Source organism: Grus americana, chromosome 1, assembly GCF_028858705.1.
Source record: "Grus americana isolate bGruAme1 chromosome 1, bGruAme1.mat, whole genome shotgun sequence".
NCBI lineage: Eukaryota > Metazoa > Chordata > Aves > Gruiformes > Gruidae > Grus > Grus americana.
The window spans coordinates 114,312,740-114,456,918 of NC_072852.1; the positions used below are offsets into that span (position 1 = coordinate 114,312,740).

Here is a 144,179-nt window from a genome sequence, read left to right on the forward strand (position 1 = left end):
GGTCTGCACGTCGTGTCCTCTCTGCTGCCCTCCCGGGTGTGCCACAACATGTGACAATCACACTCCTACATCGCCACGCAGACCTAACCTGAAGTCTTGCCCGCACATTTCCATGAACGATGCTAGCCAGACACTTTAACTGTCAACCTTGTATTCAGTATTTTTGTGGGCGAAACTGAATATTTTGCCATGCCCCATTACATTTCTAGGTTCAGGTCTTCACTCAGACCCTAACTAGATGCTGAGTGATTTTATTCCTGAATTACACAGACACTAGCGAATCATACGTAAAGGAAACAATAAAAAAAAAAAAAAAAGAGCTATTTTGTGATTGTGTTGTCTCTAATAAATAGAGACTGTGAAAAGGTATTATATTCAGTATCAATTATTCGTATTTCCAACAAGTAACTGACACATCCTCAAGTTACGACTTCCATCCACACTGGCTATAAAATACCATTTTCACTATGATTGGAATGGCTGTTACTGGCTGTCAATTAAAATATATATCATGTACCAGGCAATAGAAGCTGACAACACCAGGAAGAAATAACACTTGACAGCCACTTGGGAAATATATAGGCAAGAGAAGACTGAAAATTGCTGAAGATCTTTATCTACAGCCTCTTACTTTTAAACACTGACCTCCAAGATATGAAGAACAGAAAGATTTATCTGCACTTGAAAACTTCCCTTACCTCCTGTTCTTGTTTCCTTTTCATAACCAGGATAAATGAAGTATTTCTAAATCAGAGTGCATTATGCATATTTTAAAGAAGCAGCACGAAGTCACTCCCACTGCCCAGCATGAGAATTTGCTCTTAGCAGAAATTCTTGGCTGTCACTTCCCAGCCCTTGTACCCAGGGTGGACTGGAGCTAATTACCTGAACTGAGGAAGTCTTCAGGTGAAACCCAGGGAAGATTTATCATTTTGTTTGTTTAGCCCTTAGATCCACTGGAATTGGCCTTACAATATATCATTTGTACAGAAAGCAGGATTTTTTTTCAGAAGTTGGGAAGTCAAACAAAATATTCTTCACTCTTAGGTAGGCACCCAGATATGGACAACCTAAGCAACGTAAACTATACTGTCTCAAAAATTAACAGCCTAGAGATTGCAGAGTTGGCCATATAATTGCCCAGCAGTTCCCAAGGCTGGATGCAGATGCTCGGAGCTGTGCCCGTTCCCTCCGTCCGTGCCGTCACCAGGCTCCGCAGGAGGGCAAGGACAGGCAGAGCTACTGCCAGAGGTCAGCCTGAACTCTGCTTTCTTACTCCTGGGGCACGGAAGAAGCAAATGGCAGAGACTTAATTGACCTTTTTAACTGCAGAGGTCGAAAAATACCAGCTCATCAAATTGATATAAAATGACTAAGTGTATTTCTGGATGTAGATCCCACTTTGATTAATCCAACTTCACCATGCAAGTTTTACGTGAGGGTCGTGGTGAACAGGGCACCCAGTGAACCAGACACTTTGCTCTGTCTAGACCAGAATTATGCTTCTGTCACAGACAGAACTGATCACCATTATCTTATTTCATTTATGAAAACTCTCATCAGGTACCTTGACTATCATGATCAAAATAAGTCTATTACCCATGGATGGAGAAGTGCTTTAAAACTTTAGTGAATCTTGAGCTCCAGCTAGTGGGGTGCTTTGTTTTCCTTCACTTCCCACAAGCCAAGATCTAAGATCTGAGTCAACCCCTTTTATTATCCTTACCGGTGTCAGAAGGATCACTGTCCAAACTTACCACTGAGTATATCAGGCTTAAAAAGGAAATCCTCTGCACTCATCAGCTAGAGAAAGAACCTCTGTTGGACTCCTGAACTTTTTTTTAAATTAATATGACAGGTGTGGAAGAGATAGGAACATCAGGATGCCACTCGTTTGGCTTTGAAGACAGGCATCAATAAATCCACCTGTTTATGTTGTGGTGATAATCAACCCAAGCTTGATTATCAGGTCAATCTTACCATTCCACAGGACTTCAATCCTTGAGACATACAGCATCCCCTCCCCGCACCACATCACTAGTCACAGCTTGTCCTCAGTTTCACTCACTGACCAGAAATTATAATCAGCAATAAACACTGGCAATCAGAAGGATTTTAATGATAGATTTTTCAATAAAGGTAAGTATTAGCTCCTGCCGAGCTGACTTACTGCTGTGTCTCCCAACCTGCGGGTGCTGCACACCAAGCCCTGCAGAACCAGGGAGCAGCTGCTTGTAGAGTGGGGGGTGAGGACACAGGGCTGGGGAGAGGGAGCCCTCCCCAGCAGGGAAGGATTAGCAACTGCCCTAGTTTAATTCTATTACGTTGTGAGAGCTGGTGGAAACTTTCTTTTACTCTACCAGTCTCTCAGATGTGTCAGGGACCATTTATACCTCGCTATAGTCTCTTGTAGATTATGAAGATGGATATACAGCAATAGCGTAGCTGTGGCAGAACTCTTAACATAGGTTCGCAGTTTGTCAGTGAGGAGCCCAAACCTATCACCCAGCTGGGATGGTTTGTTTCCAGTTTCATCACTATGTGCACTGGGCTGGTTTATCTCCAAGTTCATGACTACGTGCATGCACGTGTATCAGCTGATTTCCCAATGCTGAATCAGATGGGTGATCACCCGCCCTCCACCTCAGAGGAAAAGCATCACCAAACGAGGACCAGTAATGCAGCACATATGTATTTATTTTCATTCCTAAATCTCATGAATTTACCTGATGATGTCTCAGCTGAGGCGCAGTGGAGACTGCACTACCACAGCACTTCTTTGATGAATGCCCACAAGACCTCTGCCTTGGTTTTTAAACACAGAAATAATGATGATGATAATTGACAAGGGCAGTCTCAGATGATTTCATTCATTCTTGTTATGTGAGGAAGCTGGTACAGAAGCAACCTCGTCTCTTAGCTGTCAATAAACGGCAGGTACCTTTATGCCTTGGCAAGTAATCAACCACCCAAGCCCATTACCATAACAAAGCGTCTCACTGCTAGGATACTCAGCCTCAAACGAGGGCCAGTCACAAGTACACAGATTTATTCCACGTGTATGTTCTGCATATCCTGCCACACAATCTATATAACCTGCAGTTGCCAAGTTATTGTTCAAGTTTCAGGGTATAATGAAAGAGTTTGAGTCCCACTACCTGGGTTCACTGGATTCCCAGCCATAGATTAACATTTTGTTTAATTAAGCACAGCCTAGTCACCAACAAGTTACTGCCTGTATAAGACCAAGGGACACCAGATATATACAAAATTAAGCTAGGAAGCATATTATAGTAAAAAAAATGAATAAAACCAACTTCCCCATTGAGCGATTGTTCATAAAGGTCCAGACATAAAGCGGGGGGCTACAGGTACTGAAATCACAAGGCAGCCCCAGGGAACGTCTGGGCTTTGCAGTTGCACAGATGCCCAAATCACACCCTCCCCTCCTGGTAAAGATGCTCTACAGCGAAGGAAACCAGAAACTTTCGTAAAAGAGGAGGCAGGCTACCAACCTGATAGCTGGCAATACACAGGGAAAAAGGCATCCCTCGGAGCTGAGCTAAACCAAAAAGCAGCTGCGGGCATGACTTCTTTTTCCATTTCCCTCGCCTCTTTCTAAACTTACTGACCACATTTGGATTTTTGGAAACAGAGAAAGAGAGTAGAGTTTCATCACAAGTAAAGCTTGCGCTGAGGGTGATCTCAGGCTAGCTGCCAACAGCTGACCTTCCTCCCCTGCGGAGGAGGTGATGTTTAAAACCAGGGTACGGATGACTTGCAGAGCCCAGCCTGCCCAAGCAGCTCCTAGAGGTGGTGATGCAGGGAGCCAGGGGAAGGGTCTGCGTGGAAGATGTTTTCCTGTGATCAGGGCTCTTCAGAAAAGAGCCTCTGACAAGCAGCAGTAAAATAAGGACGCAGCCCTGGGGGATCTTGAGGGAGCATGTAAAATAAGGGCAACGAGATAAGTCACTGGTAAATATGCTGCAATATAAAAAAAACTGGGCAATTTGGATAAACTGGCGAAAGGCCGTACCAGTGTCCAGATCGGTTCCTGTAACGGAGGACCTCCCATCAATACGATGTGGCATCTACCGAGAGAAAGTTGGGGATGGCTTACTGGCCGTGAAAAAATGGTTTTGCCCGTGTTCCTGAAAATCCTAGATGTGTTGTGAAGGGCTAAGATGGCCAGCTTGGCATTAACGCAAGAAAGGAGCACTGCCTTGAAGTCTCCCCCCGCAGCAGGTTTCCTGCGGGTGAGCAGAGGGGTCAGGTGAAGTCTCAGGCCTGGGGAAAACCAGCATTACACAGTTCCCACTTCAGCCTCCCTCCCGCAGGCTTCAGCTGTTTAAAATCAGCTGCCTTCGCTGGCAGCAGGCCAGCTCGCCTCCATGAAGGAACCGGCTCCATATGCTAGGCTGACAAAAAACCCCCACTTTCTTCAGAAACACCTAAGTCTTTGGCTCTCCTCTTGTTTCTGTTGGCTTTAGTCCATTCTTAGTCATCACTGCGATGGCAATGGAATCTAAAGGTTGCCCTTTCCTGGGCTCCACTAAGGATGCAAAATACTAATGGTGCACAGTGTAACAAAAATAATTAGCGTTTTCCATTTCCAGTGCTGTGGAAATATTGACCATCTAATCTTCACAGCAAATCGGACAGACAAACGTTCCTGCTCTAGCTGTTGCCTCCAGCAACTCGTGCTGTGTGATCCCCGAGCCGGAGCTCCCTGGGTCCTTCTCTGGGCTGTTCTCGTGATTGCGTGGCAGCTCTTCGGCTCACTCCGTGCTCACCGCTGTCGCTCTTCCGATGGTGACAGTCACCGGCAATGGCACCAGCGAGCCGTCCTCTGTAGGTCATACAAAATCCAAAAGTCTTGACCATTTTGTTTGTCCCCACCTCTCTTCCCCTTTTGTAAAGTGAGGGACCATCGCCCCTCTTCAGCCATCTCTTTCAGCTGCACACCAAAACCGTGACAGAGCAGGAGGGGTGTTTTTACAATGGGTGCACAACAACCCAGGCTTGGTCCGGGGCTCTGCTTTTCAGACCTCAGACATTGCTGCAATATAAACACCACCACTAGACTGGGCGTACCCACTGGAAAACAATTATAGGGACCACTTGATAACAGGTTCTGGTCATTATTTTCTCAAGGTGTTTTGTCCAAGCACCAATGTTTTTGTGAAACTGAAGAAATACATTCAATTTCCTTTAATTCTTTTGTGCAATTTCTGCCTCAGGGTGTTACATACTATTACTGTGTGCTGTTAAACGCCTGTTGCACTTTATTCCAAGGTGACTAAAATAATTATTTTTCTAGTTACTAAAGCATTTGGAGTGCTTCCAGGATGAAAGTGAATACAGAAATGCCAAACATTTACTATTCTAATAGATAGCCATCAGTGCTTTATGAACTGTCCCATTACATCCACAAAATATCATTGTGATTTCACAAAGGGTCTTGAGAACATTTGCTTTAAATTGGAAGACTCTATTTCTACTATACAAAGAACACTGTTAATATCGATCCGGGTGCTCTATGGAGCAATCTGATCTTTTCATTGCGGCACTACTGAAAATCTAGTCTAGTACACTGGTAAAACTGCATCTTTCAAAGTTACCAACATTAAAAAAGCAAATTGTTACATTTTTCATTAATTAAAAAAGGCTTATAATAGCATTAACAATCCTTTCATCGAAGCGTGTCATTTAGGTAATGGCAGCCTAGCACATTAACTTCCCTTGGCTTTGCCTTGGCCTTTTAACTCCTCCAACAGATTATTACCTAATTTGTAAAGTCTCCCAAATGGGTCATTAGCTCTTAAATAGATTTCTCCTGCTGTTTGGTATAAACCCTAGAAACAGTAGGTTGTCAGAGAGATAACTGGTTTGAAGTAGGTCTTTCTGGGGGAAAAAAAAGTTAAAGAAATGCCAGATTAAATTAAGTTTCTGAAATGAATCATGGCTTGAAATATCCCCGATACATGATTAACTAAGACATCACATAGAATTTATTTTTTTCCACAAAAGAGGACTGGCATCAGAACGTATGCAAGCATATGTGCCCTTGTAAGCACCTGCAACTCCTGCTGCTACCAATCCCTAATGGCAATCGCGCAACCAGGCAGTCATCTAATGTGCTAAACTAGGAAACCAAGGAGAAAGGCTGACGGGACCAGGTCCTGGACTCCTGGCACAGCGACCTTCCTGCTCTGCCTCCCCAGCTCGGCCTCGAAATCGTGAGACCACAAGAAAATCAGAAGCATTTGATCCAAGTATATGCACTGCCCAGGGCAACGCTACATTCGCCAGCCGAGTTAGTGATAATGTCCTCTGCCAAGCAAGAAAAGCAAAAGATCATTTGGACCTTCCCAGCCATAGATTTCATTTTTGGTTTTTTTTTTTTTTTTCTTACCTTACAATATGATGTAGAGCATGAGACTGAAATAAGTTGGTGTGACTAAGTAAAAACTCTTTGTGCTAACCCACTCATCTGCAAGCTATTCATGTGAAACAGAATAAATGACTACTGGCCGGCAATATCTGCACTGCAGGAACTTTGAATATGGAGGTGTTGAACAAATTACATGTTTCCACACAAAGAAAATAACACTTAAGGTATAACAGCACTTCAACTTTTTCAACTATATTCCACTAATAAAACTTTAGTGTTAGCAAATGCTTCCATTTGTTTATGCAACAACTTCTTTGTTCTATTCTTTTACTTTCATAAATCTTTCAAACGCCCTCCTCTTCTCTGGCTGTCTCAGTTTTACCTATTTTCAATGCATTCATCACCTCTTTCTGAGAATAGGCTACTCTGGACTAGTTCTACCTGGTTTGCTGAAAGGGCAACACCTTTATGGTTTATGCCCTTAGCAAGGACAAGAGATGCAGTGTCCTTTGGGATTAAAATTGTTGTCTGGTATGGCCCAATATATGTGGATCTGCAGAACATTAATTAACATACTAAAATCAACACCCTCCCTAGTGTTTTCACAGCAAACAAATAGGTTTCTATCACTATGAAATTCTCAATTTCCTATGTCCATAATTCTCCCCTGGAACAAGTCACGTATACATTGTAGGTATTTCGGTCACCATGACCTTTATGCAGTACCATCAGAGGCAACACACAATTGCAAAGCTGAAAACCAGAGGACTCTGTGATCAAAGACTTTTAGTTATTTTCCAGAAATGCCTTTTTATTTAAGAAATCTGCTTTATAACTTGTTCTGACAAATGTCACGGCTGGAGAAATTCTTCCTCTAAGGGAAGATTTATGATCTATAGCAGAGCTTGCTTTCTTTGTGTTTTTCAGGAGACTGGATTCATCAAATACAAACTGCTCTTTGATTTGTGTGTCTGCATGTTCAGCACAAAGAAATTAAATACAAGAATGGGAAAAATGACAATACTTTTTATCTATAGGTAACTTTTTGGCACAGAAATATCATCCAGGGTGATCAACTGGAAAGTGCTGAGGTACTAGCGTAGAATGATGGGGTCGGAACAGGGTTTCCCACAGAGAAAACTATGCTTATTCTGTTCTTCACGCAGGCCACCACGTTGGCAGGCACATCAATGCCCCAGCAGATGGTTTGAGTAGGGACTGCCAAAACACCGCACGCAGAAGGTTGTCCTTCATGGGAGGATTTCAACTGAGGAACGTCCATCTCTTGAGAGGTCAGGGTACCTGAAACGTACCTGAAATGTCGCAGGACATACAGCCCAGAGAAGAAGTAATTGTAAGGATAACCTAGTTCAAGACTCGTCACCTCTGAACAGCGAAACAGAAATGAGAATAAAACTCTCCTTCCTTGGAGAAGACTCCGAGGAACCAGCAGCAACCAAATCCTGTGACACAGCTGTTTTCCTCTGACTGGGTTACAAATGCCTGGGGAGCTAAGGGGCCTGTGACTCAAGGCTCAGTTTGGCCAAGGGCCACAACACAGATCTCCTGAGCTCACACTGGCGAGGACTGAGGCCATTTGCACTTTCAAGTGGGGTTTCAAGAGGATAAGCTTAGTCAGCCTGGAAAGGACAAATACAACTACAAAATCTGAGCGAGAACAGTCAATAAGGTCTTGTTTACAAGAAAGCCTCTGAATAACTTCTGTGCTCAAAGTTAAAAGGTTGCTTGAGTTCTTTCCTGAATCAGGACTGAATGCCGAAAATACTGGACCGAGGGGGTGATGAGAGGTTGTCGGTTGACTTCACTGGGATATGGTATCACCTTTTGCAAGCTGCTTTTTTATTCATTAATACACTGATACATCTCAAAAGAAGATGAAGGCTACACTGGAAAACATTTAAATGTGTTCTGATCTCCAGGAATCAGCAATAACCTGCAGTCTCTCCCTCTGAAATGGACCTGATGCCACAGCTGTCCTGAATTCTAGGTGCCGTATTTTTGACACCTTCCGCTATTTTGGCTGTAGCATTCTCAAACTGGCCAGCCACCCAACTCAAACTAAGGGCGTTCAGCACTTTTAAATCCCCAAAGACAACCACTGTCTTTGTGGTTCGCTTATAAAACTGACAAAAGTACTAGTTTTACTATTGAAGGATGATGCTTTAGGTAATTCTGAAGTCAAACAGCTGCTGCTGAATCACAGTTAGCCCCATAAGTATTGGAACATTTTAAATCATAAAGGTCTGTACTTTATATAGTAGAGATTAAGTAATTTTGAACAATATGCGTGACAAATGCAAAAAGTATTATTTGGTGACTTACAGTTTTAAAATGCCCAGTACAACATTCAAAAGTAATCTGATGCTCACAGTCTCTATGCTCATCTCTTTGGTTAGGCTGAGTATCATTATTACTGGTAAACAGTATGATTTCTTTTTTTAAAAAAAATAGTCTATGAAACCCAGTTGAAAACAAATCTATGATGTTTTAATATTTGGTTTGTATTTCTTCTCCCACTTGTGAGTTTTTCTGATTCAGTATTTTTTTAAAAAATCAAAGTATCATTTGCCAATAAAAAAGGCATTGTAGCATATTTCCAATGTATACAGTATTTAAGTCCAGGTAAAAGTAAATCAGCTATAAATTAGTGTATTTCACATATAAAAATGCTCTCTATGTTTACATTTTAGGCCACAAACTAGTCTCAAACTGCTTAAAGTAGGCACTTAAAACAACCTGCACTTGACCAAAAATAATATCCATCATTTTTTGGTTACTGAATAACTCTGACACCACTTCTCTTTGTAATATGCTTATGAGACCAATAGGCACAGCTGATCATTGGGTATTATGAGCCTGAAGTCGAAACTGAAAATAGCTTCAGTCTTCCTTGTTCTTCCTTATTCGCCTCACTTCAAGGGAAGGCGTCACACATACTTGAAGACAACAGTTGGAGTTTTCCCCCAGAATAAGCCCCAGCAGCTGCCTCTTGCACTTTCGAAACAGCTTGTCGAACCATTTGCACCACTTGCACATTCTTACATGGGAAGACCCCCACTCCTGGGCGCTGTAACGGGCCGCAGCTGAAGGTGATGCTAAGCACTGATGCTAAGCACTACTCATCAGGCACGAACTTACAGGAACTGTTTCTTTGGTCACATGTTGTTTAATCATGAAACATGATGGTCCGGAGTGGACACTATTTTTCTTCATCCTGAGCCACGGCAACCCTCCCAGGTTATTTCAACACCTGGCCATATGTGTTGATGCAGACCCCAGCCTATTTGTCCCTGAGCCGATAACATTTGTCCCAACGGTGCTGGCTGTTTCAACAGGCAGTTACTATCCGAGTGAAGCCATGTTAATTATTTCCCTGAATATCCAGGGTATGGAGGGGGTGGGGGATACTGTATCGAAGTCTGTGGGGTTGGAGTATAAGGTGGAGGTAGGTCAGCTGGGTACTCCATTTCGTATTCGTAACTGTATGGTGGCGGAGCCACTGAAATGGGAGAAAAAAGAAGACATAGTTAAAAATCTTTTTTTTTCAGATGCAGGCCCCCCAAGTATTTTCTAGTTGACATTCAGACTTCCATACAACAGATGTAAAGTCTCCTGGCAATGCGCCCACTTGTTTTTCATACTGTCATTATACAGTTACTTTATGTCAATGCTAGTCCTTGCTTATTACCCTTTCCTTCACTGCTTAGTCGTATGCCCATCGACACGTGCTGGCAAGAGTGTTTGAGTGGCCATATGGCAGATGACAGCAGGGTGATGTGACAGAGCTAAACTTTTTCAGGGGAGAGAGGTTGGGTTTTTATCAGATCCGTTTCCTTCCACTCCCTTCAGCAGCAACGTGGATCTATGTTGTCTCAAAATGACGGGGTAGCCAGGGCTTTTGCTGATCTCCACAGACCTCTCAAACACCCTCTGGATCCCCAGGAGATGTGTGCCATGCCATGCCATGCCAATCACAGCAGCATCACACCTCCCAGGGCAAACACCAGACATATTCCCAGGAAGGTTCCAGGGCTTGGGCTTTCGCCTTGTTCACCCCAAAGAAGACATCTGAGGAGAGCCCAGCATTTGTAAACTGGATAAGCCATTAGGAAACAACAAAAATATTCACAAACAGCTGAAAATATTTTCTCAACTACTTCTACTAACCTTAGAGAAGAAGGATTAGTTCAGTGATCAAAAAATGCTGCAGAATGATAGCATGGTAGGAACTGAAGGCTCCATATCAAGACTGCATTAGAGAAGTCTCTACAAATTTTAAGGTCCAGAGTCTGCTCATGTCACCATGTCACTGTTAAGGTCCAGAGTCTTCTCGTGTCTCTGTTTATGTCACTATAGATGCTCTCCTATCCCCTCCCTAGCTGTCTCAAGCAGACTGACAGTGAAATAGTACTTGAATAGAGAGGAAACAGAAACCTACGATGTTTGTGATGGGGGAAAGAGATTTAAATGCCAGTGTGCCATGAAAAGCACTCCCTGCTCTCTGAAAACCTGGCTGTTCCTGTAGCTGAGGCCAAAGGAAGGGCATCCCCTCACTTGGCGTTCCTGTCCAGAACAGGTAATGGCAGGGGAGACGGCTGGTCACAAACCCTGCAGCCAAAGCCAGGCCAGTCATTACTCCAGAAGTGTTCATGACAGCAGGGAACACAGCAATCATTTCAGAGCTTCCCCATCTTCCAAAAACTGCTGCCGCTGAGAGGAAGAACTGCTCAAACTAATCTTTGCACCAGGAACTAGGAGTGTGCAGACAAACTGCCTGGAGGTGGAGAGATAGGGGTGAGTCATTGCAGGAGCAGACTTGGGGAGGAAAAGGCTACAGCTCCAGAGTCTTCATTTTGCTCTTGTTTTTACAGCTTGCAGTGACTATTAGATTCTGAAGTAGCTCTTCAGCAATTCATGGTTGAGAATATTGCAGGTTTTTTTTCATTACTCATCTTTCTATGCAAAACAAGGTTGCAATGATAAGGATGATTATAGATGGTTTTAGTTTAACTGAAAAGTAAGAGCATGAGGGAGAAAGACACTGAGAGCAGTGAATGTGACAAAGGAACACATAATAAATATTGCATAGCTTGCCTATAAGTATACATAATGCACCTGGGGTTTGCTACAACCTTTGCAACAGGAGGGAATATAAAGGCAGGGGATCTGTAAGAGTGAGATGAGGGGACTTTATCCATGAAACACCATTGCCTTTTATTACAGTGAACTCCCAAGTTATCCCAAGGCAATCGCTCCTGGCTTTGTAATTAACAATGTCACTGAACCAGAGACATAGCTGCATGGCATAAACACTGTTATGCTTCTTCCAGGGTCAGCTTTGCTCTTCAGTAATGTGGCCACTTTCACGTGGCGGGGAGTTCAGACAAATGAGCCTTGCAGACCCCAGCTGGCTGAGTGCAGATCCACCTTTGGTGCTCCTGTGGCCCAGTCCTAGACTGGTGTGAGTTGACAAGTGTGGTGCAGAGAGTGGCTCTGCACAGAGCTAGCTCAGGTACAGCCTGATGTACCAGTGCTCACTCGCTATGGGCACAACTGCACTGGAGCAGACCCATGAAGGGGTCCCTACCGTCCCCTGGGGTGCCCCAGAGCCTGTGACAGCTTATTAACTCAGTGCCAGATCTGACTTAGGCTCTGCACCTCCTCTGGTGCAGCCCTAAAAACCCATTACACCAAAACAACGTTAACCCACAGACAAGCCTGCACTGGGCACGTCCAACGCTCAGCTTACTTTGACCAAGGCACAATGTGCATCTCTGCACTGTGCTCCAAGTTCCTATCAGTTGAGGCATGGTGCCAGGCGGGTGCAGAGCGCTAGCCTGCATCCAGCACCGCGTGCCAGCCAGCAGTCCCTCCTGGGACACACAGCAGAGAACAGCCTGCAAAGAAGCCCGTGTGCCTTTGTAGAAGTCATCTGGGATCCTGCAGCACCCAGCAGGGCTTGTGAGCTCTGGCTGAGTACCAGCCAGCTTGGGCTGCATTAGACTCCACATGGCACCACTTGAAGCCTTTGCGCTATGATCCACAGACCTTATTGTCCAGGTTTTCCCCTCTCTGTGGTACGCCGGGCCCCTATTATATCAGATAATGAAAGGGAGCTGACTGCACGTGAACAAGAGCAAATACAAGAACCAGAACACAAAAGAAGAACAACTGATCCGTTGCCAGAGAGCCTCTGGCACAGAGAGAAGGTCCGTCCTGCACAATGCAGCACCGCCCTGAGCGAGGTCTCAACATGCTACTGTGGGCACCGCAAGCCATGCAGCTGTGTATGCTACTGTGGGCACCCGGCCAGATCTCATTAGCCCACTGAGTAGCTGAATAAATTAGCCCAGGCAGAGTGCTGCACTGACGAACACTGCGCACACTGAGCTGTCTTGCGTTTCTCAGCAGGGAGTCGTGCCATTCCCCTCCGGACTGAGAAGAGCCTCCTGCTGTATTCACATCCCCCATTTACTGCAGAGCTGTAACTACCCAAAGATACACTCCTGCCATGAACACAGGCACTCTTGCAGGAGTGTCATTTTGCTTCCTTACCTGGGTACGTGCTGATAGTGTTGATGTGCGTAGTTCGGATGACCCCTACTCGAGTCCCACGGTTGTTCTTCATGCACATGCAGATACAGATGGCAATCCCGGCAATCACTCCCATTATAAATACTATACCGAAAACAATTCCAGCTATCGCTGTGCCTCTGCAAGGGGAATGGAAACATGCAGTCAGTCTCAGTCAAATAATGTTTACAAAACAAAATTCTTTTCTCAGGAGCAGCCCTCATTTGAGGAAAAAAGTGCATATCGATTCCTGAAAATGCTGCAAATTTTGATCCATCAGGGCATTTGAATAGAAGAAATGAAAGATCTCCAAGACCAAAATGAGAAACTCTTTCAAAGTCACCTTTGCAATCATGCCAGATCACTCTGCTGATTTACCCTATGTTAAATCCTCCCATTCCAGGACCTTCCGAATTTAACAACTTTTAAACATCACCAAGAATAATTTCTTCTGTTTCCCCTCATCACACAAGACTTTTTTTTTTTTTTCCTGAAGGCATTGGTATGATTGTCTTTTGAAAAGAAAGAGTAAGTTATCCCTAGTAATGTATTCCAGAAGCATCCTGAAGCGTTTGCATGCCGTGCTTCCACAGGAATGGTTTTGTCATTGTTTCATCTTAGGTCAAAAAGTCCTTCTGCTGTGCTTCTGAGCCCACAGATTAAGAAGAGCCTCCTCTTCTTGAGGATGAGCAGCAAGAAGCAAAGCAAATGCCCACTCTTTCACACATCTGCTGCTGCAGCCAGCACAAGTATTTGAGGCTAAACGATTTCTTTTAAAATGGTCCAGAGGAAAGAATTTAGCTCAGCCCCTGAAGTAATGAATCAGACTTTCCTTGAAATTACATACAGAAAGGAAACGAAGCCTTATTGCACTGACACACGGGAGAAAAACCTCACCAAGAGGCACTGAAGAGCTCCCGATAATATTGAGGGCAAAATCAGCCTTTCTGATGAACCCTAGTTCACTCAGGTTTGTTGTCAGGCACAGGCAGTGAAGCATATGTTATATGAAAGATGGTATTTATAGCCTGCCCTTTTATGAAAAAAAAAAACCCCAGTGACTTGCCAGAAATATTCTTACTCTGCGCATCTCTTCATCTTCCAGCAAAGATTTCAAATAGCAATCTTGCTGGCAACTTTTTTACTGGACATTTTAATCAATCCAAACTGATAAGTTTGTCAACATGAATAACCTCCACTAGGAATTATTGCAATGTAGAGAATAAAAGAGGCACCGCAATACTACAAAGACAAATAGTAAAAGGAGTCTAAACCATAGTTTAGCTTTCCCATATAAGCATGGGAACACGTAGCAGGCCTGATTTTCAAAACGCTGATAGCCTATTGGCTTCCAAAAAGTCAGCCAGAGTCAGGATGGATTCAATATTTGAAAAATCAGACGTTCTATTTAGGAACCTAAATATGAATTTAAGAGCTTGTTTTTAGGCCCCAACAACTCAGGAACTTGGCCAAGATTTGCAGTACAATTACTGAATTGTATATCACAAGTAAACACAGACAATTTGCTGTCTTACTAAAATACACTGGCAGGGAGCTAAACTGCTCTCTGCTGTTATGTAGCAATGAATGAAGAGTGTGCAGGCAGAGTAAACCTGTTAATATTTTGCAGGCCTAATTTATGAATCCTTAATTCATGGCAGCAAGCACCTAGCCATAAAACCAGTAGCTCAAAACACTGATGTGATCAAGTGCTTTGGTATTAACCACTATGAGCAACTGAGAAACAACCACCCCTCCACCCCTTCCACATCCCCGATAGTTTGCATCTAAGAAAAAGATAGTCTGACGCTCCTGGAAGATGGGACCAAGAGACTTCGAGTTTTGCCATCCTGCTCCCTCTGGGAACATTATCTCTACCTTTAGAGAAACTGCTGTATGAGAAAACAGTTTGATTCAGGAGACACTTCAACACAATACTCCCTTCATTCCAGAAAGTTTTCTTGTAATACCACAATTAAAAAAATTAGGCATAATGCACAGTACCCCTGTTATAAACAACAGTGAATTGCTAGTGCTTTTGCTACATCCATTTAGTGGATGAATCACTGTGCCCTTCACTCAGAGCACTGCATCGCAGAGTCGCAGGGAACTGGTATGCTGAAATAATCCCTCTCCCAGGTGGAAGAAGCAGAACCAGCCACTGCTGACCACTGGCCTCATGTCCTGCATTGCGTTTCTGCTTTGTGCATGGTCCACTGCTGCCCAGCTCCTGCATCCCAGGTACGTTCTGCCAGGCTGACCTGCTCAAATCCCAGAAACCACAACAGTTTCTTGCACTTCTAACCAGCTGCACCCTGAAGATAACCCAGCCTCCATTCTAAGGGCCGACAGAAGTGGATAACACACAATATTGAGTGCACACTTAGCACACATAACCTTCCCAGAGCTAAATTAAAAGTTCTATATGAATAAAGCCCATTTTAAACACAGTTTCAATAGAGATTGTCTCAGCTGTCTCCAAAGGCAAAGGTGTCCCATTTGTTCCAGAAATGGTGAGACCATTTGGTCATCTGCCCTGAGCGATGAGAGAAAACACTCTTCATGTGCCGGATACCCCAGCCTCACACCCAAAGCCCACTCTCCCCTTCCACATGAACAGCAACTGCTCCAAAGCAGTATCACTCCACTAATTTAAATGATGATTCCGTGATAGTTTATGTAAGAACTAAGAGTGTTCATAAAGAAAGGAAGAAAGATGAAAAAATGTCCCATACCATCTTCAAAAGGAGTTTCCACCCTTCCTGAGATATTAAACAGATACTTATGTACTTGCCAGCTTGCCTTGGGTGACAGAACTGAGATCCAAGGACTCACTTGCAGTCCTAAAGCTTTTTCCTAGTGACCCTTTGGCAGTGTCGGCTGACTGGCACTATCTTGCCCCTGCAAGGAAGCGGCAGCAGGGCGGGACACGGCTGTAGAGAGCCCCTTCTTGGGGCAGGTATCTGCCTGCATCTGAAATTCAAAAAGGGCTGAAATGCACTGGCAAAACTTCCAAGCTGGAAAAGGCCTCTAAACACAACTATATTAGAAAGCAAAACCCACTTCTGCCAGGCTAGCAAACCTGAGTCAGTAAGCAAAATAAGGAACATCCACTAAAGCATTCTTCTGCTGGTTCCCATGATAGGTCCTGCTGGTATAGCCATGAACCAGAAGCAAAAATGGTCACCAAAGAAAATATTCACCAGCTTAGTTCTGCTGACAAAACTGGTAAGTGCAAGTCATGCTCATGGTTCTGAAATCAGGACAAAAAGCTGTTTAAATAGCTAGACCCACCGCTGTTCGTGGATTCAGGTTTTCACACTGCAGTGGTAAATTCAGACCACCTATGGATTGTTACGCAAAGACAGCCTGAGATACGGAGCAAAAGATGTAGGTCACTTTTTAAATCCGGTTACAGCCTGACCGAGTACGAGCAGAAAGGCGCTCGCTGGTCTCAGTGGGCTTCAGATGAGATCCAGTGCCACCCATGTGAAACTGTTCCAGGAATTAAGTGTTTGCCTTGAAAAAGACCTGTTTGAGAGGACTTCAGGAGATGTACTCTCCCAAATATATATAACGGAACATATGTAATGCTATACCACTCTCTGACGGTGAGTCAAAGCTTAAACCCATCCTGATTCAGAGACCTGCAGCCCCTGCCACTCACAGTGGTCCCCAGTAAAATGAGAAGCACTCTGCCTCTAAACATCAGGCTGCACCTTCTCAGCACCAAATCCTGGCAGGATGACGGTTGTGCAGTAGCTGTTCTGGGCACACAGCACAAAAATAAATGCTTGTTCTTTTGATGGAAAGCCTATGGTATGACTAGAAGGTACGAAGAAAAATAAGCATGTATTTTTTATAAAATGGCGAGGTTTCTTTTTGTGCTGTTAGGGAATTCTTGAAAATAAATATCCTATAAGTAAATATCCCTTATTTTATATTTAAAAAAAAAAAAAGCTTGCTTTGTCTCTCTTTCTCTCACTGATATTTTAGACTTCTGTATAGAGACACAGAGGGATACAGCAATTTTTCACGCTATCACCACCATAGAGCTGTTCAAGGGAAAGTGCCTAAGAGAAAAAGGACGCTGTAAAGCAAAAGAAGACCTAGAAACCACACAGCAGAGTCACATAGCAACTACAAAGTTTGAAATAAAGAGAAAACTTTGAAATAGAACAATTTGAAGGAAAACATTATGCAAAGTCCTTTAAAGAAGCAAAGCAAATGAAGAGAAAGACTGTCACAGAAAAACAGTGCACAGAAAAGTAAAGATGTAGAGGGGGGAAAAGTAATATTAAAGCTGTGGAAATGTCGAGAGACATTGTTGGGGTAAACCCCAGATATTCAAAGCAGCAGCTTTCCACCTGCATTTAGCAACATCCCTCTGGAAAGAATATAAATCTCATTCACAGCTTAATGTTTCTGGCCCAGCAGAACCCTGTGCAGGGGATCAGGCCTTTTGCTGGCGGCACCAAGGCCTTGGCAATGCTGGAGCCAGGCAGGGCTCTCACCGCTCCTGCAGCCAGCACAGCTGAGGTGCCCGGGGTCAGAGAATCCGTCCCTCGGGGGAACCGCTAACTTGGTGTTTCACACAAGTGGCAGAGGTGTCACCAGCGGTCACTCCAGCCTGCCGTGGCTAGGGTTGAGACGACTGGAGAAAAGGAGAGAGACTGAAGAGCAGCCCCGCTCCTTGAAGTCTTAATGAGTGGGAATGGAGTTCATTTATGCCCCTTTCCCCTCCAGAAGGCTACTACTTTGGGAGTTAGGCAAGCAAAGTGGATGTCAAACTTGCTCAAGATGAATATCACCTCTGCAGTCATCTCCACTTTGGGGACAGTGGATCTCAGAGGCCTACAAACCTTATGGCTCAATAGGTTAGTGTTTCCTGAAGGAAGAATGATTACTGAATAGGCATAAATTATCAAATGCATTGCCAAAACTTGGGAGCCAGGTATACAGAACTTTCTCTCCTGGTCTCCTTCAGTGATCCACAGCTCAGCAACTTTCTGACCCAGACAGGTTGTTTTGTTTTTTAACTATAACACTCAGTGGATTTCTCCTTTGCAAACCTGCCCAGCCTCCTCCTGAGCTCATGTAAATTTTAGCATCCGCAGCCTCATGTGGCAAAGAGCTCCCCAGCTTAATCACGTTACTGAAGAACTGTCTCCTCCGGTCTATTCTGAACTGAACGCTCAGTAATTTCACCCAAGCCTCCCAGCTCTCAGCTCGTCAGCTGCCAGCTACCCCTTCTGCACTGCCTATGATTTTACAGACCTTTCCCATTGCCCGGCAGCCAACTCTTCCCCATCCTGCAGGAGCCTGTCCTACTTGGCTGTTCTGCGTACAGGGACCACTTCATGGCTCTGATCTCCCTGGCCACCCCTCCGTGCACCATTTCTCATCCTCTTCCGTTGTTTTCTGAGAGCTGCAGCAGCACCATGTACGACACAGAGGCACAGTAATGTTTGCTGTTTTCTTCTCTATTTTCTTCTTAAATAACCCATGGTATTAGATCTGTTTTTTTCTTGACTGTCAAACAGTTGGGAACTAAGGTTTTATGGCACTAATTACCATAATACCAAGTTTAATTTCTGAGAAGTAATGTCAGTCCAGAGCCCATCAATTTTTGTGGAAGTTTGGGTTGTTTTTCCCTGTATGCATGATGTAGTGTTTATGGGCCCTGGATTTCCTGCCATGGTGCCTGGACTCATGTCCTCTACCTGAGGAGACAGGCTAAAGCTAGCACAGGTGAACTTAAGCCACTTTTTTTCCCAAAGCCCAGCTCACTCTGTAATACTGTATCAGTTTAGAAACTGTCACTGCAGAAGTGACAGAGCTCCGCACCAGAGATGCATTTATACTGGCATAAAGGTCTTTTCATCCTGTAATAGCTCACGTTAGCAATTTTACAGCAATTTGACTGAGTATGGCAAGAAGTTGTTAGAAGCATCTGAAGATCACTATTCCCACTCTGCCTTTGCTATATTTCATTACCATATTAGTGCAAGAAAGACGTGCCACTCTCAGTCTTCACTTTGCTCAGCTGATCTCTTCCATCTCATCATCTTTCCTAATTTCCAATACTTTTTTAGTTCTCCAATTAATTTATTGCCAACTCTCTGTATCTGTGATTTGCTGGCACTGCATCTCTAGAATAATATTAATAATAATGCATGCCATACATTTTGGAATACTACTGCTAATACTAATAAATACCCTTTAATTTTTTCTCGTTTCAGGCATTCAAGAAGAAGCTGATAAGAGATTTTTTAAAACTCATTCTCTGAGATAAAATAAAATAAAATAAAATAAAATAATCTTTGATCTTCTGATCCAGCCGCTGACTTTTTGAAAAAAGTACTCTTTGGACTCTTATTCAGACTTGATGCTACCTGGAGGGAGGAAGTGTTGGGCTATTTATTTAATCTGGTTGGCAAACCCCAGTTTACTTGGACCAACAGCAGAAGTGCAACAAGGTCACGTGTTGTTTTCTTCTGCCTCCGCCAGAGAAGGCAGACCCGTTCTGAGGGGTTTGTCCCTCTCCATGGTTGTCCCTTTATTTTCATAAGGACAAAACTACATAGTGAGTGATCATCTAAGAGACTGGCTTCGCTGTCCAGGGCATTTTGGCTTTATTGCTGGGGTACCTTAAGAACCCCATGGCAAAATGCATTGAGAGCAGCCCTGAGGAGAAGGACTTGGGGGTGTTGGTTGACAAAAAGCTCAACATGAGCCAGCAGTGTGTATTTGCAGCCCAGAAAGCCAACCGTATCCTGGGCTGCATCAAAAGAGGTGTGACCAGCAGGTCGAGGGAGGTGATCCTGCCCCTCTACTCGGCTCTCATGAGACCCCACCTGGAGTACTGCGTCCAGCTCTGGGGGCCCCAACATAAGAAGGACAGGGAGCTGTTGGAGCGAGTCCAGAGGAGGGCCACAAAGATGACCAGAGGGCTGGAGCACCTCTCCTATGAAGACAGGCTGAGAGAGTTGGGATTATTCAGCCTGGAGAAAAGAAGGCTCCGGGGAGACCTTATAGCAGCCTTCCAGTACCTGAAGGGGGCCTACAGGAAAGCTGGAGAGGGACTGGTTACAAGGGCATGGAGTGACAGGACAAGGGGTAATGGCTTTAAACTGAAGGAGGGCATATTTAGATTAGGTATAAAGAAGAAATTCTTTACTATGAGGGTGGTGAGGCACTGGAACAGGTTGCCCAGAGAAGCTGTGGATGCCCCCTCCCTGGAAGTGTTCAAGGCCAGGTTGGATGGGGCTTTGGGCAGCCTGGTCTAGTGGAGGGTGTCCCTGCCCATGGCAGGGGGGTTGGAACTAGATGGTCTCTGAGGTCCCTTCCAACCCAAACCAGTCTGTGATTCTGTGATTCTGTGATTCTATGATAAAAACTGATGGAGGGTACCCCATAGCAGAACCAGCAGACTTCTCACCACAGAGTTTTACAACCCTGGAACGCAGACACCAGCGTAGCGTGGACTGAAAAGCAATCCACTTGGGAATCAGTTAAATAGTCAACTAGCTGCTGCCTCCTGTTGTAAATTAAATAATTAATTTACAGAGTATCAACTCAAATAGACCAGGCCTGTTTTCAAGGCTTTACTTTTTGCAAGTTGTACTTAGACAAAATTCCTGCTAGTACTTCCTTTAAATACATGTTTTACCGCAGGGAGGAAAGAGATGATTGTCTGCTTCCGTAAACAAATCCCGCCTGCCTGTTAAAACTGGGTACAGACTGTACTTGGACAGTATTTCCCTTCTTTTGCTCCTACTTGGTTGCATTTAAGGTGTGTTGTTAATGTTTAATTCCTTCCAAATAGTTTCCTCTGTGCCATTCCCTCTCTACCTTATTATATTTGCAAGATTATTAACTCAAGCACCAAAATATCCTGAGTAGCAGCTGTACAATAAAAAGGTAGTGGGTAATTATTCCAATTCCTGACCTCCCTTCTCCCAGCTCCTTGTGGACAGGTCATCACTTTGAGATGGCTCCATATTGTTAAGCTACATAATCTTGCAAAAGTTTAAAGGATAGTACGTTCTGTTTTTTAGTATTGCCAGTGCCTGAGCAATAGGGTAACTTCTACAGCTTGTTAAAAGGCTGCTGAGCCACTGAAGCGTAACTGTGGCACACAAAATCGGAGAGAAAATCATATAAATGGCAAACCTAAAGGATCTGTAATTACAGTTTGTTCTGGTTTGGGCTATCATCGGACAGACTTTTCAGACAATTTGCCATTTGAGAAATATGTAGACATTTTATGCTTACTTCTATTATGCCAAACCATATGCTTTTCTCCCCAGTGCACTGCCAGAGGTGCTGCTTGGCCAGTAGTGCTGCAAAGTGCTTCAAATAAGTGATCCTGGAAAGGCCAATGTAGCTGCTATGGTAAAGGGAGAATAGAGAAAGCGGGCTCTTCCTCTAGCTGGTCCCCAAACTGCTGCCCCTGCCTGTGTACGACAGGCCTGGGATCCTCCTATTGCCCTAAAGAGAGGGGGTGGAGGTAGGGATGGCATCGCTTCCACCTTGCTTACGACTCAATGCAGGGCTAGCTCAGAAATAATTTTATCGACAGAGGGAATGATGCATGAAATATAGCTGGGAGGTGCATGCCACAATATAGCAAGCACAATACTTAATACACAGTGGTGTTACGAACTGATCATGGCTAAGCAAATACATTTTGATCAGTCCCAGCCTTTTCATCAGACTAACACATGCACGTATGCAGATGCTGGTTTTGAAACAGTGAGTCTATCTGTCTGGCAGTTAAAAAATTTCAGAATGTTGCCAGGATGTGAAAAAAACCCCACACCCCAACAATGCATATTTAAATTAAAACAAGAGATTAAAAATCTCAGAAATACAGAAGTAATTGGGGAGAAGGGAAAGCTTTTTTTGTGGACCTTTAATGTGAAGGAATTCTGATTAAGATATTGCAAGGTTTCCAGTTATGACTTTTCACCGTCATGCTCGCCTGCTGCTTCTCCGTCCTTGTTTTGCAGCAGCTCCTCTGGCCCCACCTTTCCCACTCAGATATCCTGTGCTGTTCCCTGCAGTCATGACCTTCCCTCGCTCTGTAATGTGCTTCACATGCTTCCCTGGAAAGGAAACAGAAGCCATAATGCAATTTCCACTTTTCAAAACGTTCCTCATTGTGCTCACGAATCCAAGGCCCAACCTGATGTTGACCTCAATAGAAAATTATGGCACAGTTGTACCTAATGTAGTCTTTGCTTTAATTTCGGGATTTTTATTCTTTTTTATTCTTTTTATGCCTGCAGTCTGCATTGCTGGCTGAGCCTGCCATTTAAAAAACTTTCTGAATCAACAACGGGAGAGGCTTAAACTGCTGCCCAAATTCCAGCCCTTTGAGCGTCACGGTGCGCAAGGCCAGGATGATGTGGTGGGCCTCCAAGAAGATCACAAAGTTAGTAACCCCCAGTAATAGTTCATGTTTGGCAGCAGAGTATAAATGCTTAGGAGAATCCCAGGAATATTATCTTTCAGGTAATTCTTAACATACTCTTTCTGACAGCAATTTTATTTATACCAGCTTCTGCAAACGCTTGACTTTGCACGCTCCATGAGCTCAGTGCAGGAGAATCCCGCAGCTCCCCTCCTGGGAAGCTCTTGCTGTAGGAGCCTGACTTTACTATTGTGACTTCTGGACCCCTTGCCTGTCAGATCCTGAAATCTCTGAGCTATTGACAGTCAAACCTGCCTAGTTTTACCCAGGCATGCATCTAGAGTGTATTTTTACCTGGCCTGAAGCCAAGCCTGTAAAGTCATGGTTGCCAGAAAAGTTGATAGTTTGGCACCTTTTAGCATGCCTGCTGCCTGCTTTGCGCCTATAACAAACCCCGAAGCCAGCCACGCGTGATGTGATTTTGATGTGCCAGGGAACATCCTGCACAGGCCTAACTGTCTTTTGGTCAGTGAAACAAGTGAGCAGGAACTATGGGAACGGGTGAAAAGACGGGGCTCTTAACTCTTGCTCTGTGAGGCAGAGGAGCACCAAGGCAGGATGGAGGTGACACACAGATTAATTAATTTTCCAAGAGAAAGAACTGTGATGGTTGTGATGAAAAAGACCAGATCCTCATGATTTCCAATGCAATTGGCTAAACAGAGGAGATGTGGGGACAAAAGGAGAGCTCTGTCACGCTCCAGGATGTCTTCTGTGTCCTCCCTTCATTTTCTTGCTGTTGGTCTTGGTGTCTGTCTTCATAGTTTCACACCACTCTGCCAGTTCAGATTAACTTCACTTGCAAAGTTGTGCATGGTGAAGGCACAGTGAAGGCCTGTCCTTACTGTATTTAATTTTCTCCACATAAGACTGTGTCCTTCTCAACAGCCTTGTGTGCACCACTACCCCGAGCACTGCGGCACAGGTTGTAGTTGCTGGCTGAGCTATGAGCTAATAACCATCCTCTGCTGCCAAATTTCCTTTGGCTGAGACAAACAAACCAATGAAAGAAAATGAACTGGCTCTTGGCAGAAACCCCTCTACCCCTAACGTAACAACCACACCTTTGTATTGAAGTTTCTGAAAAATAAGAACAAAAATTATGACAAAAAGATGGTAGTAGCACTCTCCTCTCTGTGTGTCATTTGGGTGGCAGGGTGCAAGAGGAGAGGCATCAGTGTGACTTTCCTCAGCTGTTAAGATCTGGGACCTGATCCCTGCACAAGGCATCCTCCAGGCTTTCCCACAAGCGCTTGTGCTGGCACAGCAGAGACCGGAACCGGGTGGCTCAGGAGGGCAGCGCTGGAAAAGACTTCCCCTGCCCCTTCCCGGTGGCAGCACAAACATACCAAACTCAACTGAGTGAATCTCTGGCTGAAACTCAACGACTGAGTGAACCGAGGTAACAACATGTTATTTCCTTGCCAGTTAAATCCTTTCTATGACAGGCTTCTCTTTGAGAAACAAAATGCCACTGAGTATAACTCTAAGACAATGTTACTATCTGATTTGCTAATGAAAAATTTGGTTGTATTATGTAAACGTAGCTCTTCTAGGCTGCAATCCTGGACCTTCTAGGTTCCCCTTGGGGGCTCCCAAAGAAGGCCACGGTTCAAGCATTCAGGCTCAAAATACTCCAACAGAGGCAAAAGCCCAAACTTGGTATCTTGCATTCAGTCCGTGCTTCGTATAAAATTGCATGTTGCTGACTCAAGATCTCCTTCCCAATTATGGAAAAGTTGAGGCCAACAGAAATATTTTTTTCCTTCTTGGTGGTCAGCTCTGAAGACAAAAGCAACCTAGATGCCAATCTAGTAGCTTATATAAATTACTAAGACATTTTTAATATTGAAAGATTTCTGCCTAGATGCAACATAGACCCTAAATAAGCACTTGGTGAATCATTGCAAAGAAGTGCACAATCAGCTCCCAACAGAGACAGCACAAGTCAAATACGAGCTTTCAGAGGAATGAAGACCACAGAGTGCAGAGGGAGAAGCCACCATGCAAATGCCACAGATCAGATATTACAAAACCGATTGCAGCTCTTTCTTGTGCGAACTGAACTGGAAGAGCATCATAGGCACCCTCATCCCTGCTCATTCAGCCCATTTTTCAGGAGTCCATCATTTTCCCTCAAGGGGGATCACAGATCTTCTTCTGGCATCTAAGGATATATCCTCATCACCTATTTAAAAGTTGCATGGGACCCCAGATCATCCACAGCAACTTCTATTCAGGAACACGCTGTTTCTTCATAAATTGCCTCTCTCTAAAATAAGTACTGTCTTGGGCAAGATCAGCACACACCTGAACTCCAGGAGTGCAAACTGTATTTATCCACAACATCACTGGAACAGCATGTGAAGAATATAAACAAATTGGAGGCTCTGGTTCCCCCATGCACCTTCTGGAAAGACCAGCAATGCTCCTGCTCCCTTTAATGGCTGTCGCGTGGACACCAGCACCTTGAGGGAGGGAGCACTGGGCCCCACTGGCTGAAGCAGTATCAGGGCTGGTGCCAGTCACCTGGTGACTACATCTGCAACGAGAAAACAGCTTTGATGGTGAAAAGCCAAGCCCTTTCAAGTTCCTGCAAAGCTCAATGCACGTGTCGTGCAATTCATAGTCTTTTCCTAACCAACAGTATTATTTCATTTGTACTCTTTCACTGACACTAGTGAGCTATAAATTACTGCCAGAGCAAAAGCTTATTAACTCTTCTTTTTTTTCCTTCTTGGAGATTAAGGGAGGAAGGTGAGAATTTCGCCTTTTTATGCAACAGAGAAGAGGAAGATTGTCACCAAAAATCCTTTTTCACAACAATAAAGTGAAGATAACACAGAATAAGAAAGCAATAAAATACCTGAAAATTAACAGATGCCTGCAAACAACACTACTTCATGGACCTGAAAAGAAGATTTTTGACTTTTTCAGAAATCTGATTCCCAGAACATAAACTGTGGCCCCAAAATGCACTTATGATTTATTAAATTTCAATTCAAATTGGAAGATTTCACTGCTTCTAGAATTCTGTCTTTTAGACAGACAAATGAAAAAGATGTAGGATATTTTTGGACATTGAATAATCTGAAGTTATTCCTGCAAGATCTGGGAGAAAAAGTCTGGATTAAGACATTAAAAACCGAGCATCATAAATGATTTGATTCCATTTTAAAAAGAAAATCATAAATTATGCGCATTGCCCGAGTAATAGTGCAATAGCTTTTTAAAAAGGCAGTGCTAGCTAGTGCTGTATATTTTGAGTCTAAATAAATCTATCTGGGCTTTGAATTATCCAGCATAGGGATTTTTCCCTCATATCTTCCAATAAAAATAATAAGATGCTGAGAGTTTAATTTTAGAAATTCTGGAGCAGAGTGAAAGAAAAAAAATGTTTTTCATCTTCTCTTTCCATCTCCTTTTTCTAATGTACTTTAATATTCAACTCTTACCCCTGTGAAAGCAATAAAAGAGCCTCTTCTGCATTCTTTTCTGCATCAGATTTATAGCACCAATTCCATTTTTCCTTCTTATTCTCTCTTCCCAGGTGCTGTGTCAGAGTTCATGAGGACCACAAAGACCCATGGAGTCTAAGCCAGTGGACGTTCTGGCTCTAAGTCACCATTTGCAAAAACCTACAATGAACTTGAAAGTATTTACATAAGTCTTTGCAGGATTCAAACCTTATTATGTAGCATAAGCAAATTATGGTTTTATTGGTTTGGAATACCCTCATTAAGCATGCATGAAGTGCCATTTACAAATGTAAAAGGAGTTAAGTGCTTGGGTATATGAATCATTTTATGTTTCTGGAGAAAAGGACTATGAGTCAGAAAACTAAAAAAACCTGAAAATTAAACTGTAGTTACAAAAACATGCTGTGGCTCTTAACAGATTCCATAAAATGATGAAAGTGGTTTTATCTGAAGGCAGCTATGCTGAGGATGCAGAAGTCACCACGCAATAACAACGTGTGCACACGCTACATTAAGTAACGTTGAGCTAGATGTGACCTCTTCCACCTCAGGAGCTGTTTGGGGGCTGGAGAAGAGCCAGTTACTGATGAATCAGCAATAACTTCCCTTGCAAGTGCATGAAATCCTTGCTGATCTGCCTACATGGCCCGGGGAAACCCCAGCGAGCAGCAAGGGAGAGCAGATTGAGGACCCACTCCCTTTGTCCCCTTTCCCAGGAGACGGGACAGCATTGCTGATTCCCGTAGAGATGTGCAGAAGAGACACACCTTTGCCCCAGTCCATTCCTCACCATTTCAGTGTCACTTTACCTTGCTTTTTACACTAATGAGATGCAGCAAATAAAATACCCTGATTTCTTTAGGCTCAGAGCCAAATGCCTTTTACCCTCCCATGCAGGGAAGGTAAGAAGTGCTCTCTCCAAGGGCCTCGCTTGGAAACCTCAGGAAAGAACTTCAACATATGCTTAGGTTTAAATACCACATTCCCAGTGAAGTCAACAGACACCATGTGCTTTGCTGAATAAAAGCCTAAATCCACTGTCTCTCAGACAATTAAAATGTTATCCTTCCATTTTAGTTTTGCCTAAGGTAACAGCTTCGACGCTCGCTCAACTATTTGAAAAGAAACGCTTTGCTCCCTCCTCTCAGAAACGCGAGGAAGCCTGGCAGAAGGCTCTCCCATGCTGTGATTATCACATTGACAGTAGTTAAACACAACCGGGAACACCAAAGAGCAGCCAACCTTCAGGTGTCCTTTGCCATACTGCACGCTCTAGTAAGTTTGTGCTCTTTAACAGGGCTGAGCGTTCGTCATGGCTCTGTGAAACAACAACGGCATCCGCAAGCCAGAAGGGCTCATATCCATGCAAATACATCTGGCAGCAAAACTAGAGACGTAGCGAGGATCTGAGCTATTTTGACAGAACGATCCGTAAACACAACATTTTGTGAAGTTTTCCTTGAGGCTTTAAGTACTGCTGTTATGTCACGACTTGTTACTAATCTAATCTCTACACCATTTTGCAACAGTGTGAAGGAAGTGACTGAATGCCGTTATATGGCTTGCAAAATATTCAACATCAAATGCATCCACGACCACTAAACCACATATTAAAAATACAGTTTTCATTAAGATATATGCTCATGGGGTCAATTTTCTTTTCCAAGTGTCACAGTCCATTACAGTCATTTCAGACATACATGCAACTGTTGGAAAGAGCAGACAGGTCAGTCAATAGCGCAGTGAAGTAACACAGAAAAATGTTTCCCCAGGAAAACGGACTGAATTCTGTCCTTTGGCATAAATATACCCCACTGATTAAACAAGAATTACACTCTTGAATCAAGAAATCCACTTTAGCCTACACAGTTGACAGGAACGCTGTGATGCATGCAAGGACATCGACTCTGCCACACAGCAGCTCCCCAAAATAACTCCAGTCTGCAAACACCATCACTTAAGAAAGGATCAAAAAAGCTATTTTACAGTTTTATATCAAAATGGCATATGCAGGGTCAATTTAGAAATATATTACTACAATTATCACACTTGTAGAGGAAGTTTGCAAAAGAAAAGATTTTCAACGACCAGAAGAGTGTGGCTCTGAACAGCTTTCCAGAAGATGCAGCAGGGGTTAGCTACTTGAGAGGTGTGAATATTGAGCTTGGCACATTTATGAAAGCAATCACGTGATGGGCTGCTTGTGATAGCAGCAGCCCGCTCACAGTGACCTGGGAGTGCAACGCAAGCAAAAGTTCTGAATTCAAAGCTGAGTTGCAGAAGGTTTAAAAAAAATATATATGCAAAGACATCAAAAGGACTCACGTCTCTCTGAGTCAGTGCTAAGTCACCAAAGCTCTGGGCAAGCTCTGGGCTCAAAGATAGAGAGGGAGATCTAATTAGCAGCCTCCATTCCAAACTTCTCCAAATTTTCAGTGCTTTTCTTCCTGAAGCAGCTGCATGCATCAACTGTTCCCATACAAAACACAGGAACACTCTTGTATTAAGCAAACATTTAGTCCAGCAGAGATATTTTTATCCCGTTAGGACAAAGGGAGGTGAGATAATACCCTCGGACAGGTCTCGTGGCATGGGAGTGGCATTTTTGGTCACCTGCCTGATGGTACCAGAAGCATGTCATGGACCAGCCAATCTGAACCGCCAACTCAATTAAACTGATTGTACTGTACAGCAAATTTTCTGAGGTACAAAGTAGAATTATGTTTCCCAACTCTGGGGAAGACAAGTAGTAAGTCACAGAAGAACAGAGTGATGTGAAGCAAAAAGGCAGATGATACAATAAGGCAGAGAAACTAAAAAATGGGAATCTAAGAGCAACTATATCGAAGAACCAAAGAGACTAATAAAAGAAAGAATTAATTGGTCCTCTCCATGCCGCTGAGGATCTCTCCTTGTGCCTTTCAAACTTCAAAGGCTACTCGCCCTCAAACAGGCCGAGTTGAATGCAAAGGTCCTGACTCAGCAAAACACTTAATCACTTAGAGTTGAACGTATGTTTAAATGCTTTGCTGCACTGGGACTCCAGCGCTTAAAGGGAATGAGGAAAGCAGGAACAGAAAATAAGTGGCAGTATGTGGGACTTGGCAGAAGCAGCAGAACACACTGCGTCCAATACGTGACTTGAGCTGAAATGGAAGGAGGCTGGGAACAGTGTTAAGAATTAACAGAGTTTTAAGTACCAACAGCCTAGATGACATAATGGCTGAGCAGGTCTAATCCTGAATTTAAGTGAAGCTAATGAGACACACTGATTTCTCTAAAAGGGATCAGACTTTTATGAGCAGTGGTGCTCTATCTTGGGATTGTGCCTCGCTTTTCAAACAATGACCTTGCCGCTTCTCACCCTTCATGTGAATAATGAACATTTCAATTGGACTGAAGGTTTGGGACAGGCATGCATTAGGAACGTGACAGCAATGGCACACGCAGATTGTGGGAGTGAGCAAGGGTGGGGGCGATTGGAGGGCCCAAATTCTGGTCGCCTGACACGACAGCATCCAGAAGTATGAGAAATGCACCAGAAACCTGCGGCTGTATCACCTGGCACACACATACTCCCACCACAAGATGAGATCTCGTCATGGGAAGGCACTACATTTTGGCCACACGATAAAGATACATCCAGGCACAAATTGCAGAAAGGGTGATGGAGAATGAGACCAGCAGTTGAGTGAGGTGTCAGCTGCATTAATTAGCAAATTAGTCACTCATAATTGAGGAAATTTAATCACTGCACAAAAGCAAAGCACCACCAGGACCACTAAAGAAAAATTTTAAGACTTCAAAAAAAGGAGGAAAGAAAAACATTACTGTGTATAATGAAGAAACTAGAGAAAACAGGGGAAAATATGAAGGTGTTTTATCATACAGTTCTCATTTTCAGGCTCTTGCAATGGACAGCTTACACTCGAAGTGGCTTTTTTGCAGTTTTCCTATTTCATACTTCTGCTACATATGTCTGCCTGAACAAAAACCATGACTTAACAATCAGGTAGATGCATTTTATCTGCCTGTCTTTAATGCTACCCTCTTGACTACATCACTGAATAGAAGGTAAAGTCAATACGAAACCCATAAAGCAAGAGAATACAATGACTGGTGTATATGACTTAATGGTGTATTTAATGGACGCATTTCCTGCCATAAAAACACACTTGTGCCTTTCTTATGACCTGCCAGCTTGTGAGTAATGAAGTATGTGATCTTACAGCTACTTAATTATTGTAATGTTTCTGTAGTTCGGTTTTGCTTAGGAATTATTTAATAATCCTTTTTTTCCACATCGTGTTTCTACCCTGCTTTATCACATAGATAATTACAAAGAAAGAGATTTACAGCTTCTTTTTTTCTGATCAGAGAATTCATGTGGATAAAGTAACATATATGCTTGCATATTTTATAAGATCTGAATTTCAAACATCAGGATATCACTTCATTTGCAGCCTTCATGTCCTGCACTTACCAGAGACGACAAAGCTTCTAACAGGACTGTGTCAATGACAAACCACCAGTATTTTTAAGAAGCAATTTGCATTTTTTGAAGTTAATATAAGAAAGTAAAATAAAAAGTAGTCTCTCTGCATTTCTAACATCTATGATATTTATTTTGGAACTACTGTTCAGTACTTGCCTCATAGTACAGTCACCACAGTAAGATGTAAATATTACAGCTGCCAAAGAAGTAGCATGAAGTATCCAAGGAATCATTTCAGTCCCACTGTGCTTTTGCTTTCCTTTATCAGCAACTTATCTTGAAAGGTGTTTCATCTATTTCAAAATGTTTTTGCAACCCCCTCATTTCTTTAATGGGTTTGGGGATTATGAACAGACCCTCCCACCACAAGGGAATCTGATAATGCTCAGATAAACATCTGTTTAGAGACTGAAGGTTATGCTAGACCCATTACCAGATTACCAGTGGTCTGGAGACCCTGTTGTAGACACTAACTTTTGGGAAACAGAGAAACAGATACATTAAATCCTTCCATTTCAAAACAGCAATTTGATGAAGTGCATTTTCCTATTTTTCTCCCCTCAAAAACAGGGTTCAGGAGATTTCAGAGAAAAAAGGTTTTCACCACTAATGAAAGGATTAGCTGAAAGCTCATATGATTTAAACCATGGTGTTCCTTTCCTCCTATTTAATTGTCAAAGGGAACAGCCATGTTTAAATTTTGCCTTTTCCTCATTTACTAATTGGACAGAAAGCTGTTTCATTTAGCTTATTTAGTGCCTTACAGAAGTAAACTCTACAAAAACAAAAGGTAAATCATGTTCAATCATTGACAGTTTAGACTACCGGCAAACAGTTAGGTCTGATTTGAAATAAGAGAGTTTAAATGCATATTCGATCCAGAAGTCATGATCAAATACTCTGCTTTTCCTGGCCTTACAGCTGGTCTGGATTTCCGGAGATGCACACCAAGTCAGGGGTTTTGACTGTCTTTGACTGGTGTTTTGCACTGAACTTCTGGTCCTGCTACTCAACCTTCAGCCTCAGGTGAACAAGCCACCTCAGGGTGAGGGAAAGCAGGAGGTGGCGAGAGAGAAGATCTCCTTCCCTGCTTCCTAAAGAGCCTCACCTCTTTTTAATTAATTGACTACCAGGCATGTGTGACAATATTCACAATATGGAAAATAGATTCTCCTTTCCTTCCAGAGGACAAAAAAGTTGTTTCAGATCCCCAGCTGGCTTGAGAGGATGTAGGTCTATGAAAGCTGACAAATATTAATGCAGATATTCACCAGCCAGGGGCCAAGCTCAGAGGCTTTTAGAATAATTTCTCCTGAGTAGCATTCAAATGACCCTTACTGTACTTCCTCCATGTAAAACTACAGACAATGACAGAAGAATTATTTTCTCCAATTCCTACAGCACTGTACTGAGCAGGTATCCACACTGCAGCCGACTGAGGAACACACGCTGGAGCAGGGGAAAAGTGTGATGAGAAAGGAGTGGCAGAGAGGAGCTGATACGGATACACCACAGCCCCCACTCCCCGTCCTCTCTGTGCCACTCAAGGTAGGGAGGCAGAGGAGTTGGGGATGGAGGAGTGAAGTTGAGCCTGGGATGAAACCTGGGGTGGGGGTGAGTTAGGGGGAAGGTGTTATAGTTTTTGTCTTTGTTTCTTACCATCCAACTCTAATCGGCAAAAAACTAAATTAATTTTCCCCTGGTCAAGTCTGTTTTGCCCATGATGTAATTAATAAGTGATCTCTCTGTCCTTATCTTGACCCACAGGCTTTTTCATCTTCCTTTCTTCCACCTGTCCTGTTGAAGCAAGGGAGTGAGAGAGTGGCTGGGTGGGCATCTGGCAGCCAGCCAGGGTCAAACCACTGCAAGCAGACAAATGATCTAGAGCCCTAAATCTAATTTTCTTCAATGATTCTGGCTTTCAGAGACATTCCAAGCTATCCAAGTACTCAGCACCTATGGCAGGAGGAGTCAGATTTTTAGCTGATTAGAAGGGAGGCTCTATCTTAGAAACCCTCAGGACTGGCCCCTAGCTGCCCACTCCACCTCCTCCCCAGAGATTCGCATCCACACTGCAGGGACTGCTCAGGTTTCTGCTAATTACTTACTCAACTGCCACAAATCACAGTTTGATGTATTTAGAAAACACAAAACTGGAGCGAGTTTACCTTAACTGCATAAAGCTTGACTGCCATTTTAGGGCCAGGGGTGTAGTTTTTTATTAAATATCTAGCTTTTTTAATTTGTTTTGGTAATGTTAATGTGACCTCTGAATCAGGGCAGTAGGAAGTTCTACCGCTTCCAAAATTTTCTGCTTGGTGAGACCAAATACAAAGCAATTCACTATAGAGATATCAGAACTGGTGCAGACCAGCAAAGAATGTATTATATTTAAAAATGTCACACACAGGTGCTCAGAGGTTAAGCTCACCTATTCTGGTCTCAAGCTGACATGACATAAAATCAGAGGTAGAACAGCTTTTGTGAACTGAGCTGAGGGAACAGGCCATTCATTAAAATGTCATCCTGAAAAACTGGAGATAGGTGACAGTAGTTTAAATAGAAAGCAAAAATAGAATGGGGGCCAAAAAAAATCCCTATTTAGCACTCCAGTAACATTTAAAAAGACTTGATAGTAGCTGGTTAACCATGGTTTCCAGAAAAACAAAAATCTCCATGATTTAATGTGGAAAGAGAAAAATAAAGACAATCCCAGCACTACAAAACAAAAGGAAACACATTCTCTGTCTTTAAGGCTAAACTCGGCAAACACCTGTGTATCATCTAAATTTATGAAGACAAAGCTACATCACACCCCTCACAAATACCTGTGCCCACCCTACTAACCTTCCACAGAGAAACCTTAGGCGCTTTTTTTAGGATGTCTGCAGCATCCTATTATGTGGAGCTGTAAAGAAGTTAGTGCTAGAAGGGCAAAGCTGGGAAATGCAGCCAAGAAAATCATAGCCTAGAAGTTACAGTGGTGGCAGAAAGAAGATTTGCTGCTGTCCTGGGGCTAACGGGGAGAAGTGGATGATATTTAGTCCTTTCCCATCCTACCAGTCTCCACTCCTGGGGACAAGATCTGAGTCAGTTTGACTGAAGCAATCAAATAAAATGGAGATGTCATGCTGGAAGGAATAGCATGGCTGGACAAACTAGAGGTCACAGGCTGGATTTTGCCTTCAGTGCCTGTCTTCTCTTCACTATCTGAAAAGACAAATAGATTCTTTATATATTCACTGCTATGTAGCAGGTTTGCTTTGCCAAGATAAACATTAGAAATCACATTTTTTAAGCTGTGGAAGTTGATGCTGGTGTCCCTACCTGGGTTTTACAATTCTTGTTTAGGACAGCAAATTAGCTTTATTAAAGCACTGCTGTAAGGTAAGTAAACATCAACCTCGTTTTACAAAAGAAGAGGAGGTACAAGAGGTTGAACTGCAGCAGTTCCTGAAAAAGAACCCAGGATTTCCAATCCTCATACATATTAGCTGCTTCCCACAGGCATCCATCTCCCTACTGCAAAATAAAGCTTTATAATTTCCAAGTGTTTTACTGCATTGATGTGGAGATACTGAAAAGCAGTGCTAGAGGCTTCCTCAACAGAGCACAAAGATCCATACAGAAATGCAGAGTTTGATGCAGGCTGTAGGATCTTTTCCTTTCCCTTAGCATACGCATTCAAAGGGTCTAACACATAAAGAATGTGCTCCAGAAATTGGTGCTGAGCTGGAGAGTCCTCCAGTGATTCGATCTGACTCCAGGCTTGAATTTCCTTCACTATTTGAAAGGAGTTCTCATCCAAAGAGGCTGGCAGTCATAAATAAATGTACAGCAATTTGTGGCTACCAGCAAATTTCCATGATCCATTAGTTTGGATCTGGGCTAAATATGAACCGAAGCTGAAGAATTTACAGGTCAGGGCATTGATGTATACAGAAGGTTGTCAATAGCTGGAAAAGTGCAGCCCCAGAACGTACTACAGGTAGTTTCAATCTCATCCAGGCATCTCAAAAACAGATTTTGGGTTTATTGGGTACTTCTCCTGCCTCAGGCACAGGACACTTAACTGCAAAACTAATTGACGTGCTCAATACATAAGCATTGAGGGCTGCAGATATGCTGAGCATAGCTGATGGAAATAGTAAATTTCAGGCATTTCCCCCCTTTTGTACAGTAACCCTTAGACTTTTTCTCCCCCTTCAACTGGAGGATGAATGGAATGAGTGAATCCAAGGCAAAGAGTTTTGTAGGTTTGTGTAGAACGGGAGGAAAGGCCTCCAGCTTTCCTGAGGTCCAGGTAAATACAGAATACTTCTTTTACTTGGCACTAAGTCATGGGGCAAGAAACTGGGTGGAATGGACTCAATCCCTGGAAGAAAAGACATAGGTCTTCTTACCTATCTGTTAATAAACAGGAAAAAAATCTGGTAGCGCATCCCATTCTTCATACTGTTTTGCACTTTAGTGTGGTCATTTACATTCATGTGAAATGACAGTAAAAAGTCTGCAGATTAAAAGAGTCAGAGTTTACATCCACTTTTCTCCTGTATAAACACGCAAGATGAAAAGTAGTGGAGAGGGGGAAGAAATAAATTGGGCATTGATGGTAGAAGTGGTAGGAAAAAGGAGTCTGTAATGCTTCCGTGAAATCCTTATGGCAGACTGTAGAAGAGTCTTTCAAGCGCAACACTGAGCCCTTGCTGTGCTCGGACCCCATCATGCCCTATGGGCTATGCATGGCCCTAAGCCCTTCTCAGTCTCTGTGGTGCTCCTTCTTTCACACAACCGGTGCTGTAGCAGAGGGTCAGTTATTTGACAAGCAACATGCATTTCTCAGATCATTATTACATGCTCAGACCTTAAAACCCAGGAGTGAAATGGTGGCACAGATGTAATACAGGAACACAGTACCCGCTCCCCTGGGAATCTTAATGGCACTGCTGTGCACTTTTGAACCAGACAGAAAAGTCAAGAAGGTATGTAATAAAATATAAGTGAGCTTTTGCAGAACAAGTCTGATCAAAATCCCCGCCAATGTGTTTCCCCCCCGCCTTCACCATTTCAGTTCTTTTAATCTTTGTGTCAACTTCTCCATGTTTCAAATAAACCAGGAACTATTAATGCATTTTCTTTCATTTCAGGAACCAGGCAGGCTCTTGGCTTGGGACTTGGTGACTGAAAACAGTTATTTTGCCTCAGCATTGAGTCTGCATGAACATAAAATGCTTTGGAAGCCACGATGGCATTAGCGACATAATTCTTTCAATGTTATCTATGCGGTGTAAATCCAATCTTTTTTTAAATTCATTGCCTGCCAGGCAAAACTATTCATGCATAATACATATCTTGGACTTGGACACAAGTTTACTGACATTATATTATTCCCTATTTCCTTTGTTGTGGAAGCTCTGCATTCCTGGCAAACAGGAAAAAAACCAATAATCTTACATCTCTCATAAAGAAATACCTCTCAACTATGTCTTTATTTACCATTTCTGAGCACTGACTCAAAGCTTGGTATCAGTATAAGAGTTAGTCCCGTTCTTCCTTTTCATAAAGTTTTGAATTTGTTTGCATTGTTCATAAACTACCTTCAAAATGACATTAAGAGAGAGCATGCTTTACAACAAGCTCAATCACAGTACAAGTAACAGCATGTGTTACAAAGAAGGCATGTATCAGTCATTCTTGGGGTAATTCTAGCTGGAACAAAATAAAACATTAAGCAACTCTGAGGTAACCCTCTAATTTTCCTCTGAAAGCCGTAAGTCTACATTCTGCTAATATTCTTCACACTTTTATAAGGCAACACAGTGTCACATTTGAACTTTGCTTTGTCATCTTTTTGAACCTAAGCTTCTCATTAACCACCTTGAAAACAAATATTGGCTCCCAATAAGAAATATGCATACGTGTGGTAAGGGCAGTGCATCCTGGACATTACGGGGCTGCAGAGATTCAGGAAAAACAACTTCAAACCATGCCAGGCCAACTGTCTCTGTGTCAATAGTGCAGTGCCTGCTCATGAGGCTTGCAGACTATAGAAATTTTGGCCTTACTGAGTGCAGTTCTTACCTCTGGGCACAGATGATCAGTGTCTGACCCATGGGGTGTTAACAATAGAAATCCTGCTGGTTATGGGAAGTCCCGGGACCCAGCATCAGGTCTGCACTAAGATGGCCCACCCCTACCCCTCATCTCCATGAGCATGACAGAAGAATGGCCAAGGATAGCTTTGACAGATCACAGAATCATAGCATGGTTTAGGCTGGAAGGGACCTTTAAAGGTCGTCTAGTCCAAACCCCTGCACGAGCAGGAACATCTTCAACTTGCTCCAAGCCCTGTCCAACTTGACTGTGAATGTTTCCAGGGATGGGGCAGCTACCACCTCTCTGGGCAACCTGTTCCAGTGTTTCACCACCCTCATCAGAAAAATATGTCTTTCCTCTATCTAGTCTGAATCTACCCTCTTTTAGTTTAAAATCAAATAATTTCTAGGGCCTAGCAGTGGGTCAAAAGTAAAAGAAACTCAGCCTTTGAGATAATTAAAGACAGCCTGTAACCACGTTCTAAGTTGTCCCACTGGCTGCTTGGGGGTGATTCACCTGATCAAAGTTATTTTTAAGGCGTTTCCAAGAAGGTGTTTTTGAGGAAGTCAGTATGATTTACACTCTTGGCTTTGTACTAGATAATAGTAGAGTGAGCATGATAAATATGCAGAATTAAATTGTGGAGCAGAAGTCAAACTGGCAATGGCTACTGGCATGGGCCTATCAAATATTCAAGCCTCTGACCCAGGTGTATCAGGTTCTCCCCCCATTGTTAATCACATCTGAGTGAACATTTCTTTCCAGGATTATATGGAGCACAATGACAGTACAAGGAGTACAATGCAATATTTGTACTAGCAAATTATGCAAAATATCACGTGACAATTTCTTGGCAGTTTCAAAATAAGGAAATACAGCTAAGAGGTCTTTAGGGTGACAATACATCCATTGATGGAGGGAAGCATTTGGTTTTCCCATCTCACCACTGTGATTTTTTAAACAGAGTAATTGTCAGAAACTAGTCTGCTTCAGAATCTCAAATGACAGGGCTCAAAGATTTCCTTGTTGCTTTAAGTTCTCCTTTCTTTCACTACACCTCCGTCCTCTTGGTTTATAACCCTGTGCATAGGTGTTTGCTTGGTTAAAGCCTAAGACAAAGAGATGATATGGCTATTTCACAGGAGCTACTCAGTGAGGGCAATCTTGGGTCCATGTATCACAGGTGCGGAGCCTGCACCATAGCAGCGGCACGTAAGGTGAGTTCACAGGCTGCAACAGTGCTGCATGCCCTGGCAGCTGTTTTGTGAGGGTCCTGGGGTAGTGGAGTTAAACAGGACAGGAAGGCAGTTGGTATCTGAAAGTATCTGTTCCCATATAGGGATGGGCTGTAATAAAATCCACTGCTGACTGAGGCCCCTGCCACCTCTGCAATGCCTCTGAAAACACCAGTTTCATGTGGAACCTCTGGAGCTGTTCCAGAAAGTTACTCAGTTTTTCAAAGTGCAAAGCAACAAAGCAAGTGCTGCTACTGCCGAGCCAGTACCCCCCAGTCATGTTACCTGAGCTGCGGTTGTGCCCTTGGCTGTGGGGAGCAAACTTTTCCAAAGGAGAACAGTCAAGTGCGATGGACATGTGAAGGCCAGCCACGCAACCCTGAGCAGCAGCTTGCATCAATGCAGAGTGAACACACAGTCGTAGCTGTCTGGCACAGTTATGTTTTCTGTCTCTGTCAGGACCTAAACAACCTGCCTTGGGGAGCAAGGACAAAGGAAAACAGTGGAGAAGATGGAGACCAGGGAAGTCCACAGGAAGACAGAACCATGATTACCAGAAGAGGAGAAAAGAACTTCTTACATACAAAAGTTATTTTCCATTCTATTCAGAAGTAAATTTAGCCTTCTAACAGAAATCACTTTAAATACATGACAGTCTCTGCTACCGTTTTGGCAAAAGTGACTTTTCCTTCTGAGCAGCCTTTCAGGATTGTTTTTGTCCTGCTGGTTTCCGCATTTGGCCAGGCTGATCTCCTGCCAAGAGCTGCTGCCGAGCTCCCCATCACTCTGATCCTCACAGGACCTCTACCAGTCCTGCCTCTTACCTCAGGATCAGGAGCAAGAGGGTGGCCTGGACAGGCATCCCTGGGAGAAGCTGACCTCTAAATGCACCAACCAAAGGGAGCCATGCCACTGCCAAGAAGGGCCAGCAATAAATCACACTCTGTTGCCTCTCACATGTAACTGTTTAAAGTCTCCAGAGAAGGGAAGAAACCTCTCCTTCCTACCATATCCAGTAGGACATTTCTTACCGCCAAACCAGGCTGAAATAAAACACCAGGAACTACGCCAGCGTATGCAGAAGTAGAAGCAGATGTAAACTGTGCATTGTTCTTCCAAGGATAAAGTGACACAAAACCCAGAAATACAGGACCAGAATTTTCCATTTAAAAATTATGCCAGGATTTGTAAACCTGATAGAACCTCAGGATTTTTACTGTTCTGATTCATAAATCAGTGATTTCCATCCCAAGGGTAAAGAAAGGATTTATATTTGAAAGCATATTTAGGATTTATTGGCAGGATTTGTACTGTAAAAGCATGGAAGGATTTGTAAATCTAATTTCTGACTTACAAAAGCCTTTGAGGATTTTTGTGTGGTAAATCCAATTAATGTAATTTTAACGTCATGATTAAAAATCAGGCAACCCTGCCCCCACAAATTTCAAACCATGTCACATCCTCATCAGTGACAGCCACTGGAATAGCAAGGGTGCCCTGCCATTGAGTGAGGTTGTCTGGAAAAGCCTCAGCTGCCTACCACGGAGACAAGGGAGACAAGGATCAAGGCTGCCAGCCAGATGGGTGCTGGAGAAGAAGAAACATTGACGGCCTTCAACTTTTTCCTCAGTACCTTCTTTGCTTGTTCATCACCACCTCTCCTGAGCCACAGCAGGGAAAGAGCCAGTTAGCCTCAGAGAGGATGACGGGACACCACCTCCTCCTTTGGTCCCAGCTGCGTCCCCTCTCCCAGCTCATCCAGGGCAGCAGATATAAAGGAAGGAAAGGATCTGGCGGGTGATCAACCCACAGTTTGGGACAGCTGTCTGTGGACCATGGCTGTCTCCAGGCTGACGAACCCAACGACACCTCCTGAGGCTTTGACTCTGGTGGACTTCTCTTCTGCGTCTATCCCCGTCTGGGTCAGGGCACCCCCAAACATACAGAGTGATAGCTCCGGTCACAGTGTTCACAGCACTGCTTCCCACTGGCATGTGTTCACACCAGAGAGGCTTGTGCTTCAGTAAGGATGCTACCATCAAGCTTATTGCTGCCTGCGAGACCAAGATAGGGACACCGCTAATCCTTGAAATCCCATCCTTCCCAAACTGGAGAAGGTGATAAGGCTTTGGGCAACGTGGCCTAGTGGAAGGTGTCCCTGCCCGCAGCAGGGGGGTTGGAACTAGATGGTCTTTAAGGTCCTTTCCAACCCAAACCATTCTGTGATTCTATGATTCCACATTATCTCTGCAGGATTGGTTTTGAGGACCTAAACTAATTTAGATCCTAAATAGATTTAGGTTTTGAAACTCTACTGGACTCAAGTGCCCAGGTGCTGTCAGGGGCTGTAGGGCGGCCTCTCTGAGGAGGGGCCGGGGCTGCCGGGTGCCGGACACAGCCGGTTCCAGCCGGCTCCAACCCACCCACCGCAGGGCACGGCTGGGCCCCGCAGCCACCATGGCGGCGCCTCGGGGAAAGCCTGGGTAAGAAAGGGCAAAGCGCTGCCCAGCAGCCAGGGCTGAGGGGAAAAGTGTGAGAAACAGCCCTGTGAGCCCTGAGGGGAGAGGGGGAGGAAGTGCTCCAGGCTCCTGCAGCCTGTGGTGAAGGCCACGCTGGAGCAGAATATGCCCTGAAGGAAGCTGCAGCCCATGGGATGGACCCAGGCTGGAGTCGATTCGTCCTGAAGGTCTGCAGCCCATGGAGAGCCCACACTGGAGCAGGGAAAAAGTGCGCAGAGGAAGGAGCAGCAGAGGGGAGCTGTTATGGTCCAACTGCAACCCTCTGTTCCCCCAAATTCCCCTGCGCTGCTTGGAGAAGGGGGGAGGCAGAAGAGTTGGGGATGAAGGAGTGAAATTGAGCCAGGAAAAAGGGGGGGTGGGAGGGGTAAGGTGTTTTAGGTTTTGTCCTTGTTTGTCACCATCCAACTCTATTCTAACTGGCAATAAATGAAATTAATTTTCCCCAGGTCAAGTCTGTTTTGCCCATCACGGTACTTGGTAAGTAATCTCCCTGTCCTCATGTCGACCCACAAGCTTTTTCATTTTATTTTCTTCCACCTGTCCACCCGTTGAAGAGAGAGAATGAGCGCGCGGCTGGGTGGGCATCTGACAGCCAGCCAAGGTCAACCCACCACAGAAACACACGAGAAGTCGGCACAATTCAGGCTGCTGAGGGAGCACCACCCACGCTATCCTTTTTCCATGACTAAAGTTTCATGTTTCATAATTCTTCTTTGCCAGTCTGTCAGTATTTTTACTTGTTAACCTAATTATGAGTTCACATTTTAGAGAAAAACAAACTACTCTGTTCTTGACCTTTGAAACAGCTAATGCAAGACAAAAGAATTCCAAGTGCTTAATTATCCACAAGAAATGAGTTGATTACAGTAACGTTAAAACCAACCAGTATCACATATGCACTTGGATTTTAACCAGTCTCTTTTCTGCATTCAAATTTGCCAATCAGTTTCTAAGTCTCCCATGCCAGCAGCAAGAACAGCCTGTTTCTTTCCAAACAATGAAAATTACTTTTAAAGAAACCGAATTCTAACTTTAGGGCCAACTGTCTGGAGGGTAAGATCAGGGACTGAGTCCATTAGCTATGCCAGGCCCTGCTAATCTGCATCTGGTAAAGATTTGCATAGAGATGCAGTTAGTGGAGCAAGGGACCAGATATCAGGAGAAATGGGTTGTGAGTGTTGATTAAGTCCATCCCTTGCTCATTTAAAATGTTTAGACAACTCAGTTCATCTCATGGTACCTCACTGCAAACATGGGGCAGGGGAAGAAACTATTTTCTGCTACTTCCAAAAGGAGCTGTAAAGCAGTATCTGGTTCCTAGCAGCTTTGGGATTGCAAGCAGTATAAAATGTGGAGGTAATTCTGATTTAATTTCACTCTTAAATTCTGTCAAAGTGCATCCAGTAAACAGGGAATATTCTTTATTATTACAAACAGTAGCACAAGGTTTCAACCAAGACTGAACCTACTCAACCAGGAAAAAAAGAAAATAAAAAAGACTGTGCACACACACTCACAGATTTGGGAACACTTGATTCCTTCGATGCGTTTATAGGCTGAGCTGACGACAGCTTGTCCAAAACTGCCAGAGCTGAGAACTTACCTGTGACTTTCACCGGTCCCAATTCAGCACTGCAACCTGAATTCTCTCCTTGATACTTTCACAAAATGAAGGAAGAGGGAGGAAATCCCAGTACTAGCTGAGATAATTCTGATGAATCACAAAAACTATAGTATGACTGGAACATGTGTTTCTCTCCCACGCATCAGAAACAGGGACAATGCAGATAATCCCCAACAAACCACTGGCTCAGTAAAGCAATTAGTTACTGACCTTATAAAGGTTTAACAGGATAAAAAATCCTGCTAACAGAACAGCACAATATACAATTAAGTTTTATCTTTCGACGAAGAAACCTCATTTGTACTAAAATATTGGGTGATTTATATTTTCTGTTTCAACAGATCGTTTAAGATTTAACAGATTGCTGAATAAATTGTTTAAATATGCAAATCGTCTGGGCATTTTGTAATATTTCTCCAAGGGCTTTTTCCCAGTAGTTCTCACCAGATCATGCAAATTACTAGCGATTCAGAAAAGGAAGCATATAATATTCTAATTGACAGAGTGTTTATTTCAGCTTCAGTTCTTTTACATCTTCCCTCTCAGATAACTAGAAACATATGACCTCCAGGAATCCCCATATTTTGTGGGGCTTATGACAAAATCGAGTATTAGGAGAGACAGAGCACAGGAAATTAAGTGTTTTATATAGATAAAATGAGCTGACTTGGGGAATATAAATAGTACTAAATTACACTATATAGTCTGCCCTGTACACCTAATTTCCATGATAAATGATGAGCTGTAATGGGCATTCATGCATTCCTTGCACGGCATCTCCAGAACTTCATTTCGCCTCTCCCCATGTCCCGCTTCTATGCCGGCAGCCGCTGCTTCCTGGGGGTCCGGGGGCAGCTCCGCAAAGGCAGCGCCGACCATTGGGCTCGGCACCACCGCGATGCTCGGGGTGGGGGCAGCTCACCCGCCTGTGGTTTCCACCACCACACGCAGCTGCAGCCAAACCCCGTTTCCATGAAGCACTCCCGACTTCATGCTCAGGGAATCTACCTTTCCTCCCCAAAGCCACAAGAAGGAAAAGAGGTTTTCTCCTTCGTTCCCATAACTGCCTCCTGAGACTACCTCTTTAATTACCCTACTTAACCACCAGCAGCCCAAAATATGAACCTCTGGGCCTGAAAAGCAAAAAAAAAGGCAGCTTTTTTCATAACGAGTCATGCACTGATTTCACTTACCCGCTACCTGGTGAAAAGGGCAATGCATTTGTAATTGCATTACAGAAAAACATTAGACACAACATTACTTTTTTTTCCCCTGTTTTCTTAAAGCTCAACCTCCCTGCCAACCTAGAGACCAAGCAATGCAGACCGCACTCAGTCCCTGCTAGCCAAGTGCTTTCCCTCATGCACTTCTGCTAAGAAGCAAACCCTACAGCAGCAGATTTGGGTACGCTGGCTTCAGCATATGTGCAGTTCCCCAGTGATCCACTTCAATCAGAATCCGAAAAGAGCGATTCAAGCCCTGCAGCGTGGTGTGAGCTCTGCTACCTCACGCATTATTTCAGCATGAAATATTTACAAACTGGAGAACAGGGGCAGGCTCCTGCTTTAAAAAATGTAATGAATTTTTTTATATGTATGAGCGCAACTTGTAAGAATCTGCAACTTGTTTGACATCCTGGGTTTAACAGCCCAGTCCCCACTCCTCATCCATACAAAAGGTCACCTCGGAACCAATTTCTCTTTAAAAATGAAACTGAGACTAAGCAGGTATTTTTATATCTGAGGACTAACTTTGCTTTTCTTTACATTAGCTCTCAACACCACACCTGCACATTTTATTTGTAGAAGAAGAAAAATAACAGTATTTGTATCATAATTATCCTTCTCCTGGCAGCAGTTTGCATTCTGTAATTAAAATGGTGGGCACCGTCCCAAGTGGTCCTGGGAAACCCACCGGGGATGGAAAGTGGCAAACCTGACCACTTAAGGGCCAAACCAGTATTCCCATAATACAAAGCAGTCAGTGGAAAAATCCATTGGCAGGTAGATCCCCTCACTCTGCCAGATTACACCTGTAAAATGTAACTCCTGTTTCAGTTAGAAACCAGCAGCTGAGACTTCAAAAAAAGCTGCAGGTAAATTGGTCCCCTGTGGGCACTGGGGTCCTCAGCGAGTGCAGCAGACTTACGGCTTGGAGGACTTGGGGCTGAAGAGCACAAATCTCTGGAAATTAACCTTCTGCTTTGACGTGTTACTCTGCTAACGAATTCCGCAGAAGCAGTTACACGATTGACCTGTTCTCTGTAGCACTGATGAAGCTTTACTCTTTTTTTTACCTACAGATTTAGAAATATTTACCAGGAGAGAACTAATTGACTCTCAGGAGAACAAACCCAATTTTACTTCCTTTGAAACATCAGGAAAATAATTCCAGATGCATAGCACCTCGCAAGCAGGAATACAGCAGTTGTTACTACCTAGCATTTCTCAAGTCATGTGAGTACAGAATAACTAATTACTTTTATTTTTCATGAGACGTGAGAATGATTTCATATATATTTTTTGTATTTCCTATTTGGCAAAACAAAGGTTAACTGACCTGCCTTCCACTCAGCCCTAAAACATGTCCTATCTCTATCACCTGCTAGCGTATGCCTTAATTTATATTTCCTTCAAGCCTGCACTATAAATAGACTTCAACAGAAGTACTGAGTGTGCAGAGATCCTTATAAATGCCAGGACCACTGTGAAGCCAGCCCAGGGAGCCAAGAGACCGCTGGAGCGTGGAGCTGAGTGCCCGAGCATGCCACGCAGCCTGGAGCACAGCCTTCAGAGGGAATGTGCAATTCATAAACATCCTGGTTTAAACAGGCCACAAAAAACCCCTCCTTAAGTTCAGTAACAGAACGCTACAAATTAGTTATAACTTGGATTATCTGCAGAATTTTAAATTCCTGGTTTGGAAACTGCACTGTTTAAACATCAGGGCAGATGCACCACAGCTGAGGTAGCAGATGCAAATCCTCTGAAGACAAGACATTTGCATCCCCTTACTAAAGGGATAATAGGAGAGTACTAAAGTGAGTTGCTAAAAAGATTACGCTTTTACTTTTTTAAAGGTAGCTGGTCTGGCTTTAACCACTTACCTCAGTACAAGGAATCTTCCAGGAAATGAAGCATTTGCTCATGTTGATAACTTTTGTCCCACCTGGGGTCATCACTCCCCTTTGGTCATTAATTCCCAGAGAACATCATCTGCTTGACTGACAGATACTGCAGCAAAAGGTACTATGTGGGGAACAAAAGTCTGTACTTAATCTGTTTCTATCTTGCTGGACATAGCCTTACCACCACCAACAAAAAAGGCTCCATTTCACTCAGAGCAGCACAGGCTGTGCTAAACCTGTGCCATCTGGTGCAGACACACACGGTAAGCACCTATTTAAATTTAGAGAGCCGTTACAGCATGACCCGCAGACCACGGCAGTAGATATTCATGTCTGAGCAACATTACGTGCTTCCATTATCACCCTGCCTTTTAAGTGGAGCCCTAAAGCCGACAGCACATTAGCTATTTTTGCAGGCATTGCCTCTGTTACACACCGCCTTCTTCATGGCAATATAACTAATTCACTGGAAACTGCCAGACATGGACTATACGTTGCAATATTCACTGTCCCACTTCTTGGCATTAAGCAAATGGATTCAAAATGTATCACCTTTACATCAAAGTACCTCTCTTGGAGCCAAACTCTGCAGTCTTGTGTTTAGTATATGACTTTGCTTCAGGTTCTAAATGGAGATTACACTCATTTTTAAATGCGCTGCTTGAGAGCTTGAGACATCCATAGCAGCTGTAATAAAATTTATGTCCATGTGATCAGTACAGAAATACTGCTGTAAGATCAGCAGTGAAATGATTTGATAGCTTCGGTCCACTTTTTTAACTGAAAGGGATCCAGCTCCCAATAACCATAACTGGCTATTAAGCCACCATAACCGGTGCCAGTCATGATGCTGACTGGCCGACTCAGCAGTAGGACTGAAAAGCAAATGCCATTTCTGCTCAGATGGAGGAGGAGAGGACAGGATTACCGCTAGGAAGGCGACAGTCCTCCAGTCTCCACCACCGCAGCCCAGGTGAAAGAGAAACTTTCTGCTGATTCCCCGGGAGCTGAACTGGGGCCCAGGTTTTAAAACAAGTTAATTACAAATGAAACAAATAAAACAAAGAAACCATCTACATGGGTTACAGCAAATCCATACACTCTCAGCACAATCACTTGTACTTACAAAATAAACAGTATTTTAAACACCACTTTGGCCCTTGTATAACAATTCAAGAAATGTTACAACACACCTTAGCATAAATAAAACTACTCTGGTTCCCACTAAACACGAAGGCTTTCAGAAACCTGTACCAGTGCTGGAAAGGTCGCTTAGGTTCAGACATCGCTCTGTTTTTCCCAGTTGATGCTTCTTTCTTATGCCCCATTCCTTGTGAGAACCCACCCAGCGGGCTATCTGAAAGCACATCCCCTCCTGCCTTGCTGACCCCACTGGATTAAAATGCCTCCTCCTCTTCCTCTTCCTCCTCGCTGCCCAGGTGAGGTGCTGCTGGGAGGCCTTGGGGATGGGTGGTCACCTCCATGTGCGCACGGGTGAGCCTGGCACGTGCGGGAGCGAGCTGCTCACGCAGCCAGAGTGCCAGCAACCTGGCAGAAAGGGGACATGATTCATGAAAACGTCTTCGGCTGGCTTCTCACATCCCAAAACCAGGCTGGGCTTCCAGAGAGGGATTAGGTGGATGCTGTTCCTCCTCAACCCCTTTCAGCTCAACCCCACACTCCACAGGTCACTCTGCAAGACAGAAGAAACATCCCTGGGAACTGGCACATTTAGTTGGAGGATGACAACCTCTGCCACCCCTTTCCTGCCTCTCCTCAAACACGAAGCACCCCTGGAAGGGGCAGATACTATCACCCCTCATTTCTCGTACCTGCGTGCTGAGCTCTGCCACCACCTTTGTGAGCTCCTCTGGACAGACAGCTGACCATGAACTAATGCAATTCTGTAAAGTCAACCAAACCGATCACTTGACAGAGCTATTAAATGACAAGATGCAGGCAACAACTGATTTGCCAGGGAATAATTAAACATTTTGAGAACTTAAAAAGAAGCAAAGCAGTAATTTCACCCTGACTTTGGGTGGGAGAGACTTTAAATCAAGGCAATGTCTTCTTAAAGTTGCTAGACCCATGCAGTAAACCACGGGGAAGGTAGTCCCCTTCAGCAGACAGTCTCTGGACAAATTTCTAGAGCCCATTTACTGTACAAAGTTGGATGGTATGACATCCTGGTTCACCAAGAGATGGAAGAATGCCACAAAGACTCTACACCAATAATGCATTGCTATGATGATCGGGCTCCAACCATCATTTCCATCTCTTTTATTTCAGAGATTAAAATGGCAAACATGAACCATGCATCAACCATTGCTGTGGATGTGAACCAGAGGCATTTATTACCAGTCCAGTCTTACAGCCTCAACAAGATTCCTATTGACTTCAAGATAAATCAAGTTGGCATTTTCCTGACCATTGGAAATCTGTTTTCAGACTGTAGAATTAAGCCTGAGACAGACATATAACAGCAGACTTTTGATTTTTTTAAAAAGACAGTCTTGAAAATATCTTGCTAAAATACAACTAAAAAAAATCCTGTTTCATAGATTAAATATAACATTGCTATGAAAAATATGCTAAGTAGCTTAAGAGAATGAATATGCTGTTACCGAAATCTATTTCAAACAAGATAGAGCTTATTTTCACTCTCTGCTCCACCTTTGTTTGAGAAAATGCCCTGAAACTCTAGGTATTTTGTATTACATCTGATAGCACTAATTCAAAAGCATTTTCAACCTATATTCCAAGCGCAATCCAACCTCCTCCCCCCCACTGTGTAATTCACCATCTTGGACAGCTTTCAGAAATGGGAATGCAGTCACATCTGATTAAGAGTTTATTTATTATATTTCATGATTTAGCAGAAATAACGTAAAGATGTTAGTGGAAAGTATGGAAGGATCAAGAATCAGAGTAATTGATCAAGCAGAGAATGCAAGGGCTTTTTGAGGTGTGCATGTCTGTTGGTTTTTGGTTTTTTTTTAAAAAAAGGAACAGGAAAAAGCCATGGTGCCGAGACTAAAAAGTCAGGAAATAAGTGCACCAAAGTCTGCGTACATAAAGACATGCAGTTTTCCAATACAGGGGGTAAAATCTGGTCACAGAAAGCAAGTCTCCAAAAAGCTGGGGTGACTCCACAGGAGACCACCTGCAGAAAGTCTGAGTCTTTCGAGGTGTCCCAGAGCCTCTCCCTTGGAAGCAAGCCTTTCTCTGGATACGTGGAAATGGTATCTGGGATCCCTAAATACTTTTGAACATAGGGGCTAGAAAGCACTTTGTTATGTTTTTAATTAGGTTGCATAGATCACTTCTTATTGTATTGTCACTGAATTCCTGAAACGCCACAATAAAAATGACACAATTAGAAAGCTGAAATTTTTATTACTTTTCCTTAACGTGCTGACTTCACAGGAAAACATATCTTGTTTGTGTTCAGAAAAATTATGCCACAGAAAACAAGAAAAACCCCATCCCTTCACTGCTTTGCTAGTTGTTCACCCCGGCCAGGAGGTACCACTTCTGCAATGAAAAGGCACACTCGATCCTCTGGGCCTTGTGCTTCTGGTTTGAGAACTAATCCAACTAATATTTCGCCTGGCACCATCTATGATGAATTTTGGTTGTAATCAGTAACAGCTGGATTAAGGCCAGCAACATATTTCATATGAGCTGGCAAAGAATTTTGGCCATCAAAGGCCCAAGCCACTTACAGGTCTGAAACCTCCCATAGCAAGGTCAGGGGACCTTTTGCACTACTGCATGCAATATGCATTAAGGGGCCAAGTTTAAATCTGTATACAGATATACATGCCTGATGCATTGAAAACATCACTGTGGAAGACATATATGAACATTATAATCCCATTGCTCTGAGATAACCATCTAATTGAAGGCTACACCACAAAGTATACAAAAGAGGAACAAATTAAGGTCACAGAAACCCCCTTAAACCTGTCATCTGAGAACTTCCAAAGTGCATTCATTTAAAATGTATCTTTCTCACGCACACATATTTAGGACCAGCAATTTTGCATTTACATCCTAGGTCCTGATTGAAACTTTTCAGTGCTAGTACTAATCCCTGAAGGACCTCACTGCAAACAGCCCTCATTACATGATAATTCTTTGCTGCCTCCACTTTTTGACACGTCAGCCAGTTCTTAATCCTTTTAACTTCTTAATGAAAGAGTAGTTACACAATGGCAGCATCCCGTGGAAGGTCACCGATCTGTCCCTTGAGAGCGCTTCCCTGGCACATGGCACAGAGAACAGAGCTGGGATCCTGCTCACAGGGACGGACAGCTCTGGGACACACACCTGCTGGGAGGATGGGGCTCCCAGCCTGGGAGAAGCAGCCACAGGCACTGAGGGCAGAGGAGCGACACGGCCACAATGCACAGTTTCCTCTGAAGAGATGTCTTGCCTGCAGGTCAGCTCCCTGGATGGAAGCAATGACAGCTCTCACCCAGAGGCTGCAGCCCAGCCTGCCTTGGGACGGCTGATCCGTGCCTCCACGCATCCCTACAGCACGAGAGGCACAGCATGGTGTCCCCCTGGAGAACGCCAGCTATGACACCGAGCCTATGTGAAGAACAGAAAGGAGAGCTTTTTCCTCTGAACCGTTATGGTCCTGTGGTCGACAAGCTGCACTTTCTAGCCCAAACTGTTTTTATTTTGGTTCTTGGGCCTGTTTGGAGGTGCTAGAGTGGAAGAGCGAACAGCTGGCAAGGGGAGCTCTTCCAAGTGATGTGCTCATGGCCAAGGCTTTTGTGTTGCTGCAGTCGTCATGAGGGCTTTCCAAGCAGGCCAAGCAGGTGGGACAGAGACAAGTAAAATCAGCTGGCTATTTTCCGAGGAAGAAGCAGCTAAAAACCACAAGAATAAAACAGGACTGGAAACACTTGGCTACAAAACAGGGGGCAGTTTGAAGTTCAGCCTCAAGCAACTTCTTAGGTAGGTCAGAGCATAAAACCCAAAGCTGAAGATTTGAATTCAGGGGGAGAAACCTCAAATCCTCATTTTATTGCACAGGCATCTGGACAGAAAGGTTTGTATTGCTCTTGCAAAGCCAATATGAGGGTTTTGTTGACAATACCAAGGAAAAAAGTAGTCCTCACACCTGAGCGTGGCCAGTGGAGCACAGGGAACCCTTATGGCGGTGGAGCTGCTGCAACCCTCCTCTGGATGGGCTAGAGACAGCCCGAAAGATTTAGTTTGCCAGTTTTGGAGAAAAATCACATAGCTCTTCTCACACTGGATCATATTTTCAGCCAGTGCATGTCAGTATAAATAAAGTGACTTGAGGATTTTGCCTAGTTAATTGACAGTTTGTATCTCCTGACACAAGTTGAAAAAAAAAAAAAGAGTGATAAAAATATAGCAACAGCTATAGCGGTGCTACTGGTTATGAAGGGGCTGTTCTGCCAGTTATTAAAACCATTCAACGCAAGTGACGGATAAAAGTAATAAATCAGCTGACTTGTTTCACATATCCACACATCCAGTGTTTTCTGTGAGCAGAGCAAGCATTCAGCCTGGAAAAACAATGGCATCTCATTACAAAGCCCTATCAGCAACTGCAACATACATTAAATTATTGACACATAATGAAGCCAAAGTGAAAATCCTCACCTGAGGCATAGCTCCTTCAGATTTGAACAACGGCTGCTAACTGGTAACTTGCTTTCCAGTTACCAGTCTCACAGAGCAGTAATGGCTTTTAGATTAGCTAAAAGAGGTACTGCATTTTCCCTCAACGCAAGGGCTGTATCCTGATGGGGTGGCCTTGGAGCCTACCGGGAAGGTGCAAGAGGGCACCCATGCAGCAAGAGCATGTCATCACCACCCGCGAGGCCTGAGTGTTCTCCCCATCGAGGTCCCAGCCCCTCCCCAGTGGCCCCTCCAGCCACCCCCTACTCACCAGGTAAAGGCTGAGCACCAGCCTGGATCAACACACCCAAAACTGCACTCTACCCAGAGCATGGCACCATGGGCAGGACAGGGAGGATGAAGTGCAAGTATCCACCAGTGATGAGCAGCAGGGTCAGGCACCCGCTGAGTGAGCATGTTCAGCCGAAGAGCTCACAGCTACCAAGGTGCAACCTGCCCTTTTCCTTCAATTATGGAGCACAAATGCCATGAGCAATTCTCCTTTAAAGCCCAGTATACGACGAGGCATAGCACAAAAAGTACCAAGCAGCAGTTTTCCATCTTTGACACTGCTCTGCTCTACCTCACAGAATCTGGGCAGCTGGAAGCTCCTCCTCAGAAGTCCTGGTGATTTTCTGGATGAGCCAGCAAGCCTCCCCACCCAGGAACCAACCTCCCCATATTTTAAGCAACAAGAACTTCCAAGTAACGCAACTTCTTCACAGAAGAGATGAGTCAACCTTTAATGAGAGTCTAACCCAGTTGTTGCAAGTTCCTAGGGTTATTTGGGATTGCAAGTGGCTCTGTGATGACAACAAATCTCTGGAAGGAAAATAAACCAGAAGTACAGAGAAACTTAGCTGATGCTGTCTGAAAGGTACCTAACTATACCTGTACCTGACAGATTTCGAATGACATGGAGAAAAACTACAGGCATTACTTTTCTGAACTTCTAAAAGTACCTGACGATCTAGTGGACACTCAGCAGAGACTGGTCATCACAACAGCCTCTCTGCAGCCTCCCGCTGCCCACGTGCCTGAACAGGACTCCCCAGCATGGCTTCCCAGCCCTTTGCAGGGGATTGCAGGGCTCTTCAGATGCCTACTGGGTCATCCTTCTATGCAATTGCTCACAGACACACAGAACAAAACCTCCGTCCTAGGAGATGAAAAAAAGACCCTCCCTCCTTTAAACGAGGATGCAGGGCTCAAAAAAATGAACAAACTTGCTTTGTAACTTGCCAAATTGGAGTGATGTAAACCAGGGCTGTTCCCCTGGCAGTGCACGGGCCAGTTCACACGCAGAGGTGACCGTCCCCGCTGGATAAAGGATACTGATCACCATCTGCTGTGCAAACATAGCCTGGAGGTCAGCTTGTAAGTACCTGCTGTCAGCTTGTGACTGCAGAGGAATACGGGAGAGAGATCCTGTACCTACCAGCTTGCTGAGAGCTTCAAAATGTCTGAACGGTCCAGGCCCAAATTCTTACTTTTGTGGCTAATGCAAAAGGACCTTCCTAGGTCACCAGATCCATCCCCTGCTAGCACAGGCAGCTGCGCTATAGAGGTCACGTCACGAGCTGACCGTGTTTTCTCACACACCTACTTCAGAAGAAAGGATGACTGGGGAGGGGAGCGAGGAGAACTTTCCTCTCCTGAAGGAGAATATGGAATTTTAATGCAAAATAAATTATGTTAGAAGATAGTGACAACGTAAGCTTACGAAATACAGACGTTAAACAACACAGCTCCCCTCCTAATCTCAGCACATTATCTTAATGTAGCATATTATTCGAAACATACAGCAGACATGCCACTATGTTTACAGCACCCCTGTCATATAGCAATTTTGAAAGCATTATTGTCAAGCTGACATTTTATTACATTTGTGGAAATATGCTAATTCAATCATTAAGTTTCGTTCAACACTCGTGAAAGCTCAGGAATAAAGATGTATTATGCTTTACTTCAGACAATTTTAAACGTTGTTGAAAATGGAGAATGAGGGCCATAACTTTTCATCCATCCCCCACCCCCTTGAAGCTCTTTCGCTCTCCACTGGAATTTAATATCAAATTATCCCTGCAAGGAGCCACTGGAGAAAAGCAATGCGAGGTAAGCAGATTGGCGATACTGTCATCCATTTTCATAATTTCCATTTATGTAAATAGGCCACCTATTTCCAAGCCAAACACAGGGTTACTGCCGTGGACTGAACAAACAATATTAGCTTTCAGCCATGTAAATCTATTAGCTATCATCGGACACAGCCTCACTGAAGTCCTTGGGGACCAGGACCACGCAGCATAGCAAGCGGTCGGCACACTGCAGTGCGGGAGAAGCTGTGCCCCAGAGCTGAGATGCCGGCAAACAGACAGGCAGGCAAAAAGAACTGTTGTCTTAAAAGAATTAGATGTTTGCACACGAGATGCTCTGACAAAAAGAGTTTTGTGAGAAGGTTACTAATTACTTAGATCAGATTAACACCAAAGCATCTCACTCACAACTGAGAGAGCTTTTGTGCCGGACATGGCACACAAGTACTCCTCACATGAAAGGCCATTCTCTATCCCAAGAGGTTTTCACCTGAATAGGCTTACCAATGGTATATTTAATGTCTATATTCGGACATTTAACTTTGGCTCCAAGTAATCAAAATTCTGCCTATACCCCAAATAGTTTATCTTTGTTTGTGGTAGTTCATACTGCTTTTAGAACTGAGGAGTCCATCACCAGCAGGACCACGCTCTACACAGATGGCAGACAGGCAACACCTAGGCGCTGTTGCCTTGCCTGACACAATATTGTGAGCATCAGACTGAAACAACTGATTATTCTAAGTGTTTTGAAACCCTCGGAAGATAATATGCTCCACAAGTGGAAAGCAAAGACGATTACAAAGAAGCTGTATTCTTTATACAAAATATCACACTAACAAAATTCTTGTTACTCTTCCAGGAACATCTCAAAGATTCCAAGAGATGTATTTCAACAAGGTCTTGTACAAAATACTATGAAGAGTTGTTTTAGTCCCAACAATGAAAAGTTAAGTGTTAAATTTATGCTGGCTGCTTATTTTCTCTCCTCTTGGTTTACACTTCCAAAGCAGCAGATGAGGAGAGGCCCAAAAGCTCAGGGACTTCAAGGGTTTGATCCAAACACAAGAATTAAGACCTGCTGTCATGTATCATTTAAACACCATCATACTGTAAGTGCTACTTATACGTAAGTAATTAATTTTGGGTCTCTCCAATGCTTGTCTTCTATTTCTGAATTCTCCTCAGTCTGCTATCAGAATATTTCTATTTCTGTTTCTCCACACTTAGGGGTCTATTGCACAGGCATCGTGACAGGGGAACAACCACTCTGCAACGCTCTTCCTTCCTCCCTGTTCACCACCCCAGCCAAAGTCGCAGAGGCTGGTGCTCCTGGCAAGGCTATCTCACAGCCTCCACCCAGCCCTCAACTCCCAGCGCCAAGTGCTGCCGACCAGCATCTCCGATGTGCTTCAACAACACAGGTACCAGAACAGGATCGTCATGCCAGCCGGTATTCTAAATGGTTTTAGTGTTGTAGGAAAATGGGAAAGTAGAATTTCAGAAGAAAATTGATTATAAGATAATAATTGTGTGTATATATACACACACACACATATACACACATACATACACATACACACATCGTGTAGAAAAGGTAATAGGCAGCAGCTGCAATCCCCTGCCCTCTCCTTGACCACCTCCCCATTCTCCCCAGTTTATGTTACCTTACCCAGAGAGCTGCAAACTACTCCAGGGGGGCTCTGTCCTCTGAAGTGCAAGGCATCTGGTGGTGAAGCTGGAGTCCCCCCCTCCATGGTGGGACACGCCACTCTGCAAGGCTGACAGCTCTCCTCCTGTCCCAAACGGTTATTTCTATGCTTCTATGCTGCGCCTTCTACTGGGGGGTGGGGGGGAGGGAGCACCAGTGGGGAGGGGAGGGGAAGGAAGGAAAGGGCACTGCTTACATCCAGGCCCTCTCTTACCCTTCTGTTGGCAGGAAAAAGTCAAATGCATGGGCACAACAGGAATAAGCAGTACAGAGTATCAGAGACCAAACCTGCAGTTAATGTGATAGCATAAACACACACATTTGGGACTACATTTTATATGTTATTCCTAGTTTACTAACACTGTTGCCCTATGGGCTGCTCAGCAGGTGGAAACAGCTACAGGGCAGCAGTACCCTGATTATACTGTCATTAGATCCCCTTGACCATGGACTGTTTGAAGGACTGGAGCAGAGACAGTTTGCACAGTCCCTTTACGCTTCAACAGCGGTGTAGCAAGTCCACAAGGCACCTAAAAATAAGGTTCACTGCGTCCTGGCTGATGAACAGATGTTTCAACAATAGCTGTAGATCCTTAGTACCTCGTGTGCTTGTGACAAACTGTACTACGGGCCTCAATAAAGAGAGAGAAGCTGGAACATTCAGCACTAAACCAAGCCTCCCTTGTGAGCAAAAGGAATAACTCCATTTAATGATAGCAGTAAAAATCTCTTATCTGTGTGGATGAGCCAACAGAGGGAGACACGATGATGAAACGTGCCTGTCCAGCTTGTGGTATTAGTACCTCTCCATCCCATACTAAATGCTTACATATGGAGTAAGTCCCAGGAGAAATCTGTATTTTACACAAATAATTAATTACAGATAAAATTAGAAAAAAAAAGGGTTTTATGACAGTGGAAGTGATTCTAAAAGTAAACGTCACAACTTTTTTTCTTTTTAAATAGAGAAAAATAATTGAGAAAAATTCATTTAGTTTCTTAAGATATTAACTGTGGAATTTCTATCTAGTTGTGGTTATAAATCTCAAAGGAACTTGTGGCTGCGCTGTGAATTAATAGTTCATTTCCTTTAATTTTTAATAACCCACTCATATACGCTGAACTTTGTTTCTGTCCCTTAAAGAGGCACATTAAGAACAGAATGAGAGTTTATCTTTCCAGGACAATATTGTTCAAATATTGAATTAGTGCTACGGGTTTTATTTGGATTGGCTGCAATTACACTGTGCGCAGCATCAAATGGCCATCTTGCACAGCTTCTGACCCAGAAGTATCTTCATTAATAACCCTGCTCTGAGTTGGTGTGGTATTACTTACTACAGAGCAACCAGTACAAACTGCAACAAACTAATCCTCTGAGAATCCTGTGAGCTCAGTGAAATCTCAGAATTAGCCAATAAAACAGAAATTCTCCAGCTGGGGGTAGAGGAGGCATGTATGCATTGGAGAAACGTAGGGGGCTTGTGCAGGGAGTGGATGAGTCAGCTGAGGTGGGATTTGTCCTGTGTATCTCCTGACCCTCCAGGAGTGACACACCTTATTAAGCAGGGCTTGAACTGGGAGCAAGGGAGCATGAAGTGGCAGCGAACGTGGAAGGCACCATGGTGATTGAAAAAAAAAAAATTAAAAAAATGGTTTTTTTCTTATACTTGGATTCAACAAGGTACTTGAGCTTACAACTTGTCCCATTAGAACCAGCTCATGAAATCCCCACTGAAGTAATTAGCTTATTGATTTCCACAGGATGAGGACTCTATCCATTGCATCTACTCACTGCCTTGAAGTTACAAATGCATTTAATTCCTTTGCTGAACCGATGCCTCGCAGACTATCTGAATTCTCCTGAAAGCACTGGATGCACAGATGACTGAACAAAGTTAGAGATTCTTATCAAATTCAGAGGTGGACCTTTCCCCCACTTCAAAAAGAAAAGATGAGTGGGTATAAAATGACAGACAGAAGGTAAAATTCTTATGAAGAAAGGACAGTCCTCTTGTGATCAACATAATCCCCAGGCTCAGTCTTTACATCAGTCTTACTAAGTGTTAAGAAAACATTTATCTTTTACATGACCGAACCTTATGGGAAAATTCTACAGGCTTCCAAAACAGACCACGGCAAGTGATAAACACAAAATTATCTCTCCATTTCACCAAAAAATTCTTTTCAAAATAAACTGTGCGGTATAAGCAAGCTAATTTCATCGAATTCCTTATGAATGTTTATTTTTCCCCCTTAGAGTTTTCTGTAAGCCACAGAGAGCATTTCAGTGATTTATACCTTAATGCTGCCATTTTCAGGCCAAATTCTAACAATCTTCCAAATGATGAAAAACAGATGATCCACAGGGTTGTCAACAACTCAAGTTTTAGCACAAAACCATGCTAGCCTTTTTTCTTAAGAACAATGAAACTTGCATGTTTAGAAAGACTTCCAGTTTTCACGAAAAAAGGTATTTTAGTTCTTAAGGCTACCTACCAAAATAAAACCCCCTAAACTTCCAAAAACAATCAAATAAAAGAACTTGGTCCCATTAGTCCAAAACATTTCAAAACAGTTAGTCAGACACCCCCCCCAAAAAAAAACCAGAGGTGGGAGACTTTAAGCAGGATCTATCTTTTGAGAGCTGCTGTTTGGCAAGCAGAACAGTTTTTTCCCATTTTGAGCTGCTTGTCACAACACAGGGTCAGAAATGAAACCACAAAGGGCTAAAGAAGAGGCTCGCTGTGTTTTAATTCTGGTGCTGACAAGGGTTTCCTCTGCAACCGTCATCAAGAGCAGATACTACTTTGGTCGTAAATCTGATCGCACATTCTCCACTGAAGGATATGAACTGGGACAATAGGCATGGAACAAAAAACAAATAGAAGTTCAGACACTTTGCAAAGGTCATATTTCAATTACCAGTTCTCTCTCCAGCAGACCTTACAATGAAAACGTGGTCCTAGATCTTTCTCTAAGCTGTGGTTAATCAAGCCCCTGCACAGAGAGAGTTGGATACCTCTCTTGCAGAGGTTTTCCCAGGCTGAAGCACGGATAGCACGCTTCCACAGGTGCTCCAGATGTTGAAGACCAAGGATTAAAAGGCTGAACTGCTGTTCACCTCTTAGACAGAATGAAAGGGAAATAGTTTTAGTCTAATTATCAGAGTCTTGCCCTTGCCGATGACATGTTTATAGCCAGCCCCCAGCACTCAGCACAAGCATCCTCAGGCTCTGCTCTGTGTGCTTGTTCAGGGAGAGTCTCCTGGTCAGAAGCCAGAGCTCAAGCCAAATGGAAAAAAAATAATTACTGAACCAGGCCTTTGGCACACCTCTGGCACCGTACCAGAAGTCACAGAGCCAGAGGCATGAAATGGCAACTGCCAGGTAAATTGCAGTTTTACATATTGTCCCAAAGTGCTTCAATAATGGGAAATGTTGAATATTACGTTGATGAAAAGGAACACAATTCTATTTTAAGCAGAGTAGCATACAACTGTAGTGCAGACATAGAACCATCCCCAACCCATATGCTGCTTCACATATTTACTGTGGGATGCCTGAAAGTGTCTAATTTTAATTATTTGGAATCTACAGCGAATGCCAAGCTTCCTGATTTTTTATTTTTAATCACTATGAACTCCAGAGGCTATACCTCTAGATTCCTAACTCTTAAAATGTTAATTCTGTCCTTTGGTGCACTCCTCCTCCATACCCACCCTCCATCCCATATTCTCATATCAAGTGAATCAGCTTAAGGGACATTCTTCCTTTCACAAACAAAAATGGCATTCTCTGAGGCCAGCTACTTGTCTCAAAAGTACTACTGGATATAAAGTACTCCACGTCAAATGCCACACTTAGATACACTACACGTGGCTTTTTCTTCAGTTTTGCAGGCTGAGGCATGCACACAATTTTTATGTTAAATGTATTCTCTGTCTCTTTTCCTCCCATTCTCTCTGTCTGCTTTCCTTCCTTCCTGGCCACATTGTGCAACTTCTAGACTTAAAACAAAACAAAAATCCAACCCAAAAAATCTCACCCCCTCCAACATACATTAAGTTCATGTAAATAACACCTGATATTTCAGCAAGCACTGAACAGACTGTTGCTCCTCATTATCTCTGGTAAGATTTTCCCACCTACTGTCTTGCAAATCACCATCCACTACCTATAATGAGATGACAGTTCTCTAAATTTTTTATTTACTTTTTCCTCCAGTTACTTTTGAAGTCCTTGGAATCACATGTTTTGTTTAATTTTGTTTTGCTTTTCTAAATAAAAGTTGCCTTAGAGTAAGTCATTCTGAAGACTTCTACAAAGAAACTTCATACACCTTGCAATGTGATGTAGCATCACTGCATCTTAGCTTTCTTCTTCTGCTTAAGCCAATATTCCAGTTTACTCCCCTTAAAGACTTACTCAGGAAAATACGGACAAATCACCAAGGCTGAATATTTTATCAACGAGTTTTCTTAAATACTGTGGGCCAAATCTGGGTGTAAGTCCCTTCATTTCCAATGAATATTCAACTGGCCCAGCAGTATTCATTTGAAAGAAAAGCTGGACTATTTGTCCTCTTTGCTCCATTATTTACGTGGAACCTGGGATTACTTCACCTCAACTCACAGCTGCTGGCTGTGAAGTGATGTGAAAGAGCAAAGGCAGCGTCCAGAACTGCCCCTGACAGCATGCAATTACTGACACCTCTGCCCAGGGAGCTCCCCATGGCTCAAAATTCACCTGTGGGCGATGATAAACACAAGGCACATCATAGTGGAGAAGACTAAGATGGAAGTTAGCCCACAGAAAGTCCAGCAGGATAAGCACGAGGGCCAGACAGTTTGAGGCCTCTCAGAAGCAAATACAAAGAGCATTGGCAGAAACGCTCACACATACAAATTTGGGTTCTGCTGAAGAAACCCCTTTTGTACCGTCTGCCACCTCTGAGGAGTTCTGGGGTTCGAGGCTGGAGCTGAAGGCAACAACCAGATGTCTCCAATTCCTCCAAGTCACAGAAGGCAAAATGCTGCCGGTTGGTTAGTTAGGGAGATGCTGCTGTTGTGGTCAAACCTGGAGCATCTGTCACAGAGAAAACACACTGAGGTCTTCAGAGTCCCTAGCCTGGTAGCAAGCTGCTGAAGCAGACGCAGCACAGGGAAACTGATAAAAGGTCAGTCACAAATGATGCAATAGCTTAGAAACTAGCTTCTGAGGAGGAGGGCAGTTTGAGTTTCTTGACTCAAAGGGCTGGGATGATGCTGACGGCTGGGAAGCGTGCCTCCAAGCTTTCTTCTGCTGGGGAGTGAAAAGGTGGGCAGGAAGAACAGTCTGAGCACTCAAGCATCCCTGCACCTTTTCCTTCATCCCACAGACACACTTCCATTATACCACATAAGTCCAAACATAAATCTGTAATTTGTCCAAGAAAAAAACATTTTTAGAAGGGCTAACTATTAAGCACTAGATGCCAAGCAAACAAACAGGAGGAAATGCATATGCATCAGAGGAAATAATGACAGGCTGTAGCTATTGAAAACTAGTGGGAAGGGAAATATAGCTGGAACATTAATGCTGTAACAACTTGCTCTGAAAGGGTATCATGAAGAGGGGGGAGGAGGAAGGATGTGTTACTTCACGTTAGAGATGCTCATGGGATTACAGATGACTCAATCACAGACCTCAAATGCTTACAGCAGATTAAACCTGTAGTCCAACTAAAGATGGAGTTACCGGAACATCTCTTACAGGCCCTGAAAGCGTAACACTTGGGCGAGCCGATAACTCTGCATCTGTTCTTCATGTGTGGAAAGAAAAACACGCTAATATCAGATGCACACAGCCTGTAAGATGTTTGCTGAAAAACCTCATCTGACTAAAGAAAAAAAATTCCCCGGTGTCCTAAAAAGATGATGATTTCTTAACATAGAAAATTCTACATGGAATATCTCAATGTTGAATCTCATTTTAATGAGTGAAGAGAGTTAATTAATCACCTAAAAGCTACAAGCAACTTAAGTATCAACGATCATGATCTAATCGCACTGATTTGTTTTAAAATCAGTATATACATTATTATTGGTGCTTATAGTCTGTTTGCACAATTGCTGGCATATGGCTCTAGAAAGAGAAGAGTAAGAGGAGTGAAACAAAACAGAGAATTGTTTAAAGAGAACCTACTACACACCAAAAGCCTCTTCCAAAACTGCGAGAATTATGCTTGTGAAAAAAACCATCCCAGAGAAGATAAAGAGCAGAAACTTCAGAAAGACAAGCAGATTTATAAAGAATGGAGAGAGCAGAGACATTAGTGTAAACAAATGAAGAAGCATAGACAACCTCTAAAGAAGGAGAGGAGCCAATACAACACTGAGGACTACTGACGGTGTTTAAGACAGTAAAAAGGCACTTCTGAAAGCACCCACGCAGATCAAGTCCATTGCTCAGTGCAGAGAGTGGGATCAAAAATGATGACGTGGAAAATAAGGATATTTAAAGAACAGCATTATGTGGAATTATCAGGACACATGGTTTGTTGGATTAAAAACGGTTCTTTAAAAGATTTCAATACACAGCTGTTAACAGAAAGACATAAGCAGATAGGTCGCTAGAGGCCATTCCCAAATTCCAGGGATCGTGTCATCTTCTACTGCAATTTCATCAGTTCGTCATTTGGGGGTGAAACAACATGAAACTTCTGCAGGAAAAGCTTGCAAGTAAAAGAAAAGACCAATATAGTGCCAAACGACAAAAAGGGAAGGTTATTCTTATGGAGCATAGTTAAAGTCACAATAATATATTTTGCAATGCAACTAAATGCAAGGTAGTAACCCTAGCAAAGAACAGTTTGCAGGCTTAAAGCAGTAGACATGCTTTGAAGACTGTGACTTAAGGACTTAGAGCTGGAACAAATTGCTAGAGTTCATTTATGTCTTCTGTGATCATCACAGATAGCTGCTTCAATATAGGTACTCAAAGAAAGATACAGGAAAAAATAATCCTAGCGGGGCTTCTGTAAAAACCCTGTGCTCAGCCCTGCTAGCCACACTTCAAGAAGGAAGTGCAAATACTAGAGGGAGCTGAAAGGAAGGCCAAAGAATTGACCCCTGGGCAGGGCAAAGCAAAACAAAGCAAATCTTACATGTGAGGCTGACAGAGTTCACCCAGCTCAGTGATAAGGTTGAGAGCTGTCATGATGACTATTTAGGGCCACATTTCAAACTTGCAGATAAGTTAAGAGCTGACAGTAGGAATTTCAACCTTCGTTTCCCAGCAAAATTTCCCACCAGTGTTAGTAAATGAACTATAGAACAGTTTACCAGGCCAGATGGTCAACTCATTAATGCCTGAAGTTTTCAAAATGAGATTACGCATGTTTAAAGAAGACATGACCGAAACAGCTTTTAGGGAAAAAAAAAAAAATCTACGGCTCAATCATGCTAAATGTCAGGTCAGAGGAGTATAATGACTCCTGACTGGTCTTCGAGTCTATGAATTGGAGTACTTAACCATAAAAAATGAGAAGAATCAAATGTCTCCTTCGAGACATGCTGTAGCAACCATCACTTGTAAGAGCCCCTCCAGTATTCAAAACCATCCAGATACACACAAACCTCTCCAGTGTGCGCTCAGCTCTAATTCAATAGCTGTTTACATTTGTTAAATAAACATACAAAAGTCTAGGTGTCAACCTGGCGCTGAAGGCATGGTTTGAACATTTCAGCAGTCACTCTTAAAGAACGCCCTACTCAATCCTTTCCAAAGCAGAGCTCTGACATTAGGCTAGACAAATGCCAGTGATGTTCACGTGGGAGTGGGACATGAAATCCACTTGCTTTGTTGCTCTATGGGAAGCCTCCTTCTTATAACGTGATGTCCCATGCTATTGTGTCCATCATTCCTAACCACGTGTGAGCTGGAATAAGGTATTCAAAAGCAGCACATCCTTCCATCATGCAAATGGGAATGCAATTTTGGAATGAGAAAAGAAAAAAAAAAATCAAAGCAGACATTCCCTAGGTGAGCCGGGGGGAAAAAAAAAAATCACTTGTCATTCTCCAACAGCAATCAATCTTAAGTACATGCTTTTTTATTTCCAGAGGAATGAAGGATTCTGGTGCTCTATCATAATTTTATTTACTTTAGCCCAGGAAGTGTCTGATCTGCTTTAAAAACTGCAGATCAATTCTGTATTAAAATGCCGTCGCTCTGCCTACTCCTTCAAAGTGCTATAAAATATGCTGAAGGGAACACTGGCATGTTCCCCAGGTACCATGGCTCAAACAAAACCTGCAACAGAGGAGTCCTTCTAGAAAAAGCAACTACCACCTTCCCACTCACTCCTCCCCAAGCACTGAGCAGTCCGTATGACGTATTTCTTCTTCCTTTTCTGGTTTTAGTCAAGACTATAAACTAAAAATACGTCACAGACTGCATGCTAAAGGTTAAAGAAATTACTGATGGGATTGACAAAACAGAAGGTAAGATGCCCTATCTTGGAGAACAACATATGTGTATATGTTTTGTTAAGGTTTGTCCTCGCACATGAATGTAATACTTATGGGTTGTCACTTCAGTTAAGCCCAGCACCTAGAGTAAGGTCCACTAGCATGCAGGTGTCTCTTCTTCCTCACTGGTTGCAGAGCTAACAGCTGTAGCAGTTAGCATAAACCATAGAGCCTATGGTTTTAATCAACAGTTTACTCCTATATTTTTCTCTGGATAAGAAATATTCATATCCACCCCAGTTTACCTGCTGTGGTTTTTTTAAGCACTGTGAAACATGCTATTCATAGCATACTTAAAGGGTCAGATTACCCTCACCTAGAATCTATTCAATAAATTCCACCAAAAGGCCAAACACCATTTGACAAAAGCAAACAGGTCAATAAAAAGGAAAACGAAAAAAAAAGAAAAAAAAAGTACTCAAAGCAAAAAGAAGTTCAAATCCAAGTAATCTGAATAGTGATTTGACTCAGGTATTGTAACCTGAACGGTTCAACAAAACTCACAAGATTTCTATTCACAGTCCTTTTCTTCATCTGAAGAGCCTGAAACAGAGTTCTCACCACCTTTAAAGCTTACGTCCACAAATTACATTATTGTACACAAGCAAAGGACATAACCCTCAATTTTAGCAAGTTTTCCGGTATGCTTCAAAAATATACACAACATGAGACTTTGGAGGAATACTGAGCAAGAAAAAAACCACAAACCAAACCAAACCAAAACAAACCCCAAACCCTGCCACTGTTTATTGCCAAAACACAATTTTCCCCCAACCCAATTTTACATCAAGTCCATGAACACAGCACATCAGGTTTTTTTCTAAAGTGCAAACATACTTACGAAAGGACATTCCCAATGTAGGCATAATATGAACAGCAGTAGGGAGTAGTCCCATCACAGCAGTAAGCTTTGCAGTCATTATCACACTGAGCCAGACAATCTTCTGCTGAGTAAAAATAACATTCATGCGGTCAAACGGCAGCAACAACAAAATGCTGTACAGCACAGCTTTAGAGAAAATGCAAACTAAATTTTATACAATCACAGGACTTCACTCAAGGCACGACCTGACCCTGTAATCCAAATGGCAGCCCATTCCCACTCATTCTGCATTTCAGTAGGAAGTTCAGAATTAGATGCTTTGTGTATGGGTATTTTGTAGCTGTATCAGTTCCTTCTCGTATTTAATAATTTAAATTAAAAAAAAGAGCATTCTGAAATATCAAGGTCCCACAGATCACCTTTTGCCATTCCAGCAAGGAGTCTAGAGGGAAACCTGAGGCTGGGCTGCCTGACCTGCTGAGCCACAGAGTGGCAGGAGAGAAGGAACCTGCCTGGGAACTGGCTACCTGCCCCAGTCCCTGCCCAGCCCAGGGTGTACATGAGAGCTGCCTGGGGCTCCCTCATCCCCTGCCAGCAGCTCCCCTCGCTCCGCTCCAGCTCCACGGCCAGCGTGGCTCGGTGGTGCCCAGCACGGGGGCCAGCGGTGCCCTCTCTGCCCCACCACCGCGCCAGGGACTGTCCTGCCCAGCCGGGGCCACAAACGTTTCCAGCAGCGATGCTCTGCCAGACTGAGGAACAATGCAAACTGTGAAACAACTATAAGAGACCTCTTTACAAGTAAGAAACATGGAAGAATGTGCATCCTTTTATTGCTGTGAGAAGCTATTTTCAAGCTATGGACCTCTTGTGCTGTCGTGACTCAGTGTTTTCAAGGCCCTAAGGCAGGTCCCCACAAGTAAATAACAGGGTACAGTCTCTGGGTACTGCCACTGCATTGCAAAAACGTCCTGGGGGATCCCACACTTCCCACATCTCATCCCGGGCTCTCCTTCCCCACTGCCAGGACGTCTGCTGCAGCCTGGCTAGAGCTGTGCCCTAAGCCTGTGCAGTTACCCCTGCATGAAAGAAATGCAGATGCACAGAAAAGCGTAACAACTGACCCGCCAGTCCGAAGACCAGCTCCCCCAACAAGTGAACTGGGGCAGCCGGAGGGACAGCAATCTCCAGAAGGAGAGGGGAGGCCAGCAGCTGGCATGGGCCCTGCTGTGAAGGGGCAGCAATGGGGGCGACGGCCGTGCGGGGCTCCCGTGCCAAGGCTTTTGCACTGCTACCCTTGCAGGGCTCCGCACGCCAGCAGCTTCAGGCTTCTGCAGTTACCCGGTTTTGGCAGGAGTGCTGGTGTCTCCGGGTATGCCCCGAGGTGCCCGGCAAGCACAAGCTACTGGGCAAGAAGCGAGCGCAGCAGCTCGCCCTTGCTGGCCAAACCCGGCGGTACCGCGGGGCCGGGGCACCTCACGGCACCTCTCCCGAAGGACGCGGATTTACCCTCCCTGCAGCCCGGGAGGGACTCACACACAGCACACCCAGCCCGAGAGAGATCTGCTGAGACGCCCCGGAGAGCCTCTTCCAACTCCGGCTGCCAATTCAATCACCCACAGCAAGGAAAAGCCCTTGCGTCTGCCTTAAACTCCTCCGGCCCCGCTGCCCACGGCGGGGGGAGCGCGGGGGCCACCGCCGGGCCCCGGCCCTCGCCGCCCTCCCAGCCCCGCTCGCACCCGCTGCCTGCGGCTTCGCGGCTCCCGCACCCCAACACGCACCCGCCCGGCCCCGCTGACCTGCCAGGAGGAGGAGGAGGAGGGGGAGCAGCGCCCCCCAAGCGGGGCGCCCCTCGGCCCGGCCGCGCCGCCCCGCTGCCTCCATGCCGGCGGCGGCCGCGGAGCCGCCGACCGCCCCGTCGCGGCGCGGAGGCGGGCCGGGGGCGGCGGCGGGCCGGGGTGGGGAGGGTGGCGGTGGCGGGCGGCGCCGTCGGGGCCGGGCCGGGCCGGGCCCGCTGCCCCCCGCCGCGCCGGGGCCGCCCCCGGGCTGGCCCGGCGGCGCCGTGGGTGGCGGTGGCGGGGCCGCTCCGTCGCGGCACGTCCCCTCACGCTTCCCCGCCTCCCGACGCCTTTGTCCGGCTCGGCCCCCGCTCGGCCGGGCCCGAACCCGGGTCCCCGGGGGTGTGAACGGCTGCGCCCGTCTGCCTCCCGCTGCCTCGGTCAGACGCTGCATTCGAGGGGTTTTTTTTCTGCTGGGATTAAAATCGTGATTGTTTGTAAACTGTGATTAAAATCGTGATTTGTTTGCAAACGCATGAGCCAAATCCGCGTGTGGGGCGGGGTGCGCTGCGGTGAAGGTGGGATGCGGGCCGTAACGACGGCAAAGGCGGACCTCTGCCAGCGGGGCGCCCGCCGCCCGAGCCCGCTGCTGCGAGCCTGCTCCGCGCTAATAACCCCAAATATGCTTGTCCGTGCTGTTCGATATTAAAGATTTTCCACGACCAGGCCAGAACCATACTCTCTCTGAAGTATTCTTCAAGAGTCATTTTTGGTGACTGTTTAAATGCTGCCGTAATTAACTCTGTGCAAGAATTCCCACAGCCAGGGCCCGGAGGCCAAAATATTCACCGTGTGGTCTCACAAAACAAAAACTGAAGGGCTACAAGTCGAGGAATGCCCTTTGAAAGGCTGAAGTATGCACACAAAAATGAGAAACATCCACAGGTGTTTCTGCTCATAAAGGGCTTCCTGCTGCTGGCAGCTTAGAGGGGAAGGCTGACACAGAAATATATAATGAAATTTTTTTTAAAGGATTCTACACTGACGACAACAACAAAACCCCATATCACCAAGCCAAATCACTTGAAAGCTGGTTGTTTTGTTTATCGACTCACAGCTGACTGGTTTTTTAAATGCACGCCAGAACCTGACTGTCAACAAAGAAAAACAACTTTTCATGTTCTTAACTACCCTGCAGTGTGTTTCCCCTAGTTTATGCAACAGCCTGGATTAAATACATGTATAAAAGGAAATTTCAGTTATATGTTAGCTGCTGAGACTAAAACTCAGACCAGGTGGGTAACATAATTTCAAAGGAATTGCATCTGCTCCCCATGTCTTCGTCTGGTCACAGAGACCACAGTTTGCCCCTGACAAATCCCTGAAAAAATAATATGGTTTTGCCAATAGATAGCATTGGTAGTAACGGAAAAGAATGTATCAGATAAAGGAGACACAGATCTGGTAGGTAACTCCCAGAGACTCTGACGTCTCCAGGTTTTTTATTTTAATTAATGATCTTCAATCACCGTGCCAGCCTGTCTTAGAAAAGCCTTTTGTTGGTATTTATTTAATGTTCTTCAGTTTTTGCTGTTGATTCCTTCCCTTGCAGTCCCCTCCCCTTCATAGCTCTCTCAGCAAGTCACGTTTCAGTATTTCCCAAAAATGTTGGGTAAAATTGCCCAGTAGTTGTAAGCCAGAGCAGCACGTTTGGCTTCAGTACTGATTTGTACCAAAACAAACTTACAGACCTTCTGTAGCTGTTAGATATTTCTGTCAGCAGGGGACAAGTCCTTTGCACCCCTCTAACTCTCCTCAGCCCTAATTATTACTTCCCAAGTACCGTTCTTTGGACAAATGATTGAAAGGTCCGTCTGACACAGAGAAATATCTCTGTCCTCTTTCCACTGCTCCCAGCATCACGGAGGGCATTTGTAGAAGGCTGAGAAGAGGGAGAATGATGTCAGGGTGGTATTGTCTGGTTGTGCTGGGGTGAGGTGAGGGCCTTCTGGGACCAAAAGCTACTTCTAGTTCTCAGAAAGAGATTTGAAAGGAAGACTAACTTCATAGCAAAGAACAACAAAAGATTAGAGCTAAGGTCCTAGCCTCCTTGGAAAACTCCATATTGGCACCACAGGATGGGAAAATCATATCTTATCAGAAATGTTTTTTGAAGGATGGTTTTAAAAAGCATGTAGGATCGATAAAATTATGTTAAGTGTACAAGCCCTGAAGTGCCAATCTTGAGGCACAGTTAAAGGAGAAAATCCTGCTCCCAGAGCGCTAGTGTTTTGAAACTCACTATAAGCAGGCATCTCTGTCTCCAGAAGCTTAATTAGCAGTGTAGAAACAGTAATTATCACACACAGAGCACTAGAGGAAACTTAATAGAGAAAGAGGCACATGCTTAGGACAAACATTTAAAGTTCTTTACCTCTAGACTACCTCTAGAGAAACCACTTCAAAACAACTAACAGAATATCTTATATATATATATACATACTGAAGATGTCTTTTGTTGAACTCAAGCTGCTAACTGGCTGAACAATGAGGAATGATAAATCTTCCACAGGTTTTCCAGCATGTAACCAGCTGACCAACTTCAGAGCACCTCCAAAAGAGCCTGGACATACTTTGTGGCAGCAGGGGAGCTGCTGAGTTGGGGAAACCCCTGGTCCTGGAAAGAGGGGAGGCTGGGAAGATGTCTTTTCATCTCTGCCCCATGTTACCCTGTGATGGCATTGAGGGGCAGTCTCATCTTCTGAGCGTTAACCACCTCTGACCACCACCTTCTCCTGGCTCTGCAGATTCAGGTGCATGGTGCTCAGTCAGGAGTGGTGCTTGCATCTGCCCTGGTACCTGGGAGATGTGTGAATCTCACCCTTATTTTCCTGTAGGTTCCTTGTGTCAGTGTCCAGAGGTAGGGATTAAAACAGATACGCTGTACTTCAGATGGCAAATACCGTTTCATTGTACATTTCATTTAATAGCTTCTCTTTTCCTCCACCATAAAAAAACAACGAGGATTAGCTGACAGAGGGTGTACTCCAACCTCTACTGAAGTTAATGAAAGGCTTCCCAACAACTCCACTGTTAGCTGGACCTGGCTTTTAATTTCTGATTCCCTCCCATCTCCCTTTACTTATCACTAGTCAAAAAGACTCAATCTTTTCTCCTCCATTAAACAGAAATCTTTTCTCACTTCTAATCAGTTTCATTGCCACTTTGGGATGCTCTTTCTGCTACATCTTTTTCTGAGGATGGCCTGAATACTAAATGCAATATTTAAAATGGATTTTCAATATCAAGCTCTGTCCTCCTTTGCCAAAGTGCCATGCCTTTTCCTGACCGCTCCGTTAGCACGCGTTAGGTCCATTGTAGTATTGGCATATAGTTACACGTACACAATTAATGACTAAAACACAAATAAATACATGCTTGCTTTCTTTTTCAAAAATGTTGCCTATGATTGCATTGCTATTTATCTCCACACAAGCCTCTTTATATCTCTTTCAAGGTTTCTGCTTTCTGCCAGTATCTTTGACACTGGTGAATTTATCACAGAGCTCCTAGAAGGCTACAAGAGAGTCTTGCTCTTCTCTGCACGGACCGCTGGTCTCTGTCGCACGAGGAATGTACTCAGCACTCCTGCCTGTTGCTGTATAAAGCTTGCAAAAAGCATAATGCAGGAATGCCATTATTCCTAGGCAGCAAACAACATACCTATGGCCCCTTCGGTTATATCTACCACGTTAAGGCAAACGTAATCTCTGCAGTATAGCGGTTATATTCTACAGAATAGAAGAATTCTACAGGTAGAAATACATTATTTTTGTAAACTTGCGAAAAGCTAGTGAAATCTTTACCTACGTTTTGCCTACAGAAAAGCTCAAGGCAGCAGAGAAGAAGATAGGTGGATGGTTTTTAATTATTTGCAAGTCAGAACTTTCCCTGTTCGTACCATCTTCACGCATTTGCCTACGGGAAGGGAAATAGTGGAACACCTTTGGTATGATTTCTATTAAGAGCAAGCAGTGTCTCAAAACCACTGTATCCTTTCTGGTAGAGCACCAGACAGTGCTTTATAAACTTATGCTGACAGTAGGCATCTGCTGAAAGGCTGAATTTCATTCTGACTTGATAAACACTATTTAAAAATACAGGCATTTGTGTGCTTTATTGGTTTCCTTAATGAAACATTTATTTAATAAACTAATCAGTAGTGCTTGGTGAAGCTTAGAAAACAGTAACAACATCTGGGGAAAATTCACCAACCACAGCAGTCTTGGGTTTAGGCATTAACATTTATACATTTATGTTTTTTCACTTCCAAACTCCCTCCCTCCCAAACAGTTTTGTTTTTTTTTCTTCACAATTCAGCATGAGAATTCAGAATCTGAGTAGTGAAATAGTCGTTCTTAAATATCTATAATGCTTTTCAGGATGTAGAATTTGACAGGATCAAAATCAGAAATATAAGAACTTAGCCTGAACTAGACTTCTATTTCCTTTTGAAGCTAAGCATTAGCCATTAAACACTCATCTATGACATAAAATCCATGGTTGAAGTGAGTTAACTAGAAAACTAACAGGTACTAGGAGAGCTAGCTTATCATCTGACTAATAACTCTCCTTTTTTTTTTTTTCTTTTTAATTGAAGAACTTTTTTTTTGGGGGGGGGGGGTATTTTGCAAATTTTATCCTGCACATGATTTTAGGGGACAATGGTAAGTTCTCGTGAAGAGCATCCTTTTTTAGAATGACAGTCAGTGAGGAAGGTATGTAAGGGGATGAGCAACAAGCTGTAGATTACCAAGCTAAAAAGTGGTATCAATGTCCTGGTCACTGTTGTTTTTCACATTCCTCCTACAGAGTGTTTTAAATGATCAGCCAAACCTTCAGTTACGTTGGAAAGCATTGAAATAGTATGGAGAGCTCTGTATCAAATTATCTCAGTGCCAGGAAAAGTGATGTACCCCAGAAAGCAATATATCCCCATAGTTCGTCAGGGGCTATTACCAGCAGCCAAGATTTAGCATTATTCTGATACTTAGTTTTGTGCCTTAGGAAAAATCCAGCAGCCCAGGATTCAGGGAACCATGAATATGACTTAAAGCTCTCTCTCCTGTGGATTCAGGGATACTACACCTAAGAATTTTTAAAGTATATGAAATACTTGTAGAAAATATTTCGAAAATACTAAATATTATCTCCTCTTTATTAAAGTTGATTGTTTACAAATATGTATTACTGTGCACTGAGGAAGGAAGCTTCACAGGAAGCATTGGCCTCTGTCACATTCAACACAAACAAAGCAAGACCTGTGAAGACATGGCAGAGGCTAGCATTAAAGAACAATTTACAAGAAGCAGATGAATATCCCCACTTAAGAAACAATGAACTCAGTGAACTTCAAGATTCTGCTCCAAACAGAATGCTTTTTTAGTTTTAAACAGAATCATTCAGAGCACAGTCACGATGCCTCCACCATTCAATGCTGAGTGGGATTTTAAAAGCTTATGTTGGGGATAGGTAGGTGGAAGTTTCATTGGGTCAGCAGTGGCTGGTGAAGGATGCATTAGAGTCCAAAGAACAGCTCTCTTTGGTGTCGTACCTTTTCTCTTACAAAGTCTGCTCTGTCTTGTGTTTTCCCAACACATCGTGTATTATCTCAGTTTGTTATTTAGCAGCTATGATAAGAGCAGAATGAAGGGGTGGTAGGAAGGTCTCTAGGTTTGGGGATTATTCCGCCCTCATATAATGAAACTACTGAAATAATTTTTCCCAAGAAATGTACAGTGCAAACAGCCAAATGTCACCTTTTCCTGCAGCATCCAGCACACAGGGTGAGTTCCCTTATCAGTGTCCGTTGTAATTACTGATGCTTGGCTGGTATTTGTGACCTTCAGAGAACTTTGTGAAAAAACATTGCTAAATTTACTTTTCTTCTTTGCTAAACAGATCTATATAGGAAAATATTTTATAGAAACAAACATCAGACCATAGATTATTCATTTCAGTCTGCTGGTAAACTGGATTACAAATTAATACACTTTTTTACTTGAATAAAGATGAAATAGCAAGTAGCAGAAACCAGCTAAGACTGGTGGCAAATGAAGAGGAGCACACTGGGTAGGAATTGTAGCTTGTATTTAGGAGGGAGGAAATAGTTATTCTATATTATAGGAGGGAGGAAATAGTTATTCTGCTGATCCTTTAGTCCCTGGCCTAGAGTTAGAAGGATTGAAACAGGTAGTCTTCTGTAGTGCTATGTTCTTACATACATGCTTGAGCAAAGAGACCTATTGCTATTTTTAAAAGGCCACCTTTTGTATAACATCCTTTTAATCCTCATGGTTGCATGGCTCCCTTGCTGTTGTCAACATTGCATGACTTCACAACATTGCATTACTTGACAAGAATCATGACGTTGGAGAAAACTTTTTCTCTTGAAGCCTGAGGGAATACAGGCATTGCTGGTCCAAAAGGATGGCAGTCTGACATACTGCTCATGGAAATGGTGGTGGAACGTCACTAGCCCAGCAGACATCCTGTGCTAACAGGCCCTGGTCTCCTCACAGGAGAGTGGTATTTGATAACATTATTTTATTTAGCTCTTGCACCAGAAGGAACCCAGTCCCTGTTAGCTGGACTCAGTGCCTTGAATTTCAAAATTCTTTTGGCCTGTGTGTCTACACCTCAAATTCTTATATAAATTGATAAGGAGACCAGCAGTGGTAGATGAGGAGTTGGTGAGATGGGGAAGAGAAAGGAACCCAACTACCGTAATCACAATTCTGCTACTATGAAAAAGCTCAAAGTTGTGTCTGAAGGTAGCCACTTTTATCAGCTTCAGTATTTGAATTGCTCTAGTCAAAATGCAGTTGCTCTTCCTTGAGCAACTTCAGAATGTGGAAGCAAATCTTTGGCTATTTCTCTGCCTTACATAAGGATGCTTTCAGAAGTGGCAGCATTCTTTCATTGGCAAACAAAACAAAATGTTCTAAACTTTTCAGTTAAAGAAGATGACAAATGTTTTGGAGCAGGGTAGAACTCATTCAAGTTGGAGGCAGAGAGAAGGGTCAAGACAGCACCATCTATATTCAGCAGTGTTCCTAATCATCATGGCCAGTGGCACTGGAATTACTATTCAGACTGTATGCTCATTAGCACCTTGGCAGCTTGCTAGTTCACTAGAACTGGCAATAGAAACAAGTGATTTGTATTAATAAACTGTGGGGAAAAAAACACATCCTCACAATTGCTAGATGTTTTTCAGCTTCCCAAAAAAGCTCAGCTGAACAACTTGTCTCCTATTTTCAATGCTCTGTGCAAGCATCTTTGTATCGATCCCCATGAAGTAGAGGACATTAGAATAAAAATACTGTCAGTGGTCTTACAGTGGTGTTCTGCTCCCTGGTCTGCAAGGAAATAAGGTAGAGAGACTACATGGCTTTTCTAATGCACTATGAGAATTCAGTGACAGAAGCAAGATCTGAATTGAAATGATCCTGGGCTCCTGCTTCAAGTGCAGTCATGAATGATATCCCAAATACAGCACTAGAAATATTAGGTAGATTAGTTTCATCAACAGGTTCTGATGAGAAAGTTAAGACAAAACTGGCCATACCTTGCCGTCATGCTCTGGCCACACACGTAAATGAAAAAAAGCTGCTTCAAGAATTATAGCCCTGCTCTGGTTCAAAATGCAGAGATTGTGTAGCTCCATATAAAAGCTATAAACATGTTGCTCTTTTTCCTAGCAATGCACTAAATGCACACATATTTGCATATATATCTATTTTATATATGTGTGTGTATATAAAAATATTTTTACATTCATACGTGTACACACACACACACACACGCACATTTGTATGTGTAAATACAGGCATAGGCAATGAGCCTGTGTTCTGATAAACAAGCATACAGAAAACTCCAGTGATTTGGAAGTTTAGTGAAGCTGGAGGAAGGAAACTGAAGTGCAGTGCAGAATTCATACATATCACCCGTGTTATAACTGAAGGGTGGTTGGATGTTGCAGAAAGAGGACAGGGGACACAGCCTAATGCTATCCTCTTAACGTTATTGTCGTTCTGTTAGCTAGGCGGTGGGTAACCCCGAGCCTTACCCCTCACTTCCAAGCCTCACAAGAAGTTACAGCAGGATTTCAGAAGAGTGAGTAGTGGCAAGTCTGCTCTGTAGCAGACAGCAGGGAAAACCAGAGCTGTTTGGTCTGGTTCTGTGGCGGCCCAGTGTTCTGGTCCTTATGTGAGGTGGCCACAGGCTTCCACCCCAAAGCCTGAGATCTGACAGTCTCCAAGTCCTGGGGCGAGAGACAGAGAAAAAGCACAGGGATTCAGAAGTAAGTGCCAAGGACTAATAAATGGAAGATTAAAGCTCACCCTTCTGAGAAACGCCCCACAGACATCTCACAATGACTTCTTGCCGTAAGAAGGACTTACTGGAACCAAGGAGCTGTTAACACAAATAAAAAGTACCATTAATAACAACATGTCTTAGCTGCGAGTGAGAAATGCACCTTCTTTATTCTTCCCAGACACTTGGGTCTTTGGAGGTTCTGCTCTGTCCTACAGAGATCAAGGCTTAGAGATATTTGTTTAAGGAATAATTTTTGAAGAGGAAAACATTTTCTAGGGATCTCATGCCAGCTACCATAACAGCTCAGGTGATCCATTTTCAAGCAATGGCCCACTTTTCACGGTATGCTTTAATTTTGGGGGTGGAAGGTTTTCAATCTCTTAACATTTTTTAAAGTTTTTTCTTTTGAATTGGGAGGCAGTTTGCATACAATGTCACCCTTGCCAGCAGCACAACAGCTGTTAATTGTGTTCTGCAGAGTTCGTCATGTGGTGACACAAGATGTGGAACTGAAAAGCAAAGAGCTGGAACAGCACAGGCATATAATCATAAGGGGGGCCGTTATAATCAAGCCATATACATTCCGTTTTGGAACTGAAAAAATTATCTTTTCAGCGTGATGAAAGACTTGGTAAAATGGATTGTAGGAGTTAAACCAAGAGATTACAGACTTAATCAGAGGAGAAGGCCTCTCCATGTACACTTAGATTTAATTGCATCTATCCAGAATTATCCTGTTATAATGGATCACACAATGGATTACCCACTATACAATTAGGAACTATTTTTTATTAAGGGTAGGGAAAAAGCAAGCTCTTCCCTCCTGTATTAATCCATGTGCACTGGATGCAGCAGGGGCAACATTTTGTCAAGTACTTCAGCCCTCACCTGTGGGGACATTCTTTCTGAAGATCCCATTTAGACACCAGAATGGGTCAGTTTGTGAAAACTGTTGCAGCACAGGGCTTTGTCCTCAGCATATCATGAAAGCAGCACTCTGTGCAGACTTATTTAGGATCCCAGGAAGGTGGGCGATGGAGGGAGACGGGACATGGGGAAACTCTATATCCATGTATGGATGCTGGGTGGCTAAAAATCTGTTCTGTTGGAAGATTGTGTCTCTACAGCTCTTCAGTGCCTAGCTTGTCCATGTGCCAAATTTGATAGGTATGGAATTTTACTAAGAACACACCAATGCAGTCATGTAATTCACTTACAGGAGAGCTGCCTAGACTCTCCTACCAGCTCGGGACAATTCCCACGAAAACCAGTGGCATTATGTCAATATGGACAGCTGTAACTGAGCTCAGCCCTCAAACACCTTACACGGCAACTTCCTCCAAAAGAAGCCACCTCGTTATGCGTCCATGCTCCCATTCTGTGCCTGGTATCCCCTTCTCTTGTTCTGGCTGGGGAATCGGCGGGATCGCCTGGTGAGGAGGACTGGGAAACTGCTCTGAGTTAACCATTGCTTCCTTTTTTTAAACCTTTTCTGGTTGGGTGATTTTCTGAGAGCAAGATTGGGCCAGATGTCTATGCAAGGAACAACGTATATAATGAGCATATCCTTTCCATTTCCTTTGTTCTATCTGGAGTCACCGTCTGTCTAAGATACCAGCCTTCTACATTGTATTCATTATTTCTCTTCCTGTCAGACATTCCTGTGATGAAGTACGAGTTTAAAATTCCATTCACCTGTTTACAGTGATCAGTGGTAATTATTGTAACTGGTTGATGACCAGTGAGGGTCACTTCAGGGAAATCAGCTGGAAAACTGAAGCTGTGAACAGTCATTTTTAATCAATTCCTCTCCTGAAAATCTTTTCGAAAGGTCTCTTACTTTTGGTTGTATACTCAGCTAGTAATGCAACACTTCTTATTAAAAAAAGTAGTAGCAATGAATACAAGTAATCTCAAAGATGTTTCATAGCCTATGCGTAAGTTTACATGTCATTAGTTACAGTAAGGTGATTGTCAATGAAAATTAGGATTTGCAGACAGTTATCACACAATGACTGATATTTTCTCTATTCAGAACAGAAAATATTTCTACCTATAAAAAAAGTTGATGTCTTAGTTGTAACCACTGTGTTACACCAGCTGGCCACATGCAGTTTTACTAAAACATTGAAAAAGAGGTTAGCACATATATGCTAACACATATCTTATGTGTTCATAACCATAACTCGCAAAAGAAATACTGGTTTGGCTTCCTAAAGGCAATACTATTGGTCAGTAATATTTGTGTCCGTATGACAAGCAGTCAAGGAGTGACCTCTTCAGGAAACAGTGATATTCTAACTCCTGTTTGACAGACATATCCTTACAGGGCATGATGGCACCTGGGATAATAAAAAAATGGAAAATACCCATAAAAAACAGTGGTTTTGGGGATTAGGTAAATCCTGCTTTAGCATTCAGATTAAAAAAACCCACTAAATTAATGAAAGATATTTGAAACATGCCATTTATGTTTGGAATTTGTGACTAGAGCCTCTGCTGTTGTAAACTGCCGTAGAGCCACTGAAATCTGAGCAGTTACACCAGTCTACCGCAAGTAAGGGTCTGGCTTATGATGTTTACGCACAAAGCTTGTAGAAGGTGCAAAATGCAGGAAAACATAAATGCAAACTCATAAACTGGGGAAGTACTGAACCACAGGATCAAATCCCAATTACTTTTTGGAAGCCACAATGAGAAACAGAAAGAATAACAGGAACAGAAGGCTGAAAGCAAAAAAATGAGAGTTATTCTCAGAAGTGGCAAGGATTTCTTTTGTGAGCTCCCTAACCTTTGCATTCCTTGTTTATCAAACCATAAATTAAATTGGACAATAACAACTACCCACAGAGTGCTTAGTTCACTATTGTTTTGTGAGATACATTGAAAACCATCAACAGAATCTGCAATAGAAGGTAAGTTATATCTTATGGTTCAAATTCTACAGGTATAATAAATCACTTAGTAACAAATTTAAATGTATAACACCTTTTGCATCGTCAGCATGACAGTAAAAGAAAGAAAGATTTTTTGATAACATAAAGATTGCTGATGATCTTGTACTATAATAAGAAACATCATAACCAAAATTCAGAGAAGAAAAACCTTGGTTGCTTGCCAGCAGAGAATGTAAAAACGAGGCTTTTAAAACTTTTCTTATTGTTTGTTCCATTATTATACCAGGATAAAAGAAGTCTTTACTAATATGCTGTGCAAGTGAATGTATAGTTTGTGGTAGCATTCACGTCTGAAGGCTGGAATGTAGCTGAATATATCCTAGGCCATTTGTTATTTGGAGGAAGAAAGAGAATCAGCATCATCCACATTTTCCAGAACAGAGGTCATTTTACAGATTTTAATAGGCTTGGATTTTAAAGGTCTGTTTCCTACAAGAGCTACTTTTTTTATTGCCATTCTCTCTGTTGAGTAAAGAAAAAAGAAGCATTACTTTGAGCCCTGGGATTCCTGCTCAGTCTCTTCTTCAAATTCTACAACAAAGACCACCACCACCACGCTCCTAGTTTCAAAAAGGCTTCTTGCCTAAATTCTGTGTTCCACAAAAACCTTTAAAAATCCCCTTAAAAATGCAGTGGTTATGCTGAGAGAGTGCAATATTAAAAATCTACAATGGTATTTTACTTGTTTGTCAAAAATAACCACTTTTCTTCCTTCTGACAGTAAACAACTTGTCTAATTGTAAGCCATTCATCTAGGATATGACAAATCTGGACATTCATCAATTTTGGCATACTCTTCTGTACAAAACTAAAAAGATTAAAAAGCCTCATTTTTTTTCTATTTCTAGGAATGGTCTCATTTCTTCCACCAGTATGGGACTACCTGTTTGGTAAAGCTAAGCTTGTGCTTAAATGCATTGCTGGATCAACAACTAAAAGTTGTAACTTTTACCGGATTGTTTACTTTTGCAGATCACTGCTCATGGACCAATCCATTTGCAATGGTGGTCCTGCATATTTTACAGAAAATTACACTATTTAAGTGGCATTTTAAGGCATTTTAAATTGCATACATAACACATAAAAGTATAATAAAAACATTTTAGAAGTCTCTAGAAATTATTTAAAAGCGATCACTCTTCAGTGTTGATGTTCTCAAAATTGATATAAACTGAGAACCTGCTTCAGCAGTGCGCTCAAACCCATCCTTCATGTTGGTTCACTTCAAAGGAAGGAAACATGTGTAAGTATTTGCTAAATAAAGATGAGCTTAATTCATAAAAGTTTCCATGAAATGGTCCTGAAAACAAATGGAAAACCTCAGTGGAAAAGCTGGGATGTTCCTTTTACTGTAGTGTAAGGCTTTCACATCCAGATACTATTAGCTATATTCCATGTTTATCCTGTCATTAGTTAGGACTGGAATACCATATATTTATATATCATTCTCATGTTAAGGCAAATTATTTTTGTGGCAGATTTTTATAATTCTCAAAATGCTGATATATGCTTCATGGTAGGAATTTGGGAAGCTTGGAGAAGCCCCAAGAGAAGCAACAACAGCCAAAAGGTACGTGATGTACCCTAGATGCAATTTTTTTTATGACTAAAACTTTCACAACAGGTTGGATAACATAAATTTCTTCATGCACACCCCCCTAACAACTCAAAATATATGTTCAGTTCAGTTGAATAAATGAAACGTTGTTACGCACAAAGATGAACAAGAGTACTGTCTGTAGAAAATTTAATGGACTTGAATGACTCTCTTAAATGGTAAATAAAAATTTGAATAAAAGGTATAATTGCCTATTTACCAGATAGACTAGAGTAACTTCTGTATTGTCATTCTGGTCTGCTGAGTACATAATATGCTTTAAAAAAGCTTAATTACATACTCAGCTGATAGACTAATAGCTCCGGTGGGAGTAATTTTGCTCTATTAAGTATGAATAAATATGTATTTACCCAAGATGGAGCCTTCCTAGTCTCCGGAATGAAAGGTAAGAATTGTTGGTTTCTACTCAAACATGAAAGAATAATAATTAAAAGAAACTCAAAAACAGAAAAAGGGCAAAATACAGTATTTTTACCTGCTAGAATAACTACATAAAAATAAACACGTGAAAAAGATTTCACAGACAATAAAGCATTATATTAACACTTTTACAGTCTCTCCTCAGATAGCGTTCCAGCTATAAATATCTACAGGTGAGAAGGAAACCCCCCTTACATCTCTAAAATGCCAACAGCCATATAGTAATTTCCCTCCTTGCAGGACAAACTGTGCGTTCTGTGTGGCTTGGTAGACACCAAGAGAGACCTCTAAGAGATAGTCCTTCAAGATGCTCTGAGCAGCTGCATAAGCAGCTCCAGACCACCCTGTTCAGCACACATGAACGGGTGCCAATTCTCTCTGAATATGCTAGGGAACTGCCCAGCATCCCTTTGCAGCCCTGGACAGCTAGGTACTGTAAGTCTAATTCAACACCCTGCTCCAAGCAGGGCTAACTTCAAAGTCAGATCAGGTTGGTCAGACTTTGTACGGCCAAGTTTTGAATATTTCCAAGGATGAAGGTTCTGAAAACTCACTGGGCAACCTGGGTGAATGTGTAAGCACCATTATTGTGTTCTTTTTACCTTACAGCTGGCATTTTCCTCATTGTGACCAGGGAACATCACCTCCTGTCCTTTTGCTCTTCACCTCCAACCATTCTAAGTCTGTCTTTTCTATAAGAAGATAGCTGAAGAAGACAATTGGTCCCCTGGCTACCTAAAGCCATCTCTTCTTCAGGCTGAACAAAGTTCCCTCAGCCTCTCCTTGCACATCATGTGCATCAGCCCCTTAGCATCCTAGTGGCCTCTCCCCCAGACTTGCTCCAGTGTGGTCTTGTTTCTCTTGTCAGTCTTCCAGCTGGGGTCTTAAATGAGCTGCATATAGGAGAGGCATCGCTTCCCCTGACCTGCTGGTTACACTCTTTCTAACTCAGCCCAGTACGCTGTGGGCCTGCACTGCTGCAAGGGTGCACTGCTGCTCGTGTTTGACCTGTCAGCCACCAGCACCCCCAGCTCCTTCTCTGCAAAGCTGCCTCCTGACCGGTCAGTTCAGCCTGTGCTGCTTCACAGGATTGTTCGATCCCAGGTGAAAGACTGCATTTGTCTTTGCTGAACTTCAGGAGGATTTTTTCAGCCCATTTCTCCAGCTGTTGAGGTCTCTCTTCATGCAGCTCTCCCCTCTGCCTTGTCAACCGCTTATCCTTGGTTTGACGTTATCCACAAAGTTGCATTCTGTCACATCGCCCAGGTCACAGGTGGAGATGTCAAACGGTTGGGCTCAGTACTCAACCCTGAGGAACGCTGACAGTAAGCAGTTGCTGGCTAGATTTTGAATCACTGAGTATTATTATTTGAGCCCAATGCTCCTGTCAGATTTTCACCCAATTTACAGTCCACCCACCCAGTCCATGCTCTTCAAGTTGGCTATAAGGATGAGAAATAATAAATGTTTTTTGCACTTTATCACTATGAGTCCATACTGTGACTTCATACAGATGCTGAATGGAAAGAGAGAGAAAGAAATGATCCTTGTAGCAATCCCTAATTGCAGAACACAGGTTACCATTCTCCCTAACATTCAGTACCTTTCTCTATTTAAGTGCACACCCTTGGACGTATTCATTTTTCTGATGAAAAATCACAGTACTGCATGACCAAGAGTGTGAGTTCCTGCATAGAAGCTCAGAACGATGAAAATGGCCCTCCATCATCATCATCATCAGGAAGGCATATATTAAGATTTTTTAAACCCTCTTCTGGTCCAAATCTAGATTGTGCCAAGTTTAAGATACATTTAGACAATAAAAGAAGTATATTTGCAGCTGGTTTTTGACTATTTTTTTCCTAGGAGTTAGCTATGGAATGTCATGTACAACACTGACAGTAGCTGGTTAGAGGCAATGGATGGAGGATTGGCTCCTCCACTCACAACTGACCTGTTGAGAATTTGAAGTTGAAAGGAGTTCTGCCCTTGTTTTGATCAAGAGCTGCACCAGGAGCTCAGGAATATCCCTCAATGCTCAGAAAAGGATAGGGTAGATTTGTAGCTCAAAGATCAAGACTTTTTAGGGAAGACTGATATCTTTTAAGAGCAAGCATACATAAAACTGATAGAGATGGACTAACTGTCTGTATAGGAAGCACGGATCCATGCTACAGAGGAAAACTTGCTGAAGGTGTGTATTATCCCACTTCTAATGTAGTGGAATAATGATTTAACATAAGTATGCCTGGCCCAGGCTAGGGTGGATGTCTACTTTATTCAGTACTATGTCTCTGATGGTGACTGAGAAAGGATGCATAGGATGGAGCATAAGGACATTGCACAAAACTGCACTGCAATGCTTCTTCAGTCTAAGACTCAGATTGTTTTGTTTGATAATCCTTGAAGGACCTCTTTTGTATGAACATGTCTGAATTTCTTTTTGAACCCCTGAGAAAGCTTATGGCACTCACAGCTTCCAGCAGTCAGGGATTCCACACCTGAGCTATGGATTGCATAAGAAGGTGACTCCTTTTGTTTGCTTTGAGCCTGTTGCTTTTATGATTTATTTGATGCCTCTTTGTCCTTATACTGGGAAGCAGTGACTAATCATCCTTTATTTACCTCTGCATTATCATGACTTTATAGATATCATAAAGGTCATTTATCTTCCAGGCTGAAGGGTTCTAGCCTGCTTAATCTCTTCTTGTATGGAAGCTCCACACCTTAACCACCTATGTTACCTTTTGCTGCACCTTTTCTAATAGTACTGTTTTCTCTTGAGATGTGGGGATGAAGATTATGCATCTTATGGAGGATGTGGCTACCATCTAGATCTATACAGCAGCCTAGTGATGTTTGTTCTTTTGTTCTCTGTTCTATTTGCTTTTTTGACCGCTGCCAAGCTTTGAGCTGACATTTTCACAGAACTATTTATTATAATTCCAAGATCTCTTTTCTGAATGGTAATTGCTAGTTCAGAGCCCATCATTCTATATGCAAAGTGAGGGCTGTTTTTCCTCTTGTGAATCACCTCACAAACAGTGAAATTCATATGCTGTTTCATTCACCTATCATTCATCTAAGAACCTTCTGCAGCCTGTCACAGTTGACTTTTTTCTTTTCTTTTGACCATTTGATCATTTTGACCATTGCCCTGAAAAATTTAGTATCATCTGCAAATTGACACTGCTCTCTCTACTCATTTTTAGATCATTTAAGGATATATTAGACAGCATAGGCCCTAGCACCAATTTCTGCAACCTCTGCCATTTTGCAAAAGCATCATTTATTCCTACCTTTTTTTTCCTGCCTTTTAGCAAAGTACTAATCCATTAGAGGACTTTCTCCTTTTAGTCTGTAGCAGGAGGAAATCTTGCTGAGAGCCTTCTGGAGTAGACCATGAGTGTGTGATGCTTGCCTGTGTGCTCAGTCCACTCAATCCACTTCAGAGGACTCATGCGGATTCGTGAGGCATGACTTGTGTCTACAAAAAAATAATGTGATCTTCCCCAATGTCATATTTGTCTGTGAATTTATGAATTTGGTTCTTTAGTGCAGCTTCTGTCAGTTTGCCTCACACTGATATCAGGCCTACAGGTCTTCATTTGCCAGTATAAAAAGAAGAAACAACAAAAATGATGCTGCTAAAAGCTGTTGGGGAAAGGAAGTGGCCACGTTTTGTTTTCTGCTCTGACTCACCTCTGGTAAGTTCTCTGTCCCTGTAGATATACTCCCTGCTATAGTGTATGATAGGGTCCTACAATAGCTATTCTCCCCTTACAATGATAATCTGAGATGCAGTTAATGAGAAGAATGAGGAAGCTCCTCACGCAAGGACATGGCTGACCTTGGAGTCCTCATGCAGATCCTAAACAGCACTGTCATGAATAGAAGTTTTGCATATGCAAAGACTGATTAAAAAAATCCCACCAGTAAAGACCTCAGATTTGTTCTGGTTATTTATGGACACAGCTATGTATTGATGTTTACTGAAGCACACCTTAATATGTCTTTTCCCCTGTCCTTCAGTATTTTAAAAAGGTAAATAGTAGTTTCATAGGATACTTGGAGTTTTATGCGTGCCATATGACAATAAGGTTGCCATGGAGACTTCTTATCCTTGAATACTGGGGTAATTAATGTAGAAGAATTCAGCTCCTTTTATCTGTATGAGAGTTACAAGACAGTCTCTTCTTTTTTGTCGACTTTTTTCCTAGTGAATATGCATTCTTTGTGTAACAGAGCAAGGCATGTAAATCTTCAGTCTCCTGACCTCTGAAACAATGCAGAAAATATAGAAATACAATGTTTGCTGCTGCAAGCAAAGACTGAGATTATAGCCTGTGAGAAAAATGCATCAGGAAGAACACAAAAGAAGCTCCTTGCAGTAGGATGCATACAAAGCAGGAAGAAAGATGGAACCATGATGAATCACAAAATGGCAGCTCCCCCTTCCTTGTAGTATCAGTAATAATTTGTCACATATGATATGGAAATGTCTCTTTAATGAATTCATTGACAGCTTAGTAGTTGCCCAACATCATACAAAAATCGGACCTGGAAAATTTCCTTTACCTGACACCACAGAAGTAAATGTGGTGTTGTTTGGAGATTATCACCAAAAGCAACATGTTGCATTGACAATGTAATGCTTTGGGGGGAAAAAAAAAAAAGCTGCATATTTAAGAGCTCTTGGATGAAGAAAGGCATGTTGGGTTCAAGTCAGAGGAAATATTCTCTTGCAATTCTGTATAATTCTTCATTTGGGATGCTCTCCAAGGCTGGACCAAAGTTAAGCTGCCTTATATATTAAGGCCACTTAGTTTCCTTCCATCCTGTCTGTCATTAGGGAGTCAGATCCTGCCTGGACTGGATGATTCTTTCCACTGCAGAACTAATGAAACCATGACTGCACGAGAGACAAGAAAATGAGCAATTACAATGAAATAGGGTTTCCACACAATTGTTTAAAAGTAATTTTTGTTTTGCTTTTGCTAACACCTATTTAATTTCAGCACCTCATGTTCTGTATAAATCATTAAGGTTCTGTTAAAATTTCTACACTCTTAGCATTTCACTTAAGAATTTGAAATAAACAACCATTAGGCTGTCTCCCAACAAAAAAACCATGTTATTTCTGCTTTTATACATTCCAGGGTATGCTGTCAGTAGAAAGTAATATATGTTCTCAATTCACGTTAATTAACTCAGCTCAAATGCTGAAAGATAATCTCTCATGCTGAACTTACTTAATGGTCTTTTTTTCCTCATGGAGACATAAACTAAGGTACAAATCGGGCAAAATTTAAGGACAACTGTAAAAAACATAGAAAACATCACCTTTCAAACTCTTTGATATTCTATCTGATATTCAGTAGAACTTCCAGCAGTCATAAGATTTCTTTTTCCACCTGTATACTACCATCTTCTCTGCTATTTCTGAAGTGGAAATACAGGAGAAATAGCTACTGATAAAAGCCATGGAACTCGGTCCTTGTAACTTTATTTTTGTGAGACTAATTAAGGTAAGCAAACCTCAGCTTCCCCTTTAAGACATGGTCCAGTTTTACATCTACAATGAAGTTGTCAAGTAGATTTAAAAGGAAACAGACTTCAGGAGCAGCAATCACTTGTAGCACGCAGGTAAGAGAGGCCAGACCAAGCCTCAGCACTGCAGCGGGCAGAGCACAACCATCAGGCTATTGGTAAAAATGCACCTTCAGAGCACCTACCACTTCTGCTCCCTGTAACAGTTGGTCCTTAACCAGAAGCCTTTTGAGCAGGGCTTGGACTGGAAAGCAGAGGATGTGACCTCAATTTCTGTCTCCCTCACAAGCTTCTTGGGGCCCATGCACTCAAAGGGTTTTCACCCAGTGAACAGAGGTGCCTGAAGACCTTGAGGGTGCTGTTCCTTGTCCACCAGCGAGTCTATTCTCATCCTCCTCCTTTCAACATTTTATTCATCCTGACTGTTAAGACTGAAAGAGTAATCCATTATTCCATACCTTATAGAACACCCTAGTTAACTGAAAACCTGCTCTCATGTTATGGGTAAATTAGTAGATGAGATGTGCCCACAGATGATGTGGCTGGCCTACTGCTCCTTGTTTTCATAGCAATTCTTGTGAGCCAGGTGACCCCAGAGGGGTGCCCCGTGCCATCTGAGCGGGACCCCTATGTCGGCTGCATCAATGGAAAGGGAAGAGCACTGAAAGGCTGGAAACAAACCTTTGTAGGAGATGGGAGCTGTCAGACCTCCCCACACAGGGCTGCATTAGGTGTGTATAGCTACATTCTCTGTGGAAACATTTGGTGGTAAGCAAAACACAGAGAGAGAGAGAGGGAGAGGAGGAATGTCTCTGCATCTGTGCGGGTGTCTCTGTGACTGGAGTGTTGTTGAGGTAACCACAATTTGACACCAGACATACAGCTTGTGTCTGCTCTTGATGCTCTTCTGATGTAGCCATTAAGAAACTTAAAACATCGGATTCCCATTTCTGGAACCTGGCGACAGCTTGTCATAAACCAGCTTCTCATAGAAAATGTACATACCCCGTATTTTCATTTCACCTTTGGTTAATTTCTAAGGTTCCTTCTGTCTTAATTTGCAGAAGTGTCTTTGAAAGGGAGATATACAAAATGATCCGATAAACAACCAGAGCCAGCTACAGAGGGCCTGACACCTCTAGAGAGATGAATTACAATGACCCATATGGAATAAGAGATAGGACAGATTTTCCTATCTGAGAGTATTTTACTGACAAGGGTTTTAAGATTTCATTTTCACTTACAGAAAAATGTTGTCAATAGAAGCAGATCTTCTTGTCATACATTTAGACAGAAAGGTTATTAACAGCATTTGTTGTCCAAACATTGCAGGCGGTGAGCTCAATTTGGGGCACAGGGATTATTATGTGGTATAATTTATTCTTTGCTGTTGTTGGCTCATGGAAGGTGAGCGGAAAGGAGGAGCAAGAGTTTGTGCCTACTACTGCTGTGTGGAAAGCATATAACCGTGACAGTGCCCAAGCAGCCTGTTGGCAGTTACACTGCAAATGCCCAGGTAACGCTAATTCACTTTAAAAGGAAGCCCAAGTCAGCAGCCACATTTTATTTAGTGAGCAAGAAACCAGAACTGCCATATAGGCTGCTGTGAGAAGTCACCATCAGATGGGACTGCAGAGAGACCATGGCTTGCCTGAAGCAGAGTTTTGTTCCTTATGTGGTTTATTTTATGCGTGTGACACCTAACTCCACTCTGCTATAGGTCTGATCCTGAGCGAGGTTCTCCTGCACAATTCCCTATGTCAGCACATGATTTGTTTTAGAAAGAGAGTTGGGAATGTTGCTAGCCATTGCAAATGCCCGGCAGAGGAAAATATCCACTTTTGTGTGCCGTCAGCGTTAGTCGGTTCTGCCCTTGGGGATGCTGGCGTCCCAGCCAGACCAGGCTTGCCCTGATGGGGCCTGCGGGATGGGGCCTGGCTGGAGAAGGAGGGCACTGCACCACCATGACGGTCCTGCATACCCCCTTCTTCCCCATGTAGGAATTGACTGAGGGTATTTAAGTTACCCATTGCTTTTTGTTTTTTAAATCTAAAAAAAAACCAGGGGTATTTGGCACTGTGACTGTAAAGCCTGGCTTTTTTTCTTCTAATCAGGAAGAACCACCTCAGATTTGCAGACACCGTTATATGAAAACTGAGCATTAAAGCAAACCACAAAAATCAGGTGTATTGCCTACTCCTTTCCACCCCCAATGATAGAGTCAAAGATTGCATTGGCTACATCACTCATGTGATTGCACATTCAGCTGATCATCTGCTACCATAACCTCCTAAATCTTCCTGTGACACTCCCCTGCGCGACTTCCAGTCCCCACTCCCAGGTGTGTGGCCGCGCTATGCTATACTGAGAGGAAGGTGGTTTGGTAGCTTGCCTCCTGCTTACCCCAACAACACTGAATCAGTGACTTCATCCTTTCCGATGTTGGCTGCTGTCCTAGCAGTTATGTTCACTGCAAACTTTGTTAGCAATGATTTTATAAAGCCTTACAGGTCACACTTCAAAGTACAAAATCAAGGCCAGCAATAGAGAGGTATTCAGAGAGAGCCAGCAACCCCACAGCTCATCCTTTTTTACAATTATATTTTGAGATAACATTACTTAAGCCATTTTAGATGCATTTAGTGAATACCAAGTTGATTGAACCATTCTAATTTCCTGACCAAAAAAACAAATAGTGTTCACTCAGGCAAACTGCACAAGCCTAAATACATATGTTCCATTTATTTACGATATTTATAATGTCCTAAAAAGTTTTGGGGTTTTTTGGTTTGGTTTTGGTTGGTTGGTTTGGGGTTTTTTTGTTTGGCTTTTTTTTTTTTTTTTTTTATGAAATAGATGTGTGTAGGTTGGTGTGCTATGTCACAACTTCAAAGAGACATAGCAGATATACCACATCTTTCTGGTATGGGTTAAAGACAGTGTTCCTACTGAGGTATTTGTATTTTGTCCGGTATCACTTTGTGGTACACACCTATAATAAGCTCCCAAACATGGGGTAGTTATCTGAAAGATTTGGGATATTTTGGTTTTGCTTTTCAAAAAGTATAATCCTAATTCTGCTACCTTCAGTCACATTCAGACTTTATTCCTCGGGCATTTACTTGAATTCATGGGGAATTCACAGAATAAGAGCACACTCAAGGCAAGAAAAAGTATCAGGATCCTGTTCTAAATAGCAGAATTATATGAATGCACATAGTATTTGAACTATTGCTTTGAAAGTATATGACAGTAATAACCCCTTACCTGCCCAACAAGAAATAGAAGTGACTAGTATATCACTGGTATAACAGTTGTTTGTTTTGTTTTTTTTCTTGATAGGTCAATTCCCAGGAAACCATCAAGCTTCCTTCTAAGCTTTTCTGTCCCTGCCCCTACTCCCAAATTTAAATAACTGAGGAACACTTCTGAAATTATCTGCTGAAGCTTATACACCATGTGTTTTAAAAGTCAATCAAAGTGTGAATTCTGTAATGCTGCTTGATTTCTTTTGCAGCATCAAAATATTTTCAGAAGACAGGAGTAAAGCACTCACCGTGGCAGAAACAACTATTACGAGAAAGAAAATAATGATAAAATCAGTTTCTAATAGCTAACAACGCTGACAGGCAGACACAAATGCAATATGGATCTTATGTTTTCCCAAAGCTATGCACCACATTTTATGGCTTTAAAATGAGGACCTTCCACAATGAAAAATGAGGTGAGTTTCCTCCTGATGTTTGCTCTTCTCACCATGAATTTTCCCATTAACTGCTGCTTTCTTTGGCAATCAGATCTTTTTATTTTCTAGGAAGTAAGTTGCCATTTTAGTAGAACAAAATGGACAGTTCACGGACTAAACGACTTAGAAGTACGTTGAGAAAGGTGTCTGCCCCAACAGGGTCCTCTTCTTCAGCTGCCTGCTCTGGTAAATAGTCTCACTGAAATAAACAGGATTGCCTTCATTGCAGGGGTTTTCAGAAATATGTGTAATTGATCCCATTGCTTGGATCCAGTTGTGCAGTCTCTGAGGATGGAGAGTGCTGGATCCAACCAACAGCAGAGTCAAGTTCCTGTGGCACAGGAAGGTCTTATTCCAAGATTCAAGGAAGATTTTTTTTTGAGCAGCCACTGGGTAGTGCAAAACACTGAGAATGACAAAGCAATAAGATAATAATATTGCTAGTTGAGTTTCAGTATATTTTATTTGATTGGCCTAAAAGCAGTGAAAACACACACTGCTAAACATACTTTTGGCTGTTCCAAGTCATCCACAGAGCCCAGAAGAATCAGAGCTGAATTTCTAACGTTTCCAGAGAAGTCTTTTTTAAGCTCTCTTCTCCCCTTATTTCTATTAACCACAAAGACTGTACAATGCTTATTTCAAAATTACTTTTAACAGCCAGTTCAATTCTGACAGCATGCTGTTATCCTTTTCTAATGCATTATCTTTTTGTATTTTATGGGTCACAGACTAGGATATATGAAAACTTTCCCTCACGCTGACAGCACAGGACAGCCAGACACAAATCCCTGTATCTATCTAAATTAGGCTATCAGACCACAAAATTTCTGTTTTGTTTTATTACAGCTGCTCAGCACCCTGGCAGAAGCCATCCCAATCATGTTCTTCACTTGATTCTCCCATAATTGTGAAAAAGGGGGTTGGGAAGAAGAAAACACAGTTCTTTCTTTAACAAGATGCTGTTCTCTTGCCTCTGGATGCTTGAAACATTAGTCTTGGGTGCACATTTGGATTTCCTATCTGGTTTTCCCAGCTCTGGAGGTTTTGGGGACCTCACTGAATCTTCCTGTGCCTTGGTTTCCCGGTCATACAAATAAGATACAAATATTTCCTCTCTCTTGCTGGCAGAGTACTAGGCAGAGAGAGCTCCATTTGTAATACCAATAACAGAATTAAGAAAACAAAGATATCTTACTTGTAACGCCTGGCTCCAAATAGGTCTAAAAGCCTTTCAGCACCTTTCTTATAATAATAAGATGGACAGGCATCATATTCATAAAAGACCATGAGTCAGTACCAGCAGAGATGAACAGGACGTTAGTGTGTTTCTACAGATGAAGAGAGCCGATGGATTTTATTTTCCTGTTTTTTCTGAAACTTGAGAATCGAGTTTTCAGTTTGAGTTAATTGCCAGTCAGAGGAGCTATGACAATTTCCTCCAGCTGAGAGGTTGGCCCACTACAGCTTCACCATGGTCCCTGAGCGGTGTGATACGCTGCTGAAGAAATGCAATTTGAGGGCTAATATTAAGTTCTTTTATCACAAAGCTGTTGTCATATCAAATACAGTATCAGCATGTGTCAAAAGGAGAATCATGAGAATAACAATACTGAAAAAGGCCCGTAATTCTGTTTTTAGTGGGAGTAAAATCTCTTCAAAATGATTCCAAAGGACGTGAAATGCAGAAAACTGAGTCATACTGCAATGATTAGAGATTGCTTCTTCTGATGAAAGTTTAGAAGCAACTGGGGTTGCCGTGATCATGTCTGTTCATTTAATATAGGTTTGTTACGACAGCCTTTTGGACTAGTTTACCTAATGATTCAAAATCTTGCCTGCTGCAAGTAGAAGCCATTAGCCATCCCACTCACAATTCTGCCATTTAAAACCACTCCAACTTAAATCCAGGAGAGGTACTGAACAAGCCCTGTTGGTGGTTGCTCAGGAAGTTTATGTCTGGGCCCTGAGGGTGCTCACGGGCCTGGCTGCCCCTGCCCAGCCCCCTGAGGCTCCCCCACCTGCCCAGGGCCCAGGACCCCATCTCAGCCTCTGCCCCAGCAACACCACAGCAGGGCCCAGCCCTCTGGGGCTCTCCCAGACCCCATCTCAGCCCCTGCCCCAGCAACACCACAGCAGGGCCACTCTCCAGCTCCCCACAGCCCTGCTCAGCCAGGCCCACCCACAGGCCCACGTCCCAGCCTGGCCTTGGCCCATCCCTGTACCAAGGAAGGTGTCTGATGCCAGGGCCTGGGGCTGCCCTATGCCCCCCCCCGCCCCAGCTGTCCTGCCTCTGGCCGGGGTGGTGGGACGGGCCATCCCAGGGGAGTTCCCGCCATTCCTTGTACCTTGTTCCCCAGGGAGCCGACAACCCAGGCAGTGCCCTGACAATGTAGGCCCAGGGTCAACTTTCTGAACAAAAGTTCTATATTAAAAGCAATTTTTGATCAAAGTCTCAGACTTCAAAGTTAAGGAAGATTTGCAAAAATTTTTCATCTTCACTGAACTGTTGAAACTAAAAAAATGGAAAAAGAACTAGTGTCTCTAAGTCTTATTTCAAACTGCCTAGGGAAGCTGTTTTTCAGTCTCTTAATAAACGTGCTTATTCTGGATAGATCATGCAAATACTGCATATGGTAGGAGAAATCTAATTTCTCAGCTACAAAACATGTAAACAGAAGTTTGTGCCTCATCACTGAGATGTGTGCGCTCATGCATGCGTGTGGCGACAGCAGAGCGGAGCCTGGAATTGCTGCTGCAGGGCAATGCGAGAGGGATCGCATCTCCCCCAACCAAAACCAACACTAAAAAGTATTCATCAATAAAAATCTGTGACAGTGAGGCAGAGACACATAAAGAAAGGAAAATCTCCTGCAGAACAGTTGTGATTATACAGACAGCGGCCTCTTACTAGAATATTAATCTTTATAAGGGCTAAACCCTGTTTGGAATCGCTTATCCCTTCCCCACAGTTTTATAGTTCCTTGGAAAGAAGGAAAAGGTTTTCATAGGGCACATTTCAATAGCTCAACAATTTCTTACTTTATGTATTAACCTTTCCATGAATCAAAGAAGTTTATAATGGCTTAAAGGGAAGATTTGCGTGGGCAGAGTGTTGTCTGGAAGCTGATACTGCAATGGGTTTGTTAATGAAGTGACAAGCATCCATGTAGTAAAAGACCTAATAGCAAACTTGCAGTCAATGATGTGTAACTTCAGCTGGATGAAAAACACAGTGCGGTGCAGATGACTGCATGAGAAAAGGAACACAGATGTTAGAATCAAGAATATCATTAAGCAAAGCTTAAACATGTAACCAGAAAGAGAACATTTGCTACACTGTGCTACATTTCTCCATACAGGTCGTTCCTGTAAAATAGGGAAATTCGCTCAAGGGAACATTGCCTTATTTTAGTGCAGAGTCACACTCATCCTGTGTTTGTTTACTCACTGTGTGCTTGGCATGGAACGCACTGCTTTGGAGAGGGAAATGCCTAACAGCTTCCACATTACAAACGCATGTGCTGCCCTGTTATTTTGAGAGCGCAGCACGGTGCCCTTTTCCCCACAGTGGATTGCTTCTGTTAGACAGGAAACACCCACATATGGACAGTCTCCATGACCCCCTGCATCTTTCGGGGTGCTTCCAGGGAGGAAATAGAAAGCAACTTTCCCACTCCCCATTAATAAGTTTCTTATTCTCTTCCTAACATATTGTGTTTGAGGGAACAGGGAATTGATTCCTCACTGATTAAATAAAAAAATCATGAAGCCATTAACTAAATTCCCACAGTTATGATAAGGAATCAGACTCTATTATACCTACAAAAGGCTGTCATGAAGAACATCAACAAGGATGGCCAAGGATGGAAGAAGATCTGTAGGAAAAGAGAGAAGAAACACAAGCATGAAGGGCTATTCAGGTATGAAAGGGAAGCTGATGTTACATTGTCAATGGGAACAAGTTGTTGTGTTTGAATAGGGAGGTGGTGGCACAAGCTGACTTTGAGGCAGTTGGCATAAGGACAGACAGTCTGCCTCAGGAGCAAAAGAGAAAACCAAAAGAAACCTCACAACAATCTCATCAGAAATTTTGTGGACAAATGTGTAAACCCATTTGTTCATTTAACCTTCTGTATATAACTGTGGTCTTTATTAGGACAGAATTTTCAACTAGCAAACTCGTGCATGACACCAAGAACCATTGATGTATTGCAAATGGCCAACATGCAGAACATGTTTTTTCTTAAGCACCACCATAATATTGATTTTTTTTTTAAATCCTTTTAAGATCTTTTAATTTTTTTCAGCCTTAAATTAGGTTAACTGTTTTTTATTGTAGGTATTGCAAGTGAGCATCAGAAGTAGCTGTGTTAGCTTGTCTTTTATATAGCTTTGGTCACTGGGAGGCTTTGCATAAACATCACAGGTGGTGAGGTAGTGGCATACATTAATTCTGAAAGAGTTTTTCACAGGAAGCATAGATGAGGAGAAAATATTGAAATGCACATGAGAGAAGCTGCCGGATGGGCTGTGCCGGTGGAAACCAAACACTAGTCTAATATTTTGGATCCAAACAACTCCTCCCTAGGAAGCCAGAGAGTCTTGTTTGGCTTTGAATCTGAGCACATGGACAGTAGCGTATGGACCACAGGTAGAAAATAGCGGAAATACTTTTCTTCCTTTTTCTCATTAATTACTCAGAGACTGAAATGGCAACTACACAATGATAAATACATCCCTACAGATTCAAAAGAATTATTACGTACCTCCACCATAACAACAAATTGTTAAACCACAAAAGAACAGATGGGAATTTCAAAGCATCTTAGTAATGAAACAGGAATAGGCCAATGGGCCCTTAATATCTACAAGTTTCTCAGCACCTTCTGGGCAGAGATCTCAAAAATACTCTAACCTTTTACAACCTTTCAGAGTTATTCTTTAATATCTCAAGAAAGTATGCAGAAAAATGGAAGCACCAAGTATTACACGACTGAGATAATAAGCAAAATAAATAACAGATCTAGAAACAGAAACCAGGGTTTGTAACTTCCAACCTTGTTTTCTCAACACACTCTCTGAAATGAATTGTTTGCTCAGCTCTCTCTCAAAATTTGGAGCAAAAAGCAATCTAAATGAACATCACCCTACGTTAGGTCCTGATAGGTGTTTTGTACAAAAGTCACCTGTTCTGGCTTTCCATCCAGAACAAGAGTAATGTAAGTCTGCATTGGCAGCCTGCCAAATGAGGTAAGAAGAGTACTCAGTGTCTCAAAAACATCCTCCACAACACTGGGGCTAAAGAATTTCCAATAGGGAAGAAGGGAAGCTTATGTTCTTTCCTGCCCTATTATTTTTGCATGTGTTGGGTTGAAAGTTCAGAATCTCTTTCAAACTTTTTTCCATACCTAGAATGGCATATTTCACAGAATTAGAACCAAGCAAACCTCAGTCCTGCCAAAACACCCATTCCTGTCATGGGGAAATCTGCTGGTGTCCACTGACTTGTTATGAATATAGCACTTCTCACTGCTGCAGGTTAAGAGATTCTGAATAGTTTTGATTAATGCTCCTTTACTGGTTGAAAATAAGAAAAGGATCACTATACATTCCCTCACGGAATACAAATCAAAACATAATATATTTATTAATTGTCATAAGAAGGCAGATGAAGAGTCCAAAAAATTACTTGCATACTTATTGTCCCAAATCCCTTGACATGTAGCAAATTGCAAAAGATTTCAGGCTTTCACCAAAATACAAGTCAGATTAAAATGTGAAACCTTACAGTTTACTGGATATTAAAGTGCATAATCCATTTTTAATAGTTTGAGATTAATTTCAGTTATATATTTTCTATTAATCTGCTGAAGTATAGAGCTGTAATCCAGAGAGAAAAAAAAAGATATTTTGAATTCATTATATTAAATCATCTTGTCTGGACTCACTGCTCTTGGTTTCAGTTCTGAAACTTCAGGAATTACACGTAAGACATATAGTTCTAGATTAATTATTCTTAATGCTCTTTTTTCCTTGCAATTTTTCTTTCAAAACCAACCTAGGAAAAAAAAAAGTTTCTTACTCTACAGCTTCCAAAATTCAACTGAGAAGCAAAAAACCCCACCAAACAACCAAAATTCTATTCCAGCTTTTATAACAAAGCATCCTATTAACTGCTTTATTGACACATCCTATATCTTGTACTAACATGGCAACCTTTTCTTGATTTTATATATTAGAACTAAATTCTAAAAGCTATAAGGAGACATAGACTTACTGTATCTGATTTTGAGACGCAGAAGTCTAGCAAGGAGTTCAGATGTCAAAGGAAGTGTCTGTACAACAAATTGTAACATAATGTTGAGGCACACTTGCTATTCTTCAATAAGAAACAACCAAACTGAAACACATAGACCTCTATGCTACTATGGTTGCCGGCTTCCAGAGCCTGACCTACCTCACTGAAAACTACCTGTAATATTACTGTATTAAGGCTGTGAATGTAGGATGTTGTAAATCTTCTCTTCCATTGGAAACTGCAGGGGGGGTCACACCACTTGCCTTCAAAATTGTGTATTTCTTTGCAAAATGGTAAAATAAATGATAAAAGAAAGTGTTAAGTTCATACACATTAAATGTAATGATGCTCAAAATTCAAAAGAATCCATTAAGACATGGCCTGCAATAACACAGCAGGGAAAAGATGAACCAGTCTGGCCTATAAAATAAAGGAAAGCAGAATTTGGGACTGTAGAAGAACTTAATATGTATATTAAAAAAAACCCCCACAAATAAAATGTAACCTACCCATACCCAATCAGTGACGTACACACAGAGGAAAATAACTAACTACTACTAACTACTATTTTTTTTCCTTCTCAGTCAAGAATTCAAACAATCTGCTTGAATGCGTGGGAGATATTTGGGAAGGACAACAGCCCTCTACTTTTCAACATATTCCTCCAAGGTCCTCCAGAGAACAGGACAAAAGTCATCAGAGCTATGAGGAACTTCCTCTCTGTTGTACTCCCAGAGCATGGCCAATATTATATTCCTTTAAAGATTACCCCCCAGAGGCAGTGGAGGATAGTGTACATCTCCCATCCTCTAGCCAGTGCCTCTACCTTATTTAGTATCACTACTGCAGCAAAGGCCTAATTTATCTTGTCTTTATAGCCACATATATACAAGGCACAGCAGAGAATATACCCAAAGCACTGATCTTAGCTTCTGACCTTAAAAAAAAAAATCTCAGGATGGTAATGCTGGATCTTTCTGATCCAAACCCTAGGAACTGTATGAAACAGTTCATAACACTTAAACCTCTAAGAAAGATTATTAGTGATAATTGAACTTTCTCTAGTGAAATCTGTGTGCCCTTGATTCTAGCTTGCAATGCTTAAGTGCTCAGCTCAGTCAACTGTATCATAGTAACATTGATGTCATCATGTTTTACTATTTGAAGATACTGTCTGCCACTAAACATCAGCAAGACATTCAGCCTGTCACACATGAGCAGTCAATATCTGATGGCCTGTGTTTCTCAAATTATAATAAATCTAAAGGAAAGACTTGTTCTGCTAAATGTTTGCTGAATGACTGCTCATTACGATACAAAGCATAAATGTGGGGCTGAATTTTTTGAAGGGTCCAACACAAACCTTGATAGATCCATTATGCTTACGGTTCAATCTCTTTTGAAATGTGAATAAAGAAAACTAGAAGGCAAGAATACCCCTCATAGTCTTTGGGAGTGTCCAAATATTAAAACAATTTTAATCTAACCTGTCCAAAAAGCTTGGAATGAGATGATATTCCCTGCACTATATTTGAGACCACTTGATCTTTGGTCATAGTGAGACTGAGCTTCTCTTAGCTGGAAATAAACATGACTCATATACCCTCCTGCAGAGATTAAGTATTCTGGAATCAATTAATGTTCTTTCATACTGCCTTGAACTTCAAAAATAGACCAAAACCCAAAATACAAAAATTACTCTTTTGAGAAATAAGATGTTATAATTCACCCGGTCCTACTGGGTCTTTTTCATCTTTATATCCTGATTGTGCCTGAACCCTGGAGTCCTACAGACCAGCACTTTTTCCACAGTGACAATTGTGTGGGAAGGGTGGTGAATATCTTCTTGGAGCTAGTCCTAAACTTCTCTTCTTGCTTTCTCACTTGCTTGAGGAAAGGTAATTTGCTTTGGCCCTATACCAGGAGAAAGCTGAAACCATCTCCTGTTGGTGCAGCCACACAAGCTTCTGTAGTGGAAGAGTAAAAAACAGGCCTCTACATCCTCTCCACATTTTCCCATGCCAAACCATCAGGACTGATACAGATCTTGGCTTGGGTTTGTCATCACACAAGATGGTATCAGGCTTCTTCTGCCACAGAAAGGCTGCCTCCCCCACTCTCCTCTTAAAATCTGCTTTGGGTTTTACTGCTGTTAGTTATGAGACTGAGATTCTAAGTGTTATAAGCTTAGATGAAAAGCCAGAATGCGTTATAGAGCTGGTTCCAACTCCTATTTGTTAATAGAAAGCTTCCTCTGCTAGGATTTATCTTACCTCACTTCAGGTGCTCACACATTAGATGTCTAACTCTACCCACTGCCTAAATTCCTACTGTGGTCAGTTGATAGAAACAGGTAGCACTCAAGGATGCTTTACTCCGTGAGACTGGGATGCTGGCTGTGGAGATGTAACACACTGCTAGAGAACGCCTGTCTCCCTGTTTCTCCTTGACTAACTGAGATTCAAGGCCTAACTCCTAGATGATAAAACAGATGAATCCTGCTCCAGGGAACACCAAGGGACTGGATCAGCTTCTTAAACATTAATGCTTTTTATCTGCAGAATGACTCTAGTTAAAGTTTGCAATTAAGTAAAGAACTTGAATGCTGTAGTCCAGGTGTTGGAGGTAGGTAGATTTTCAAGTATAAGGTAATATTGCATCACAGTATTGGCAAATTTAAACCTCCTGGGCTGAAACATGCTGTGCTGTCTACCTGTCCCCTACATATGATAATTTAGAATCACTCAGTTATTTCTAAGGAGATTAAGGACAAATATGTTGCCTGTCTTATACAAAAAATTTCCTACAGAATACTGCATGTGACAATTCTAGTATTTTTGGAGCTACAAGTTCAAATGTGGCGAGAAGGATTCATGCGCTGTGGGCTGTCCCCTGCAAAGTCTTACCCAAATTTGGCCAAATTATATGCATTTGGAAACTTCAGTTCATATTGCTCATCAGAGCATCTGCCAGCTGTTAATCTCTGTTCATTCCATCTGCTGTATATCATGCCCTAGCGTAGTTCCTTCAAGGGCTGCACAAAACTCCCCATCACAACTTGGAGGCTACACAAGTGTTTCCAACCTTCACCCAGGTCCCAGCAACACTCACCTGGCTAACCACCCGCGAAGAGCTAGGTTAGAACTGAGGGAAGGGAAAGACTAGTGTGGAAGGAGCCTAGGACTAAAACTGAGGAAGGGATGGGGAGGAGAGGAGAAAGGAAGAACTTGTTGATGAGGCCAGAAGCGGAGAGTGCAATGTTCACTAGAGCAGACTCAGTGTCTGGATGGGGCGCTAGGATTCGGATGGGTCAACATTGGCCACTTCTCGGGAGGTCAATGACCAGGAAATGAAGGCTGGCACCTCCCTTAATGTCAGCCATGAGAGTGGAGGGGGTGGCTCATGCCTGGAGAGTCCACGTGGTTCAGCCTGGCTTTTAGTTACTATTATTGTATAGGACTGACAGAGAAAAAGCCTCCCAAAGAATCCTGCTCCCTCCACAATTCCCCTGCATGCGTTTTTATGTGAAATAACAGGTCGTACCACACGTGTCAGGTCACGATTCAGTCCTGCAATCTTTTGTCAGATAGATTGTACCTGGAAAGTAGACAGTACTCGGGAAGTCAGGCTAGAGCCAATAGACTAGAATTCAAAACCGTTGGAGTATTCTTGCTTTTACCAACCCAATTACTCAGACATCATGAACAAACCTCCACGAGAATGTAAGAGTTTAAAAATAAAATAAATATAGCATTATTTATATTCATCTTCTGGTTTTCTGTTTCCACTGTCCAGGCATCAAATATTGCTCTGAGAAAAAGCTCTTATTTACAAAATTAAGAAAAAAAGCCAGACATTTCATGTAGTCACATGAATTAAGGAACAGAAAGGCCTTGGTGAAAAGAGAGGACTAATACTGAGCATAGACCTGGGAAGGAATGGCAGTTCAGCACAGGCCTTCTCATTGCTTGTCACAGCTGCATTTGTTCCTGTCACATGAATTATGATAGAAATTGTGTGCAGTACATTCTGCTTGAAAACCAGGGAGCAAATATAGCAAAGCATAGAAAGTATGTACTTTCAGTGCTCACTCTCTTCTACCTGGTTCCAAGAGGAATAATAAAAAAAAAATGTTATTAATCTCCTTTCTCTGCCTCCTCCTATCTTCTTCATTATTCTTCACTGAAAGAAGAGGAAGGGGAAGGAAGGTTAAAAGGTGAAATTGTTTTGTGCCTCATCTTAGAAATGGACTAATCCTTCCAGCCCCCTTTTCATAACTCCAGCTGCCAGGTGAGTCTTCTTTTCAGCTGCTACTTCCAATACTGGATTTTCTGAAGCAACATGTTTTTCTGTGGCACTTTCCAGATTCCTATTGTTAAAATTTACTATAAGAAAACAAAATAGAGCTTTTGATATCCCTGGCTTGCCTTGAACCCTGCAGTAAAGAATAAAAAAGCCATAGAATGAAAGAAATCTAAGGCTTCCTGCCACCCCCACTTGCTTTTTAACCCAAAAACATTGCCTACTACCACGCCTGAGCTTTTTTTCTCCCTTCTCTTTTGTTTGTGACTGCAAATCCAAATCTGCCAAGCCGAACACTTGATATTTTAAGGAGCGAAAGAAACAAACTGTCCAACAAAAATGCCAATCTCCTGCTGAACCTGTTGACACATTGTTGTTCACAGTTAAGGACTCTGTACGTTGCTTGTGCTTACAAGGTCAGACAACATGAACACAAGAGCATGGGAAGTAGTGAGTTAAAAATGTTGACCTGCATGTAAAAAGGCCCTGTTACCCTCCTGTATATGAGCTGATAAAGTACTTATAAAATTCCACTAAATGTTAATGGTGCAAGTCCATCAAAGTTAAAACTATACTTAATACTACAAACCCATGCTAATAATAAAACATGCTCAGAGAGGCCCTTGATAACATTATGCACTGCTACCCTTAAGACCTGAAGAGAAGGGCATACATTAGTCATTTGATGTGTCTTTTAGGTGCCCAATGAACCTTTAGCTGAAGCAAAACAGTTAAAGCCCTGATCCATCACTGGGACTGCTGGGATGAGTAAAGAGTGTAGAACCCAGCCATCAAAGGGGAGTGCCAGAGCCGTGCTAGCTTGCCCCTACAAAATGTGTCTCTGGGTGCATTCAAAGGGAAGTGATCTGCAACTAATGCCTTGGGAGAAGAGCTCATGGGTCTGCCCATCCCAGGATCAAACTTAGGCTTGTTTGTAATGTAACCATCGAGGACTGACTAGTTAAAAAATAAAAATACTAAGCTGTCCACATCATTCATTTTGCTCCTCAGTGTCCAGCCTATTTGCATTATATTTTTAACACCTCTGTCAGCATAACTTTTGAGAAGGACTTTTTTTTCGGTATGGTCATGCCCTATTAACTCTCCTTTAGGAGCTGAAAGGAAGCCAGTGGCATTAAAAAGACAAGGCAATCCTGCTCTGCTGTAGTGAGAGTGCGGTGCTGCTTGCCCAAGAGGGGTCACCTGCACCTCCTACACCACCCCCCGCCTTCTCCCTGCGCCTGTGGGCAGAGGCTGCAGATCTCCGGCTGATGCAGAAGGAGCTGCTTGCGCCAAGGGACAAGCGGACACCTTGGTCTGGGCCCCATCTCTGAGGACAGTAGCTGACACTCTGAACAGGCATCACTTGCAGGCATTGGTTCAGCTGAAATTATTGTGATCTTTAGGGTATATTTTAAGACTCTGTGACTGAGGCTGGGAAGGCTTTGTAACAGCCGTGGCAGAAAAAGTGCCCTTCATGGTCTTTTCTACATTATGAGTGCATAAAGCTGCACCAGGCCTACAAGCTTTACCTATAAACTGTTAAATCAACCAGCTTAGCTGAATAAGGACAGACAGGAATAAAGTATTCTGACATTTCTTTATTGCAATGCGCCCTATGGGAACCATTCTACTGCTTCCTTTGTAGACACTTCTTCAGCTTCACTTTTTTCCTACACCTCAAAGTCACATGCCACCTAATGAACCTAAACCCCATCATAATCTGTCTTTTTTCAAAAATGTCTTCACTGTACACATCCCACACGGTCCCTACTGTGGGGCTGTGATAACTGGGAGAGCAGCAGGACACTGGGGACAATAGTGTTGTTGCTTGTATGTTTATGCTTCCCAACTAAAATAACATAACATAAACATTTTAAAATGTTTGCTTCTTTGACTATGAAAGGCTACTTCAGCATCATTTCCAGGCTGTTTCTTCTCATAGGCAGATAGTGCCCTTTAAAATGCAGGTACTTTTAAAAACAGTTAGCAGCTCGTATAAGCTATAAAGATAATACAGATGTACCAGCCTGGTGTGAAAGCGTGATAATTAAGACACAACGTGGCACCTTCACTGAGCCAAGCAGCAAATAAAAATGTCTGCTTAGACTTGAACTGGATCCTATTTAGGAACTTCAGGCATCACGGACTCTTTGTCCCCCAGATGCCCAGATCCATGGTTAGCTGGGGCAGAGCCAGATCAAGTTCACTGAGAAATATGACGAAGCACTACCATAAGGGGTTTGAGCGGCAATTAAACTAGCCCTTTCCATACGGTACATTGAACCAGATACTAGTGTGTGTGTGCAGGATTTGATTCTCAGTATCTCAAAACAAAGAACAGGGTGGGGACAGAGTGTAGGCCAGAAGCGTTAGTGGCACTCTAGGCATTTTTTGTAGGGTGTTTCACAATTTCTATCCTAGGATTGCAGGGAGCTTTGCAAAGAAGGTCAGAATCATCATTTTGTGAAAGTCAACTATATTCATAACGTTTGCTTTCTTTGTTCAGCTGCAGCATTCCTGCAGAATCAGAATCAGAAGTGAGGACCTTTCTTTTGCTGTATGAGTCATGCCAGGCCAGGCGAGACTCTGGGGCTGGAGTACAGCTGGCAGCAGAGACAGGGCCACCTATGTGTAGCAGCTGGACTTTTTTCTCTTCCTTCAGGCTGGGAGTGCATCCCTAGTGCATGGGACTCTAGAGTAAGACTGCAAAACATGGCTCAGGTGCGACCACATCAGGATGGCAGAAACACTTCCAAATGGGTAGAGTGGGTCATACACTTGTTACACGTTTTCATGATATCCTGTTTTCTTAATCAGTTTGCATGCACAGCTATGCCTAGCCAAAAAACCCCAACCAAACCCTGAAACTTCTTCATTGCTGAAGGAAGCAATAAAATGGCAAATGATCAAATACAGCATTAATTTGTTGCATTTTTGCAGCTGAACAGCCAGATAATACACTTTTCACAGAGTTATGACACCAGAAGCCTGCAGCATCTTTGGTCATCATAATGGTATGAAATAACATGCATTTTTCTTCTAGTGTAGACAATGCTATGAATCATGCACATGTTCTAAAATTGCAGGTTCTAGTATTTCAGATTTAACAACTTGTTAGTCGTACTGTTAAATGCATTTACTTATGGTAAATTCAAAATTACTTGCAACTTTCAATCTGTGAGGGTAATTACAATGAACGCATTTATTTCTACGAGCACAGATTAAACCCTAAGTAATAAAAGCCAAATGTGGGGGATCTTACTGAGACTCGCACTAAAATCAATGACAGTTGTGCTGGAGTTACAACAGGGGAGACAATGGGGAAGGTTACAAAAACGTGATAAAGGAAAGAGCCTTCATACTGTTTTAGAAATACAGATGTCTGTAAAATAATAAAAGCTGTTCATAATGTACTGTAAAAATAACATGGAGTAATTTAACTAATGAATATCTATGGCCACATCTTTCTGTCTTTTTTTCTTCTTTTTTTTTCCCCTGCAGAGCCAATGGAAAACAACACTGGCCACAAGGGTACCTTAGCTTGGAGGCAATGGTTCATTTTCCTAAGAGCAGTGTGCTATTTGCTTGAATCTGTTCATTATTCAGCTTTCCCTCAGGTAGTTTATAAGCAGTGTCTTGTGACTCTCTTACAAACAAAATTCAATCAGTTGTGCTGGATCTCACTACTGAAACCACTTGGGTGAACATTTGTGGCCACGGAGACTTGAATGCAGGATCAAGGCATCCACCGCTCAGTCCAGATTGGCTGGGTATCCTCAGGGACTCTTTGCTCTTTATGTGTTTGATAAGTGTAATTCTTTGACTTTTTAATGATATTTATGAATTCAAACATCATTTTTGTGGATATCTTTTATAACTGCATATAATTGTAATGCTGCAGTGACTGTTCCCACTTGTAAACCCATTTGCTAGAATATTCATGGCTGCAAACATCTGAATGCAGGTAAAGCCATTTCATTTTTGAAAGGTATTTTCCCAGGTCTTCCATTCAGTAATTTGTCAATGAAGAAGGGCTAAAATGTTTGGTATCCCACAGATGGGAAAACTAAAGTGATCGGTCAGTAACTGGCTTGGTGCTGTTCATCTACCCAAGAGTTTTGCATCCTGCATTTGATTTTGAACTTCCCAGCTGAGAGTAGTGAGTAAATGCCTCCTGCCCCTTCTTTTCCTTACGTCCCTGTGCTGGGCAAGGCTCCAGGCCTGCACCGCACTCAGACGGATGCACTGCTGTTATGCAAGGAAGGGCCTCAGCTGTTAGGGAAAAGCAGATTCCTACGGATGTGGGGGATGCGAGGGAAGGAAGGAAGACAGGGGCCGTATCTCCAAAGGTGCCACCTCATTAAAAACATCTAAAAGCTATATTAACCCATTCAGGAGCTATGAACTCCATTCTCATTTCCATTTTCAGTATCTTGTTTCCATTCTCTCACTTCAAAAACAACCAGTTAGACTTAAAATAGTAAATCTTCAAAGTTATCTCTTTCTCCTGTTTGATTAATGCCAAGTTCCTTCCTCTTGCTAGAAATCCTCATTGTCTTTTGAAGGAACAGAGCGGAATACTTTATATGAAGATTTTTATTCTTCCATGGAAATAGATTATAGAAAACATCATATAATTTTTATATCACTGATATTATTGCTTTGTGTTTCACAGCTGAATTGGCAAGAAGCAGCTACTTATAGGTTTAATAGTGTAAGGTGCCATGTATATTTCCAGACATATAAAGGCATAATAATAATAACAATAAATTGTAATGGTGGATATAGAAACATCACGTAGGCAGGACTGGATAAAGCACACTCCTCTAACTAGGGACAAGTTATTATCTCTTGACATTCAGATTAGTCATACCTGACTTATTATTTCTCCCACAGGCTCACTATGCGTACTGAAATTAATCTCAGTATCAGTCAAGCAGTCAGTGCCAGGATGACTTTTGCTTTCAAACCTATTCTCACACCCCTTGCCCCCTAATTAATGAATGTATCCTATAGTGTTTCTGACTGAGGAAAGCTGTAAAGTTGGCTAAATTTCTCCTCTTTTTAATCGTCTTTCTTTGTTAATTTTGTAGGTGAGTTCTAGTTTGGCACAAACTTTACCACAGACCTTGTAACACAACAGTGTTGAGTATTGATACCTTTTCCAAAATAAGATGTAATTTACAAATATATTTCTTCTTTTACATCACCAGCCTCCATGGCATTACTGATGAATCTGATAAAATCATTAAGGGTCATATCTACTTTTTAAGAATTGTGTCATGCACCTCTCACATGGTTTTATCTTGACCCTACCATTCATCCTAGAAGGCCCCAGACCATTGCCATCAGCTAATCTCTCCCTATCACTGGAAAGCAGTCCTCTCTATAAAGCAAACTGTTCCAATCACTGCACTGTGCAGCATTAGGAGAGGTGGGAGGAAAGCCATCATTTTGTAGCCAAACATTAAAGTTGTTGACCCCCTCTTCTCATTAACTCTGTTACAGGAACTTTAATAACTATCTAGGAAATACAAGACCTAACATATTAAAATCTTTTAGAAGATCCGACTTAATAGCTTGGAACAGAATGTCCCTAACCTTAGAGCAAGGCAGGCATGAGCTGGTCCTGCAGCAGTATGAAAGCGTGGCTTCAAGAAGATCTTCCCTTGGGCAAGGTGGGAGGACAGTCACTTTCTGCCCATACCTATTCTTGCTGATTAACACATTTGTATTAGTGGCATGTCATCTTCTCCTCTATCCCTACCCCTTCATTTTGTTTACTTGCTGTTTCTCAGCTTTATAGTGGTCAAATTTCTTTGATTCTGTGTGGTGTTTTATGCAAGTAACATGCAAGTTAAAGTTAGTTTGATTATTTGGAAAAAAGCAATTCTGAAACAGTCAACATCTCCCATGCACACATAGCTGAGGGGGGAGGGCAAGAAGCTCTACAGAAGCTAACAGCCCTGGCCAAGGGAGGCATTTGTGTGGGTGGGCAGATGCCTTAGCGTATGGGTGTCTGTCTGATCTCCTGTGGCAAGCAGGTCATTCAGGTAGAAAGGACTGATTGTAAGAAAAGGGAACTGAAAGGTAGTGTTAATTATGCATACCTTCATCTGCTTCTGCTGTGATCCCTGCCTAAGAAGAGTCCTGGCCATTCCTGGCCAAAGGTGAGGCTGCCTCATGGCAAGCTCAGCCAGGAGCTTTGGCACGTGTCCCAGCTAGGCTGAGCCCAGCCAGCAGAAAGTGGTCCCAAAACACCCCTGCTGTGTGAGAGACCTGACCAGAGCATCTCCAGAAAATCGTTCATGGCCACCAGGTCAATGGCATTATAAATACCAGCAGGTGTCCCTGGGGGTATATCTGTGGGTCCTGGTACTTTGCCACATAGTGGTCCAGAACCATCCACAATGGGAATCCTGTTCTCTCAGCTGGGGCATCAGGCACAACTAGAAGTAATTTTAAGCATTTTATTTTTATTTGCTTTCTTAACTATCGGCTCAATGAGGCCCTTGTGCTGCTTTGTATGTCTGAGATACCCTAGGCTGAGTGCAGAGAGGTACAGACAAGGGCACTTAACCCTGTGTGAACTTCCCTTTGAGAGGAGTGGTTTTCCCCTCTGACTGACTTTTAGATTCTAGAGTTGCAGAATGAAGAAATCATTCTTTTGGCCATGCTTGCTTTCCACACATATTTACCAATGCCTGAATACATATTTTAAAAAAAAAACATGCTGTGGCAAAATCTGTTTTTAACTGTTTTTTTTTTTCCTTTGGTTGGTGTCAAGCTATCTGTTTTTGACCATGGATGATGCCATGAACACTATTACTAGCAGCCCCCTGTGCAATCATGCATAACCATACAGCCATATCAGACAAAAAGAAAAATGAGGAAGACAGCCTAGAAAAGGTAACATGTATGAGGGAAGATGCAGAAGATGATTTATTATTATGATTATCTACTGTAAAATGAAGGCTGTTCAAAAAGGCTACGTCTACTTTTATGTTCATAGGAGAGTTCCAGCAGCATATCAGAAATTTCCAAAATCTCTTACAGCTGATATGGGGCCGAACTCATCACACAAATCCTTAACAGCCTACCACTTTTACTCTTAAAGAAATGAATGAAGTCAGGAAGAGAAATAGACAACAGGTAGTTCTACACACTGGATATTTTTCAGTGCAGGGACTAACTTGTCAGTGCTTTTCACCTGTATTCGTGTTGCGCCCAGCTCGGTAGGTCCTACTACCAATTAGAGCCTATGGGTGGCTCCTGTAAGAGAAAGGCAGAACAATAGAAAACGATAATAGCACAGGGGTAAGGAAGGGCAGTAGGGGAAAGAAAGAAAAGTGAAAGAAATGGCTTCTGAGGAGACATTAGAGGAACAGCAGGAGGGTGCTTAGCATTGCTTTTCCTGTGTGCCATTTTTGGTGCATGGAATAAAATAGTAATGCCTATTTATCAGTTTCTCTTTCTTGCTAAGCAGATTAAATCTCTAAACAGCCAAATTATTTCTTTAGCAAAGAGTTAGAGATTTGCACAGACTTGACATTAAACAATTAATCCTTATTTCTCATCATGAGCATATGCAAAATTTTGTCTAGCCTACCGTTTGGCCTTGCATAGGCTAGATAGCTGTGTGAGTATCTGCTGGTGCTATAACTTCTGCCACAGTGATTCAAAAAGAATAAAGAAGAAACACTATAATGCTGCAGCCTCAGATCTGAGTCTTTTCTTCCCTGCTTGTACTCATTACCCTTCTGTTGTATTCACGTTAAGTCGTAAAAGAACACAGTGCCTGATACTCACTTATGCTACTGTCGTGCAGACAACTAAGCCTTAAAACACATTCATTTGTTGAACATGGCATGATACCACAAATAATAATTATGGTACTAATTTCAGAAAAGATCACACAGCAAGCACTAGCCTACAGCAACAAAGCATTTCATTTCCTAGTATCTTTTTTTTTCGGTACAAGCTATATGAAATGACCTAAATTAAAAGCTCTTGATGAAAGAAAAAGTAAAACAAGAACCCTAGACAATTCAAACAGGACACGTGAGCTATTTAAAGGCTGGAAAAACAAAATCCAAAGCAAATGGCACCATATTGAGCAATGTGAAACCAGGTTGGTTTACTTTAAATGGCACTCAACCGATCCTTCTGTTTGCTTGTTCTGGGTTTGCGAATTGCCTTAGCTGCACATGGTTTCACATTAGGGTCATCAATCCCTCTTCAAATTTTTTTTTTAATCATTTATGGCATTTGATGTGATTCTTTTATCTCTCCTTTTTTTTTTTTTCTTCTCTGTTTATTGGACTGGGAGCAGGAGGAACAGAAGAAGAGTTAGGTTCTATAACATCTCTTAGTCATTTTTTACATGGGACAAAGATATTTCATCTTGCCCAGACAGACAGAACATGAAAATTTCTGAGTATGAGGTGCAGATATAAAGAACAAAAAATCCCAACCTAAATATTTCTAATCAGTGATTTATAGATTTTATCAGCAACTCCTGCAAGCTAAGTGGCATTCACTTAATGTTTATCTTTTTAGGAAACTGAATTGGAAGCTTCAAATCAGGTTTCAGTTCTGCTTTTAAGTACTTATTGCCTGTAAATTTAAAATCAATCCCTCTTTTTCTCAAGCACTGATGAGTCTGCATAGCGAGGCTGTAAGGTAAAACACGATGGTTTTTCCCTGGAACTGCTCCACTTGAGAAGTGCTAATGGCAGAACTTGAAAAGAAAATTTACATTTTCAACATGGCCTTGATTTTAGGTGGAACAACACCTAAAAGAAGTGGAAAAGCGATTTTCACTGAAGTGTTATTGGACTACCATGAAATATTCTACTTGAAGGGAAGAAGAGTTTTGTCTGAGATCAAGCCTCATCTATGAGCTAACAATGATTTATTAAGCTCTTATTAGAGATTTCTTGACCCATCTGTATCCAGTGCTTACTGACTTTCTGAAATTGTTTAAGGAGCATTTCAGGTTCAAGTAAAATTTATCAGCAGATAGCATAAGTTCACACAATTCTTTTTCACAAGTTTAATGATTCTATCATATGTGATCAGCAAAGCCTTTTTTTGAGACAAAGAAAGGGAGAAACAGAGTTATAGTGACAACCTGACCCAACTGAGGAAAAAAAGAGTAATCAGATAAAAAAGTAATTTTCTCTGACTGCCTTAGTATTTTTATCTGTATTGTGGTGGCCTTGTATAATTTTCCTTTGTGTAACAGTCCCAGTTTTGGGGCTATCTTAAAAATAATGTGAGCAAAAATAAGAAATAAGTCCTTGCTGCATAAGGAAACTTCCTTTCCCTTCCCAATTCCTATTAAATAAGTGTCTAGAAATGCTGTCTTTCTCTTTCTATAGCTTTTTTAAAAGCTTTGGGACCTTTACATTTTCAGTCATGTAAATTAGTAATAGGCACTCACAGGCACAGGCATTTACTGACCTGGCTTTCCCTCTTAACAGGTTGGCTGCTGCTGGGGGCTCTGGTCTGGGATGTTGTCGAGGCTTGGCCATTGCTACTGCATGGTGCTCATCCACATGGACACCAGTGATACTGCTGATGGAGATCTGGAGCACATCGAGAGTTACTACACAACTCTGGGTGCTGATAAATGGCTCCATAGGTCCATTCAGGCCTTTTTATGATTTCCAGTGTGTCTCCACACTAGACCTTTGAAGGGAATGGGTAGAAAGATGTGGATGTCACTGGCTTGAAACTCCATATCAGCTGCCTCATTTGAATCTTACTTTCTTCATTTAGTGGAAGTGAATCACTCAAGAGAGGAGGGCACTGGGACTGTAAGAACATAACGATGCCACACAAGTTGCATTCTTCTTTCTCTTCTGAACAGATCTGCATATTTGATTGCAGTGGATTGTTAAAGAACATATGTCAAAACCCTCCAAAATGGGTTGAGAAAAACACAGGAATGAAAAGTCCACATCTGGAGCAAGTTCATAATCTCAATACTCCCTACCATAGTAGACAGAACTACAGAACTAAGAGTGCCAACTTTTTATAGTTTTGTAAATAAATCCTTTTATTCTAATCTTTGTGAACATTTTGGGGAGGCAAATAATACTCCCACAGAACAAATTACCAAGTTTTTTGTGCTAGCATAGGTCCACTTTTATTGTTTCCCTTCTACCTCACTTTCTCTTCACTTTCATAGCAAAGTAAGAAGAGGAGGCATGGCAGAAAAAGCAAGAAGAAATGGTAGAGAAACAACCTCCTCCTTCCCTCCAAATTTCAAACAAATAGTCCATTCCTTTCCTTTTCACCCTCATTATGCAACTCTCTATAAAAAAGCAACAAAATTTTCCCGTACTTAAACGAATGGGGCGGCTGGATAATACCTGTTCTCCATATTTAAAACCACATTGACTGCCACTTGCAGAAACACTATGGAAGATGATTAATCCATCATTGCTTTAAGTCCCCTGCAGGAAAGCAACTCCTGGAAAAAGTGTGCAATGCCATAAATGGCTATGTTAGATTTAGACATCAAGGGATGATATACAGAGGCACTTCTGAAAAAAATCAAATAATACTTCTGATACTGTCCTACTGCAAGACTAGAGGCAGGCTTTTGCCACTAGCACAGTGCATATGCTACATACAAATGTATGCTGCAAGGATTTTCCTGTTGTCTATAAAATCGATTTTTTAGATAAAAATTAAGAGACAGACCAGTGAATTCTAGCATGGCTGTGACACCATTGACTTTCTCCAAATGCTCTATTTATGCCCAGTTATGAAAAGTCTTTGATAATCTGCACATATTTCTGCACTTTATTATATTGTACTGCTTGCACAATCATTTAAAAAATCCATATTACAATGCTTGTAAAAAAGGAAAGGGTTTGAATACAGTTTGATGGACTAGTTATTATAAAGAAATCCACATACAGCTAAAAAATGAGATCATAACATCTAATTCTGTTCATTCAAGTATTTAGATTCAGTTTTGTATTCTGGAGCAGTATTCACAAGTATTTTTCTTTATGTTCTGCCTGTATTTTTCTTTAATGACTGGTAAAAAAGTCATGGGAAGGAGCCTTCAAATAATAGAGTCAATTTTCCTTTAGCAGAAGTAATAACTCGCACATCTGAAACATTTTCAATACCTTAACCTAAGCCAATACAGGTAAGACCTCTTGAGAAAATACTGAAGAAGCCACAGTGAAATAGTAGTCTGGACAACCAGATATTAATCATTATTGTCTCTTCCCTCTATTCAAGTGATATTTTGAGGAGGTTTATGAGCATTCAATGCAATTACTTTCTGGACTGGTTATCAATCAATAGACATTGCAATGCCCTCTTTCTATAGCCTCCTGATGTACTTCTCTTTCCAGTCTCCTCAGATACATCTCTCACTAAAGGAAAAAAAAATAAAAATTCCTATGGTTAATTCATCTTGGGCTGCCTGCATAACACCAAGCAGCACTGTAAAATAAAAACCAAACCCCCTTCCCATACCAGAGCTTTGTGTTGCCAAATATCTCTCTTTCTTTTTGTCTTCTGAACAGGCAAATGAAGCCCAACATTCAGCTCTAAGAAATGCTTTATTTCAGTCTTGCTAATTCCAGGTGTTCCAAGTTATGTGTTTGTACATTCCTATGTCCACATGCCCTTATTGCCTTCAAAAGGAAAATGTGATTATTTAAAGTATGTAAGTAACTTTCTGGTTTTTCTGTTTCCCTTTATACATTGAAATGAGGTCTTAACTTTCCGGTTTCTCTCCAGACTCATGAGGTTTGGGAATTTTTATTTTTATACATGAGATTCTCATATCCACATGATCCAGGAGGTATGATATCAAAACAAAAAGTGAAGGCATAAAACTCAGTGAAATCGGTGGAGTCATTCACAGTACCGTCAATCAAACAGCAGATATGCTTACAAAACTCAGTAGCGTGATTTCCCAAATGAACTGAGGTGAACCAAAAAAGTGTGCTATAAATCTCTGGTGCTTTGAGGAATACTGTCTCCGCTCTGATTGCACTGTTAAGCGTCGCAGAACCCTTTGCCAAAGTGAAGAGAGTTAAATGAAAGGCAGCTGTACAGGATTACCTAAGTGCACCCCTAGGGAAGGTAAAACAATGGACTCCACAGGGAGCATTCCCGTACATCTAATACCTGATGTTTATAACCACAGAGGAGGCCTTGCCCTCTGACAGTCCTGATTTACCTGAGAGAAAGAAAATCTAAGTGATCTGTTAAAAATTGGCTCTGCAGAAAAGAGGAGGCCACAGGTATAATCTGGAAGGCTTGCAGAAGTTTTGCCAGGGGAGGCAGGGGCAAGCTTGGAGGCAGAGGTGGGACAAGGCAAACCTGCCTCAGCTGTTGCTACGGAGTTCAGCTTAGGAAAAAGAAATTATTAACCTTGGTCTTTCACTCTGTGCTGGTTTTATTGTGCTTTGTTTTGAGGAAGCTGTTTATGCCACCTGGCCAATTGTCATAGCTCCAAAGGGAGGACGTGCAGCTGAGGCTGGGCCAGCTGAACTCACCTGGAAGCTGCAGGTGGGGAGGGAGGAAGTGCAGCCCTGCCCTGGATCCAACAGCAAGGAGGGAGGCGGTTTGAGGCCCTCAGCCAGCGAAGATAAAGGGATGCAGTCTTGTGACTGGAGAGATGCATTTGATGACACTCATGGAGCAACATTCAACAACCACTGCACTTCCCCTCTTACCAAATATTCAAAACTTTTGCAGATTACAATGTTCAACTTCCCCTTCAAATATGAAGTTGCCAAACTCATTTTGTTGATGCTCAGGTAAAACAGAGGAAAGGGCCAGGAAAGTTGTTCTTCAATGTGGAATGAATAGAACATTTCTTTACCCTTCAGGTGGCCTAAATGGAGTCTCCTCCACAAGGCGCCCTGCAGCTAGCAGAGTCTACAAGCAGAGACTCTGTGAAGTTCAACATAGATATAAGTGACCTGAAAATAAATTGAATAGTGAAGTGACAATAGTCACTAAGAGTATAAAAATCAAGGTAGTCAAAGAGCAGCAGAAGAATCTCATAGCATGGTGATTTAAAAAAATGGCAAATGACATTCAATATGGATAAAGTGAAGTACACATAAAATGAAATAACTCCAACAATACATATACAGTGATAGGTCCTTAAGAAAGAAATAGTCATTTCATGGAGAACTTATAGATGGTATGGATGGTTCTCTAAATATATCTCTTTGCTGCACATTGACCGAAACATGAGCACAATGTCAGAAAATTTTAGGAAAAATGGAGAACAAAACCAGAGGACACTGCTATGCTACTGTTCACATTGCTGGAAAGAGGAAGCACAGCTTAGAGATGACTGGAGGGTGATATGATGAAAGTCTATAAACTCACAGGGGATACAAGCAAAGTGAATACGGAATTAAAAACAAAAAGTCACAAGAAGAGCTAGGGACCACCAGTGAAATTACAATGTAATTACCACATGATTTCTAAAAATAATCAGGGAGCTTGATTCGCAACCCAGTATAGGTACCCTGCTGGTCTGCAGCCTTCCCATACTTGAAGCTTACCAACCAACTACAGAAAAATAGCTCTGCAAGACAGGAAGCCACATGTCTCCCTGCAGGCATAGATGTGTGTCCAGTCTTAAAGTCAGTGTCTTCACCAGGAGGGCTGGCAGGTAACCCAGAGTAATGGGTATGGGTTCAGAACGAGCAGCTCCCCAGGCAGTTTGCTCTGGTTCACATGCTCAGCCTCATGCACCTACCCTGCAGCACTCCTGGGAAGGGGGAAGGTGTAGGGAAAGAAAAGGACCCTGAAGCAACCTGATGGAGATACAGGAAATGAATAATAGTTGAGATATCTTTCCTCTAGCTGTTCTCTCCTAGCTAGAAAGGCTAGCTCCATGCTTTTTGCCTTCTCAGGTGATGTAGCAGCAAACTGTACAAAAGTTCCTCAGGGTTTTATTGGAGGTAGTTTCCCAAGCAGGAGGGAGGACTCACAGTTTGCCAGGGCAAATTTTCAGATACTTTTAGTCTCAGTGAATATCAGCTTCAGATTCCTTTGTTAAGAAATGAGGACTGTCATTGTGCTGGTATAATCCATCTGATTTGTAAAGATCATTCTCTATATGCTGAAAACCATTTCATTTTCCAACACACAACAGAACACAAAGAAGTGTCTGACCGAAGATCCCAGCTAGGACTTTTCAGCTGTAGTTTTGCTACAGTAACTACTTTACCTACTTTAAGAATTACATTAAGTTTCTTATTAATAACATCTACATTTAGGATGTCAATTTTACCTATATGTAGAAGTCATTTATTTTCTCCTTGAATTGTAGATCATCAATACTGTGCAAGAAATAAAAAGTGTCTAATAATCATGATTAATGATTAAATATAAACAAAAATCAGAGGTCAGAATAAAACTTGTTCATGGGGCAAATAAACACAGGATCACAAAAACATAGTATAATTTGGGTTGGAAGGGACCTCTGGAAAACCTGTGGAGCAACGCTCTGCTCAGGGCTATCTTCTCACCTAGCACTGATTGCCAGGGCTGTGCCCTAGTGCCCTGATCATCTTTCTTAACATCATCAATCACGCAAGAACTGATATTAAGATTAATACTTTTAATTTTCATTTTGGGCAGGGTACATGACATTCAATATAAATAAAATGAAGCACATGTAAAATGAAATAACTCCAACAATACATACGCAGTGATAGGTGTGTAAATAACTCAGAACAATGGTAGGTACCTAAAACAAGCAGACCTATCTTCTCTCTAAAGAGGAACTTTAGAATAGTATCAGCTGTAAATGGGCTAAGTAGCACATGGGTTGCTTCTGATGGAGCTTGTCAAAGGCACTGAAGCCTGGACAAATTCCAGCCTCTTTGAAAAGTCCAATAGCTTCCCACTGGAGTACAATGTTGGGTATCACTGAGCACGTAGGAGAAAAAGTATCTTCACATATTATAAATGATCCATTTGGTAAGATTTTTGAATGAGTAATGTAATAAAAGTCTTTGCTATATACCAATAATTAGTTCACTGCCACATCTGTTTACTTATAGGCTATTGGTTACTATTAAATATGTGTATGAGGCGAATACAAAGAAACACAGTCTTTTAAAGAAATAGCTGTAATGAATAGCTGCATCTTCAGAAATGATCTCAGAATGTTAAATGCTATCGTTTAATGCAGTCAGTATCCAAATCCAAACATATGTTAGCGCTTATTGATAATACCAATCAAATAATTTCCAAATGAAATAACAATAATTTCAGAAATGACCATTTTAAAAGAGAGAAACTGTAGCAGTGGAAACACTGAAAACAGAGCTCTGCCAGCTTGAATGCAAAACTCTCTGTCTCAGAAGGCGGGAGAGAGCGATGGGATAACGCTGTGTCATGCAGGCTGCCTGTACAGAAACGCTAACATGGCCGAGGCAGGCACGCTTTGCCACTGCTCACATGAGGCTGTCAGGCTACAGTCTCTGCAGCTAACCCATCCCAGAAGGACAGGCAAACATTTACAAACATCAGAGCCTTCAAGTTATTTCCTACTTGGCTCGACGAACCAAAATGTGGGCCCCCTACCACACAACCACTGATTAGGCGTGGAAGGCAAGTGTGAAATCTGCCCGCAACATCCCTGCCTCCGTCCCGAGCTGTGCCCTGGCCGGTCACGCAGCCCAGGCACACGCTGCACACCTACGCAGCGCTGTAGCCACGCTCAGCCCTCAGCAAAGCTCTGCTCTCTGCAGCAAAGCTCTGCTCTCAGCTCTGCTCATCTCTGAGTTACCCATCGTGCTGTTTCCCCTGACCACTGACAGACATCCCATAATTAAAAGAGACTCTCAGATCAGTCATTTCATCTGAAGGCATTCGGTGGTCAATATTTACCAGCTGAGGTTGCACTGGACCCGTGGTATTTATTCGCCATTCACTATAATAAGAGGTGATATTTAATGCTCTATTGATCGCTGCAGCAACAGGTCTCATTCTGAGGAGAGGGACGGTGTCCTCTTGCGGCTGATTTTGAACATTGTGGCCTTAACGCTCAACTACACGGATCCACTGGTGTGTGAAATACACTGAATATAGCAGATCACCCTTGCTGCAGTGAAGATGGAAAATGTACACTCTTCACGAAGGAAAGCTGATGAAGTTAAAGAGACTTGATTTTCATAGAACCATAGAATGGTTTGGGTTGGAAGGGACCTTAAAGACCATCTAGTTCCAACCCCCCTGCCATGGGCAGGGACACCCTCCACTAGACCAGGCTGCCCAAAGCCCCATCCAACCTGGTCTTAAACACTTCCAGGGATGGGGCATCCACAGCCTCTCTGGGCAACCTGTTCCAGTGCCTCACCACTCTAACAGTAAAGAATTTCTTTCTAATATCTAATCTAAATCTACCCTCCTTCAGCTTAAAGCCATTACCCCTTGTCCTGTCACTACACTCCCTGATAACCAGTCCCTCTCCAGCTTTCCTGTAGGCCCCTTCAGGTACTGGAAGGCCACAATTAGATCCCCCCGGAGCCTTCTCTTCTCCAGGCTGAACAACCCCAACTCTCTCAGCCTGTCCTCATAGGAGAGGTGCTCCAGCCCTCCGATCAGCTTCGTGGCCCTCCTCTGGACTCGCTCCAACAGCTCCATGTGTCTCCTGTACTGGGGCCCCCAGAGCTGGACGCAGTACTCCAGGTGGGGTCTCATGAGAGCGGAGCAGAGGGGCAGGATCACCTCCCTCGACCTGCTGGTCACACCTCTTTTGATGCAGCCCAGGACACGGTTGGCTTTCTGGACTGCAAGCGCACACTGCCGGCTCATGTTGAGCTTCTCATCAATCAATACCCCCAAGTCCTTCTCCTCGGGGCTGCTTTCAATCCATTCCTCGCCCAGCCTATAGTCATGCTTGGGATTGCGCCGACCCACGTGCAGGACCTTGCACTTGGCCTTGTTGAACTTCATGCGGTTCGCACGGGCCCACCTCTCCAGCCTGTCAAGGTCCCTCTGGATGGCATCCCTTCCCTCCAGCATGTCAACCACACCACACAGCTTGGTGTCGTCGGCAAACTTGCTGAGGGTGCACTCATTCCCATTGTCCATGTCGCCGACAAAGATGTTGAACAGTGCTGGTCCCAGTACTGACCCCTGAGGAATGCCACTTGTCACTGTTCTCCACTTGGACATTGAGCCATTGACCACAACTCTTTGAGTGTGACCATCCAGCCAATTCCTTATCCAATGAGTGGTCCATCCATCAAATCCATGTCTCTCCAATTTAGAGACAAGGATGTCCTGCAGGACAGTGTCAAATGCTTTGCACGAGTCCAGGTAGATGACGTCAGCTGCCCTGCCCTTATCCACCGACGCTGTAACCCCATCATAGAAGGCCACCAAGTTTGTCAGGCACGATTTGCCCCTAGTGAAGCCGTGTTGGCTGTCATCAGTCACGTCCTTATTTTCCATGTGCCTGAGCATAGTCTCCAGGAGGGTCTGCTCCATAATCTTGCCAGGCACGGAGGTGAGACTGACCGGCCTGTCGTTCCCTGGGTCTTCCTTTTTACCCCTTCTTAAAAATGGGGGTTATGTTTCCCCTCTTCCAGTCGGCGGGAACTTCACCGGACTGCCAGGACTTCTCAACTATGATGGCGAGTGACCTGGCCACTTCATCCGCCAGTTCCTCAAGACCCGCTGATGCAACTCATCAGGTCCCATGGACTTGTGCACCTTCAGGTTCCTTAGATATTCTCAAACCTGATCTTCTCCTACAGTGGGTGGTTCTGCATTCTCCCAGTCCCTGCCTTCTGTGACCTGGGCAGTGTGCCTCAAGCATTTGCCAGTGAAGACTGAGGCAAAGAAGTCGTTGAGTACCTCAGCCTTCTCCATATCCTGGGTAACCAGGTCACCTGTTTCATTCCGGAGGGGACCCACATTTTCCCTCATCCTCCTTTTATCACTGACATACCTATAGAAGCTTTTCTTGTTGTCCTTGACATCCCTGGCCAGACTAATTTCTATCAGGGCTTTGGCTTTCCTAACCTGCTCCGTGGCTGCTCGGACAGTTTCTCTGTATTCTTCCCAGGCTACCTGCCCTTGCTTCCACCCTCTGCAGGCTTCCTTTTTTTGTATGACTTTGCCCAGGAGCTCCTTGTTCATCCACGGGGGCCTCTTGGTGTTTTTGCTTGACTTCCTCTTTGTTGGGATGCATCACTCCTGAACTTGGAGGAGGTGACCCTTGAATATTAGCCAGCTGTCTTGGGCCCCTCTTCCTTCCAGGGCCTTGTCCCATGGTATTCTACCAAGCAGATCCCTGAAGACGCCAAAGTCTGCTCTCCTGAAGTCCAGGGCAGTGAGCTTGCTGTGCACCCTCCTCACTGCCCTGAGGATCCTGAATTCCACCATTTTGTGGTCACTGCAGCCAAGGCTGCCCTTGAGCTTGACATCCCCTACCAGGCCCTCCTTTTAGTGAGAATAAGGTCCAGCATGGCACCTCTCCTCATGGGCTCCTCTATCACTTGGAGGAGAAAGTTGTCATCGACACATTCCAGGAACTTCCTGGATTGCTCACGCTCAGCTGCATTGTCCCTCCAGCAGATGTCAGGGTGGTTGAACCCCCCCATAAGGACCAGGGCTTGGGAGCGTGAGGCTGCTCCTATCTGCCTACAGAGGGCTTCATCTGCTCGGTCCCCCTTGTCAGGCAGCCTGTAGCACACCCCCACTATGATGTCCCCTGCCCCAGCCCTCCCTTTAATCCTGACCCATAGGCTCTCAGTCGGCTCCTCATCCACCCCCAGGTGGAGCTCCAGGCACTCCAGCTGGTTGTTGACATAGAGGGCGACGCCCCCTCCTCGCCTGCCCTGCCTGTCCTTCCTAAAGAGCCTGTACCCTTCCATCCCAACACTCCAGTCACAGGAGCTATCCCACCACGTCTCTGTAATGCCAGTAAGGTCATAGCCTTGCAGGCGCACACACTTCTCCAGCTCCTCTTGGTTATTCCCCACGCTATGTGCGTTCGCGTAGAGGCATTTCGGTTGTGCCCCCAATGAGGCTGACATTGGCTGGGGTGGCTGGAATTCTTTTGATGTATCTTCCCACTGTTACCCTGTTGGTTCCTGTTGCACCCGGGGTCCCTGGCTCGTCTCCTCTAGGCTTCGAGCATGCTGTAGTGCATCCAGCACGTCTCTGAGCAGTAGGCCAAGGGCCCTCACCAGCGCCCCATCCCTCCAACCTGGGCACATCATCCCACAACATGTCGCTGGCAAGCCTGATGTTATCCCCCTCCCCCTTCGAGCCTAGTTTGAAGCTCTGTCGATGAGCCCCGCTAGTTCCTGGGCAAAGATCCTCTTCCCCCATAAGGGTTCATCAGGCCTGGTGCCGTGTAGGCCGCCCCATTGTCGAAGAACCCAAAGTGTAGATTTTGTTTATCATCTCCACCGATGCAGCATGAGATTTACCATATCTACCTACTAATATGGGTTCATTTTTATCACATTGAACTAATTTAGGGCCTCGTCCTTAGTCTCAAAATTGGTGGGAGGGTTTTCATTGGTGTCAGTGAGCATTAAATCCACAGTTCCCACTGCGCTTTTCTCCGCCAGAAGAAAGCAGTTGCAGATATTAGGACATTCTGCAAGGGAGGCCATGGGGCTTGGCACAGCATCTCTTGTGATCAGCTGAATATGAGAGAGCAGTTCAGCTTATAAAAATAACCTTCCTGTAACACAAGGCTCATTTTTTGTGTGTGTAAGCTTCAAGACAGCAAAGTCAAGCTTCATGTGAAAGAAAGATTTTCAGAAATGAACAAGGGAGTTTTGCAGGATTTTCCATGAGAAACTGTTAACTGTCTTTGAAAATATACGCCCAGAAGTATACGCTACTTCTTCCATTTTCTTTCCCCTCCTTAAGCTTTCCCTTTTGATCAAATTAATCAGCCGTTTTACTAACAAACTGCTGTGTAAAATACCCTTACACTCATTTTCAATATTGGTCAAATCAAACTAATTAGTTTTAACTTTCTCTTCTCCACAACCCTTTCAAATTCACTTTCAAAAATACTTTTATCTTTAGCATCTGTCTCATTATGTTTAAAATGATCCGTCAGAATTTTAAACTGGGAGTCTTACATGTCCACTTGTTTAGAAGTCAGTCATATCAGCAACCCTCTGAAATATTCAATGGGACTAGATGTGACCTGACAGTTTCAAACTGCCAATTTCTTCCTGGAGCAAAGAGATTTTGGTTAAGCAATGCATTTACTTCTCCTCCCAGTTTGGAACAAAGCTGCCTCTTTACACTTGCCAAGCTACAAAAACTTTCGGAAGGACTTCTCTCAGCTCTGCTGATGTAAACAACTGGAGTGCCAAGAAGAGGAAAGCAATTATTATAAGAAAACTTAAAACATCTTATTGAACTGAAGAGATGTTTCCCAAAAAGAAGAGGCAGATACATTACCAGAGTCATCTCACTACAGACTGGACCAAGCATCTGAGAGTACACAAGAAGCACCAGGCTTTCTTGATTGGGTGGCAAGTAAGGAAACAGCTTCACACTCCCAAGTCTTCACTATCTGCCTGTCAGTATAGTCCCATGTAAGTTATTATGCAGTTTATTTCTGTAGGCACTTCTTCTGTCTAGTAAGCTTGGAGATGGATGCTAGAATTATAAAATATTTAGAAAAATATGAATATGCTTAAATTCCTTACACAGTTTTCTTGTAACTGACAATCAATACTAGTGTTGCTCTTGGCAGTGAAGAGTGCTGGAGAGGGGAAAGGTGCCTCCCAATAGACCACTAACACTTTCAGATGTTTGATTGCCATCTTCCCTATTGCTAACTTTTTTCTGAAGATTTCTGTAGCACTGCAGAAAGAATACATTAGTCCTCTGAATATTACTGCTGCTGGGTATATACCAGGGACACCCACCTCTATTGATAAAGCTCATATTTCAGCAAGGAGTTCTCAGTTTCCCTTGTGCTGACGCTGATAGCTCCTTTGCGGCGATGATCCTGACAGCCCTTACGTAGACTGATGAATAGGAGTTTGATGGATTAGTTGTTTAGTCCGATGTTAAATTATTCCTGAATGTCTTTGTATGGAAGAAATCACCACTCCAGCAAAAGAGTAGGTTTCATCTATCACTCAGTAACTTTTCCGACGACTCTGAAGAAGATCATTTGCAGACAAAAATAGATCCTGGGGAAGAAAGTTGGGGATTGACTGGTGGGCAGCCTTACCAGATGGTTAGTGAAGGTGGGAAGATGAAAATAAAACATTCTGAGGTTATTTTACCAAATATCATTCCAAACCGAAAAGTCAAAATATTTCATTTTCAGTTTGTCAAAGCAAATTATAAATTCTTCCTGTCCACCTTTGGATTCAGAAATATTTGCAGTCTCCATGAAATACTTTTTGGGAGATGTGAGACAACAGAAATTTGCTACACAATGATAGATATATTTTTTTACTCAGTTCTGTTTGCTTCTGACAATAACAGTTCAAAAGCTAGCTCATACATTAGCTAGGGACAGACAGAGGATGAGATGACCCAAGAATAAAAAGCTTTACTGCTGTTCTGCAAGCTTTTTAGAATAAAGGAGTGGTCTCAATACACATAATTACTTGTTTACTTCAGTTAAAAAAAATACAGTGGCACCTAAGATGGTCATGAGCTGGAAGCTAACTACCATGTCACAGGATGTCTATCATCATCGGAATGGATTGGAAGGGTAACGTTGAACTGCTAACAAGTGCAGAGAATGGCTATCTAGCATCTGGTTACTTCTTTAGCCTATAAGCAATGAAGCATGTTCACACAAGATAAGGACAAATGGTAACTGAGTCTAAAAGAGCAGGAAAAGTATATTTTCAAAAATAGTAGTTAAGAAGAAAAAAAAGAAAATACATCATAGACTCATGGAGTGGTTTGGGTTGGAAGGGACCTTTGAAAATCATCTAGTCCAAACCCCCTGCTAGGGGCAGGGACATCTTTCACTAGATCAGGAAATATAGATAAAATAATGGAGTACATAAGCTTTCAGGATATAACTTCCCCATGGGAAAATCTTAATGGAAGGGTCCCTTGCTGTATGCTATTCCCGAAATGCAAGCCTGGGAAAGTGTATATAAACTGGCAGAAAGGCATAACCTTTCACCTAACTGTAATTACCATAGAACATGCCACCATGTGTTATTTTGCAGTACAGATGAACCAAAAAAAACCCAAACCCAAAACCCCATAATCTACTCTAAAACTGAAAGGGGGAAAGGCTGTCTCTCAGCTTTGAAGGTCTTTCACCCTAAACACTTTCCTAAGCATCCACATTATAGAGAGCAGTCCCAGCACTTGATAGGAGCCCCTTCAAAGCTCACCTGCACCTTTTGGGATCTCCCAGAAGGCTACTGCTAAATGCTTTATTCTGTTATTCTTTTTAAACCTTCTCTTTTCCCCAGCAGTAGTACCTTTAGTATTTTGAAAAGAAAAATGTTGACAAGAGTACGGAACAGACAAGTTTTTACTCTGCATAACTCTACAGAGTAAGTAAACTAAACTCCCAAAAGTCCATGCCTGCTGATCAGCTATTATACTTAATTAGCCAATTCACTCTGCTGGGCTAAGGAGGCTGATATGACCAGCTTATCTAAGACGAAATGGGCCATCTAATTATGCACTTTTATAGCTCATTATACCTCGTTTTGAACTTGAAGCACAAATTAATTCAGGGAATTCAGTGTCTGTGTTAAACTGGAGGCCATGTTATTTAATCATGGAAGTCCTCATTGATATTAAAAATGTGTATCTCTGAATCTATCTTAAATCAATATACCTCAACATTTAGCATTATTATTCTATTTTTAATGTTTACCTTGAACCAGTTCTTTGAAGCTGCAGCCTGGTAGATCCCTGTTGATGCAAGTGCAGTATGAACTTGCTCAGCTGCTGCAGACACAGGCAGCCCCTGTCCCAAAGGGCAGCTCTTTGTCACTAAGTGGCACTGGGGAAGGAAGGCCAAAGGGAGGGAAGGTGCCGGGGAGCGAACCAGGTGTCTCCCTGTGACTGTGCCGCTCCCAGACACTTCCATGTTAGCTTAGTGCTTCTGCAACGGGCCAGGCAGGTGTCCACAAGAAGCCAATGGGGTGGCCAGCTCCTGGCTAGCCCTGCCACATGCCAGGTCACTGAGCCCCATGGATTGCATTCCCAACTGGGGAAAAAGTGAGCTTCCCACTCCTTTGTCCCTTACCCCTGCTCAGGTGCACTGTTGAGGGAAACGGTCGGACGTCTGATGAGGGGGTCATGAGCAGTAGCCGTCAACCCTGGGGCCAAGAGTTAGTGGAGGACGTCAAGGGTCTGGTGGATGTGGAGGAGGATTGCTCTCCAGCTTCCCTCGCAGGAGGCTTCCCTGCAGTGCTCCTCTGCACCACTGCAGGCTGAAATCGGGACCCTGCAGAGATCCTGACCCAGCGGTTTTGGGCCCAGAGATGCCTGGGGGTGGCTATGGGCTTCCTTCTTTGACCACCCAGTGGGGCAGGGGCTGGGCTGCATCTGCCGAGCGGCCTGGGATTTGCTTCTCCACCAGCAAAGGGCTCATGTCTCCTGCAAGGAGCCCAGCCTGGATCTCCAGCTCAGCCCCCAAATCTGCCCCAGCAAAGGTGGGTGGTGGGCTTATGGCAGGCAACCACCAACACAACTGATTTGACTCATTCCTCTTTAGGTATGTAGTAATATAAGAAGGGACTTTGTTATCATGCCCAAAGATGTAGCGATTCCAGATACTAAATCACAGATTTTTAGATTTACTGAAAGATATATGAGTGGATTGTCTTCCCATCAAGTGAATTACATGCTTCAATGCAACTGAAAGCCCAAATTCATTTATTTATCCTTTGCAAATGTGCACTTAAATTTACTCATGTAACGTGTATCACAATTTTCTACATCAGCTGAACTAAAAATCACTTGCAGCCTTTATTCCAAAGGCAGGTCATGTTTGGCACGTTAAAGGCGGTTTACACTTCGCACGCGACTTTTTATATAAAATTAAGATTAAAATAAATAACCCGGGTTTGCGGCGGCGGCGGCGGCGGATGCCGGGACGTGGCGCCGGCCCTGCCGGCAGCGAGCGGCGGCAGCCGAACGCGCGCGCTGCCTGCCACCCAGCGGCCGCCGGCCGCAGCGCTCCCCCAGCGCAGTGACAGCCACCCACGCGTGACGGCGCGGGCACGCCACAGCAGAACCTGGCCTGGCAGGGGTCGTTAGCCACCGCCGGGCAGAAGGGGGCGGGGAGGGGGGGGGGCGCCTCCGTGCCTCTCGGGAATCCGGGGTCCTCTTCCCTCGTCCTCCTCCTTCACAGACCGGCAGTGGTCCGATCGATACCTCCCCGTTCAGAATTTCTGCAGTTATTTCTAACGCAACTAACAATCCTACATAGACGGTAACGAAATATTGGTGGAGCCAGTGACGTCACTGCCAGAAGTCCGCCATAACTAATATCCCTCGCCTACAGCAACTTCTTTTCGGAACATAAAAATGCTGTAGATGCACTCTTTCGTCACTGATAAAAAACAGGAGTCAAATTCTTAAGCTGTAACTGTTACTTAAAAGTGTCTTCTGTGCATATAAATGTTGTATTTATGTATTTATTTCTTATGATTAATTAGATTTGTACTGGATATAATTAGAGAAACAAGTGGATTCAGTTTGCTGTAATATCTAGCTGATTCTACAGATTGAGGAACTCTAAAATGCCAAACACGTCACCGCTAGAGCTCTATGTTTGCGTGTGTCTTCCTGCAGTCATTTTTTGCCCTGCAGCTAAATGCATTGCAGCCATTTGCAACCACCCTTGACTAGACACCAGCTGGGCCCGTTTCAGCAAGCTCTGTGCGTTGCATGTAGATGCCTTGGGCTAGAATTTATTACCTGTGCACTGCCTGTCTGTCCTGAGCACTCCCGTGCACTTTCCTTTTCTGGCCTTTGCCATGCAAAGATTGCGCTAACGTATTTTATTGGTTAGTGGTCAAAATAACAAAGTGCAATTGTGACCCGATATTTCATTACTTTACATTAAAATAGTCAAAATGTACAACTAACCAGCAATTTGAGGGCCCTACGTGAAAATGGACCAGAAAAAATCTAGATGCTCACCTTGCATTTTTGTATTTGATTTAAAAGCCATACTCCTTCCCGTGCAACTACCTCAAATAGAAGACGGAAGAGCAACCAGCTCAGCAATTAGATGCCAATGAGCAGAAGTGAATAGAACTTGTGTCTTTCTCATCATATGCTTCATATTCATGGCCAGGGGTCTTGTGCTGTTTGTGCAGTCACTCAAGCAAATAATGAATCAAATTTCGATGCAGAGGAACCTTTTGCTGTATTTACAGTTTTACAAATCATGCAGGAGCTTCTATTTTGATGAAATAAACATTGGATGCTGATGTTTACCAAATATCCTGTATTCAGATTTTTTTAGCTAAAAATAGCTACAGCGAAAGAGCATCCATCATTGTTAGCAATTAGTGTCACAAACCCCCTACTTGGCTATAGCAGATGATGCTGCCTCAGAGAGCCCAGATGATCCTTTCGGAACCTGCAAACCTCTCCACAGCAGCACTGTTATTATTAACTGCACCCTGAATTAGGTGCTATACCTAAACAGCTAATGATGGCTATGCTGCACTTTGATTGATTAGTTAAGGAGGGGTTTGCTGTCCTGATGCTGCTGAGGGGGATCCAACAAACATTTTCAAATTTGTTCAACCTGCTCTTGAGCAACGAGCTCAAGCCACTTAAGTCCTACTGAAGTTCATTGTAAGTGATAAATCTACACTTGGTCTGAAAATTAATCCAAAAAACCACCTGAAACCCTGTGCCTTAATCTAATTTTTGAGCAGGTTTTTTACACATTTTTCTGAGAAGTACTTTGAAGACAGAAAGAAAAGGCATTCATTCCCTGTCTCACACCTGAATGAAGAGACACCTATGACTTTAGGGACTTGCAAACTGCTTATCTACAATTCACAGATGTTTCATCAGTCTGGCCTGGGCAAACAACTCACACCCTGGTTTCCATTAGTTAGTGAATAAATTACTCTATTCCAGCAGGGCTCTTCTGTACTAGAGGTGTTGCTGCCTCTCTCGCTGCTCACTACCCAGTAATGTGGCCGACAAATGTCACTAAGCAAAAGCACCGCGATGACAGGGACTGCCACAACGCCGTGGTTCAGCCCTTGTTCTTTTTTTCCCCCTTCTCTCTCAAAAAGAGAACAGGGTTGACTTTGGTTTTCTTAGATCTGTAAGTATCTATATCTACAAAATTAAGAACTCCGAGCATCTGCTCAAACAGTTGATTTCTATGTATTGCCAGTAAACCAAGCCCAACAACCAAAACCCCACAAAACATTCAATGCTGTCTTAACGCCCTGTTCCACTCTTTCAGAGCTCTTGATATTCACATCCAAAATAATATGCGCAATGTTGTTATTGGCTGCAGGTAAATAGCTGTAAAGAGAAGTCTAATAAAACACCGCTCAGCTTTCTATAGATGCATTTTTGCCTTCCAGATGAAACATATTTCTCAAGGCTCTTACTGTAAAAGTTAGAAACCTTTTAAGATTCACTTAAAACAACAACGAAAAAAACCCCCACCCCAAACCCCCCCACCCCAAACCTCAGAAAACCTAATTAAGGACCTGTACCTGACATTCCTTTAAGAGTTTCTGCTACTGTTGAGCCCAGTTTTCTCAGGCAACAGAAGAAGAAACCCCTGGATATAATCTCAGCAAACTGGCTGTTCTGGAAGAAGCCTGTTACTGCATGAGAAACGAAAAGAAACAGCAAATGAAAATGAGTGCATATGGTTATTTCTCAACAGATCCAAGGAGTCAGCACTTCAGCTTTTTTACTTTCTCATTTTTTCTTGTCTTTCAGTTCTGTTTTCTTTCACAAACAGGCTCGCAGTGGTCCTCCTTTTGAAAACTCTGCAGGTAGCCTCATCCAGTTTACAGCGAGCAAAACATTAGTCTGTCACAATTAAAACAAAAAAATGATGATGCAGGACATTCCTTTGAAATCTATGGAAGATATGTCTCTGAGTGCTGTACTGCTTCCCTCACATTCCTATTCTAGTGCCTACTACATGACACGGTTTGGCAGAAGCAAGTCAACCTCTGGCTTTTCTCAGCTAACACAGAATACATCATCGTTCTCCATAGATTCCTCAGCTTTGCATAAGTAACAAGCTTCCCCTCCTATCACATGCATAATGTCTTCCACCTCACGGAGAATGGAGGTGGAAAATATTGCATCTGTCAAGGGATAAAGACTCTGATGAGAATTACTGAAAGAAAGAAAGAAAAGAAAAAAGTATGAGAAATTGATAACACAGATCTACTCCCACTGTTGTGTTCCTGCCTGAAGAATTTGCTGCCCAAAGTAGAGCGTTTTAACAGTGGCAAGTGGATGGTCCTGCCCTAACTTGTTAATGATGCAAAGAGCAACTCTCACATTAACTTTCTGAGACATGCAGAAAACCATAAAATGCATATGCATCCTAGAGGAATGATTTTTCAAGAGCCATTTGCTTACTGAGGCTAACAGATTATGGTAATAAACTATCATCTATTTATTCCTTAAATCTTAAAAAAAAAAAACAAACCCAAACCACTTTTCTAAAATGCTGAAGCAAAGCATATGACAAACATTTTCAAGTCACATTGCAGAAATAAAGGCATGCATAATATTACTTATATGCAGATACAGAACCGTGATGATCTATAATGGTAGGAAAGGCTTGTTGAGAGAGGCCGTATCTTTTACTACAACAACAGAGAGCTGGGAAAAAACCGACACAGGCTCTTCTTCAGGCTTGAAATGTGTAGAAACCTTTGCAGCCCTGACTAGAGTTGGAAAACTTCTACCAGCAAATATTTTATTTGTTGAGAAACGTAGTTTTAGGGCAGACAAAACTCTTTGCCAAATCTGAAGTATTCACCAGGAGTTACAGCCAATAAAAGAAAGAGCTGGAATGTCAAAAGGATTTATCTTATTTCTTCTGAAATGGAAACAGTGACTGAGTTCATAAACAACAGCCCTGACACAGACACACAGACACATGAACATGCTTCATGTTCCATTCACAAAACAGAAGGCAGTCCTCCACAACCTAAAGCAGGGCAGCTGGGAAGTTTGGGCTCAAATGTCCTTCTCACATTTGGTAGACCTGTGTTTTCCATATTCTAGAGTCTTTTGACCGTTCTGAGGTACAGCTTTCTTCCTTGCACCGGTTACTAGATCAGTAAAGGGGACTGAGCCAAAGTCAGATTTTGTGTGACCATATCCAAGAGTGGGGGGAAACAAAAGGAAGAGGAGAAAACCCCCAGATGCCTTGCATTGCCATGACACAGCTTTTAAAAAGATAATTTAGCTTTAAAATTAATAAAAGAGTAAAATATTTTTAGACTCTTAACTCCTGTATGTTAAAAATATCTGTTTTGACGTGATGTTCTCATATATGTGCAACCAAACACCCATACGCAGCAGTATTTCTTGTTAGACTCAGCAATAAAGATTTCGTCTTGAAAAACATCCCGTTTTCAAGTCAGTATATGATTTTGAGCATTTTCATGTGATTGGAATCAAAAGGGAGCCAAGGTGAACTAAGAAACAGCATAAACAAAATAGATGCTTAGATGACATGATTTATTAAAAGAGACTAAGTGATTTACTGTTTGCAATCCATGAAAAGGAAAACAATCACAACAACATGACAAATCTTGATTTCTGGTGTATTTTTAATCTCAAGAGATAAGTGCTGCACAAAATGAATTGAAGTAAAAACACACAGCTCGTCCAGTAGTGAAATATAGCTGCCTCGAGGATGGGAAGCAGCAAATGCTGATCGGGACAATAAGACCAAAGCTCAGAGGACAACAGGGATGGGGAAACCATAAGTGCTGTATGTGGTAATGTCTGCTTCCATGGTACAGAACTGAGGATGACTCCATTAAGCCCGACACTAGCCCGAAACTCTGGCAGTGTAGAGGCAAAGCCAGCTTCGCTCCTCTTGAACTGCTAACTCTTCTTCCTCATCTAACACCTGCCCCAGCTCCACCACTGGTGAGGCCTAGAAGGGATTAAATGCTCAGGAACATAGATGCAAAACTGCCTCATGGTCTTCCCTGGGAAAATTGCAGGGGAAACTGCCAGGGATTATTCCCCACAGCTCAGAGGGTGAAACTGTGAGCATCCTTCCTGGCAATGAGAATGCCAGACCCCCTAAGGACAGGGCTTATGACCTGAAAGGTGCGTCTAACACAGACGCTAGCTGCAGCTGAACCCATATCTCCTTGGCACTATCCCAACCCCCAGCTGGGCCCATTTAACACGCCATTTTCCAGGATTTGCAAGGGGCCAGATCAAATCCATCTGTCTGTGGTGTAAGAATTAGCATTGCCGGGGAGAGGATCTTATCATGCCGCCGTGAGGTAGTATGAGAGGAAGAAAGGGGACAAGGGATATGGGACACCAGGGAACTCCACCCAAACTGATGGACCAGTCGCACGCCCAGTGTCTTGCATGTCCTTCTCCCCTCCTGTGTGCTGGCGGGTGCCCCTTCGGGTATCTGAATTTGTGATGTGCGTTCTCTCCCTTCAGGTTAAACACTTACATGACAACAGGAGCACAGGAAAATATCAGTCAATAGAGTGGGCTGCTTGCCTGTGGCTGTTTTGCCCAAGAGTTTTCTTCTTGCCCTCCAAACAGCTCATTATCAGAAGGGAGAGCAGCGACTCAGCAGCTGAGCAGCACCATCTTGCTCTCAACACCTCCAGCATACATCAGATGGGGAAATCAGCTCGCAATAAGCAGAAATATTTCCTGACCCAGATTCAGGCATTTTATAAACTTCGAGCTTCTTTCCAGCTGTAGAGATAAAACACTGTGCTGAAGCAAGAAACAGTGATAGCTGTCAGAAACAGACGTCTTTGCTCTCCCTCACTGTGTGTGGCACAACTGTTAAGGCAATTTATATGGAATTTCATAGCAGAAACGAACGTGTGTTTCGGTTCTGAAAGCCTCTCTACTTGATTTGTTTCATTGTTTCTGCCGAGCAAGGCAGTGCTGACTGCAAAGCCATGCTGCAATGCAAAATGTTATACAACAAGCCATTTGCCAAGTGCTCTGACAAAGAGACACCTAGAGCAGAGAAATGGCATCCTCCCAACTTAAACGTCCTTCTGCAGGAGCCGACTGGTGCCTCCAGGCTCACGGAGAGGCTCCCGCAGTATCTCAGCCTGTGCAGCGCCCATTGTCACCCTGCGTAGCTGGGAGCTCGCGGGGAGCCAGGCAGGGACTTCACGCCCCGTGGCATGAAGTGCCACAGTAACATCCACTCTGGCTGCTCAGTGTACTAAATGAGGAAAGCCTGAGAAGTCTTTGAAAGACAAATTTAAGAGTTTTGTTAAAAAAAAAAAATCCATAATAAATAATCCCCATTTAATACTGGATAACAGCATTCTGCAGATAGCAAAATTACAAATTGCCCAAGACTACGTTACAGTTTATTTTGAAGCTAGGGAATACATTTAATTCTACTGTATTTGAAAATTTCCTAATGTCTTCTATGAACAGATGTCCACTTTTCCAAAGAAGGCAACATGGTTCATCATTGTCCTCGTTCATTACCCATAACGAGAGGGTCTTTATACATGGCTACAACACAAATGCTAGTTGACATTTGAGAGTAACATTACTAGAGGGGGAAATTATGGAAGTTCTTCAGAGTTTGTTGTTTGTTTGTTTAATTAATCAAGTCTTGTATATTTATTCCCTTTAAACTGAAATGATTTCTTATGAAATTCTGATGACAGTTCTGAAGGTAACTTCTGGATCATGCACCTCAAGTGGGCAGGCGTGCCATTATCCACAGCGCAGAGTCGCTGCCTGTGGGACGTGTTTCATGGCAGCTGTGACACCAGGGTTTCTGCACTGACACCGTGCCCTCCACGCAAAAATGATGTAAAGACAATCAAAGGGCAATATATCAATCTTAATTCCAAATTACTTTTGCTAATTTAAAGATTCAGATGGTGGGGTAGTAGCAATGTTACCAGAGCATCTGGTGCGCTGAATTTTTTCTCCTGTTGCTAAAGTAAAACATACCCCATTAGGTAAATTAACATGAATAACAAAGTTCAGCTTCCCACTTCCACATCCGCCATCCTTTTCCTTTGTCCTGTTTCAATTCCCCCACATCTGCCCTGTCAGGTCCTTCCAGCTGTTATCCCCATGTGGAGCACAGCCCGGGCTCAGGTGCTGCCAGAGTCATGGATGGCGAATCCAGCAGTTTGGGGTGCTCCCTGCCCCGCTGGAAGCAGCCCGGTGGGCTGTGCAGCCTGGCTCCGCTCCACGGAGGTGTGGGATTTCCTGGGCACTACCTCTCCCCTCCATCCCTGGGCGGCCAAGGCCTGCCCAACTCACGCATCATCCTGCGTGGGCTGAGCCAGACAGCCCTTGGCCAGCAGAGGGGAGCCAGCGCCTTCTTCTGGCTCCTGTGGGGCTGCCCGTGATTTCCAAAGTGGACTCGGGACCCACCAGGCTCCCCAGCTCCCAGGGTTGTGGAGTGGAGCCATGAGCCAGCACGGTGACAGCTCCCCTCACTTTCCCCATGGGAGGGACATGGTTCTTAATAAATTCAGTAAAAAAAAAAAAAAAAAAAAAAAAGTGCAGCAGGGATTGAAAATAACCCAGATGAAATAGTATAATTGGATTTGGAAAGGGGAAGCCTGTTTCAAAAGAAAATTCCTGGGATGCTTGTTTTTAAAGTGGTAGCAGCAACCTTGAGGAAACAACAAAGTATCTGCTAGAAAATGAACGGTAGCACAAGGTCTGACCTCAGGACTTACCCTAGCATGCCTGTGCTGCCCTGCAAATATCTCATGTCCTTGACAGCAAAATCATCTTCAGCACAACAAAATCAAGGTAAATCACTCCAGACATTTCTGAGAGCAATTTGTCACAGAGTGCAATTCCCACTTAGGTAAAAAGGGCATATGTAAAACTGGACAGGAAGACAGCTTTCAGCCAACTAAGGCGGGCAACGTTTTTTGGGAGTACTTTTAAATATGATTTTTGAGATGCTAGTAACAACCAAGTTCCAGTGCTGCTAAAAGCAGGTTGTATGTAATTGCACTATGCAGATGAAGGAGGAGGACTCTGTTTATATGACAATGCTATATGCTGTCCTCAACTGAGCCTGGGGAACTACTGTGCTAAACACACTACAAAACCAAACCTGGAATAAATTATAAATCTGAACAAACAAGACAGGCAAAAAAAAAAAAAATTACTAATAATCCTTCATCTTCAGAGAAAGAGACTGCAACAGAGCCTGTCTTGCATCTAAATCAAAAAGCTTCCAGGAGACTGCATGGTTCATAGAGAAATAGGGTAGGCCAAAATTAGAGACAAATTAAGAGACAGCAAAGTGCTGAATGTCTCTATTACCCAAGTGATTTCTTCAGAGGGCCAAATTATTTCTAGCCTCTGGGGGGGATTTGGTCTACTGTACAGCATCTATATTCTGTATGAGAAAGCCATAGTTAAAAGGTGCCTCACTGAGGGATTCAATGAATGCTTCTGCAGATCAGTGTCTTTTTTTGAAGTTGAAATAGCTGCTTTTGTATCACTTGATTTGCTTTCAAATCCTCAGATCACACGTTAACTGTAGAGCTTGTTTAGTCTAAGAATGTACACGAAACACACACAGAGGAAAAATTTTGTTGTTATTTGGCTGGATAAATGTAGAGAAAGACTGAGCTTTCCTCATGATGTTCATTCTCCTGAAACTATCACTTGCAAGTCGACTGTGTCCGACACAAACTGTGCAAATTCATAAAGGACATGCAAGTGAAAGGATTGCTGGATAACAATTTTCAGTCTGGACATGAAGATACCATGTGTTATATATTATTTACTAGCACCAAGAGACAGCAATGAAAGAAAAAACAATGGATAGGTATATTGCAAATACAGACATCATAAAAAGAGAAAAGGCCGATAAAATCTCTGGATGCCAGCAGTTCCAGTGTATAGTTTATGTTCACTTTTTACTACACCCTCTTCCTGTTTGCCTGAGAGCTTATCTTAGATGAAAAACACCAACATTGTTTAAGGTCTAACTAATAGCCACAAAAACAAGGACAGGCGGAGAAGGACACAAGAACTTCCATTTTTCTACATTCTCTGATGTCTTAGGAATTGGGTAACATTGCAGAACGAAGGATTACACTTACATCTGAACAAGTGATGATCTGCAGTCGGTCATGTTAGACTTTCGTGCCTAGAATAGGATCACTTTTTACATATATAGGTAAAATTTATCACCAATTCTACACAGCAAACAGTTCTTACTAGGTTACTTGCAATGACTAATGATAAGTGTTCGATATCCCTAATCCTCTTTGGTCTGTATTTAGGCTGACATATAAAGCAGGCTTTTTCTTTTCTTTTAGGAGCTGAGTGACATTTAAGATCAGGCATCTCAGCAAGCTCTGGTACTAAGGATTTCAATATTTACTTTCCATAAATAACCTCTTTAAAATTTTCTGTTTCTTTGCATTTCTCTGCAGGAAAAACAATTTGCTAATATGAAGCATTAAGGAAAATTTGCACAAGGGCAGGCAAAGAAAATTTCTGTTTTGTTCAAACAAGACACTCCCCTCCTCAATTTTTGACCTCCTTTCTTTGAAGACCCACAAGCTATTAAATTCAATTCACATCTTCCAAGTTGAATGAAACAGAATTTCTCACTTACCACTTCCAAGTACCCAGCTTTGGGAGTAAGCATATAGAGATATACACCCAATCATCTCAAAATTTATACAAAAGTTTAGCTTCAGCTATTGCATATTTGTCTTCAATGGATTTACTTGTGTATAAAGATAAATGGGTCCCAAAGCATTGAAAGAATCAGAGGTCTGAGTTGCCACTAAGTTCACAACAGTACTTCTTTCCTTCTCTGAAATTCTTTCTATCCTCCCTGGTACACTGAATGTGTCTGAGCTCGCATTGTTCTCCATCATCGAACACTGAACTGCAAAATCATACTGCAATGTGACTTTCCTATTTGCAGTCCCTTTGATAGGTTTGTTATAGGACACATTGTGAAAGCACCAAGATACTTCACCAAGAGTGAAAAAAGGGTTTTAAAAGAGTTCTGCAGTCTGGTTAATTGGATCATTCATCACTGAAATCTGTCTTTAGAGCATAGTTAGTATTTGCTTCACAGCTGATCATTGGTTATTTTATGGGGATGAATACATTTATTAAAAAAGATTATTGGCCTATAATTTTACAGATTTCTGCATGCAACCAATTATGTAACTGGTAAGTTACTGTTAATAAAACTCCTTTCCATAAATCAACCAGCTTGAAAAAAATATTTCAGTCTAGCTTCTGCATTTTGACATTTCTAATGTTGGTTTGTTTTTGTTGTTTTGTTTTTTGTGGGGTTTTTTTTTTACTCTGCGTTTTTGCAACCTCTGTTTTTGACGGAGAAGGAAAAGCAGAAGTCTGGCCATCTAAAACACATTTCCAAAGTTGTAATAGCTAATCTCTTTAAAGAATAACCTAACTGGTCAAGGCACTCCCATAGCAAAGCAAAGACTTAGTTTGCCAACGTCATGGTGCATCTAGCCCCATCAGTTCAAAGGGCAAGGGACCAGAGGTCATTGCTGAACCTTAACCTCTCTCACAATGGCATGCAGAACTGCCTGGCCAATTTCCTCTGGGTTTTTTTTAGCAGGCATGTGGCCAGCCTGGGAAGCAGCCTTTCCCACAGATGTTTAGTATAAAAGAAGCTATTTATCAGTGTGAGTTATACAGTCAGGCTGTGATCAGAATAGATCAGGTCTCTATGTAGCACAGCAGTTCCCATGTTCTCTGAAACAATGGGTTACAACAGCTAAATTAAAACTAATTTGTGCCTGAAGCCTGTTTTCTTGCATTATTCTCTTTTAGAGGGCACTGATTTACACCCATTGCTCACCAGGATTGATATTGCCTGGGAGAACGGGAAGGGTCACAGGGCAAATGGTGGCACTGTCCAAGGTGACCAGCTGAATGGACGTCGGGCAAACACCAGGGGTTTCTGACAGCCCAAGTCCTATCTCTGCTAACCATTCCAGCAGTTCCCTTTAATACAAGCATTTTTCTTCCCCAAAAGCCTTCTAACATGGTGGTCTTCTTGCTTTCCTTTTAAAAAAAACCCAAACAACAAAACAGATACTAAGTCAAAGTTCCTTTCCCCAAACAATTGGATTCTATCCTCTCTCATATTTGCCATTTGATAGGAGAAGTACCACTGCACTTGTTCCACGTGCAAAAAAACCCTCAGACATAAATCATTAGGTTCTTCTGGAACCACAAGGACCATGGGTATTTATCCATGGTACATTGTTGGATTGGACAAATTCTCCATCAGACCTATGACTGTCTCTGAATGTATGACTTACTTCTCTCTAATAAGATAGATTGATTAGATATGTTTTTTGATGTGTATCTTTGCAGCACATTGGAAAACATTTGGATTCTGCCTGCTCTCTCTTCAGTGATTTATATTTACCTCAGACAGACAATTTCCTTCCCTTGCCATACCTGTGTGAGGGCAGTGGTCTGCAACAGCCCCGCAAGGATTTATGAGCACCTTTGTAGACTTGAACCATTGCCTTGAGTATTTTTACTTCTGTCCTTCACTCTAAAGCCACATGGGTCCTTTATAACCTCAAAGAGCAAGAAAGTTTCTCTTGTAAAATTTGCTTTGAAACCATGATAAATATAATCAAATGGACTGATTTACTGAACTGATTAGACTGAAAACATTGTAAAGCAATCCTTCTAGCACTTGCAATTAGGAAAAAAAAATAACCTCTCTGGGGCAGGCAAGGGAGAACTGACATGAGTTTAAGCAGCACACGTCATTTCTGGAACTGTAACTGAGCCATCCTAAACCTTGGCACTTTCGGATCCCCGGTTTTAAATCTAGTCCTTGTAGAGGAGTTTGAGAAAATGATGTTTTTATCCTCATTTTCTTAAATTCTAGAGCTTTCCAAAAGCCTCCAGGCTTTGGTTTGAGTCAGAAAAAGTAGAAATCCCCGGATGAGAGCTACAGAAAGCTCAGTCTCCTCCCCCAGTCAAACCAGCTCCATCTTTTTTCTTCCCCAGGAGTCCCTGACCCAGCGCGTGGCTGTGTTCCCCACGCTGAGGTTGGATGGTCCCAGAGCTGACAGAGGGATTGTGAGACCCAGGAAAGCCACCGGCTGCTCCAGCCCTGGCTCTGCTGCTGCATCAGCCCTCAAAACTGCTGGATGCAATGTTGCTGCACTCAACTCTGAACCTCTGAGCCCATGGAGATGGAGCGTCAGAGGTTTCGCCAAGAAACCCTAGTGAGTTTCAAATTAGCATAGTAGAAGAGAGATGCTTCAAAGGCTTATGCGTTTAACCACATTTGGGCAAAATTTCATGAGCAAAGCAGTTTTTCCGCAGAGACACACACGGCTCTCCCTGTCCAGAAGTCAAGTTGCTGCTACAAAGCATGATGATCTTGTCCTGTCCCAGTAGAACACTTGTAAGAATTCAGGGACATGGGAAAATGCATCATGCCACAATTATCTTGAGAACAGATGACTTTTTTTTTGGCAGAAATGTTAAAAAAACACATCAGTAACTGTAAAATAAAACTGCAAGTATTCACCCTGAGGCAGAGGCCTGGCATAAGAAATTTCAGAGCACTGAAAAATAATTTACCCCAGCAGAAGCAGGATTTTACAAGGGAAATTGTTGGCCAAATGGAAGTATTGGCAGCACTGCCAGCGCTGCTTATAAGAAATAACGCGCCTATGCAAATCAGCCAGTTCTTGAAAACGTACAAACCCCAAATGCTGTACCTCAGTCATATAGCCAAAAGGAAAGTTTATTACTTCAAGAGATGTTAGCCATATTTTGAGTAATGTCTTTTCAGGAAAGGCTTATAAAAGACTAAGAAGAAAGAGAACTCAGCTGGCACAGTGTTACTAGAAGACACTTGGTAATGCCTCCAGCTGCTCCGCTACCACTCTTTTCTACTCCCCCAGTTTCAAATGGAGTTACGTTTTTCCCAGGCAGGGTGAGGCCCCTTTGGGTCAGGACTGTTACCACACATTGTCTGTCTCCTCAGTCTCAGCACACCTCTAAAGCAGTCATACAAGCTTCCATTGTGCTTGAGCCTCTCCTCAGCACGTGCGTACTGATGTCACCGCAATGTCACTTCACAAGGGACTGTGGAGAATGAGGGCTAGACCGTGCTTTGAGCCTCTTTGCATGCAGACCCCTGCCACGCCCATGTCCTTCATGGGTGGGGATTGGTGGTTTGCTCAGAGAGAACATGGTGAACATCTTAACGCAATTCCTTTGGTACTTTGAGAAGCGAGGTAATAGTATGCTTTCTCTTCTCTGCTCTCCACTCTTTCATAGCACGTGTAACATACAGAAAAACACTGTGAATTTCTAGTCGTCTTTATCAAATGTCTGAGGATACACAGAGGCTCGCCTTCAAGACACAAATCTATATGAAAACAGACCTCGGAGATTTTGCTGTGCACTGCTGTAACTTGCTTGTTACTTGGGAAATGTGATCAGAGGTGCTGTAGGCTAGGTGTGCACAGGACTGCAACCTCTATTTCAACCAAGCCTGGGTACAAAAAATTTTGTGTTATCACAGACCAAAAAGCAAGAGCCCCAAGTAATAGTTGGCACTGCAACATATAATGTTTCCACTCCTTTGGCAGCTTTCGTACTGGCCCCTATTTCTCCCCTCTTGTAGTAATGAGGAGTCACTAAAAAACAAGTTTCTGGGACTGACCTAGCTTAAAATACACTTTTGCTGTCTTGCTTCTAGCAGGCTCAGTGTAGCAGGCACCCTGTCTGTAATCTCCAGAGTCTGGACTGTTCTCCATTAGTGCATGCTTGAATATTAGAAGATCTCTGTCTTTTGACATTCACCCAAATATTTATTGTACGTGTCCACATCTCTATCCTGCTTAAAAGAGTCATCATAGAAAAAAAGTGAAATAATAGAGGGAAAAAAGTCAATAAAGGGAGAGAATAAAAAGAAAAAGAGGAATCAGCTCATTTTTGACAGATAGAAAAATGTAGCATACCTAAAAATCTCCTCAGATCCTGAAAGCCAAGTGAATAATTTGACAAAGATATAGCTATATATTGCAAGGGTAAAATAGGATGCATTTTAATATTTTTAAGCTAGCTCATGTTTCATATTTAGTTTTTTTACAATAGACAGACGAGTATTCTAGCATTAAATACATTTTCCCCAATATGCTCTTTTATATTTTACACACAATTTGAAACATCTGGTAAATTACTTGTTTTCCTGAAGCACAGCAGAGAGCATGCTTGGATGATCCACTGCTGTTTGTAAAATGTTTCTCTCTGTGAACACTTCCCTTCTTCCATTTTCTCTCCATTTTTTCTATTTGGTTATTCTGAAGATAATAACACTAATCTGAAAGCACCATAACAGATTAGAGTATTGATTGTACTGTAAGAGTGAAACAATAATTTTGGAGAGACATGGATTTGACGGATGGACCACTAAGTGGATAAGGAATTGGCTGGATGGTCACACTCAAAGTGTTGTGGTCAACGGCTCAATGTCCAAGTGGAGAACGGTGACAAGTGGTGTCCTCAGGGGTTGGTATTGGGACTGGCACTGTTCAACATCTTTGTCAGCAACATGGACAGTGAGATCGAGTGCACCCTCAGCAAGTTTGCTGACGACACCAAGCTGTGTGGTGTGGTTGACACGCTGGAGGGAAGGAATGCCATCCAGAGGGACTTTGACAGGCTTGAGAGGTAGGCCTGTGTGAACTGCATGCAGTTCAACAAGGCCAAGTGCAAGGTCCTGCACATTGGTCGGGGAAATCCGAAGCATAGTCTTGGGTGAAGAATGGATTGAGAGCAGCCCTGAGGAGAAGGACTTGGGGGTGTTGGTGGACGAGAAGTTCAACAGCACCCAGCAATGTGCATTTGCAGCCCAGAAAGCCAACCGTATCCTGGGCTGCATCAAAAGAGGGGTGACCAGCAGGTCAAGGGAGGTGATTCTGCCCCTCTGCTCTGCTCTCGTGAGACCCCACCTGGAGTACTGCGTCCAGCTCTGGGGGCCCCAACATAAGAAAGACATGGAGCTGTTGGTGTGAGTCCAGAGGAGGGCCACGAAGATGATCAGAGGGCTGGAGCACCTCTCCTATGAAGACAGGCTGAGAGAGTTGGGATTATTCAGCCTGGAGAAAAGAAGGCTCCGGGGACACCTTATAGCAGCCTTCCAGTACCTGAAGCAGGTCTACAGGAAAGCTGGAGAGGGACTGTAGTGACAGGACAAAGGGTAATGGCTTTAAACTAAAAGAGGGTAGATTTACATTAGATATTAAGAAGGAATTCTTTACTGTGAAGGGTGGTGAGGCACTGGAACAGGTTGCCCAGAGAGGCTGTGGCTGCCCCCTCCCTGGAAGTGTTCAAGGCCAGGTTGGATGGGGCTTTGGGCAATGTGGTCTAGTGGAGGGTGTCCCTGCCCATGGCAGGGGGGTTGCAACTAGATGATCTTTAAGGTCCCTTCCAATCCAAACCATTCTGTGATTCTATAATATACAACAAATGCCATGTTTTATTACTGAAAGATCACAACATTAATAAGATGGGGTCTTTAGAAATAAGTATGTTTGTCTTGAGAGTGATTAATTGAGATGCCACACTACTGTAGTACAGACCATTGTGCCATAGCTTATTTGGAATTTGTCATTTATTTTAAGAGTGGTTATTTTTTAACACACAGCTTGGTATACAGGTGTTATTTGAGAATTGTTGTTGAATGCCATTTATCTTTTAATATATGCCCTAGTTATTTTTCCCACTCACTTCCTAGGCAATACATGAGGTTTTTCAGTTTTCAGCTACAGTTATAAGTAGCCCCTAAAATTGGGTTGATTTTTTGTTGCAGTAAAACATATAGCCTGTTATAGTACCGTATAGCCTTCTAATGGCTACCATTTTGAAGATGTCACCGTCAGCCTTACAATAATTGAGAAGGAACATCATCATAAACAAGATAGGACTTTTCTTCTTGCTAGCTCAGATGAAATACATTAGGCAGACATTATGGGAACTGTTACCTTCTGCTTTTTGACTAGAAACACCATAAGAGATACTAGAATAAACAAATCTCTGCAATGCATTTCTATATCTAGCAAAGTGTCATGTTGCGTGCTCATTCCACTTCCTAAGCCTTACAAGCTCCATACCTCTTTTTAAAAACAATTTTAGTCCTGAAATTGGATACATTCTTAGCAATAGAATTATAGCAGTCAGCATGCTCAAAGTTGCATTCAAGTACAGCAAAATAATACTGATCTTATACAAGCCTGTATTCCACAGAGCCAAATTCATCTCTTCAATTGTTTTAGTGCCATCTGCATGCTAGCATACATGTTTTTTGTCTCGAAGAAATTGAGTGAGGTGAGCAGAAAGTATCAGCCACTGCAGGCCCAGTCTTGCAGTCCATCCAAGAATGGTGCTCTCTTGAGATGAATAATTTATAGCAGTGGGGTTTGCATATATGAGTCCAGCGAGCGCACAATTTGAGCATGTAGATTTCTGGACTGAAGATTATTTCTTTAACAGTGAGGGCTTCTACTCCCCCAGTCCTTTAAAAAGATATTTTAATTATTTATTTTGCACATGACACCCTTAGCTGGCTCAGGAACTAGATGCGAAATGCAGAAATATAAACCTTTTCCCCTAATGCAGATGGCCACTACATCAAAAGCAAAGCACTTTTTTCACATGATAATCATTTTAGGAAGTCTGGGGTGGGGGAGAGCTTATAAATAGATACGGCCCCTTAGGCAACTTATCTTTTAAAAACAAAAACCCAAAGCATTAATTACCATGAAATTCACCCAGGCTGAGTAATGACCACAAATATTCTCACATTATATCATAAAATATAAACATATGTAGAGCTGGACATGAGAAGTGATGATGTTATGGAAAGTTAATGGGGAAAGATTCAAGTAATCTCTCCCTCTACAGACCACAAAAATTAAAGAAAAATGCAATTACAGAACTGGAGTGTGTTTCCTCTGATTAAAAAAAATGCCATCTGTGGGAACTCGTCAGATTTTCTGACTGGCAACTATTATCTTCAAAACATAATGAAAACTACTTCAGACAATAGGCAATTGTTACGAATTTTATTTTGTAAATGATAAGTTATTCTCTCACTGAAGTCTATAATAGGCCTGCCTTCTAAGTGGAAATTTGAAAGCCTAGAGGAGTTTCAATTACTCCAGATCTTTTCAGATGTTTTGCAAAAGCAAAGAAGTAATCTAACAACTCTAGGTCATTGATGGAGAAATGGGCAAAGGGAGGAAAAGGAGTGAGGACATCCACAAGGAGGTCTAACCTCCAGAGTCCATCTTCCCCCATCCCCTCTTTACACCAGTTGGCACACAGAGGTTAGCGATGAACAAAAACAAACAGAAGGAAGCATAAAACAATATCAAACTGTGTAAGAGATGTGAAGGGATAATGTCATGTTCTGCATATTTCTCTTCAATAACTGGAAATGGCACTGTCTCTTGACTCTTGTGCCTCAGAGACTGCCCATACACTTCAGGGAAAAGGAGATTACAAATGAATCAACACCCTCATTTTATGACAGCTTGAACCATTACTGAATTTCTTTGCTGTTATGACAATTTTCCTCTTCTAAGAGGTCCTTATTAGTATTCTTATTCCGACAAGTCAAGATGACAGTTTATTACTCCGTTTCTGTTAAAAATAATACCTAGCAATGTGTAGTCATCTAAAACTTACAGAAACTGTAGAGATACAAATTAATATTGTGTGGACTACATGATAGATAGAAAACTAAACTGCTGGAAATCTTGCACACCAAAAAAAAAAACCAAACCCCAAACATATAAACCCAGAAGGACTTTGGTGAGGGGAGTAGATAAATTTAAAAATAAATCTATAGATACTTCAAATGTCACGGTAATCCCCCAAACTGTGAACCTTAATTACACTAAAGCAAGATCAGAATTTATCCCCTTACTAAACATTACCAAGCCAACATCAATAAAATCTTCACTTAGTTCCAATGTGAACAAAAATTGGTTTCTCTGATGTTTAGGGCACCTGACATGAAGCTGACCAGTCACAGTTCCTTGAAACTGCTGGCATAAATAATACATCTACCAGCCCATTATCTCATTTGTTTCATTATGCTGTGCAGGACAGGATTGAAAGGACTTGCTTTTCAAACTGTAACTGGGTGAGAATATCTTTACCTTCACGTCTGAAAGCATGAAAGTGCAAAAGATGAGTGAATTTTCTGCAGTGGCAGTAATATGAAAGCCTAGATGTATATTTAGGAAGGAGTGAAGTCCCTAGGTGGCAGCTGTGTTCACTGACTAAAGCAAGATTTGGTCATTGGAAACCTACTGTGATGACTTGTAAGCAGAAAACCTCAGCTCATATGTTCTTTCCATCTCAACACACAGATGTGAAAACCCTGAAGGAAATTTTCATTAAATTATCAGATAATACACTGAACAGATAATAACACTTAAGGAGTCATTGGTCACTTATCTCCAAAGAATCCAGAAATAAAATGGAAATTGCTGTCTGAAACACAGGGTAAACCCCAAACTTCTGACATAATCGGTCAGCCACTGCAGAAGCCAGAGGAGCACATGAAAGAGGATGGTCAGAAAATGTCAATCAAACAGCAGGAGGGAAAACTTATGGGGCTTCACAATATGCAGGACTTGCAGAGAGGATGGCAGACCATGGGCAGGGATGGCAGAACCTTGTTTGCCTCCTCAGAGACATCTGAGTGGGAGAAGGGATTTAGGCAAGGAGTAAGAAGTTACAAGGACTCTCTGCTACATGTGCATACAAGCCAGACACCCTGCCCCAAGAGGAAGAGGAGTGTGAAATAAGTACTCAATTACCTAAAATTAGAACCAGTGACATGGTTAACTTATCCTGCAAGCTGCTGCCTTAGGATATGCTTGATATTGAGAAGATTTATTTCTATTCATGTATTTTAGCCTACCAAGCAAAATTTTAATAAATAAATGTGTGGCCTTGAACTTTTGTATGCTTTTATGTAGATTTGAAAAATCAGTTTGCCATACTGCATGGATAGAAGCTTATTTGAAACTGAATGCACTGGAAAATTGTGCATGACCAAGTGATGAAGAAAATAACTAGAATTTCATATAAGCACTGGTAAGGGGAGAATAATTACGTAACTAAGCTTCCTGCATGCCCTTCACAAACCTTTGTAGCTGGAAATACTGATACCTTTTAAGGAAAAAACCACCATGGAGACTGCAAGTCGGAAGATTTTATGAGAACCATTAAAGGGCCTTTCTTCTCTTCACATCTGGCTTGGCCTATGTTGTAGATTTCACGCTGTTTAGCTAAATCTAAAAATATGGAGACAGAATTGCTTAAAATCAAGCAAATGCACTATTAATGAAGTCTAGGACAATAACTGATATATCTATAATGTTACCTCAGAGGCTGCTTATTCATGTCTATGTATCCTTTGTTTTTTACTTATTTTACTTAGCTAAAAAAAAGGTCAAATTTAAGAGTTATTACAGTTAAAACCATTAGCTATTGTCTTAAGACTATTTAGCAAGCTGATGTGACACAAGTTACAAGTTACGTCAAATTATACAACCTGTGAAGAATTGTTTTCATTTCCCTTTCCCAGGTCTCATTTATTTTGTAGACTCCTATGCCATTTAAAGGTTTCTTTTCACAAATATTAATATATTATCAATTAATAATATTTACTGGAAAAAAAAACAGTGCTGGAAAATCGAAGCTTGTCTAACCATACACATGGTGCGATCCCTACTACTTGCCCACAGTCCTCCCATGGACTTGTTTGTTTTTAGACAACTCTGAACCAGAAACAGAACTGGGCTTAATCATTGAAGGAGCCATAGTATTTTGCATGAGGTTTTGGGACAAGAATTTTATGTTGATGCAAAATAATTCTTTCCACAGTTGTTTTCAGAAGGATCCATTTTGCCAAACTTTTACCATTTTGAAGGAAGTAGAATTAGGGACAGGAAACTGAAGACATTATGCCCTAATTTTGCTCTCAGATTTTCTGCAATGTCATATTTCTCTCTCCCTTGCTTCTGAGACCATACCTTTAATATCAGCAGGATAGGGGATGGGGTTCAACATCATGGAGACACTGATGTTTGGCCCTTCTCTGTGAAAGGAGGCAGGGATTTGCATGTCTGGACTTGACTGGAGGTCGCAGCTACCTGTCACCACAGCCTGAGCAGTGTGACCCCAGGAAGAGGAGACATAAGTGAGGGGAGGCAGAAGTCTTGATGGTTTGAACTACTACACCTCCTCAGCCACCTCCATCTTCTTCCAACATGCCCATCTTTCTCCACTGAGCATACTAGGAACTGCAGTTCTCCACAATACACCTAAATACATTGCCGAGAAGGTGTTCACAGCATCTTCTTAACAGGCAGGACTATCCAGGGATGTTTGGTAAGCCTGTGTTTTCCACGAAGCACTAGATTTTCCTTTTTTCCTACAGACTTTAAAGGGCCCTGGAGTCCTTATCACCAGTTTGGGTACGCATACGTGTCTTTCCAGAGTAATTAAGCCCCTATATGTGAGCTATCAAGTCTGATTTGCTCTTAGTGCAATGGGCTTTGAGCTCAATTCATCTTAGCTGTACGTGGCCAGCGGCAGCCATAATGGGTACTCAGCACTTACAAACATTTTACCTTCATTTTCACAAAAATTTAAATTGTTCCTGGGTGATCACACTGTGCTAAGGTGTGAGCGTCCCAGCTATGGGCCGAGGCATCGCCTACGTGCTGTACCATCACAGGAAGGGACTTCCCCTCTCCCAAAGACCTGTCCTTGCCATTTGATCTAAGGGCAATGAATGTGCCAGCACTGCTCAGCCTGGAGTTGATGAATTGGAGCATTTATTTTATGATGGTCATATAAATTGTCAGCGTGCTCAGCACGCTGCTCAAAGCCATGGCGGGTGTGTCACTAATGAAGTATACAAGTTGGCAGAGGGAACCTGAGACATGGCGGTATCATGTAACAAGCTCAAATGAACTTACTGTACATGCTGTATAGCAGATGACTGGGGTCATA

At 42.7% G+C, this 144,179-nt stretch overlaps 1 protein-coding gene across 1 annotated transcript; it reads right to left on the reverse strand.

The window, feature by feature from the left end:
• Positions 1-7,193: 7,193 nt before the first annotated feature.
• Positions 7,194-65,926, reverse strand: CYYR1 (cysteine and tyrosine rich 1). The gene is made up of 4 exons (XM_054810580.1): positions 65,647-65,926; positions 63,869-63,974; positions 12,971-13,128; positions 7,194-9,914 (listed from the first exon to the last, which is right to left on the reverse strand). The coding sequence occupies exons 1-4, from the start codon at positions 65,729-65,731 to the stop codon at positions 9,781-9,783; spliced, it is 483 nt and encodes a 160-aa protein (XP_054666555.1). The 5' UTR covers positions 65,732-65,926; the 3' UTR covers positions 7,194-9,780.
• Positions 65,927-144,179: the final 78,253 nt, after the last annotated feature.

What these genes read in the sequence shown, in the direction of transcription:
- CYYR1 (XM_054810580.1), bottom strand. Translation starts at nt 65,731, where the DNA reads ATGGAGGCAGCGGGGCGGCGCGGCCGGGCCGAGGGGCGCCCCGCTTGG. An exon ending in TACATTGGGAATGTCCTTTC is followed by an intron (nt 13,129 to 63,868) that starts GTAAGTATGTTT and finishes TTCCCCTTGCAG; the next exon opens with AGGCACAGCGATAGCTGGAA. An exon ending in CACTATCAGCACGTACCCAG is followed by an intron (nt 9,915 to 12,970) that starts GTAAGGAAGCAA and finishes CTCCCATTTCAG; the next exon opens with TGGCTCCGCCACCATACAGT.